General features: G+C 39.4%; 1 protein-coding gene across 5 annotated transcripts; it reads left to right on the top strand.

Moving 5' to 3' along the window:
* Positions 1–15998: 15998 nt before the first annotated feature.
* On the top strand, positions 15999–86263 carry zbbx (zinc finger, B-box domain containing). Of its 5 annotated transcripts, none has more exons than XM_035911601.2 (22): positions 15999–16157; positions 17844–17977; positions 18461–18574; positions 28196–28298; positions 28962–29013; positions 29656–29756; positions 32569–32664; positions 46951–47133; positions 51737–51917; positions 55913–56072; positions 58854–58954; positions 62371–62492; positions 62690–62748; positions 63826–64007; positions 64771–65604; positions 68023–68243; positions 69701–69769; positions 70166–70334; positions 73631–73786; positions 75770–75958; positions 76124–76190; positions 86009–86263. In XM_035911601.2, the coding sequence occupies exons 2-22, from the start codon at positions 17913–17915 to the stop codon at positions 86094–86096; spliced, it is 3312 nt and encodes a 1103-aa protein (XP_035767494.2). In that variant the 5' UTR covers positions 15999–16157; positions 17844–17912; the 3' UTR covers positions 86097–86263. The 5 variants fall into 5 exon arrangements, with proteins under 5 accessions (XP_035767494.2, XP_006799929.2, XP_006799931.2 ...); XM_006799866.2 differs by having other exon boundaries at positions 76121–76190; XM_006799868.2 differs by lacking the exon at positions 86009–86263 and adding an exon at positions 80346–80417 and having other exon boundaries at positions 76121–76190.
* The last annotated feature ends 41042 nt before the right edge of the window (positions 86264–127305 follow it).

Genomic DNA, 127305 nt, shown 5'->3' with positions numbered 1-127305 from the left:
TGTAACCGCTGAACCAAACCTTAAAGAGGTTGCTGAGTGGATACGTTTTTTTTTTTTCTTTCTTTGCCTCATTTTGCAGTGCATCTGACTGTATATTAATCATGTTTGTGTGTACAGTTTTTCACCCAGAAGCAGGCAGTTCATTAGTAACTGGCAGTAAACAAGGATAGAAGAGAAGGCTCCCATCCTCTGCCTGACCGGCCTTTCTCTGGGGCACATGTTCTTCTACAGCTTTTTACTTCTTTGTTCCAGAGTTTTGGGAAATTTTGTAGGGCAGCACAGCACATAGTACTGTCTCCTCACAGGAAGAAGGGGCCTTTCTGAGTGGAGTTGTGCATTGCATTGCCCTATGACAATCCCCCCCAACCCTGAACTGGATAAGTGGAAGAGGATGGATGGAAAGAAAGAAGAAATTAATTGTGCAGTTTTTGTTGTTGTGGATGTATCTTGCACCTTAAAGCCTTTGCACGACCACCAGACTGAAGGCCTGTGTGCTTGAGATGCAGGCGCATAACAGAACAGAACCAGTCTTTAAGCTTGTTTTAAGGTAAATGCTCATCCCACATTGCTTTGTAACTGAAGGTCAATCGCCAGCAGACAGTCCAGACTCCGGGTACCTAAATATCCCTCTAATGAAATTACCATGCTGTCATATGTGAATCAGTGGTATCCTTTGCTCTCTGGTATGTGCTTTAGTAGCTTGCACTGAAGTAGAGAAAATTAAACCTGGGATATTGCCCACTCTGTGCCAGCTGTTATTTCACCCATCATCGAATCTTATTGACTTTCATTGCTCTCTGACTGCCACAAAATACTTCCTGTGTGGACGCCCCTTAAGAATCCTTTAGATGCTGCTATTTAAGTCACAAAATAGCATCAGCAGGTAACAGTGTGTCTGACCAAAAGTATAAGGCTCTGTTAAAGCCATGGTTAGTACAATTTATATGGTTTCTGTGAATCCATCCATCCACCCATTCATCTTCTTCCACTTATCCAATTTAGGTAGCCTATCACGGCTGTCATTGAGTGAGAGGAGGCATACGCCCTGGACAGGTCGCCAGTCTGTGACCGGGCTAACACAAAGAGACAGACAACCATTTACACCGATTCACATCAATTTATAGCAACCAGTTAACCTAAAAAGCTTTGGCCTTTGGACTGCAGGAGAAAGCTGGAGTACATGGAGAGAACCCAGGGACGCAGGGAGACAGAGAGGCCTCAGGCGGCTGGTGGATTAAAACCCAGGTGCAGTGAGGTGACTAATGTTGAGAGTTTATTAGAGGTCAGCTGAAACAGTTTCACAGGGGCACGTGTAATATTTAGATCTAATGAGAGAGTGAAACCGATTACAATGTTTTTAATTCTTATAAGTTCGCAATTGATAATTTTATGACCAAGAGAATGTAAGCAATCAGAGGAGTGTTATATTATTAATCCACAGTGGAATAGTTTCTGCAGGATAATTAAAAGGTGATGAGAGAATTTAAGGGTCTGCCTAAGCTCAAGGGCAAGTCAAATGACAAAGGACGCCACATTTTAAAAGGATGAGAACGCTCCCCCTCAAAAACCAAAAAACTTGAAAAGTGTGAAACTGTAGGAAAAGTGTCCAGTATGACTCTACAGGGGGAATCAATACTTGCTGTGTGAAGCTGTGTGTTTGTGAGAAAGTGTGTGTACAGTACTGAGCTCATCAGAAAAGTTTGTGTGGTTGATTTGGCGGAAGAGCCAATTGGCAAGTCTTAACTGGGCTACCATCCAGCTACTGGGCATGAGGTGAGGAGAGGGAATGGCTTCACTCCATCACCAGCTGAGTGTGTGCGTGTGTGCGCGTGACTAAATAGCCTCAGTCCATCAGAGAACCCATTCAGCAGTGAGCGAGAGTGTCAGGTCTGTTCCGCTCACTCCATCACCGCGTGCATGTGTGTGTTTGTGAGCAATACAGGAGTCATGGATATTGATGGAGTTGGGCGCTCAGTCTAATCTTTGCAGCAACACAAAGTACTCGAGTATCCACAAGAGAAATAAAACACGGTGCCCCCCCGGACACACACTCAAGGAGGAAAGTGCAGGATTTATTCTTTGTGCTTTTACGAAGCCATAAAGATCACTTGAAATTATAACAAACTGGATTAAAAGAGTCAATATTCGGAGCCAGTCTAATAGCCAAACCAGGCTGTGAAATTTCAGTGTCGTTAAATTTAGTACCAACTTCGCAAACGTCCACGCGCGGGCAAACATGTGCACACGCGCCGTACACACACAATGCGGAGGTGGAAAAGCAATTACAAGCAGGAAGGTTGATTTTGATTTTAATTGGGAGCCCTCGCTGTGAGTTCCACCTGTTATTGTCGGTAGCCAGCAACCATAAATGTGGCGCTGTCAGTCCTGCATAACTCGTTCACTGAGTTTAATCGAAATTACTGTGGCCTAATCACCAGTTCCACCTCCAACTTTTTTTTAATGAATTAGTTGACCAGTTTTAGTGCGAGATTAATGGTAGTATCACGAGTTTTAGTATGAGCATGGCTGAATATCGACACTTCACCGTTAAGCTAATATACAGCTAATATACAACAAAAATAGTGCATGTAATCGTGTTTCCACAGTTAAACTGGAGGCTGCCAGCTTCATCTCATGTTCACTGTGCATATTTACATTAGCATCATCTTCCTCATCCTTGTCATTATCCCCCCCCCCCCAAACTCACCACATCTCTAACTGATGATTGATTCCAATAAAGGAGCAAGAGGTCATTATTATTCCTGCAAGCTCTACAGAACACACACACACACACACACGCACACACACACACACACACACACACACACACATACACAAACACACACACGCCTTCACGCATTTTGGATAGTCGGAAATAGAAACAAAATGCACCCGAATGCAGTCACGCACTTAAAGACGGCGTGCTTCATTACAGCCACCCCCCTTCGTCTTCATCTGCAATTCAAAGTAGGTCCAGCGTGCAAATGATGTGTGCTCAAAAAAATTCCCAATTAATTTTACTCAGTGTGTGTAAAATATGGGGCCACTGCACAAGTGTTCTGCGTTGAAGAGTGGAGTTAAATTACTAGGAAGAGGGCTGATGATGCTGGCCTGCCACTGCATACCCCTGAGCGTATGGCAGTGTTAGCATTTCAAATTGAGTTACACGCTAAACAAGCAAAGCAGTGTGCGAGTGCTAACTCATCTGTTTATAGCAGGGCCTGCCTTGTTTGTTCTCTTCATGTCTGTGTGTGTTTGGGTATAGATGAGTGTGTATGTGTGTATCTGCTTCTGATTCTTTGTCTTAGTAATATGAAATCAAATTACATTCTTCTATATACGTGTGTGTTTGTGTGTGTGTGTATTAGAGAAAGTGTGTGGAGGTTTCTGTGTGTCCTTTTCTCTGTTCCTCTTTTTCAGGAGTTTGTCTATGGGGCTAAACACTCATCATGTAAATCAGTGAGCTATTAGGGGAGCTGGCTCCTCTTTCCTCTGCTTTCTTATGAAGATGAATAAGAACCAAGCCAGTGATAAAGGAGAGGAGAGGAAATGAAATGAACTCTGTGATTAAAGTGCTCTGCTATTTGGGCCTCTTGGTGCAGTATTCTTATCTTACGTGTGTGTGTATGTGTGTGTGCGTATTCACATAATTTGCATGCCTTTCAGCTCCAGCTTATTTTAATTTAGTAGTTTCAGTCATTTGGTTGTTTTTTTCCCCTTTTTTTAAGCTGACGTTTAAGTTGCGAAGACATCAGGCACATGCACTGAAGTGCATGCGTGAATCTTCATACATTGTGCCGTCATGCAAAAGTTCCTGCAAGTTGTGAAATCATATCATATATAATCATATATTGGCTTCAGAGAATGAACTTCACTTATATGAGGTTTTAAGTGACTTATGGTTATTGCAAATGTACAGTTTATCATATGCACGAGTGCACGTGCACATGCATGTATATGACTTTAATTGGCCTGAAGCACCCAGGCTTGTAATATTGCCCTATCTGTTTCATGCTGCCTAAATCTTTACAATTTTAAAGATAACTTCATTTGTATGTATGAGTTTAGTGGCAGGTGAATTAGTTTGGTGCTGCTTGCACATTGCAGCTCAGGTTGCCTGATTGCAGCATAATTACCATAAATCAAATTTACATTTGTCATGTAATTTAGTTCTCATTTTGGTATTGCCTAGTTAATTTTAGCGTCCACCATGAATAAAATTTATTGTCATACAGATTAATAATTGGAACACACACACACGCACGCACACTCGTGTGTTGGTCCCCCGAATGTGTCAGGGGAGTTATCATAATAATTGTGAGTGTAACTATTTAACAATTAAGATGCAGTATACAGTATCACTCCTCATTTTTCTTTATACAGCTCCACACTCCCTCATCAGTTTGTGTCGCACTTTCCACAGTTTCACAACTTGCAGTCATTTGCTGCCGTTTGCAGCCAAATGTATGTAAGTTTTCCATACAAGCTATCCCATATGGAAAAGAAATAGTAAAAACATATATGATTTACTCATGAAAGTGGCCACTTTCATGAGTAAATCATATATAAATTATATAAGGCTTACACGATTTACTCATGAAAGTGGCCACTTTCTCATTACTTTCATATATTTTTTTAGTAAGTATCCAAAACATACAAGTTTCATTATATAATTTTTCAAGGGGTCTTATATGTGTTTTCACTCTTGTATGCTTTTCATACAAGTTTCATACAAGACAGATACAAACTTTATAAGATTTATATATATATTTTCCATATGGGATGAGCAAGCAAGCAAAACAGTCATGTGGAGGTTATCAGTGCAGCACCGAATAACTCATTTCACATTAGCGACAGCCAGAATCTCCTGAACCCACTCCTCACCAACTGGTCGGGGAATACACACTTTCCCGTAGCGACCAGCCGTTGCCTCTGACTGGTCTCTAGGCCTGCGTGAGTGTGGCTTTAGCAATCGGTTTCACACAGACTGCCATGAACCACTTGCAGCGTGTTATTGAATGCACATTTTTCCCAGTGGTTGCCAGATGGTCGCTAACTGGTCTTGAGTCCCGTGTGACTGAGGCCTTACTAAAAGTTAACATGAGCGTGTTGGTCGTGTCTCATTTGTATTGTTTTTGTTTTGTTTAATTGCCTTCAAAATTTGAGGAAAGAACAACAAACAAAGCACCTGTTATCGAAGCAGGCAATAAGATGATTAGATTGCCGTAACTGGCTATGGATGCATTCTGAGCTGTGAAATTATGAAGTCAGACAACCCGCAGCTCATTTGAATGTGACCTTTTGGGAAAGTGGGAGGAACATGGGGAGAACATGCAAACTCCACTCAGGCCAGATGGTGGATTCAAACCCTGCACATTCTCGCTGTGAGGGAGCAGTGCTAACCAGCTTGCCACTGCGCTGCCCTGATTCAAGCTCATTATTGTCATTTTTAATAATTATTGCTGCTATTTTTTATTTGTTTATTCATTTAATTTTTACACCAGCTGACCTTTGATAAAACCAGCTGTGGGGTCCTGAGGTGCACAGCACAATATTAGCAAAATATATTTGTGACTGTGACACCTCAAGATGCCACTAATAACCCACTCGCCTCCCTTGTCGGGTTCCTCGTAACATTTATTGAGGATGTTGCCTGAGTGCGTTTTTAATTGCATTTTAAGCACCGCCGCACTTGTAAAGATGCAAATGGCTGGATATCGTTTTTTTATGAGAGCGAACCGAGTGAAGGAAATGGCAAAAAAACAGAGAGTGAAGTTTTACCACGCTACAGGCTATTCAGCCCGTTCTAGCATGTTGTGTGCGAGAACGACAGCATCATGAATTATTCAAAATGCCGTTGTGTGCTGCCTTACTGTCCTCTTGAGAGGAGAAAGGCATGGGGCTGTGGTCAGTGTGTCCATGCATGCCTCATGTTTAGTGCTACAAATGAAAGCTGAGCCATTCTTCAAAGACAGGAAGCCAAAACGCAAGATTTAGATGAAAACCATCTATCACTGTGCTTTAGAAAACTCAGCCCAAAGGAGCCGGATTTAAGTGTTTTCTGTGCATACTTGTGCATCTGTGCATCTTGACTAAATCAGTGCAGGAACATTTGACTTGGAGCAGGATGATGCATGCTATCAGAATGCTAAGCAGCACTTTTAAACAGTCTTAATGTTGCGAAGTTGTACAGCAATAAATTCAGTTTGACACTGTGCACTGCTTCCCTGGGCTAAGGCTGCCACTGATGAACAGGTATACGCAGACTTTGGGTGTAAATACTGATGGCCTCGCTTGCGAATGCAGGTTTCTTCTCCACTTTATCTCCCCTGCTCTGTCCATCTGTAGCAGAGGGAAGGAGAGAGGACGATGAAAGAAAGTAAGGAGAGAATTTGTGTAGATTGGGGGAAAAAAAGGGACAAAGGAAATTAAAAAAAAGAAATCGAAGGAAACAAGTAAAGGAGAGGCCAACGCGAAGGGAAGCAAGGGGCCAAAGAACTGACAAGAGGATGAAAAGAAGAGTAGACAGAATCAGTAGATGAAGCGAGGAAGTGGGCAAGAGTTCAGTGGTGATAGAAATGGATAAAATATAGAGGTAAAGGAGATGTGAAAGTGCAGGGTTTGGACAGAAGTGCAAAAGAGAAATTGAAGATAAACAGCAGGAAAGATATGGAACAGGTGAGGGAAGTGTGAGGCGGTGAGATGACTAGACAACGGAGTATAAGAACAGTAAAGGTGAAGAAGAGAAATCTGTCACATCCACTTGAAGTTCATATCATGCTCCCGGTTTCTGGGTTAACCTAATCCACATCAGCTCGAAAACCTCCACAGTAACCTTCACATGTCTGTTGTCTTCCTTCTTTTTTTTCCCTCTTTATTTTTGTCTCTCCACAAGACACGGCTTTGAGCTTCTCATCTAGCATGCTGAAACACTTTCAAACATCTTTCCAGTTGGTGCGAATGCTAAATTGGTCCCAATGGTTGCAGATGATCAAAAATATAAAAGATTCAAAGTTCTTAAAAAACTGCGGTTACATAGCCTGGAAGCTGCTGCGTTTGATGCTGATGTCTGTGCTCACATCACCGAGCAGTCTATATAATATTAATCCTGATAAGCTGCACAATGTAAAGGTAAGGAGCTGCGTGCACGTAGTGTAACTGTAGTGCCTGAATTCTTTGCACACACATAAGTCGCCTGCATGCAAACAGCCAGCAGTAAAGGTGTCACACAGTTTAGGCAGTTCAGAGGGGAGAATATGACATTAATATTCATATATAACTATTCTAGTACCACAGCAATACGGCACAGTTCTCCTTAAGGTCACAGCAAGCTCTTCAAAGCAAATGGATTTGTAAGTACTTTAACATATTTCATAAAGCTCTTTAAAAAGCCTGTTTGTGTGTGTGTGTGTGTGTGTGTGTGTGTGCACTCACACAGTCCATATTGTCCTTTCTGAATAATAACTCCTCCCGTGTGGATATCTATAGAATACCTCATCTGAAACTGGAGAAACAGACATGCTCTACGCACATTTAAACTGCTGTGGGCTGCTGGCTTAACTCCCTTCCTTTGCTAGAGGCTATTCCAGCACGGTCACTCCCTTGTGTGTTAGCCCAGAACCTGGTGTGACAGTTTGGCCCCATGGTTACGTCCCCATAGCTGATATTCCCTAATAATCTTCCATTCAGCCATTAACAGGAAACACGTGGCTGTCATGAATGTGTGCGCTTGTGGATCTGTGTGTGTTTGTGTGTGTAGCGATACAGATAAGAGGAATGAACGTGTTGTGTCACGGCACGTAAGACTAATCACAAATATGCAGTATTCACAGATTTTAACTGGGATTTAAATTTTTTATATGACTGAAATATTGAAGCACCTCCACCTGCCTGCAGCATATATATCCTCCAACCTCTCCTCACCTCCTGTTCAAGGGTTTTTTTTTTTTTTAAATTCTGGACAGGTCTTCAGATTTCTCTTTATATATCTCTTTAACCCCCCACCCCGCACCCCATCTCCTTCCTCCTGTGCCTTCACTCTTCCCTGTCCTCTTTCTTCCCTCCATATCCCGTCTATCATTGCTGCCTTCCGTGACTTAAGTAATCTCTCTCTTTACTGTGTCCACCCATTCTCTCTCATCTTCTATCCATCATTTCAATCTATTCTCTTGCTGCAGCTTGTTTCATTCTCTCTGTTCCTATCAGCCCCCCTACCCGGCACCTTTTTTCTCCTCCTCTCTCCCTTGTCCATACATCTGTTGCCCTCTCTCTCTCTCTCTCACACACACACACACCTTCTTTCTGTCTCTCTCCATCGCGCCCTCTCTCGCTGTCTGTTCTTCCATGAAATTAAAGCGCTCTAAGCTGCTGTTTAATCAGAGCCTGTTTGGGAAAGTGCTGCGATGACAGAAACCGTCCATCCCCAAGTGCTGTGTCTATGTATGCATGTGTGTGCTATATACTGTATATGTGTGTGTGTGCGCGCGCACGCGTCTTCGTGAACATAATTCCAGATAATAAATAAAGATGAAAAGCAGAAGGATGCGTGTCTGAATTCCAGCCGGGTTTGTTTGGGTGAACGTGTATGTGTGGCGAAAGATATGTGCTTAGATGGCCGTTAATCCATAAATAATCAGCATTAGCAGGTGGTGTAGCCTGATAAAGGGATGATTAACTAAAAATCAGGTAGTATGTTTACTGTGTGGGTTGTTTAAATGATCAACAAAGCCAATTAAATACAATTCCACAGTGCAAAACAGCAGTTAACAGTAGTTGACTGTTTTACATGGATGATATGAGGAGGGGGGGGGGGGGGGGGGGGGGGGGGCAAAAGGATGGTGCCTGGGAGGTAGTGCAATGAATGACTTCACTGACTGCAATGCACTTTAATGTTCCTTAAAGATTTCTGGGAAAATGAACATGGCTAAAAAAGACTGATACCACTGTTGACTGTTAATTGTAACCAGGAGGTAACTGGCACAGCTTAGCATGGCGATTGGTAGGCGGCAGCAGCTAACCACAAACAAAATCGTTACCACTTCTTTAAAGTGCAAAAAGGTTTGCAGGTTTTTTGGAACTTGCAGTTGTACATTTTGCAACTTTCACTGCAATTAATTATAAGCAGTCAACGCATGAATAATGAACCTTGTCAGCCAAGAAATACTTCCACTATGCAGTTCTATCCTAAATTCAAAAAATGTTGTTTTTACAGTTTTGTTTCCTTATATCTTAAACTTACAGGGTAAAATGTGTAAAACAGTGGGGCCAAAGGCACTAGTAGGTGGATTTGGAGACTCTGAAGAGTGCCAGGATAGCTATTTCCCCTGCTTTCAGTCTTTGCATTAATCTTAGCTAAAGCCTTCTGTGCTGTTGGCTCAGATAAACCGCAGGGATGGGATAGGTGTGTATTCACATTGTGTTCATGCAAGTCTTTGCATTTCAAAAAAATATCTTTAGAAGCATCTACGGTGGAGCGAATGTTCAAGAGCATTACAAAATGTGCAAAACTGGTAAAAAAATGGATGGCAACAAACAGCTGCATCAAACAGACAGACAATACATTAGTCACATGCTGTTGCTATGTGGATACAGCATATGGTCTGACCATAGTTATGCAAAGGGGCACACCTAGCCACCGAGGCGTGGAGGTAGGCATACATGATCAACATGTTTCTTGCTGGTCACCCACATTCTCTGAGATTTATTTCTTTCTAAAACAGAGTTCTGCACCTTTCCTCTCAACGAAGCACTTTGCAAGACGGGACGAAATGAAACATTATCAACGTGATTACGACAAACACATTTTGGCAAACAAATGTCATGTCGTTTGTGATATATACGCAGCCCCCTTTCCCAGAACAATCTGCGTGTGCTTCCTGAGAGTGGTGAACACTCCCCTCCCCGGCCCGCAGTCAACACGCTCAGTGCATAAAATCACAATGATAGCTGTGATAGAGCCAACAGCCATTCTTCATCACTATGTTCCAATCAATCCGGGATGTGTTCCACACACGACCTGGAGATGGCAGTGGAGTTACAGCTCGGTGATGGACTGCTGGGATTGTGTGCGCGTGCTTATGCTCAGGTGTGTATTTGTGGCTGCAAAAAAATACGCTGGTGTGTGATAAAGAGAGAGAGAGAGGGTGCACAGGAGCGATCAAGCAGGAAAAAAAAACACCAGTGAAAGGAATTTTACCTGTGCTCCCACGCACATTGTTTTACAGACATTGGAGGGGAAAAATTGTCTATTCTAAATCTTGTTCATGCCACCATTTGTCTCTATAATCCATGGCAGAACAATAGGCTGATGTGATCAAACAGTATCAGCTTGTTCCCTGGTTATTAAACGTCATGTCTGACCCAGATTTCCACACAGCAGTTACTGTCACACTCACTCTTTCCTCGAGTTGGATAGCTATAATAAAATTGAGTAACATAAAAAAGGAATGACACGCAATTTTATTTCGCCGTGGCTTTAACAAGGCAGCCAGTGTTACTGTCAAACCTTCTACTCAAACCAAAATGAGCAATTTATCATTGTCCAATAGGGGATTGTGGTTCGCTCCATTCCTTCTACTGGCTTTCTAAGCACATTTTACCTGGTTGTCTTTGTTTTTTGCCTGCCTGCCTCCTGTTATCACCAGTTGCTTTTGATCTTTTTCAGCAGATGTGACTCTTGCTTTTTCCTGACACATCTCTTCTTTTACAGCCTTGCTTTCACTCATGCGGCTCACTTTGACTGCACAGTATCCATACTTTCTGTGCAGCAAACGTGCGAACGTGACCGTCTGAATATGTGACACACAGCCATCGGCTTTAAGCGGCTTCACGTGATAAAGAGCCACTCACGTGCGTTCCTTGGTGCTCTTCTCTTTTCTGTGCCTTCAGGTCCCGCACCTCATCCATCTCCCCCCCTCTCTTCCTCCTTTCCACACTCAACCTCTCAATTTCTCAGTTGGCCTTTGCGTCCAGCCCTCTGGCCTCTCTCCCCTCTGCCACAGCTCTCATTACCTCTCTGTGTCTTCCTCAATGACATCTAGTGACTACCTATCAGATCTTGACACTTTGATACCCTCCCACTGCTCTGTTGTGCTCTTCTTGCTTTCACTCTTTGTCACTCACTCTGTCTCCTCCCCTTTTGTTCTTCCTTTCTAATTTCCTATCGATCTTTCAATCCATACATCCCATCACTGTATGTTAGTAAAGCTATGCAAGACAAATAGTCTTATCACCTGTTATGGTCACTGAATGTTCATGATTCTTAGATAGATACGGCACACTGGTCTAGAGCACACATGCCACATACTTTACCATATTCATATTTCTGAGAGAGAGAGACAGTCATTTTCCCATGCACATGCACACACACACACTGTATGGACACTAATCACTCACCCACTGGGACCTTCAGCCGCAAGTCACAAGAGGATGAAGACCTCATTATATTCAATATACTGGACTCTCTTTATGATGTCAAGGATCTGCACATGTACTGTATTCCTGTCCATGCTTCTCATATCACTGTGGCCTATAGTGATGGTGCTAATCCTCTTCTGCTGCTCTTGCCTATCTGCCTCCTCCTCATCTAGCCCACGTCTCTTAGATTGGCATGTCCACCGAGTAAGTCTCTTTACAGCCGTGGCCTAAAAGGGTTTTTTTTTTCTCCCAGTGATGAGAACCTCAGAAAGAAGGAATCTCATTATTTTCAGAAGGACCTGCTTTTGGATGTTCCACACAACTGTGAGAATAAATGATTGTTTCAGCCCTTGAAATAGCTCTTACCAGATGTTAACAATATCTTGGGTTTTAATGATGGAGCTGTGAGATGGTGTGAGTTTTATCATAAAATGCAGGATCCTGTCTGCACTTTTGATTGGCTTTGTTTTAAAGTGCAAAATCTCTAAACGAATAGCATCATTGGCATGTGCAGTCAAATATATATGAGTAAACAGTTACTTTAATACTTGTGTATTCACTGAGAATAACAGGCTGAAGAGTACTTCCCTGCAGAGAAAATCCTGGCGTGTTACTGAGAGAATCTGTTGTAGAAAAAGAAGATCCTGAACCAGCTTGTTTGTCATCCCAAACCTTGAATTCCAACACTTCTACAACATTTGCCTCAAGATTATGTTACTCATCCAGTTGTAAAAACACCTGTGAACATTCAATAGTAATAGTATTGAGTCCAATGCATTTCATAGTCCATGACAGAATATAATACATTCTGTGGACAGACGAGACAATAGTTGGACTTTTATAAAAGGTTTGAGTCCTGTTACATCTGATGACCTCTGGAAGTGACTTTGAATGTGGCATGGTTTAGTTAGTATTTCAGAAACTGCTACTGGGATTTTCCCAACAGCTATCTCTGTGGTTTACAGACAACAGTCCGAAAATGAGTGAGTCCAGTGAGTGGCAGTTCTCCGAAGAGTTGCAAAACTGCTTTAACCCGATAGCAAGGCAACAGTAACTCAAATAACCACTTGTTATAATTGAGATATGCAGAATGGCATCTCAGAATGCATAAGTATTGAAATATACATACCACAGGAGAAGAAGACCACTGGGTGGCATTCCTGTCAGCTAAAAACAGAAAACTGAGGCTTAAACTCACTCACCAAATCTGGAAATTAGCAAGAGATTGGAAAACTACTGCCTGGCCTGATGAGCCTTGATTTTTCCTGGGACATTTCGATGGCAGGGTCCAAAGTTTTTGTAAACAACATGAAATGTTGTCTGCTTTGCATAAATGGTTGGTGTTGTAATGATCTTGGGGTTTTTCTGGGCATAATTTAGGCCACAGCCTACCTGACCAAGTCCATCCCTTTATCACCACAGTGTACCCATTCTCTGATTGCAGCATCCAGCAAAATAATTAATCATAGCACAAAGTTCATCTGAAATTGTTTTCTCAAAAATGACAATGAGTTCACTGCACTGTGGTGGAACTTTAAGACTCACGTGATGGATGTGCAGCTGACAGATCTTTGTGATGCAGCTGTGTGATGCTGTCATGTCATTATGGACCCAAATCTCTGAGGAATGTTTCCAGCGCCTTGCTGAATCTATGCTGCAACAAGCAAAAGATGAGCAAAACGGGTATTTACAAATGTACAATATCTAACAAAGTTGTTAGTGAGTGTAAGTTCTATAATAATCATATATATATATAACCATAAACATTTGATCTCTACTGTGTGTTATACTGTTCTATATGTGGTCAAGAGGATTGTTGCATGAGCGATGTCTGCAGAATACTAACATGGACCTATTTCAGGACCCATGTTTAATTGCAAATATGAATTTATATGTATATATATATATATACACATACACACACATTATGGCTTAAACAGGTGCAAAGGTGTCTTTTACTGCTTTCTCGTGCTCCCTTAGAACCATAAAGACTGACTTATCTATTCATTTTTTGGTACATTACAGATCCACAATTCACAATTTTTCCCTTTTTTTCATTGTCTATAGACTGTATCCCAACATGTGAGCTGCAGCTATCCAGATACTCCCTACTCCTGGCAACCTATGAAGTAATTGGCTTTGTGAAGTATGAAAGCATGAAACGAGATCAGTATTCTGTTTTTTTGTACGTCAGATTCTCAAAATCTTTTTCCTTGTGTAACTTTTCTCTGCTTTGTTGTGGTGATATAATAATCTGATGTCATGCTCCTTCTAACTGGAGGTTAGTTGAATTGATCTTGGTTGACTTAAGGTAATACACCCTATATTCTTTTCAATTTTGAGACTGCTGCGCTGATTTGGTCAGACAATTTCAGGTCAGGATCGAGCGAGCATAAGGCTAAAGTTTTCTATACTGTCAATTTTTTAGTGAGGGGCAACACAGGGACTTAGTTATCGAGGCCGACAGCGTCCGAGTGTTACAGCCTTACAGACAAGAAAGTCCTATGGATGTTCTCCTGTGATCTGGTTTCCTCCCACAGTTCAAAAACATGCAGATCAGGTAAAATAGAAGATTAAATGTGCCTGGTGTTAATCCTATGATAGACTGGTGACCTTCTTTCCATTTGTGAATACAGGGATAGTCTTCATCCCTCTGTGACTCTGAATAGGAATAGGCAGGTATAGAAGATGAATGGATGAAAGCTGCCAAACACCTTTTCAAGGTTATTTAACAATTTCTCCATTATTTCGTCAATATACTTGTAGGATTATCTACAAACCTCCTGTGCATGCCAGGAGCCCCACACAAAAAAGTGTGTGTTGATTCTGGCTGGCTGACTACATTCTTTCTCTCCATGTTTCTCGCACCATGTCATTGATAAAAGGTTTCCAACCATAGCCAAACATTCAATATATATATCCAGCACGGGCCTGCTGAGGAAGGTTTAACCCAGCAGATGACATTCAGTACAGTGCCATAATCATTGCCTCCTAATGAATTAAATAGCCCTGACATTTCACAGCACAATGCTTGTCCTTTTCCTGCAACTGCTCTGGTGTTGTAGCCCTCCTTGCATGCATTCTGTTGCTCTCTCATTACTTCTCCTGCATTGCTTTTCCATGTGCCTTTTGGCCTCTTGCTTTGTCCCCTTCTCTACCTGCTCCCTTCAGCTCTATGCACCTCGCTTCCCCCCCCCACTCCTGCTTTCTCTTCCTCTCATCCGTCCGCTCATCTGTATTCCACTGCACGCCCTGCTGTCTGTGCAGGCAGAGCTGAGAGAGAACGGGAGAGGGAGGGAGTCACTGTTTAGCAGCCGAGACAGGATCCAGCTGGAGGGTCACGACCCTAAATGACCATCCCCACACACACACACAGAGGCACGTGTACAATAAGTCATACACCCACACTTTCCTGATGGCAGGAGCAATAGGTCATATGCCAACAATGTAGGAAGAGAGAAACAGACAAAAGGAGGGAGTACAAGCAAACGAGAGAGAAAGGATTTAGGAATGAGGTGGAGGTGTGCTAAACCATAATTGTCCTGTGGTTTGGAAAAGGACGGCATGGAAGGATAAAGACGCAAGGAAAAAAGAAAAAGAAAAAGTAAAGGTGGAGGAATCGCTTGCTGTAGACGAGTGCTTTTGCAATCGTCAAAAAGTTTCTATTGTCCTGGAATACAAATGAGGCTGGATGAATGCCTGGCTGTACTGTTATGGGCAAGAGCATCTCAAAGGCATATAATGATAATGACAATCAATAATACAGTTATTATTTTAAAAAGGCAGACGCATCACATGTAGAACTTCAGTTTATTAATACTAGATTTTTCTGTTTTGATGCACAGTTAGTGCTGCTGATCCTTTATAGGCTACACATATATTACCTGTTGTATGTTGTATGTAATATGTACTCTATTTTTAAAGTTGCAAAAGCACTAAAACTCGGTGTTTTTAACCTGGCATTTAACCTTCTTGTTAGTGACATTGTAATGTTAGAACTCCATCAGGTTTGTATTTTACATATAGCAATGTAATAAGTGGCTACATAGTGACTTATGTTTCTTGCTTACAAATAAGCACTCTTGTGGGGAAACAAACTATATTCCTCACTTTGGTCTTACCAAATTCAACCCAGCACATTTATCTTATGGGCTAATGGGAAATTATTTTGCTTCTGATCTCTAATGCTTGTCAACATGAAATATTTAAACATCATCGTCTTTGGATTACTAAAGACAACTCCAAAGTCAGCTAAAAAATAAAAAATATTAATAAATAACGAGGGTTCAAAGCTCTAATCAGTGCAATAAAATTTTATCTTGATGCTTTAAGGATTTTAATTAGACGGGAATTCCCACTACCCATGATTATCAAAGCAATAGGGGAATTTGCTGCCTTTGAATCCAATGCTTATTCCCGGAACAAACAAAAGCACATACACACGGCCTAATTCCTTTTTTTAAATATATCAAACGGGGAAAAAGTTAACCAAAACACAAACAAACACGGATATACGGAGCAAAACCGCCTCCAGTAAACTCACCCGCCGTCAACCTATCGCGAGACAGGCGTAAGTTGCTATAGTAACCTAACAGAAACGTTTCGACTACAGAGGAGAAGCGCTCCTGACGAAAACCTGCAATAAATGTCATGTAAATGTGACCTTTTGGCTTAACAACTAAAAAAAGGTTGATAAATTATCAGAAGCAGATAACTCTAAAAAGAACCGCTGAGCGATTTGGGTAAGTTTCATATTCTCAGCAGCCTGTGAAGTTTAAGTTAGCCTGTTCTACAGTTACCGTCACATGCCACATGAGCTTCACGGTTACTGTCTTAATATTAAATAAACCGGTCTCACAGTAGTCATTTTGTCTCGTAGTAGGAAAAGCACAGGGGGGATTAAAAACATTAAGAGTTCCATTAATGACCCAGTAAGTTGTTCCGGTGAGCCAGCATGAAAAATACCAGAAGCTAATCTAATTAATGGGATTTAGTACACCTGCGCTTTTGCTGACACTACAAGAGATGTGTGGTGTGAACAAATGCATTACTGTGTGTGCGTGTGTGTGTCATCTTTACTATACGGCTCGGAGGAGCCAGTAAATTTAGCTTCACCCAGTCAAATGTCTCTCTCTAGACCAGCTACTCTCTGTTAAACCCTTTGTAAAAACTGTCGCTGTCTAACATGAACTTACAGGAGCATACGTCATACCCTCGTAATGGTGACTGGATTGTTTTTTCCCCCCTGCCTGCTGTCAAAATCCTTTATGACGTCAACATTTTTTGCGAAGTGTTCAACACCTTTTTATTTATATTTTATTATTATTATTATTACTATTATTATTATTGGTATTGAATTTACAGTCAAATCACATTTAACGTTAATTTTGTCTGTCCGTGAACATATGTCATTGGTTTGTGGCGGATGTGGGATTCACTGAATACACTCCATACTCTGGAGGCAAATTGGATCATTGTGCTGGTGTGTCCTCAGTGGGCATTTGATTTAACTTGTTATAGCTCCTTGCAGTTGTTCCCATATTTACAAGAGGTCACTGCATGTTTTATCCATTCACATATCCATGCTTTTCCACTTATCCGGCTCAGGATTACAGGAGTAGGGGCTGGACCCTATCCCAGCTGTTAAAGAGTGAGAGGGAGGGTACGCCCTAGACAGGTCGCCGGCACGTCGCAGAACTAACACAGAGAGACAGACAACCATTCACACTCACATACATATTGACGCCTATGGTCAATTTAGAATCACCAGTTAACCTAACCCCACTAACTGCAGCCACAGTGAGGCAACAGTGCTAACCACTGTACATGTTTTATGTGGCAGATCTTTACACCCGATGTCCTTCCTGATGCAACCCTGAAGGGATTTGTGTCTCCTCCTGGCATTGAATCTTTTACAAATTTGCTTCAAGTGAAAAAGCAAAAAAACCCCAAAAAACCCAAATCCCCGAAAACCATCTGTTCTGGGATAGGTGTGTTTGTGGCTTTTCATCAATATTCTAATTTTACCCTATGGATATACGATTATGTTTTTAAAATTGCCTGTGAAATGTCAGTGTTTTTGCTAAGAGACTACCCACCTTGAACAAAATGGCTCGTATAATGTCACTTTTTCTACCTACTGAGTTTCTAGCAGGTGTGGCTGTATTGCTTTTATCAAACCTGCCTTATCGGCTAATTTTCTTAGTCGTCTTTTACTGCCCCCAAACCATTTATCATCCATTTAGATCCGTCAGATGCAATTTAAATATACGTGATTGCTTGTTTTAACTTCCTATTCTTCTGGGCAAATGCATCCCTGCTATTTTGCTCGTTCCACCGTGGCAGTATTCATTTATGGCTGTGTGTGATTTAACTTGGGCCCTGCGTGATATCCAGTTTTATGCCATTACTGTGGGTTTTTATTGCAGCAGAGACTCTTTGTAAAAAGCACAGCGAAAGACTGGAGAAGAATACCTGAGCCACCAGAAAGAAGAACCATGAATTTAAATGACTTTGTGGTGCTTCCTAACAACAAGGCCAAATCTGTCAAGCTCAATGCCAGGTAAGATGAGATAAGATCAATGATGTGATTTAAGGTATTCGGTAGAAGCCCATTATTGTTCCTTGGCTCCCATCCTATTTTCATCTGTAACCATTCAAATTCTATCCAGAGAATCGCTATTTCACAAAATGGACTTTCAAGCAAGGTAACTGTTGTGAGGTGGTGCCTGTGTTTCTTGGTAGACTCTATTCTTTTTTTTTTTTTTGCTCTGTTTTTTACTAATATTGCTCAATACTCCTACTCTAGTTTCTCATTTGCCAACCGGTAATTGAATAAATTAATGCCTGACTTGGTGATGCCCTGATCCAGTAACTAATTGATTGCATGTATTGATTATTCATAGCAAAAGAGATCTGCTAGTGGTGAAAATAAATTGAAGTTATCGATGAAAGCCTTGCTCTCCAATCTGACGGAGTAGGCCCTTTGTATGATTGATTGTTGTTAATTGATTGCTTATATGTGGGTGTGTTTGTGTTAACATAGGAACTTGCAAGAATTGCAAATGGAGACCACGACTCTGGCCAGTGAGAGCAGGGAGATAGAGGAGAAACTGCAACGGCTGAAAGACAGCATCAGTAAAGAGAAGGCGGAAAGAGGGTGAGTATTAGTGTTACAGTCTGTATCCTAGAGGGGCAGTGATTTGGAGAAATCGAAAAGTGAAAATGCAAGTGAGACGCCAGGAAAAACACAGGAGAGGTGGAGAGAGGGGAACGGAAGATAGTGTAGTGAATAAGCATGAGCTGTAACACAAAACACAGAAGAGGGAATTTTGTTTTCCTGAATCAAGTTTCAGCTTACTGAAGAGAGACTTCTCCTTATGTTGTCTGTGGAGTATTTTCTTTACTTTACATTTGTTTTTTTCTGGGTGTTTTCAGCTGTTTAGATAAAGGTGAATAAATAAATAAATAACTATGGGAAACCACATGAACAACCTTCATTCATCGTCCCATTTAGCAATTTAACACTTTATTGTAACAATTACTACGGCAGCCTGGTTCCATTCACATTTAGTCTTGACAAGTCCTCTAGCCATATTATTAGGTACAAATATGGCACACTATTACGAATGTTGCAGAAGTAGTTGAGACTCGTAAAACTAAATAATGGTTTACAGTTTCAGTGCAAATTGGAATGCCACCCAGTGTGGTTTTCTGCAGCTGTATCCCATCTGCTTCAAGGTCTTATGTGTTATGTGTTCAGAGATGCTGTTCCGCATACTTTAGTTGTAACAAGTGGTTATTTGAGTTCATCCCATCAGATCAAAGCAGTCTAGTCATTCTGCTTGGACCTCAGACATCAACAAGGAATCTTTTCCCAGCAAACTGCTGCCAATTGGATATTTTCTCTTTTTTTGGACAATTCTTTGTAAACCCCGAAAATGGATGTGTGGGAAAATCCCAGTTACTTAAAGCATCTCTTTTCCTCATTCTCATGCTCAGTTTGAACTTCAACAGGTTGTCTTGACCATATCTATATGCTTAAATGATTAGATTGCATTATTTGCATTAACAAGTAGTTCAAAAGGTATACATAAAAAAGAGGACTGAGTATTTTTCACATACTATTATTTACTCATATAACTGAAAATATTTTTTTCTTTTCTTTCTAACAAAGTGACCAGTAGTACAACTAAACCTTAAGTAAAACACAGACAAAACATCAATAAAATCTCCTGTCAGCTACGTGGATGTGAAACAGCTGTATATCAAAGATGGTGCTAAATTTATTTGGTGAAATAGCTTTCAGTACATACCTTAGGTGTATGTACTGAAAATGTTAGATGAGTTTCAATCTCAGTGACCTTGACCTAAAGCTTTTGGAATTGACACCATAGGTGTATCCACTAGTAGGCTGAGGGATAGCACTGGCAGATGCCAGTATTTTATTTTTGGGATGGCAACTTTCTTAACTTATATTGGGTAAGATTTAAAGAGTCAGGATGAGGGCATAAAGGGAATGCAGAGGTTAGATAGTGAAATGGTTAGAGCATATGTGAAAAATGCACCAGTTCAACTCGACTGCATGTCATTCCCCTGCACTTTTTCCCACACTTGCTGTCTATCTCCGCTGCCACTATCCAATAAAAGCAAAAGTGTAAAAATGTCAAAATGTCACAAGAAAGCACCCTGAAAAAATGGAAGAGGGAAACTAGAAAAAGGGGAATAAATATAGCAACTTCGTAGACACAGCAGGTGACTAATAGAGAGACATGAGGTAATGCGAGAGGCAGAGAAGTTGCAGCAGCTGTAAAAGAGCAGGCAACACAGAAAGTAGAGACACTGAGTAATAGAGACAGATAGAGGTAGACACCAAATGAGAGAGTGGGAGGTCTGCGACTTCTCTAACTATAAAGGTCAAGAAAAGGTTGCTATGGAAGGAATAAAGAAGCAGTCAGGGAACTGAAAAAGCCAGTCATAGATGAAGTTAGCTCATGCCCATGCAAAAGGTCAGTGGAGCAACCTTCAACCGACATCAGAGAGACGATGCACAAGACATAAGAATGAGCAACAGTAAAATGAAGGAGAAAAAAATACAGTGGGAACATTTTTGATGTTAAAATTAGCTTTGAAAGAGATAAATCACTGGCCATTAGCCCCATTTATATTTTTGCCTTACTTTGATTATAATCAAAGTCCTGATGTTGTCTGTCCTGGATGGATTTATCTTGATGGGATGTTGTTGAGCCCATTATTTATGTAATATTTTTAGTTAGATCTATATTTGTTTCCACCATGTCATTAACTGTCACAACTACTTAGATTAACTGAAAGTGGATATAGAGAGTCACTGGCTGTATATACAATGCTATTTGGACGCCTTCATTTCTTTCTATAAATAAGTTTCTTATATTCTTATTTAATTTTAATTGGACAGGGCAGTGATAATGGTGAGAAAGTGGTAACAGTGAAAAAGAACTTCAGTGTCTCTGAAAATCACTCTTTAAGGAGATGGAAGCAGCTGCCTGCTATTCAGAAATGCTAAGTTATTACTCTGTCATGTTAAAAGAAAAAAAGAGCTCCAAAATATCAGGTTTATATAGATGATAATTAAATATATTTTGTTTGAGGTTTTTTGTTCATAGGGTTTAATTTTCAGTATTAGTTTACCAAAGTCATAGTCTCTCTTAAAAATGAGATGTAAGTGTACAGTTGTATTCCCATCGAAGGCAACTCAGATCTTGCTAGACACAGGAAATCACAATTTTTGGCTAAAAAGTCCTCCAACAAAGAAAGAGATAAAAGCAGAGTCAACATTGGTCTGGGCTTTTAAGATAGAGAGCCCTGTGAGCTGCTAAAAGGCTTCAGTTTGACTATTTTTGTTTTGCTTCACTTTGTTTTGGTGTGAGATTCTTCTCTAGTGCAACATCCATTGGTTCTGAATGTTGCATAATACCGTTAAGCATTTAAAACCTAAATATTCTAGATTTTTTATTTACCAAAAATCCAGCTGAGTTTGGTTTTAATGTTATTCATGTGTTCTTGACAACGTTTGAGCTTTGTTGCTAACCCGAGACCTTTGTAGTCACACAAACACCTATAAATGATATATACTGTACATACCTGGCTCATTATTGTGAGCCATTCCTAGTTGTATGAAAAGAAAATTAATTTATAGCCTGAAAACAAACACTGGATATTAATGAGATGTTCATTAATACATCTGAGTTGTGTTACCTATGTATAGTTATGGAGAACCGTGTAATATTATTAGTATATTATATAGCTCAGGGAAAGCCCTAGTGAGAGCAAAATATGGATTTTATGCACTGAATCCTTTAAATAATATCCACTCAAAAACTATACACACACACACACACACGTGAAAATACACTTTAAAAGCAGCAGAGCTAATTACACTATCAGTGATTAAGAGTATGGCGAGAGGCGCTCATTTCTCATGATGGATTGCTATTGGTTTGATTCATACATCACCACCTGGAAGTGCAACGTGTTTATCGCTTCAGGAAGGGTGTTGCATGTTTTTTTTTTTTTTTTGTTTTGTTTTACTGGAAGTCTAGGTCTAATTAAGAAGCCATCAGTATGGGAAGAGGGCCCTCTTGCCCAGGCTTTTCAAATGATAAGCACATAAACACAGTGTTTTCTGTCAGGCTGAAATACTGCAACATTTACCACTCCACCAGCCCTAGGATACAACAAGATGTGCGAGCGTCAGCTTGTGTGTGTTTCTGATACCTGGCCGGCTATAAATAATGTTATGCATGCGTTTCAACACTGTGGATTACAGACTTTTCTCTTTCTTTTATCCCTTTCTTTTTTTCTTGTTTTTTTTTTGTACTTTCTGGTTTGTGTTCCTTAATCAGACACACAACTGTGCCACAAAAATTCTGTTCAAGCTTTGTGTTTCTGACACATTACAGCATACTCTATAAGTAAGTTCAGAAAGATTTTTGATTTGTGTGTGAGCAAGCTGTAAAAAAGTACATGAAGTAAGAGGTTGTTTATAGTATGGGGAATAGTGTGAAGGTAGGAGAGCAACTTTGCTTGCCTAGCTATAGTGTGAAAATGAATAGTTTATTCTGGGTGTCTTTGTTTAGAGGTATCTTATGAGCTCTTTAAAAAACATAATATTCAGACATATTTTCTAATTTTAATTTAGATCGGAAGTAGTTAATTTTCAGAAAGACCACTGATGATTAGCAATTATTTGCAATGTCTTCTCCTTGTGCAGGGGTTTCATTAAGCAGTTTTCTCTGTGCTGACTCCTGTTGTTAGAGTAAAACACCTTTGTTCTGATCACCTTTGGCTTTTGTATACTGGAAACGATGGGAAGCAAGAACTCTGCCACTTAGGATCGGTTAGAAAGTTAATTTTCTTACCATATATTGGTTACAGAACCCAGGTTCTTGGATGCACTGTATAAGGTTGTCATGATACTAGCATTTCAAACTCAATAACGATACCTAAGAAAATGCTTAATACCATTTTGATACTATGGAGAAAAAAAGTAATAAAATAAAATAAAATAAAATAAAGATCAATCCTGGCCCACGCAAATGTATTCACCTACAGGTCTGTTTGTTTTTTATGCTTCTCATGACTTGGCACCATATTTCATTGCTGATCAAACAGAGTTAGTAAGGTAGACTCCCACTGTTTCTGTCCTGTGGCTGGTAGACTTTTCTGAGCTTCAGTCTGGGTTATAAGAGAAACATAACATTTTTTTAGACACAAATACTTGTGTCTGATAACATGTGCTGCCTAGCTGCCACATTAATGTTACCATTTCATTATTAACCACTACCTTAATGTTAAATTAAGAGACGGGTAATCTGACTGTCAGGTGCTAATAGTTAAACGGCGAAAGTTAACGCTGTCTGTTAAATATTTCAATAGGAGCTTCACTGACCCCATGAAATTCCTCCGACACTGTTTGTCTGTGTTGTGAACATCACTACTTCAACTACTAGTGAGGGGAATGGCTGTGTGCCTGCCTGTCTGCAGCACTGCTGTATATATTTGTGTTTCAGATGGAGGCAAAGATGACACTGTTGGTATCAGTAGTAAATAGGTATCTAAGCCGATAGCAAGGTTTTTCATGGTAATTAGTGTCTCTAGTGTGTAGTGTAGAGTTGTTGTTTTTTTTTTGATGGGTGAAAAAACTATAAGCCGTCTGTTAGTCTGCAGCCTCGACAAGCAGAGGTTTGTATAAGTTTTTGAAAAGACATTACTGCAGACTAACAGTCATTTAATAAGTGCCTTTATTGAGTACTACAGTGAAACACAGTCATTTCCCGCTCAGTTTTTATGATTGAACGTCACATTAATTTAACTTTATTTCCCTCCTACTTTTTCTCTGAAAGCTGTGTGCAATGATAAAGCAGTGGCTTCGATGTGAGACCCAGCTTAACAATTTGAATCAATTAATTAGTGCACCTCTAATGAAAAAGATGAAATGGTTTCTCATTAGTTTGTCTCTCACTGACATAAAGCAGAAAGCAGACAAAGATGGGTTTGGCTAATTTGTTTAATTAGTTGTTTTCAGGTATGATGTGAAGGTTACCCAAATTTTCCCAACTTCCTTCCTTACCTGTCTTTCCCCCCCCCCCCTTTTTTTCACCAAAACATCCAAGTGTATCTTTGACAACACTTTATTATAGATATCAAGCTGTGATTTATTTTCAGGCTGTGCAGCGTAATGTAACTCTGTTTTTCTCTCTCTGTCTGTTAGATCGCAAAGCTCCCGGAGTAGATGAATTGTTCATCTTTGTCTCAGAGTCTTCCTACTCTCTCTCTCTCTCTCTCTTTCTCTTTCTCGCTTGCTCCCTTTTTCTCTCTTGTATGCACCCAGAGAATAGGCGAACAAATTCAGTTTGCTGAGAGGAGGTGTGGTATAATCAGTTTGTGAAGGGTACACAGGCGATAATAAAGCCAGAGCAGCAGCTTGGGGCAAACGTAGTACATCATTCTCTGTTGTGGCCTGCCCGAGCCACAGATTTAATGTAGCTTTGTCTTTAGGCTGTACGGCTCACAGACACAAGCTCTCATCTTATCTAAAAGTATGGTTGAGGTTTCTTTTTTCCGGTTTCCTCCGCTCTCTCTTTGCTCTGCTTCTCGCCCTATCTGCTGCCTATTCCATTATGTTGTCTGTCCGTCTTTTATCCCTGTTCTTTTTTGTTTCATTTGGCTCCCTAGTTTGTGTGATACGTACATGTGCATTGACCTCCTGACCTGATACTACTCATCCTGGGCTGAAATCCATTATTTCTTTCTTTTTTTCTCTCTCTGTTCTCTCATGTCACACAATTACTTTGCCATTGGACTTCAAAGAGGGTTTGCCCCACGTGTATGTGTGTGCAAGAGGGGCATATATGTTGTCATTTCTCACTTTGGCTGAGATGGGTCAGATAAAGGTGATAGCTGGGTGTGTTTGAGTATATGTCAGTCTATTTTTCCCAGAATCATCTTAATTAAATTGAACTAACCCTAAATTTTACAGCTTAACCTAACCTTTATGATGTTCTTATCTTCAAACAACTCTGAAGGTATTTAGAAGAGTGAGGACTGGCCAAGCAACAAGCAAGCAAACAAACAATTAATCTGTTAGCTACAAGACTTGGGTTGGGTTGCTTCTGAAACTGTGTTATACTATTATTATTTTGAAGTGTGTTCTTCCAGGTTTAGTTCAGTTTGTCTCTGTGTGAATTAGATAGCTTGAGCTTTGGTAAGGGAGATCACACACACACACACACACACACACACACACACACACACACACACACACACACACACACACACACTTGTTTCTCCAGGTTGATTGTCCTGAAGGGACACCCTGTCATCCTGCACTGACAGGGGTGTGCCTCAACTGTCTCCCTTAGCGACAGTCCAGTTGCCTAGGTGATGTCTTGAGGATGATTACCTGACGCCCACCCTCAGTGTCAGCACAGCACAGCGACGGCATCAGGGTTGCTGGCAACTCTTGCCATCACACGCACATATATTTTCAGACTCTGACTTCCTGTGCCTTGACAGGCTGCCAGCTCAATCCAAAATAAACTTCTTTCAAAGACAGCCTGACATCACAATAGCATAAATAGCATAAATAATTCAACAACATGAGCATGAATAACTCACATCTAAATGAGGATCCCTCTTTTCTTCACTTTCTCCAACTGACAGGCGTGTCCTGTTAGTGTGTGTATGTGAACTGTATCCACATGCTTATGTGTGTATATACACACGTGCTCATTTTTAATTTTGTATATGCAACTGTGTCCATGCTTGTGTGCAAAAACTTGTAACCTTTCATGTTATGTGATCCCTGCATGTGAATTTTGCAACTAAAGGAGACAAGACAATAGATTTTGTTCACAGCACCGTGCATGGCGATGACATATATCTTAAGTCAAATTAAATGTTCATTTGTCTTACACTGCAGTTCTGAAATAGACATATCTGCCAGAATTGTAGGGAAGTCTGAGAGAGCCCTAGAAACACTACCCAACTGCTTTAAGAATGCTGGAACATGTTTAGTTTTACAGCCACTTTAGTATTGATACTAAGGAATATACAGATACCATAACCTTCTACTAAATTTGTGGAGGAAATGTCACATTTGCTTATAGCAGATGTGCACTTAATGAATTAAGACTGCTAATTTTTGGTGATAAGCAAGACAAATTTTACCTGTGGATAGAAAAATGGCATTCTTCAGCCATTAATAGCTGCTAGCAGTCATAGCAGTAACTTCCTTGCTTTGTTATTTGTATATATGTTTGAACCACAGTTTATTAGACTAAGCATTGATAAGAATAGCAAAGTTGCTCAGTTTCACTAGCTAAGACACGCACCTGAGAAAAGGAAGAAAGTAGATTATTACACATGATAGAAAAATTACATGTATCTATAAACAGAAAAAAATATCAATAAGAAACGCAGCCAACCCCCAGCCAACCTCGCAGAATTACAACAGCCATAGAATCCTCTCTTATAGACCCAGAAACCTTCATACATACTGTGATTATCTCATCATTGCAGAAAGATGAACAGGCCCCCTGCCTAATCACAGATGAAGTGAAGCATCACAAGGCAATGGGTGGTGAAGACATTCTATTTTGTGGTCTATGGGAATGCACAAACCAGCTGGAGGATGTGCTAACAATCTTAACATCTCCCTGTGCAGGCTCACCCTTATGTCCACAGCTATCATTCAAGAATTCACTGGTGACGTGTCTGAATGATTACTACCCAACAGTACCGACTTCAGCTGTCACGAATTGCCTAAAGCGAGATATCCAGATATAAAACCAAGCTCAGCTCCCTCCAGTTTGCATATGAATCTAACTAAAGAATGTAATCTGCACTCTACATCGTTTTGATTTTACCTGGACAGAAGGAAGGGAGGGGGGGGGGGGGGGGGGGGGGGGAGAATCTACTTGGCTCCATGGGGTGAGAGAGTAGCTTGAGAATCTAACCTGGGGCTGCCGTGTTATAGCCATTCACAAAAGAAGAGATGCAACAATGGCTTTACTTTCCACAACCTCTTCAACCCCCTCCCGTTACACAAGAGGTTTCACATTTTGAGATCCAGAACTTCCAGCGCCAGAAACAGCTTTTTCCCGGAAGCTGTGAGTCTCCTCAAACCCCTGCTGTCTGCAGCACCCAACAGACACTTTTATAGAAACTCTGTGCACCACACGCACAACTGCCTCATGCCCTCAACCCTTGGTCATGCACACACTCTCTCTCTCTCTCACACACACACACACACACTGAGAGGCACACAAAAATCCAAATGCACAGCTTCCCACAGTGTGACCTGATACACAGTGCCTGCAAGTAGCAGCTGGTTAAGCCTCCTTCCCCAGCTTACTAGGGGAAGATGGCTGAAATAAGCTTATACACATATGTAACATTTATTCATGAATTCATTCATTAAACTTCCTTCTGTGCTGTAATATTGTAGGCAAATATCCTTTTGCATTAGACCAAATCATGCAATATAAAGCCAAGCATGAGGCATGAGCCACTACTTTCTCTCTAAAAATAAAAATAATTCTTAAAATATATATATTTTTAAAATTGAATAAAACTAATCTGCATCTATATTTCTTTAAAAAATATTGAGAGGTTTAAGGTATGAAACTTCAGGTTTTATACCCTTTTCCGTATTTTGCTGACATTTTTTCTACATTTCTTCTCCTCATCTTAATACCTGAAAATATTATTAAATACTCACGGCCCATGGGGAAACTTCAACAGATTAAAATACATTAGCTTTGAGTGTTGTTACATCCAGCCAGCTGTTCACATCCACCCTGATAAAAATACAGGAATAAGAAGATGTGTCAGTTGTTTCTGCGAAATTGAATCAGGTATAATACAATCTGAGAACGGTGTTCAGACTTCTTTTAAAGTAAATTTGCACATGTAAAGATATCTGTGCATTCATTGTTACTTATTGGTATTTACTCTATGCTGCATGAAAAGGTATACCGAATCCCCAAGACACTGCATAAGGGAATTTCTGTTGGATTTTACTTTTCAGCTGCAGACACAGATCTTGTGTAGAACAAATGTCATCAGAGTCTGTCTTTTTGGATATAAAGCATAAACAAGACAAATCAAGGACTCAGGCAGTTTTTTTTTCTGTCATTTTTGAGAAATCAGTGCTATGTAACTGTTGATGAGATATGCATGGTCAAATTAATAGGATTGTTTGATTTACAAAGAAAAATCTTCCTCTCCCTCTGTTTAGACATTCACAAAGGATTAAATGGGCATCTGGACATTGTGGTTCCATGACAAGCAATTCTCTCTCATATGGCTCCAAGAAGGACAAAGAGAGCAAGCTCCAAAAGGTACCGTCAAGATAAAAAATATATTTATATTTATATGTCTTTAATTTTTATTCAAATTTTTCCTATGTGAGTTAGAGTGACAGAATAAAACACATTTAACTCTTAAACATCATGCCACATTTGTTTGCATGCTAATTACAACTGATAACTAACATACAGTATAAGCATTATTGTCCAAAAGCTGTTTTTCAGTTTGTGACGTTAGGATTATGAATGTGTCTTGAATCCTGTTTTCATGTGTATTTTGGATGTACGCTAGATCTTTGGGGTGCAATGCAGATGTCTTTAAATCTAAAGCAGAAAAACAGTCTTCTCCAAATTTTAAAGCCACTTTTAATTGTTCAGCTGTAAAAGAGTGTGGTTGTGGAACACGTCTGGGGAAAAAAGAGATGCTAGAGGCAGTAACCATAATCTAGACTGATATTCCTAATACTAATGTGAAAACTTGGTTTCTGGACAAAGTCACTGTGTTCAAGTCAGTTCTCAACAGCAGAGTAATGAGGTAACTTATTCATTTATTTGCTCACATATTATAAAATACAGCAATGTAAACACTGTATGAACATACAGTAGTTTATACCTACAAATACACACAAAACTGAACACTGCGTAGGGTTGTTGGTAAACTGAGAGCTGATTTGTTTCTCTATGCTGCCTCAACAGCTGTCAGCAGGTAAACTGAAGATCCGAGTGCTGAAGGATGAAGAACTGACAGGTGAGAAGTTTACAGTCACAACTTGAGTTTCAGAAGTGAGATATCTGCACCAGGTAGGCTTGACATGCAGGCGTACTCTTGGCACTATATTGAACTTCCTTCTACCATCCACTTGGACGTTAATATGCAAGAGCATTCTTCACAGTTAGTTCAGTACGAGGGATACTTGAAAAGGCAGGTACCAAACTCTGGAGTTTTTCTGTTAAACACTGATCTGTCTAACAAGTGTTTAGCTTTGGCATACTTATGTTAAACATGAGGGAAAGAAAATCATCAGGCGCAATAGTTAAATGTCTCTGCGTCATGTATTAATTATAAACAGCTAAGAAAACGTTTTAAAGGACTTTCTTTGGTGTGCACAATATGTTGTAACAGGCAATATAACCTTTGGTTTTGTTGTTACATTTCACAGCAGTGTGTGAACTAGTTGTACAAGCAGGCTAACTGCTTTAACAACTTTTTGCACCAATAACAGATGCACTTTTGATACTTGTGTAAAACTTTGCTGTACATACTAAACTGTATCTCTCTGTGTTTTTCTGTTGGTCATGGTCGTCAGTTGCATAATATCCCTTAAATGTCAGAAATATTAAATTAAATACCCTTACTGAGAGTTAATAACAGTGCACTTGCTCTTTTTAGCCCCGCCTCAACCACCGCCTCCACTTCCTACCCAGACGGCAAGAAAAAGCAGACTGAGGGGAACAGTATGTGGACAATGTGAAGTCAAGACTGCTGGAATAGTATGCACGCCAAAAACTGTCACACCTGAACAAATGCAAACAACACTGTATGGCAAAAGTCACTTTGACTGTCATGGATGCAGGGTTTGTTTGGCTCTGTCACAAAGCAAAAATTGTCTGTTTGAGAGATCAGATTTCACAAATTGGCAAGTGATTTTGCCATTTCTCATTGGATTCAGGTAAAGGTTTTGTGTGGTAATAAGGCACACACACACACACACAAAACACTTACACGTGCAGCACTAGGAGCCAATTCACTTGATCTGTTTTCAGAGTTTAAATGTTGAATGTCATATTTTTAGTCTCCCCCCCTTTCATTTTTCTTTGGAGTCCCCTCTTCTCACCCATATATCCTACTGCAGTTATTATATAGATTTGATTCTCTTCTTCCTGCATCAGTTGTTAGCTTCGTCTGTCATTCAGATGCTCATTTTCACCTGCCCACCTCCCTCTTTCTTCCTCGTGTTTTCTTGTCACTCCTCCTTTTCAGTTTTTCCATCTGCCATATTCTGACCTGTTTCTGTCTTTCTTTCTGCACTCCCTTATTCATGTCTGTCTTTTTCTTTCTTCTGCCTTCCTCTCTCTCGCTGTGCCTCAACTGTCCAATCTGTTGGTCTATCTGTGTGTTTGTGTTTGCACTGATAACAGTTTAGTTGGATCCATTCATCGATACTTGAGACCTCTGAGGGCACCATTGTTTATTCTTTCTCGCTCTTCATCCACTGCTGCTCAGGAGGAGGGATGACGGCCTGAAACTGTATGTGTGAATAAGAGGGAGAAGGAGAGAAATGAAGCCTTACCGTCTGTGTGTGTGTGTGTGTTTGTGTGTAATGGACGGAGCTGAGTAATGCATGTTTGATGACCAGTTGCTCCCACCTCCTAAATCCTCAGCTCCCTGTGTAAATCCTATTCTGTGTTTCACTATGAAGCCAGCATACTTTAGTATTGAATAAGTGATGCTTCTATGAGAACAAGAACAAGAACAATGATGGTAAGAGCGAGGGAGACTTATAGAGGAATTGAAGGAGAGGCAGGGGTTGAACTGATTGAGCTGACATCTACAATTTCCCCCCTTTTTGTTGTGGAATAACTTATTTAAGTGCAGCACACACAGTGTGTTAAAATATAATGTGATGTGATTTGCTTGATAGTGCGTTTGATGATGATGATGGCTCTGAACTGTCCAATGAAGGGCCGGATGCCCCCAGTGTCCCATAGTTATGGGCTTAATGGTTGTGCTTATGGTAGTCTGGGCAAGCACATAGGCTAAATGCATCCACAAATACACACAATACCCTCATGCGCACACACATTTTGGATAGCCCTCGTACCCTATAATGATGGCAATAATGGGAAGCGTTACAACTGTCTGTGCCATTCTGTCTGGAACTGCACTTATGCACACAAATACTCACACACTCACATATGCACTCATAAACGCACAATCACACATCTGTCCTTTTTTCTTTTTTTTCTTTTTTTCTTTTTAAAAAAAACATGACTCATTGTAATAAAAATGCTGAAATCTCATGTGCAACACACACTGCACACCTAGCCTCATGCTTTATTCCAGAGTCATCCAGGCAAAGAAAAAAAAAAAGGAAAAAAAAGCTACCTCATTTCTCCCTGTGTAGTAGGAAGAGTGCAGTGATATGCTGCTTGCAGTCTGATAGGGATGCCTAGTCCCAGAGGAGTGGTTGTAATTTATCCTCAGGCCTGAGAGGGGAAATGAGGCCCTGCTTTATGGGACCATTAAAGGGCAATGTCGCAGCTGCAGGTTTGCGTGTACACACACTCACACACATTCTTCCATGTATGGATAAAAAAAGAAAAAAAAAAAAGAATGAACACACAGCATCACCCATAAAGACATTAATTACAGAAATACATAATATGTATCTAAATAAAAACAAATTACTGGATTAATGTTTGAATCAGCTGGTAGAAATTTACACTGTAAGGTTATTCATCCAGAAATCAGCATGGAACTGTGAATCATTGTGTTTGTTGTACTGCTTTATTTATTATAATTATCTATTATTCATCTATGAATAAACAGGTATAGACATAGCAAATACGCAAGTGAGCAAGAAACAGAAAGCTTCCAAGTCATTAGATCCAGAACTGCATCACACTGTGACAAAATAAATAATTGAAATAGAGTTAAGTTCCTCCAAGGATAAAAAGAATTGGTAGTGTTTCTTGAAAGAGCGCACTAAACTACACTATTTTAAGTGATGGTGTTGGTAATAAAACCTTGATCTATTGAAAAAGAAACTTGCATGCATAGTGAAGGAAACCAAACACAGGCTAGTTGTTGCTTGACTGTTTGCTTTTTTTCCACCCTAGCCTCCGTGTCTCCATTGCACTTGCCCTTGCTTGTGTGCTCTGTCCAAAGCCTGTTTCCCAAACCTGCTGATGCAATGACTTTTTCCCACTAACAAGACCTGATTCTTACAGATAGAAATTATAATAACCTCCCTTAAGAGGCATTCACTCAACCACACTCACAACACACATGTGCCAAGCACAAATGCACCAATGTGCACACAGTTAACACACACACAAACACACACACATGCATCTTGCAGCACCACGCCAGTTTATAAGGAAAGGTTGAGGTTACATCTTTAGCAAAAGGGCGCTTTACCTACCAGTGCAACCACTTGCATGAATTAATATATATGCATACAGTACACAGACATGCACAGGCAGTGACCATTGTTTTTTAAACTGAAAAACATAGAAACACACTAAAGGTGGGTGTTTTTATATGCAGACAGACTGATGGCACTTGGTCTGTGTGTTGCAGATGTGTGCTGAATGCACTGAAAACTACTGCGTTGGCTGTTTTTCCAGATTTCACCATAAGGGGGCACTGAAGTTCCATAAAATGATTCCCATTCAAGTGAGTGTTATTTGCATATGTATCAAATCTATTTTCTCTGTGTCCAACTCTCTTTTTTTCTTTGTCTTCCACTTATGCTTTCAGTAATAAATGTTTTGATCCTATTCTTCTTCAGCTTTACTCATTTTTGTCTTTTTATATATATAGATAGATAGATATACAGATAGCTGATCATTATTATATCTTCATAACTATCTCTCATCTTTATTGTCATTTCTCTTCTTCAGAACATCATACCAGTTTAGTATACACAAGAACACACACAAACAGTACACAGGGCTGGGCAATTACATGAATAAAATCATAAATTGACTTTCTAACTGACCCAATGTCACTTGAGTCAATATGTTCAATAAATGAATTTTCTCACACTAGCAGCTAACCTAGACTTAATGCTCTGAAGACTAATTTACTTGTGTTTAACATGAACAAGTCAAAACGTGCCTTGCTAACAGACAGCTGACCATTCTTTGTTGCCATGCTTCTGTGACCATTCTAACTGTGGTAGCTAGCAGCCAACCTATTTCACTGACGCTGAACCCTCACCAATGAATGACAATGACGAAAGTAAAACTTAGCTCAAATTTGGAGAAACAGAAACAGAGAGAGCAATCCAGCATGACCGGTTTTGGGTGAGGGGAAAAAAAGACAAAGGCTAACTATAGAAGAGCGAAACAAAGTTTAACAATTAATGATTAAATCAGTTATGATGTATAAACACACATAGAATGAAAAGTATTGAGTGAACAAGAAAGTTTTTGTTTATCCTTTAAAGTTTTAAGTCTAATTTATAATAAAGATTACAGAGAGTGCCTGGTACTATGAAATCTTTAACAGAGCCGGATTAATCGAGGTTTTGTATGTGAGGAGAAGGGCTTTAAATTCATCCAGTTTCATTTGTATAGCGCCAAATCACAACAAATCACCATTTTTTAAAATTATTATTTTTTTGAGTCTTGGCTGTCGTTTGTTTTGTTCTATGTCAAGTACATCCCAGACTGCTTCAATAATGTTGAAACCGTGGCATCAGAAGTCCACGCTCTGGGTAGTTCCTAACTGGTGGTGCTCCATTGTGTGTTTGTCTATCAGATATGCTTTTAGTACATTGTTAGTGTGTTTGGGATCATTGTCAAGCTGAAAAATGTAGCAGTTGAAATGGTTGATCAAAATCTGATCCTTTTCTGTGTTCATAATTCCACCAATTTTGTCAAGATCCACAACTCCACCGGTCTAAATACAGCACCAAACCATCACAGAGCCTCCGCTGTGATGGCTGTCTACAGATGGCTGTAGACACTCACTGTTGTACCTCTCTCCTGATCTCCTCTGTACATATTCTGATGAGGTCTTGAAGGATTTGAAGCTAAAATTTCAAATTTGCATTCATTACTCCATAGGACCTGGTGTCACTGGTCCAGTCCAGTTCTTGTGGAAAAGACATACTAAAGCCTTTTCTCCTTGTTTCCCCTCAAGAATGGCTTCTTGAGAGCCACCCTTCCATTGAGACTAGTTCTGATCAGGCTTTAGTCAACAATTGATGAATCCACTGAGGGATAAGGTCCATCCCTCAGGTCCTGTGTCAGGTCTTTGCTGGATTTTTTCCTATTTTCTCCAGACATGACTTTCAGATACTGTTCATCAGCTAGAGATACCGTTGAGCCACTTGTCCAGTTTGCTCAGGCACAGAGACTGGACCTGACCAAAGCAGTCAATCTATAAAGAAAAGCTTTGAAAGGCGTTCAGAAAGCCTGCAGAACTATTGCTCAAGACCACATTAAAATTTACAACAAAGTTTGGGTTCTTGCAAGCAAAATATAAAGAAACAGTTGGTTCAAGACTTTTAAAGAGCACTGTATCTTCACTCTTCAGAGATGATTTTCTATATATCAAGAGCTTAATTTTCAGGTTAAATAAGTGTTTAAAAAAACAGATTACTGAAGGCTACTCATAGATGTACAAAACACATTTCATGGCCCTACCACACTCTTTTAAAGACAGAAAACACTCCTCAACAGCAGTCAATTAAACAGTGCTAACAGCAGTCTTCAGTCAAAGACAGAAAGACAAGACAGCGGGTCAATGTCACAGTTTAATTACAGTAAGCCAACGCTGTTTGCACAGCAGAGGAAAGATTCTATAGATAATGTCTATTAATCTGAGTAGTTGTAAATACCAATTAAAAGTCATGTAGAACAATTGTTTATTAAGTCACAATATAAACAGAAGCAGACAGTGGATGTGCATGCATTTTGTACCACTAGGTACAACAGAGTAACACTATTATTTAACATATTGTCTAAAAGTTGTCCAAGACCTGAGATTAGATACTCAGACACAAGCCTGCACTTCTCAGACACCTTCAGTGTGTACTTTTGGAAATAGATAACAAGCATACAGATAATATTTTTTGTACTCATATAAACAACTGCTCACTGCAGTATACAATAGTTGAGACCACATGCAAATACACACTCACACATAGACACACAAAGGCTTGTTTCTGTTAATCAGCGGCCTATTAAGCCAAATTAGTATGGAAAGCATATCTAAAAGGGAAAGCTCATTTATCCAAGGATGTACAGAATAATCAAAAGATACAATATGTCATATGGATATACGCTACATACAATGTCTGTTCTGTTTCTCGACAAGATATGTTTGGGTTTAAGCTCTAAGCTTTTTGTGAATTAACAATTAAAGCTTGTCATGCACTGTTGCTCAGCTTATATGAATACCCTTTTTTTTGCTTTAATAGGGATGGGTATTGTTAGGATTTTATATCAATGCTCTTATTGATGCTCCATGCCATGTGATAGTGAAAAAGAGTGTTTGACACAGTGGTAAATGTTTTTTTTTTGTCTCAGCTTTATGTAAAGGAAGTGCTTGGTAATTCACCTCCACCACCGAGATCTGTGGTAATCACCCTGGAATTCAAAATATTAACAAACATAAATTATTTCAGGTCGTCACTGAATTCAAATTAAGCCAAGTTTATATGATCAAACCTAGTGGGGTTTGACCCCACACCCACCTTGATCTAGATCTGTCTGTCTGAAATGTCTGTTGTCTGAGATTGTAGCCAAGTTTACAAATTTGAAGATAGAACAAATGATGGCACAGCAGTCTGCCTGCATTAAGAAATTTCAAATCAGCCTAAGAAGCCATTGTTACAACATGGACTTTGCTTTTTAGTTGCACAAGCTTTGATTGTGCTTTCATTTAGAAGGGTTATTGTTATTAGCTCAAAAAACAAAACAAAACATCTTTTACTCCACCTTGGTTTTCTCTACCAATATTTCACCTTTTTGCTATCTGTTGTATCAGCCCAAGAGGATGGGGTGCAGCTCCACATACACTTTCAACACTGAAGCCCCTTGCACCATTGAGCATTGGAATTTTTTCAAACTTGGCAACAGCCCTCTGATACTCTTTGTTCCTTAGCTCGTGTTCCCCTATGTAGTTGTTGAGAGAGGATTTGATTTTAGCATCTGACTACAGTCCACTGACGAAGCTTTGGCTACTGCTTGGAACTATTTGCATTTACAAAATTGCTAAAAATATGCCAACTGTATTCCAAGGTTCATAACTACAGTTAGCTCCATATATATTTGGACTCTGACACAAGTTGTTTTTTTAACTTGTTTATTGAAACATATTCCAATTATAGTTATATATTGGATATGGACATGATTTTTAGACTCTCAGCTTTCATTTTGGGTTACCTACATTCAAATTGGATGAAGGGATTAGGAGTTTCAGCTCCTTAACATGTTTTTAAAGGGTCCAAAAGTAATTGGACAATTGACTCAAAGGCTATTTCATGGGCAGTTGTGTGTATGATGATTTGATTTAAGGTGTGGTGCTTTTATCTGGAAGATTTTGCTCTGAACAGAAAACATGCAGTCAAAGGAGCTGAAAGCTATCCTTAAGCTGCAAAAACAAAACAAAACAAAAAACGATCTGAGAAATTGCTACAATATCAGGAGTGGCAAAATCTACAGTTTGGTACATCCTGAGAAAGAAAAAACGCACTGAGCACTCAGCAACGCAAAAAAGACCTGGAAAGAAGACAACAGTAATGGATGATCGCAGAATAATTCTCCAGGAGGTTGGCGTATTGATATCCAAGTCTACCATAAAGAGAAGACTAAATGAAAGTTAATACAGAGGGTTCATTGTAATGTGCAAGCCACTCATAAGCCTCAAGAATAGAATGACTAGGTTGAACTTTGCTAAAACTCATCTTAAAAAAAGCCAGCACTGTTCAGGTAAAACATTCTTTGGACAGATGAAACCAAGATCAACCTCTACCAGTATGATGGTAAGAAAAAAGCATGGAGAAGGCATGGAACAGCTCACATTCCAAAGCATCATCTGTAAAACATGGCGGAGGCAGTGTGATGGCCTGGTTGTGCATAGCTGCCAGTGGCACTGGGACACTAGTGTTTATTGATGATGTGACAGAGGACAGAAGCAGCTGAATTCTGAGGTGTTCAGAGTCATACTGTCTGCTCAAATCCAGGCAAATGCAGTCAAATTGATTGGGAGGCATTTCATAATAGACATAATTGACAATGACCCAAAATATACAGTCAAAGCAACCCAGGAGTTTATTAAAGCAAAGAAGTAGAATATTCTTCAATGGCCAATGTAGTCACCTGATCTTAATCTAATTGAGCATGCGTTTCACTTGTTGAAGACTAAACTTTGGACAGAAAGGCCCACAAACAAACAGCAACTGAGAGCCGCTGCAGTAAAGGCCTGGCAGAGCATTAAAAAGGAGGAAACCCAACATGTGGTGATGTCCATGAGTTCAAGACTTCAGGCTGTCATTGCCAGCAAAGGGTTTTCAACCAAGTATTAGAAATAAACATTTTATTTTCAGTTATTTAATTTGTCCAATTACTTTTGTTCCCCTGAAATGAAGGAACTGTGTTGTCTCTGTCCAAAATTGTATGGATGTATCTGTACATCCTGTTGTTCATCCTGTAAATCTTTCTAAATTTTCCAGTTCAACTTTGTTTTTACACTTTGAATATTCTGCCCTTTTGCTATATCCAGACAGAGCAAAACCAAACATGATATCATGACACTGTCAGCTTAATCTTTTTTGGGCATTTTCCTGACAGTTACGTTATTCTTCCACAGCATGTCTTTTATCCTGTCTTCCTTCTCTCACCCCAGCCGGTCGCAGCAGATGGCCGCCCCTCCCTGAGCCTGGTTCTGCCAGAGGTTTCTTCCTGTTAAAAGGGAGTTTTTCCTTCCCACTGTCACCAAAGTGCTTGCTCATAGGGGGTCATATGATTGTTAGGTTTTTCTCTGTATCTATGAAGCACCTTGAGGTGACTTTTGTTGTGATTTGGCGCTATATAAATAAAATTGAATTGAATTAAATTGAATTAAAGAATTAACACATAAATAAACACTGTTTGTACAGGCACTTTGGTACTGACCGGTCAGGTACCGACCCCACTTTATTTATGTTTCCTTGTACTTACCCTGTGTGCTACCTGACTTCTCATTGGCTGGAGACACTGATGTGTATACAGTAGCCACCACAGTGAAACAAAGCCATGGAAACTGACAAAGAGAAAAACTGCACACACTGAAGTAGCTCTATGAAACCACACAAGACAACTGTCCATCTACATCTCCTCAGTGTTCATCTCAGTTTCTATCCTCACTTTAGTCCCTTGTAATGCAAAACTGTGTATTTTGGCAGGACATAAAGACTGAGGATTATACACATGCAGCTGACGCAGGCATATCTCTTTCTCTCTTCTGCTAATCCTGTTTTATTTGCCTTGGAAAGAATGAGGAAGGAAGAGAGACAGAAAGACAAAAAGAATATTAATTTCATCACTATGCAGTTTTGGGGCTTTCATCGGTGCCTCATCAGCTCCTGTGTCCAGCTGCACACACACACTCCCAAACGTGGTTCAATTAATGTTTGCAGAGCATTTTCAGTATTTGATTTAGCCTAACCTGTAGGGAGTACCAAATGAATATGGTATGCGATGATATATCAAGAAACTTAATAGCTAAGTTTAAGCTTTACAGCATTAATTATAATTGACAATAGTGTGCCTAATTTAGCAAATGTAAAGGTTATGAAAATGTTATATTCTCATACTACCCTAACCCCCTCACTCTTTCCTTCTGATGCTTAGAAAACTTACAGCACTGTAAAACTTAGCAGAACTCTGGTGGTTTTAGAAACTAAAAACTATGGTTAAGTAATTGATTGATGCGACTGGGCGAGTTTACTTTTCATTGTTGTGCGCAAAGTCTTCCCTGCATCACTTGTCTGTTTCCAAAGGGAAAGTTCAGTGATCCTGGTTTCACAGCTAAACAACATCCTGGAAAAATTATAGATAGGATTATCTCACTTACAATAAATGATACTATGTGGCACTGTGTTGGACATATTTTCCAAGTGAACGAGAATCTGTGTGCACAATTAAGAGCCAATATTAATGACGAAAACATCATGATTGTTTTACCATTTTAAGCCGTTGTGTAAACTTTAAACTGCATTATTTTTGATGTCAGATTTGAAGGATTGGTTTCAGAATCTTAACTGTTAAACCCAGTGTAGAAGAAAGCTTTGATACTCCCAAAAGACTTTGGCAACAACATTTGAACAAAACTTTTCACCCTTAGATATGAGGCTGAATTAACTTAAAAAAGTGTCTATGAATTCTTGACAGTGCATTATGATACAGTATGATGATATGAGTGCATACTTTCGGACAGTTTCTCCTTGAAGGCATTTATTGTATTACAATTAGCTGTACAAACGAATAGTGACAGAAGTTGTCTCAAGAAGGAAAAAAGAAGAAAGGAGAAGTTCAAAGCTGTACCCACTCTATGCAGTCTAGGGCTGTCCCAAATACCGTCTTTGAGGATTTGAGGCTTTAGTGATTGTCTGACAAAAATTCAAAGAGAAGACGGCTGCACTTACAGTTACATAACAACTTGCCATGGTTTATATTCTGACCTGTTAAACGTTATTATTATGTAGATTGCAGTTTGAAATTGATTAAAAGGGTACAAGCACATATATGAGTTCATTTGAGGTCATTTGTGAAAGAACTTTTAGGAGGCCATCTTTGAAAGTTTTGATGTTATTGCAAACCAAAGACAGTATTTGGATGCTTGACATTTTTTGACAACTCGCTTGTCAGTGCAGCTTATGTAAAATGAGAGCTGTGAAGTACAAAGATTAAAGGTAATGAATACAATTATCTGAAAAAGAGAGTTTGTCACAGAACTCCATGCAGCCCTGTGACAAACTAGACACTCCCCATTGTTCAGTAGTTTGTAGAACCACCTTTAGTTACAAGTTTACTGTATAACTTTCTCAGCCTCTCACATTGTTTTCGAGGACTATGGTCTGATTCTTTATTTTACAATTTTGCTTCGTTTATACACAGCTCTCTTAATGTCCCACCACAACATTTTGACCAGGTTGGACTTTGCCTGGGCATTTATAACACTTTATTTCATTTTAAATCATTCTGTTGTAGATCTCCTGTTGTGCTGGGGATACTTTCCTGTTTGATGCATGATTTTGGTGATATGATATTGTGACAATACTTCACTCACAAAGTATTGCAGTTTATCACCTGCAAACTTCTTCAAAGTTAAACTTTGTCAGTATCTGTTTTATCCAGTAAGATAATAATCTCCCTTCAATTATTTTTTTGCTTCAGGCATTCCAACGCTGTCATAAAAAACTGCCATAAATGTTTCCATAAGACCGAGTCAGTCTGTCTTTGATTGAATGGAGTCAAGTTAGTAATTGCATGCAATTTGTTTCTGATAATGCAGCAATTAAGTGTGATAGATTTTTGAAAATCACTAATTTGTTGCTATCAAAAAGTGGTTGTAATAACCCTTAAGCTCTATGCAACCAGTTGTGATCGGTCGCAGGATGTGAAATGATTCAGTACAACCAAAAGGCAGCTACTGGTTTTTTTTCTTGTGGTAAATACAGGGAGGTTACTTTGCTATTTTTCTTGTGTTACATGAACTTTAACATTTAACATGCTAACTAAAGTCCGTAAAGTCTGAGCTGCATCTGAGATCAGGGATGCTCCTAAGTTGGGGTTTTTTTGGTATTTTTTTTTATAATTTTGGGGTTTTTTTTGGAGTTTCTCTGAGCATTGCATGGTCTGACCTTGGGGTGAATTTACTGGATTGTCCATTTGAAGATTGTGACATTGTGTTACCTGAATGCTCTTGATTAGTAAACTGCCAAAACCTCTGCCTTTATAGCTGTGCTCACACTTCATGATAAACAATAGTCAAGTGCATTTATTAACATCACCTGGCTGCCATTTACTCTCTTAATTCTCATGAAAGCATCAGTGAACATAAAGAATATACTCAGTTTTTCACAGGACTCCACACATTTCTATGAAAACCTTTTCTTTCACATGATATTATTTTTTATTTTATAGGTGGTTTATATATTTGTGCTGAAGCATATCGGATTAAGAAAGTAATATATTGGGAGTTACCTTGTCAGTTACCTTGGCAAAGATCAAAGCTTTGAAGCATTTGTGTCAGCCAAAGGTTTGTATGGTTTTTAGATCATATGTTTCTAAAGGTTGCTACCAGACTCAGCTCATTGTCTCCATGCCGTCAAAATTTGGTATCAGAAGCGCTTAGATAATCTTGATAACAACCACAGTTCATACCTGTAAATAAAGCTATCTGATTACCAGAAAGAGAACCAGAACAATTGCTTCAGCAGTTGCACTGTTTAAAATTTCTTGCGACGCAAAGATTGCAGTCCAAAAAAAAAAAGTGTCCCCAGGTTTGTTGGATTATTTTTCGAGACATTCCCTCTCACAAGATACTAAATGCAGCACTTAGAGTGTATCACCAAATTAGCTGGCCTTTGCTTCTATCACTGATGAGACCAGCGATATTTCAGACTGAGTGCATGTTTCTGTCTAGTTGGGCGAATACAAATCCATTCATCTATAAGACATTATTACACTGTGTTACTGTGGAAGACCAGATGTAGAATCCTTCACAGAACAAGAGGCTCTGACTAGGAACTCTATATCGTCGTACTTTTTGCTTTCAGGAGATAGCGTTGCCAACAGAAACAAATCTTCTGCTAAAAAATGCCTGCTTTCATGGTGGCATAGTTGTGCATAGTTTATTGAGAGGCATCCTACCCACATTTAAAAAATGTATGAGTTAAAAGTCTTATGTCATCTCTATCTCTGTGTCCAGTAAATTGCCTGTGCCTTATCTGAATCTTGCAAGGCAGTATGAAACTCTGAGGTTGCTACAGGTCTAGTTTCGAGGCTAACAATAACAAAGTTACCATAATATACAGTACATACTGCAAAACGTGGTCATGTGTCACCTGGATGACAGTAGCTCCACAAAAACAGGAAAATTGTAAAGTGAACTTGACTATGATGAAGTTGCTCATATGAGAGAACAGTTAAGCTGCTGTTTTAAGCAGCTGTCTGTCACATTTATAAGTGCTGCTGATTTTCTGCCACTTAATGCCACCAGATTATTTTCTTTTCATATTTCCAGCTTGGTTACAATGTGAACTCTGAGAATTAATACACATAGGTTCACAGCCCAGCTGCCAAGATAAAGACAGGAGAAAAAGGTTTAACTAAAATAACATACGGTACATTGGGGCCTGACTTACTAAGTGGTACAAATTAGGATGAGGCTGTGTTCTTAAAAATGTGCCAGTGAGTACAGTTCTGTAAGTGATCTATGAACAGTGCACTAATTTATAAATAAAGACGCAACCAGTTCATTTCAGTCGTGACCATCACCAGAATTGAAGTGTTGTCTGCTAACCAAAAAATATGCTGTGCAGGACAGATGTGTGTTAATTAGAGGCAGCTGAAGGTGTTTTTAATATAAAGGCAATTTTTTTTCTGTCTGAAATTGCTGGGAACTTTGCGTGTGGGATCCCTGTAGACATCTGTTCCCTGGATAAATCTTATAGTTTTGATTACAGCAGCACTCAAAAAGAAGATCTGTGTTATTACAATCCCACCATTAAAAACCTGAAATCTGTATGTAACAGCTGATCTGTAGGACACCACATTAATTACATCAGATCCTGATCCATCCCTGTGTTAATAAAGGGGTGAGGGGTGAACTGTTACATTGCCGGGTGCTTAAGTACATGTGTTATTCATTTTTTTCCAACAGGCTGCGTGGCAGTGTAGGTAATATGAAGCCAGTTTGTAACATTCAGACATTAATCTGTCACACTTCACGCCTGTCTGTCAATAAACTGCCAGTTTTAAGGGGAAAAAAGCAGTTGCTCTGGGTGTGAAGACTACTGGGAAAAGACAGATTGACACAAGACATTTTCAATGTGTGCTAATCTGTGTGAGAATGTGACTGAAAACCTGAAACACTGCAAATCACTCTGGTTACTGTAAAAGGTAATTTGGTTACTTGTAAAACAAGAAACATCCTTGTATGCGTCTTGTATTGGGATTCTTGCACTCTAAAGCTGTGCTCTATTTCATCAAAATACCAATACTACTGAGGAGGAAGTAATATTTGGAGCTTGACCCTAAACATTTTGGGCAAGGGTGTAGTGAAACCTATATAACAGTGCCAAAGTTTAGGTCCAGTCACACATGTCTAGAGCCCAGTTGGCAAGCTCCTGGAAATTACCTACTGGACATTTTTCACTAGGGAAAATGTGCTGGCAGTTTCTCATAGCTCTAGTTACGCACGCCTTAGAGACCAGTAAGTAACCCCTGGCAAGCAGTGATTGGTCAGTGAAAAATGGGTATTCCCTGACTAGTTGTAGTCAGTGTAGGAAGTTACTTGCTGTTGCTAGCTAAAATTGGTTTCAAAAAGCTATATGGTGCTGCAACAAAAACCTGCCTGTGATCACTTGGACCACTAGTGGATTGCAGCGTTTGCCTGCAGTTTATATGGAAAATTTTGATTTTTCTGCAAACCCTTGCAAAGTACTGTCTAAGCAGCAACTATGAAAAGAGTGATGCAAACTAAAAATGGAGTATGTCTGCTTTCAGTTAAAGTTGTGCTTTTACCTTGAAGATGATGCCTTTTCTTTTATGATTTAGTTTTACTGCTCAGCTAGTAGTGAGTAAGTGAGTAGTTGCAGATTACAGGGTCCTGTTGCAGTCTGCTAGAAACCAAAGAAATCACTACAAGCTATTTAGTGTAGCACCCTCTTTGTGACTGATTTCATCCAACAACAGCCAGCAAACTCCGGAAACCAGTCAACATGTGGTTGGGGAATACAGATTTTCCCCTGAGGATATATGCACCACATTTACAGCTTTGAGCGAAACACCCACCCAATTACACACTTGTTCTGATATCTTCTCTGTCTCTGACTCCAAATAAATTAACATTCCTAGCAACAACTATCACAACCATGTTAGGTGCAAAATAAAACATGGTTTTTGTTGTGTTTTTAAGTCGATACAATTCGCAGTAAATTGTATGCTGTGAACATTTTGTAAATTAGGTTTATGTGATTCACTTAATGACTCTCCTCCCAAAATCTCGTGTTCTACAAGCAAAACTCCAATGAATACATCTAAAATATGGCTTCCATAAAAATACCCATATCCATGCCCTTTAGTCACAAAATTGACACTAAGCTTCTTTAGTAAATACAGCAGCTTTGGAACATCAGAAGATGGTCTTGCACAGACCATTTGGCGCAGACCATTAGTAAATCTGGCCCTAGGTGTGCTTTCTGTCAAAATATGACTTTATCTCTTTATCTGGACTCACAATATTAGATACTACAGCAGAGTTAGTGGGAATATAGTTATTGAAAAGAGATTTAATCACCTAATTGTTTGTCCACATATAAACAAAAAAAAAACAGATTACAGAACAATTTGGTGCATAAACCATGGTCTTTTTGCTCCTATAAAGTAGCATGTAAGGAAAGTAAATGTTTCATCTTTCCAGTTCACACAGCTTTTGTTAGAGCCTAAATACTGTTAGCCAGTTTCCTTTTTGTGTCACCCACTGACCAAAAAAATGGATATGCAATGCTCTACATCAGGGGTCTCAAATTCCAGTCCTTCAGGGCTGGTGTCCTGCAACTTTTCCATGTGTCCCTGTTGCAACACCGCTGAATACAATTAGTAGATCATTAGCAAGACTCTATAAAACTTGACTGCATGCTGAGGTGGCAATTCAGCCATTTGATTCATGTTACAGCAGCTCATAAGTGAATGAACATGGTGCAATAGAAGTACTTTAAGAAGTACATTTTTCCAAACACTTAAATTTACTTAAATTTACTCGAGTATGGTTAGGGGTTGCCACTTCATCATGCAGTCAAGTTCTATACTCTTGCCAATGACCTACTAATTTTATTCAGGTGTGGTGCAACAGGGACACATGGAAAAGTTTCAGGACACCGGCCCTCGGGGACTGGAGTTTGAGACCCCTGCCTTACATCTTGTCAGGCTACCACCTTTTCCAAAAATGTCAAAATGCAGCAAAACCATAGCTCACAAACTAAATTGCACATAATGAACACAGTTGAAATCTGTGGTTACATCTCCATTAAAAAAGTTAGTGATGAAAAATGTCAACAGAACGAGTGTGAGGAATATCTCCAATATGAGTTGTCCATAATTGCCAGAAAAGATGATCAAAATGACTAAAACTCTTATGTAGCTTTAACAAAACTTTCAGTTCCTCAATGTTTTCTTGACTCCACATTTGTTGGTGTATTACTTAAAGACAAACTGTAAGTCTTTACACCCTTGGTTAGTCATGGAATACAATATTGAATGAAGAGGTGACATTCCATGTTTCTAAAGCAAGATTTGTCAGGACCTTTGCCCCTGATTTGTGCCTGATCCACAGAGCACCTAAACCCTATACCACCTTCTGGCTTTGCCAGCCACTGGGCTCCCTCCTGTGAGCACCATGCACAGATCTGGCTCCAGGGTGAGACCGATATAACCCTGTCACAGGCAGGGTAGCCATGTTCCTTATTTATTGTTTAATTATAGGAGTGTTTCTGATTTGTTTCAAGCTGGATCCCAGGTTATTACATTTACTGCCTCAAACTGAGCATTTTGGCCATTGCCATCTTGTTTTGGCTGTGACATCAGTGGAAATACTATGATGTCCACTAATCTCAGTGGACAAGCATTTCATTTCAATTTGAAGCCTATATATTCTTTTTTCTATAATCCTAAATGTAGTAGTGAAGACACATTTTTGACCAAACATGGTGAATAAACATAGCGAGAGTAAGCCAATGTATTTTTTTAGTCCGTCTTTACAACATTGTAGTTTCTCTAAAGCAGTCCAATATCAACAATGTCTACCATCACATAGTTGAGTAGCCTAGCACCAAGTCAGACGATCTTTTTTTATTTCCTTAAGAATTCTCCTTCATATCTTTCTTTGACCTAATAGTATTTCCACTGATGTCACAGCAAAAACAAGATAGCGATGGGCAAAATGCTCAGTTTGAGGCTCCATGTCCTTCTCTAGTCTATATATGTCGCCCTTTCTGCCCAGGCTCTTTGTGGATTAATTTACATAAAATAAAGATGCACACATTAACTATATAAATGGAGTTCATTGTTGTGACTTTCAAGGTTATGCCAGTGATGTAAGTATGAGCACTTAAAATGATTAGGTTGTAACCTCTAAATGGGGTTCGTGGCAGTTGTCGAAAGAGCCCTCATCTCATTGACTTTTTGTCATTACTGTGTATCAAATGAGGCTTGTTCAACACCTTTTTCATTTCTGGAAAATTTGTCACTCTGTTGTCTGCAGTTTGACTTTTAGGACATTCATTGTAAAGAAAGTATGACCTTTATTTATTAATTTATTTTTGTTCATTGTTATTGCTGATCAACATTTCTTACCTTTGTGATAATAGCATTGTTGAAGAGTCTACCTCCGCACTCCTGTGGCTTTTTTTACAACAAAATGCACAGCTTTGCATCTGATCTTGTTTTTCCTGCAAGTGGGATCGAGCTATTTATAAACAAACATTTCAGAAAAATGCAGGTTATCTAAACATACTTTCATAGGATTGCCTTGTGCAGAAATTAATAACCTTGACATTTACTTTTAATTTATAAATACCTCTTTTATGATTTTATGCTATAGCTTATGTATCAATTCGTCCCCATTTGTCCTAATGAAGTATTTTTTTTCATCTGCTATATTATTTGCAGTATTTAGTTTCTGTCATTTTTACGAGTAACAACATAGTGATCTAGTCTCACATGCTATGGCCTTCTGTTACAGACAGACTTACAGACCCGTGTGAGCACTCGAGATGTTGTCAACAGCTTCAAGAAACAGACTGACCCTAGCTCCTACTATAGCACCAGTCCTAATCCCAATCCTGGTACTACCCCCAGTTCCAGACAGCGAAATGAGAGTCCAGAAAAAAGAACAGAAGCTGAGGAAAATCCTGACTGCGGCAAGGTAAGTAATAACTACCATTTAATACTTATTGATATATAAATATTCAGTGTTTCTGAAGTCTTCTAAACTACTCAGCTAGTTGTATACATGATCAAAGTGGAGATGCATTGACTTGTTTAATACGTTAAATATTGTACAGTATGCATGTGCTTAACTGTGCTAAGCACTGTGCTAAACAAACTAATATACAGCATTAAAGATTTAAACTGCTACGGCAGTCCATTGAGTAATTTTGCTTACTTGAGTTTTTGATGACAAAAGATTAAGCAAAGCTTAAATGGATGTTGAAATGTTGCATTTTTCATCATTATTTTTTTAATTAGGGAATAATAAAAATGAATTAAATTATACTAAACATGTTTTCCATCCATTTTATTTAAAGAAAATCTAAATATGAGATTAAATGATATTTTTAAAAATGGGGCTTTGCCAATTGTTATACCAACAATTATTTATTTACTTTTTACTGAAAAAAATTTCAAATGGTCATTGATTACTGAATACATTTTCTTCTCTACTGCAGCTAACCGGCTGTGAAAATTTAATTCAGACATACCAGACAAGCCTTAACACTGTCAAATTTTACCCCTGCACACTGTGAGTCAATTGAAAAGACTTCAAACAAACCCTAATTGATGCTATATCCACAGGCTGTATCTACAGGCAGGCTGGTGAACTGCATGCACCTTTGGACTAAAAAATGCCCTCCAGCTGTGTAGGTCTGGCAAGAACAGTTAGATTGACATTTCAGACTTTTTATACCACCGAGCTCAGTTGACCTTATTCAAACAGCAGTCATTTTGAACAGCTGGGGTCAGAAGGTACTGAGGAAATGTCTTTGAATGTCAAACTAGTGTTCAACTTATATGTTAAAACTTCATATACAGGCTTGAAATTTTCACCAGTCTGAGCAGCAACAGACATAGAAACCTCCCTGCTTAACACATAACTTAATATGTTTTTAATTCTGGTAATAGGCTGAATATTTAAAATTGATGTGTCATTTTTATTAAAAGGAACTCAACATTTGGGCCTCAAGGTGTAAATTTACTCTCCTGAAACTCATCTAGGCTGTTATAAACACATATTTTCATTATTTCAAAAATCCCGAATTTACAATCCATATTTTGACCTATGAAAGACACCATTAACTTTGTGTGTGCAGTGCACTTAGGGTAAATTAATGGCACTCCAGAGCGATCATTACAAGGTCGCCATTATAAATCATGAAAAAGAAATGTCACATTGTGCTGCTTTTGATTGTGATTACCAGTCCAAAGGAAAGAAGAGGGTTGATTTTAGTCTTCACAGCTTTCTTGTCAATAGGAAGAGGAGAAAGAAGCAGGAAAGTCCTGGTGGAGTAAGGCTTGTTGTATTTGATGCATTAGTTTAGTTAAAGCCATAAAGATGTGATAACCCAAAACTAAGTGTGCCTAAAATGATAAGGAGTCTAAATGCTGTCAGAGGGCAAGTAAAGGTCAGTTAATTTGTGTAGTTCTATGAAAGCTAATTTCCATTACTGAAAAGAAAAGAAAAAACAAACCAAAACTCACAATTGACAAAAATAACAACATGAAAATGTTGACTTATGGATTTTTTTTTCAGTGGTGGAAAGTGGTGGATACATCCAACACACAGGGTGCTCTACACAGGCATAGAAAGGAGTACAGCGAAATTTATGGACACCCGCAGTCGTTCCAGTGTTGTGTCAAATAACAGAAGAAGAAGGAAACAAAAACAAAACACCAGCCCACTGTAATCTCCAACTATGCTACACAGTTTTGCCTCATTAATCTCTTTTACGTGACATGCCCCTGGTGATAAATACATGAACACGATAGCCTTTCATGTTGTACCGTTTAGGCCCAAATCGGCTTGATGTTTGATGGCCTGCAGTGACGTGAAAAATTAAACCTAATGTAATGAGCCTGCTTTGAAAAGGAGTAGAAAGTACAAATATTTGTTTAAAAATGGGTATAGTACAGATACCTTAAAATTCTACTTAACTACAGTAATGAAGTATTTGTACTTGTTACTTCCCACCTCTGTTTTCCACTAAGCAGCAAACTGTTCATTATGGTGGTCGCTTTGTCTGAAAGTAAACCAACAGTCAGCAGGAACCTGACAACCAACAGTGTCACCAGCTCAGAAAAAAAAGTGCATGTTGTTCTTCAACTAAGAGTGATGCAGCTACTTAGCTGGATACAGACATAGTGGATGAAGGTAGACAGTGGCTAGGCGAAGTGTGTGAGTCAATATTATGGATTGTGTTTGTGTGTGAAAACAACACTGACTTGGATTAAAAAGTCAGACAGCTGCCTCGTCCCTTCTATCATAGTTGTCATTTTAATGCACATCTCTAATAATGGCAGTTAAGCTTTCCTGCTCAGTTAGGTTGTGCTTGGGCTTAAATAAAGGTTCTTGGAGACATTACATGTTTGCCTTGCTAGAGGATCCAGAGATTGTGACCAAGACTGTTACAATTATTTGACATCATTACCCTGAATGCAGTATGATTTAAAAACAGCAACAACTGCAACAAAATAAAAACGATGGCTGCCTTTGTGTGCAAAATGTATTAAACATTTTATCCCCCCCCCCCCCCCCCCCCGCCCCAAAAAAAAAAAAAAAAGACAGCTATTGTTTATTTTTTTAATATCACATCTAAGGGGCTGGTTGTAGGCTGTGCAATTGTATTAACTACTCATTAAATAATCCACTAAATTGTAAGCTGATGTCTTAACCAAACCCCCCCCATTTCAGATGTAAATACAAGTATCTCTTAATAGAAAAAATAAGAGCGCTCATTAAAAAAATGTTATGCTTAGAATTCAGTGCAGCCATTTTGCATAAGAGCATAAGAATAGAAAGAATGGCAATAAAAAATAATAACACACATCAAGGAAACAGTTAATACCCACTTAAACAAGGACACAAACACGGTGTCAGGCTTGCTTTCAGCACCACAAAGCTATTCAGAAAAGATGGAAGTGAATGAAAATCTCCAACAGATTAAACAGAAGTAACCACACATTTTTTCCGAGCAAAACCATGGCAACACCTTCAGTAATAATTTTTTTCTTTGTTTTAACTATGTTTATTACATTTTTTTCTCGAAACATTAGGCCATTTACAAAAATAAAGTAGAAATAAAATATTCCAACATCAGCGACGATTAAAAAAAGATAAGTTAAGCAAGACTCAATAAAACATAATAAAACAAAAACAGTCCCTTAAGCCCAGTCCCACTCCCACTCACTACCAGACAAGAACTATACTGGAATCAATCAATAATTTCTAAGGCAAGAGAAAAACTAAAAACAGTAAAATATACGTACGTGCGAATGAACAGTAATATATACGTACTGTATGCGAATGAATAAATAAATGTTATATTACCAACACAGAAAAGAGTACAGTTATTCAGCTATAAAAAAGTTAGATAGATTTAACTCATGAGTTTGACAATACTTACATTTGTAGAAAACAAACATATAAACCCAACAAAGACAGCGATCTATTATGAATGTAGTGCCTGAAATCAGACCAGCATTTTTCTTTGGAGATTAAATGAAGCAACATGGAGATGAAGGTGGGGTCTGAACTTTTTCATAGGAGAGAAATACGAATATTGCCAGCAGTCATGGCTGGTTTGATATACTGTGCCTGGTTTCTTTTGACAGGGGGGGACATCAGATATGTCCTCGAAAAGGGCTAATCTGGGTGAAGAGGGTATCTCACATCTGACAGTCCTGCTCTTATTGAGCACCAGTAATCTTTTAGTTTATTGCATGTCTAAAACATGTGGATAAAGCCATCTGTTTCTTTTTTACACCTAGAGCAAAGATCAGAAGTTGATTCAGGAATGATTTATTGATGAGTTGAACATGTTGCATCTTACCAGCACAAAAGCTGCTGTGCCAGGTAAATTAGAGCTACACAGGAAATAAGATTTCATGGCAGAGAACAAATACAAAAGCAAAAAAATATCTACCAACTCATCTATGGGAGTTTAAGCAGATTTGTTTTGTTTGGTTTCCAACTGCCGAACGCTTACTGACTTTTGTTAGTCACTGTGATATGTGTGTACAACAATCATTGTTCTTTTACCTCAAATGAACTTTACTATGAGGAACAGTTTCTATTTTCAGCCTTATTTCAGTTGACTTTATATTTAGAGGTCTAATATGAAGATACATAAAGAGTTCCTGTTGCCACTAAAATGATGCATCAACAAGGGTATTGCCAAGATTACAGCCACATTCGTACATATGCATATTTTAGGTTCTGCTTGTCTTTGCCTTTAGAATATGAATACAGTTCAGTTCCTGCAGCACACAAAAACTCATTAACTGACCCCCTTCATTAAATTGCAGTCATCAAAAAAAAAAAAAAAGGTTTAGCACCATCATTCTGATTAAATTTGCTATGTTAGGATATCAGAAAAACAGTTTTTTGTAAGGAGTATTTGATTTGTGCTAACACTAACACTAACCTTTATCAGTAGGAGTCTTATCATGCACGAGGGTGCTCCTTACATTACATCACACTGTTTTCCATCAATCCCTGTAAGTACACTGATGAAACAACTCTTCTATTGCAGATGTTAGTTAGGAGTCATGGAGAGGAGAAAAAGGTGGGAATCACTGAAGAGGATAACAAAGGATTTTTACCCTCACTCCTTAAAGGAGAGTACAATGAGGAGGAGTCTGCAAGATCTTTCCAGGAGGCGCTCAAATTATGGAGGGGGAAGAATGATGGAGTCTGGATACCTGCCAGACCAGGTACACTAAATTGAACTGATTAAATTTACCCAGTGTTTTGACACTAATGATAATGAGAACATAATATTTATCTTTTATTGTTTTGTTTTTTTTTATTTCAAAGCAGTTTTTCTTTGTAATTCACAGTCTTGGAATGGCTGCCACTGACTAGCACTCTCACCTTTCTGTAAGGTCGTCTCTGGTTCCTTTCTGTGTGGAGTTAGTATATGCTCCCTGTGCCTGTGGATTTACTTTGGGTGTATCAGCTTCCACCCAAGGTGCAAATGCATGCTTGTTAGACTAATTTTAGGTCAACTGGTGACTGTAAATTCTTCCAGGTGTAAATTTTGTTGGGAGTGAGTGGTTGTGCATCTCTGTTTGTTTTAATGGATCTGACCAGGGTGTACCCTGCCTCTTGCCCAGTGACAAACAACTTATGGTTCAGTCACACTAAAGTGAAAATAGGATGGCAACCTCATTGTGATTAGGAAAATGCGGTGGCTGGTGATTGCACTGAATTTTTTTCACATTCAGTTAACAGTAGGGCTCAGATTGGGGTCTGGGATGCGGGGGCCTCCCTGCTACTGCAGATAAGGAGGTGGTCCGCTTGCCTCCACCCCAGAGAGAAGGGTTACATCTCCTGGGTCTAGGTGCGGCTTGCCCCTCTGGGGGCAGGGGTACCTGGACCTGGGATATAGAGTATGTTTGGGGAGTGTGACTGTCTGTGCAGTGTCTATTTGTGTCTGTCTACACGTTGGGTGAGTGCCGAGTATTTGGTTGTGTATATGGGGTGGGAATGCACGTTTGTGTCCGTGTGCGCCTGTTCGTCTGTGTCTATATGTCAGGTTGGGTCTTAGACTCAACCTCTCTGGGTACATGTCAGGCCCTCCAAAGTATGGAGGCCTATTTCCCCTCACCACACTCCCTGCCGGTGGCTGATGCCCACAGACGTTGGTGTGTTGGTGGTTCTTGTCGACTGGGGCTGGGCGCTCATGTATGTACCGGCTCACTCCTGGTGGCCGATTGGTGGGGCCTGGCGCCTGTGGCCCGGCTGGGCCCCTTCCGGGGGGTGGGGTGCCCTCAGGCCTCTGGCCTCGGGGCCTGAAGCTCGGTCCTCTCTGGCACAGCTGGATGCCGGCAGAGCCCGCGGGCACGCCACTGCAACCCCCTCTGGCCTCTGCTCCATAGCTGCTGGGTGATCTCTCGTTTGGGGCTCTACTCAGCTCTTCCCAGGAGGGTGGCACGGTTCCCCCCGTTTGGTGGTCCTCCTCGGGTCCTCGTATTCTGGGGCCTCTGGATGTCTGGGGCCTGCATCTCCTCCATACCTGCTTTATGCCCTGGGGGACGGGGCTATGGCTCCCCACACTCCCTAGCACAGGGGTCGGCAACACGCGGTTCCGGAGCCGCATGCGGCTCTTTAGTCTTTATTTTGCGGCTCCGGGTGGTTTGGGAAAATAAATTATAAGTATTTAGCTGAAGTGTATTTTATTTGTGTTTAGTTCTTTTTTTAACTTGGTCCCATTTGTAGCAACCGAAAATAAAATAAATACATAATTATAATAAAGGTCAATCAAATGGACCAATATGGCAAGGCCATGATGATCCACTTGGTAAAACAAATCCGCTTGGCATCTTTCTTGGCCTTAAGACAACAATTCTGATGGCTAAAGATCCAAACGAGACAAAAAAAAGAAAAAAAAAAGACAAAAAAACAGCAGGGCTCGGGATGACCACTTTTGATTGTGACTGTATAAGTTGTCAGGTGGGAAGCCACCTGTATGCAAACAGTGGTATTTTGACTTGGACAGACAGCAGTCACTCTCAAACAGACTGTTAAGGGTTTGCAAATAATTGCCATCTAATTCATACAGTCTGTATTCACATTGCAGTCAACTGGATTCAGTCTTGGAAACAAAGTGAATGGACTTCTTTAACTTTGGACTTCCAGGCACTTTGTTTCCAAGCTCTTTGTACTACCATGCCCTGAATGACTGAGAACCTACACAGACAAATTGGGAAAGATGTTGGTTGTAATATATTGTACACATCACCTGCATATCAAAAATTATGTTTACCTATTATGTGAATGTGACATCTTGGGTATAACTGGGAAACACTAGGAGCTTTAACTAATGGGTGCAGCGTTCCACTGCTCCTATGTTTTGATTGCTTCCTATTTGCTTTTGTACTAGTTTTGCTTTCTAAAACTGCAATCTCATTAGCGTTAGATTCACAACAAGTTGTTCATCCAGCATCAGCGTCAACTGTAAAATATCACTTTTGATAGAAGGACTTGAATTTCTAGAAATAAATGACATTTGTTTTTTGAGTTAACTTTACAGCTTCTTAAAGATATTTGAAGTGGATTTGAATGAGTATTTTTATTCTCAGTTATTATTTTTGGGACCCCAGATTTTTCTGTAGCCCTGGCTTGAACCTCTTTCCACGGCTGAAAAAACAATCCTTTACGTTATTAAAACTCTGTTGTACCAGAGGATAGGTGATCTGCTGGAGGGCATTTGAGTTGGTTTGCACTGGACCATACCCTGTATCTATTCTATTTCTTCTTCTCTAGTACCACCTCCTCACTTTCCACCCTTATCAATCTATTGCTGGGCTCGAATACTGTGCTGAAAGTTAGTTGAGGATTGAAAAGTAGCAAACTTCATTTCTGCATTAATTTAAAAGCCAGAGTTCTCTTTAAAAGTGCTTAAATGCTAAAGAAAATTATGTTGTTGTTTTTTTATCATGAAAAGTGGTTGTTTGAAGATTAATGCCATGTTCATCCTATCTGCATTCACTGCTGAGCTTGTGTGTGTGTCTGTGTGTGTGTGTATGTGTGTATGAACATGGAAGCATGTGATGTTTGGTGCTTGAATGAAAAAAGTTGAGACCAGCTCAGTTTTGATTTGTCCTCTGTCACACCCATGGCACACCATCTGTCGGTATCAAGCTTCCAGCCTCCATTCCGTCGCAGTGACTTGTAGCTAGTTGCTCCTGCAACACACACTTCTTGCAGTGGAGTGGAATATAATGTATGTGGAGCACTGTATAGCTTCACTGCCAAGCTGCAGTGTCTCACTACGGCTATTGGATTAATATATACACTTACATTTGTATTCAGCTTTTACCAACAAATATATTTTTTTCTCAGCTCTTTCTCTTTCCTTCTTTTGCATTTTCACCTACTTCTCAGTTTTCCTGCTTTCCCTCTCCCTGTATCTGCTCTGATCTGGTCTTACAGAAAGTGCTTACCACTGCAGTAGGAGGGTAATCCATGGCTGTTGCATATTGAGATAATGAGAGGAGTGTTAGGGGTGCCCTACTCCACACCACAGCACTAATCGCCTCAGCTTTGTGTATGCGTATGTGTACACGCGCAAATGTTCCAGGCAATTTTGTGTCTTTTCACAGATATTGTGTATCTGCATCTGCAATAATGTTTGTGCGCTCAGGTTTATGCGGGTGTGTATTATTAGCACTATTATTCCAGGTTCTGTATATGTGTCTAGGTGTTTGTGCTTTTTATTAGACCTCCTATTTTCTCTGCTTTACTGCGTGAACAGACTCTGCTCCTCTCTCCTTTTGCTCTGCTCTGCAAATTGCTACTAGCCCCTCCAGCCCTAATTATTTCTGTCAGGCCAATGGCACCCAGGCCCAATTTAAAGCTTCCACTGAGGACTGCCAAAGTGTCTGGAGTACAATCATAACATGTCTCCTTCTTATTTCTATCTTTTATTTTCTCTCATGCGCTCACTATGTTCCTTTAGTATTTCATACATCTTTTTTCTTATTCCCACAGGGCTCTCTCCTGTCTGTTTGTGTTTTGGCACTTTTGGCATAGTGACAAGGTGTTTTCTCACTTTTTGAGGGGAGTGTGTTGAGAAGCTGCCGGATTATGTTTTCCTGCTACCTATTCTACCTTTCTGAATCTTTTTTCCTTTGGGGCATTTTTTTCCACCTCTTACATCTTAACTTTATTTTTGTTTGATGTCCCTCTCCCCATTTCCCTCCAGTATCAGTGTCAGCTATGGCGACCCAGACTGCCCTCCCTCCAGACAGAGAAGCTGAAGGACAAAGAAGAGGAGGGGGGGGAGAGAGGGTTCTTGTCAAGGTGGAGTTCACAAAAAACAGCCTTACCTACATGGACAGATTGCTGCTCAAGAAGCACCGGAGGTACAGATAGAAATGTGCATGCATCACACATATAGTTAATATTCAAAACCATGTTGAGGCTTCTGTCATGAGCTTCAGGCAGTAGGTTCAGTGAAAAGTTATGCTTCTCCCCTGTTCGTTATTCCTTGCAAATGTTTTATTGTTTAGAAAGATTTAGAGCTTTAAAAGCAGTACCAGCTCAAAGTTTTGGTTTTGATTTATTTATGTTATCGTGTATTTGGCAACAACTTTTAATGCTATACATAACCAACTGCTGTGACTTTTCCTTAAATAATGGCTAAATGGTATTTTTGGCATTTTGTGCAGGCCAAACGTTGTTATTAATGTGTCAGATGTTTGTTTAGTTGATCATATTTAGATCAGTAAAATGAAGCTTAAGATGCTCACCCTACCTTAGCATTCTTTGTCTATTTCAGGAAAAAAAAATTAGGCTTTTGTGCTGCATTTGTTCAAAACTGCACGCCTTCTTTCTCTCTCTCCCCTTTTCTTTCTTTTTTAAAATTAACGGTGTCTAATAACATTACAGGCAGGCAGGATCGATAATGTCTGCTGCCTAGCTCCAACATGGTTATCATTTTATTAGCCATAGCTGCTTACTGCTACCTTAGTGATAACAGATGGCTTGTGTGATTATTGGGTAATTGCTAATAGTTAGGTTAGATTAATGTGTGCGGCAACCAGGTTAACAGTTATAACCGCTTATAACTACTTCAGTGTTCCTCACAAAATTCTTCATAATGGCTGGAGTGCTGGTTTTTAAGATGGTTTGCCAAGTGTGTTGTGCTGCTGTTCATGTGTTTATGGCTTTGTTCCTGCCTGTCTGCAGCTGTGCTGTGTGAAAATGTTTTGTCGACTAGAGGACCTGAAGACAGCACTGTTGGTTTCAAGGCTGTTGCAAATGAATCAATGCAGTAGTAAATCTAAGTATTAATTAATAGCAGAGTATAAATTTTTTAACTAAGCTACTTGGTACATGTGCTGCCTATGATACCTATTGTACCGATGTATCATTGTCACCAGATAGATGTCCCACATGTATCTGATGACATCTCTGTTACGCAGAGATCGAGTTTTTACATCAACTTGTCCTTGTAGCATCATATACACCCTTATTTTCTTGCTGCGTCCAGTAAGGGGGTCAGAGGTATACCACGCTGTGTACAAACACACACATACATAGATTTGTTATGATACTTTTTGTTACCACGGAACTTGTTTCTCTTGCTTCTCTGTGGTCTTTATAACCAGCCGATATAAGTCACCAGTGTATAAAGCAGTTTCTTACTACCTATTGTGCAGTACACTGCCTGCAGGCTTGGCTTCAGCAGGTCCCATTATTACAGCCTTTATTTAACCAGCTTCTTTTTGGGCTGAGTAGTCCACTGGAGAGGAGGTCAGGGATGAGGCAAGAAGAGTGCAGTTTCGGGCCCTCCGACTGCCTGAGCAGGAACGCTCTAAGTCCCCAGCTGTAGCAGCCTTTAACTGTGGAATAGACCAGAGAGCCAATCTAGAGTGCAATAAGCCTGCAGCGGTGATGGTGGCAGAGCTTAATGGAGAGACAAAGAGACTGGCTGGTAAAAAGAAAGTCGAGGTTGAATTTTAACAAGCTTCAATAATAATGGGAAAAAGACTGAATGAAGGAAGGAGTTTAGTGGTGGAAAGAGCTTTAAAGAATTCACTAGAAGTGCTCAGCTATATTAGAGTCATAACTCTACCATCTTGGTAGATTTGTGCATGGCCTGCAGGTTACAGAAAGCAAGCTTGTGACCAGGGGGGTGCGTCAGTTTGATTTCCTGAGCTGGCTAAGCGGTGTGGTCAGGGTAAGTGAATGCTCGTTCTTCCATCAGCTGCCAGAGTCAAAGTATCTGTGATCAAAGCACTGAACCCTGAAATAAAAGTCTGCACAGGCTTATATAGAACTGACATCTGAACTGACCCTCACCGGCATTTACTGGCCTGGTTTAACTGTGCTAGATGATTGCAAAATTTAAGACCTGAGCCTGGCTTGATGTAAGGTTTATTGCAATCCCAAAAAGTAGCTTTAAAGCACTTTTACATTGTCAAAGTACAAAAGAAAAAGAAATATTTCATACACCATATTATCTTTATGCACCATCAGGCAGTTTGGTTCAGGCTGTCTTATTTTGTATAATCTAAAATAGGATGATAATGACAAAACCATTAGATTATTAGTTCATACATAAAAAAAGAGAAAATTGTTTTTAGAGATCATCTGCAGGAACACTTTATCAGGGCTGGTCACTGCTGATCACTTGGTTGAAGGTTTTCTCCTCTATCTTTATTTTTTTTGTACTGCTCTCTAGCGAAAGCTTAAATGTGCAAACAGCCTAAGGCTAGTAAGTGAGGCTACATCATGTGAAGTACTGTACTGTTTGCAAGAAGAAGAGAGCTAGCTTGGTCCATGGAGGACTAAGGAGAGGCATACAGTGTTCAGGATTAAATAAAGTAATCTACAAAGTCTGCCGCACATTTCCTGCACTGGGAAGTTGGGGTATTAGTGTGTGTTTTTTCCTTTATTTCTTTTTTCCTTATTTCTTTTTAAGTCAGAATGCAGCAGGCTGATTTCACAAAACATAAGGGAATAGTGTGTTGGACATATGTAGGTATGCATCTGTCAATCATTCAGCAACAGAATGAGGTGATAAAGGGAAAGAGGAAAACATGACGCTTAATAAGTTACTTAAATTGTTACTTAAATTACTTTTTCTGGCTGGGGTCTATCCTTATTCACTGTTCTAAATATGATTTCTGTGTTTTCAGAACACCAGTTGAAATATACCCATCATCTCAGGCCCTCTCTGCAGATCAAAAATGTCTGCCTGCTACAACTGCTGAGGACGAGACTCCAAGCAGTATTGATGGTAATACACATGCTAATATGTAACTGCATAAAGAAGTACATCTGTAAACCTATGAACATCTTTTGACAAACAAATGAGGGACACAATCATACTATGTTCAGAATTGTGTATTTTTTGCTGTACACATCACTTTTCTGAAATACATCCCAGAACCAGGCTCTCATACCAAACAAATAAACAGCTCAGGACTGAGTAGTTTGACAGATAACACAAGTGCAAATCTACACACACTCCAAACACACACTTATACAGAAACACACAATGGCAAAATCTTTCCCTCTCAATGGGTCAGACGTATCAGTACCTGCCCATCCAACTGTGGCACTGTGACGGGTAATCACTGGCTGTGATTGTGTGGGCAGAGGGCTGTTAGAGGTGGCTCAAGCCTGACAGGGTAAGGAATGGGGTGAGGGGGAAGTCAGCCTGTAGTGTGGAGCACACGATCTGGAGCTCATCAGTCAGTACTAGTGTCCTGACTTTTTGCCCCCAGCTAAGGCTGAAAGGAGACATATACCAAGATTAACTCTCCCCTTCCAAACCTCTGGACTTGGAGGCTGTCAACTGCCTCTCATCATATCAATCAAGATTCACTCTAAACCTGACCTTGTTAGGATCTGCAAGTCCTTGCTTTCCCCCCTTTCCGAATAGCTGTCTATGTCAAATCTTTCTTTCTTTAAAGTCTTTAGTCAAAATGTCCTGTGTTTACAGCAGTAATGATTGATAAGAAAAAGTCACTCAAATTCTCTTTAAATGTGTTTAATAACAAGAGTGCATATCAGAAATAAATATGTCAGCATCTCTCTGCTGTGCCCACATAGTGATTCTTACAACAACGTACATTCTTACTATCAAAATGACCCAGAACAATTTATTTTGAAGGAGAACCTGATTACACACCTTATTTGTTGCTAGACAGGAACTGCCCTTACTTTATAATGCTTAGAAAGCTATTAGAGGACCAGACAGTTTAGGTCAGGTCTTGGTGTTTATGACCCTGAGAGTTTAGTTGTTTATTTTAAAGTGGATTACACCACTGTATCCAAGTGGTTTTAACTGTGGCTACAAAATGCCTATTTGACAATGCCCTGCCCTTGAATAAGCTTCCCAAACAGAGGGTTTCTTAACCTCCTTTATCCCAGAGCTCGCTTTTTTGTGCTTTTTAATCAAAAATGAACCCAAATAGTTGATAAAAGAATAGCATTGACTGCATATCCCTTTTTTGAATGTATGAAATCATAATAAACCAATACAAACTCAGTTATGCCTCAACAAAACTGCACATTAAAGCCAAAGACCTTCTAGAAACATGTCTGGCAGCCTTTTAGCCATCTTGATATGATTCTAGGACTTTTGAAACAGCGTATATACATTTTACTTTAGATCAGCTTTAACCCTTTCATGCATAGTGGTCACTACAGTGGACAGCTATTCAAAGGCTGTTCTTGTATTTGTGTCAGTGTTGACCGTATACATGCACAAAAACCACTACATCGGACACTGTTGTGTCACTCCATACCCTGCCACCCACTCAAAACGTATGTTGTCCACCCAAGTGGACATGTAAAAAACTCTTTGAAAAAAGAGAAAAATCTCTTTTTTTTTCATGCCTAAAGATGAATAAAAAGTCCTAATTGAGGTTGCCTTAATTCACGCATGAAAGGGTTAATTTCAGTGGTCGTTTCGACAATAAATATTTTGTAGACTTTGGCCAAAATGACGTTTTAAAAAGCTTTTTCTTCCTGAACGTCTTTGCCCTCAGATTTCAATTGAATGCCATGTAAATGTTAGTCAACTGGAGTTATTGATGTGAAAATACATGCACTTTGATTTACAGGACTGTTCTTATGTAAACTTTATTTTGTTTTGACGCGCTGTTGTAGGAAATGATACAGAGCTTTCAAGATCTACACTTACATACTGATAGACTTAGATTTGCACATTTATTTACAGCTCTTACCTGATGCTTGTAATAGAGAGTCAAACAACTCATTATTCCTTCATCATTTCCATACTCTCAAATCAGTGAAGTGCTAATTATATTCTAACTCCTTTTATAATATAAAACAGTTATTATAATAATAAAACAGTTATTCATACTACAGCTTTCATTTCTCTGCTCACAATTTAATAATTGATACTTTGTTTTGGTTATATGCAGATGTGAGGAAGACAGCAGTGTTTTTTCTCCTTTTCTTTTTGGGAAATGTCGAGCTGTTTAGCAGCTGATAAACTATTCCTTCCACCTGCTTCAAACTTTTCTAATGCATGCAAATTACAACAGGTTGCAGAATCTCTCCTCCTCTCCTGTCTTTGAATATAAAAGGGAGGGCATTGTGTGTGTCCATGAATAATAAAAGATGTTTTCTGGCGGCATGTTGGGAGCGCCCCCTTCTTTTAAATTCTCATTTTCGTGAGCTGTCAAACCCATGTGGTGATGTGATAGAAGGATTGTTAATGAGGGAGAGAAGAAGAAGGCAGAACAGCATCATTAGCAAGAGTGAAAGAATGGCAAATTAACTGATAGAAAAGGAAATTTCATGTGTATTCATGTGCCAATTGTGTTGATCATGATAGGATAACAGTATAACATAGTATACTGTTTTGTATGTTGCATAAATAGCCATATAAACTGTAATTGCCTGTAAATATTTGCTTGACATTAAAACCTGTTCCAGAGATAGTAGACTATTACAAATGTCTGGTGTAATTTTTTGAATGGGAAAGTAGTTTCCTTAGCAGGGAGAGCATTACTCAGCTCCTGCTGTGTCAGCAACATAGGAAGACCTAAGTGTTCACCTGTATCACTGTGGCCTCCTTTACATGTAGGAAGAGATTAGAAAAGAAATGCTGGTATCAGGTTATCATGTCACGTTCATCAACATGTTGCTGATGATACTTCTTTATGCCTATGGCTATACGTTTGTGGTTGTAGCCATTCTGCCAAAATCAGACAGTCAGATACTTTCTGCTCTTTGCAGTTGACAGCAAGAACACTTTGTATCCATCATTAGTCATTCTCTGGCTCACTTGCATGACTGCCAAAGCCAAACTTTAGGAGACATGCTAACTGCCAAAAACTGAGAGTTAACCTGGGAGTTGAGTTTTGGCCTGATCTGTAACTGATGCTTAAGACAATCTGTGCATTTAATAGTAAATTCTCTGTCAGTGCAAATGATGAATAATAAATGGCTTGCACAAATTAGATATCTTTAAGTGACTAGAAATCTACTAGTACAGAAAAAAAAATCACCTTTTATATTTATGTTCATCTAGAAGTAGCTTTATAAGTAAAAAGTGGAAGCTGTAACAAAACAGAAAGAAAAGCAACTGATTCTTCAGGTCACACCATCAACAACATATCAGAAAGCACAGCTCTGTCTCTTTTTGTTTTCTTTTGATTGTGTGTGTGTGCGTAGCTGAGGAGGAGGATTTTCGCCACTACTGTGCATCGCTGTTTGCTGTCCCTGTCAGCATGGGTGGACCTGAGCCACAGGTTACTACACCCGTGTCATGTCTCCGCATTGAAGTCCTGGATGAGGTGAGAATAACTGGAGTATTTTATTTTAAAGGATTACACCTCAGTGACCACATGTCTACACATGACAAACAAGGAAAAATAAAGACAAAAACTTAACACCTGTGCACATGACTTTACAACACGAACATATTTGTTCTTTCCCTTTTTTTCCCGTCTAAATCATGTGTCACAACACTGATCTCATTTGTTGTCCACAGACAAGCAGAGACAGGAGGGGAATCAGTGCTGCTGAAAAGAAGGCAGACAACAGCACACAGTAAGCCTCAAAGAAAAAAAAGAAAATGTAACACTCCACAGGAACCATCATTACTAAATAATAAAACTTAATAAATAAAACTTGTTGTAAATGTTTATTAAATACATAAATGCTTCTGTGTTAAATACACACAGAAGCATTGTTTGGATGGCTAAAAATGAAAATGTTGTGGAAGCTGATAGAAGTCATCGAAGATTGTGACAGTAAAGGTCGTTACACATCTACTGTAGCGCGTTTTGTGAAAAAACAACACGAAATTCTGAATTTTCTGGAGCCGAGCTTACCTTGTAACGTGTATCAGAGTTTTTACAGCAAATTCGTCCTCAGAAAACACACGGAAAAAAATGAAACCAACATCAAGTGATGATGAGCTGGTCCTGATGTTTCTAAACTAGAAAAGGAAGAAAAAGAGATACTGGGTTCATACAATTCTCAGGAGAAGGCAGCAGCGGGCAGAATTTCATGGTTTGATCCAGGAGTTGAAGCTGTATCACTGCCATTCAAGATTTTCAGGATGTCAGTGGTGCAGTTTGAACTCTTGTTAGTTAGAGTTGTGTGCAGGTCTGAGGGAGAGAAAGCATTTAAGAGAGCCGATTGACCTGGAGCATGTCCAGCTGTGTGTCTGAGGTAAAATAGTATATTTTTTACTTCTATATTATTCTATATGCAGTACTGTTGTGTGTTTTAAAGTCAAAAGTGCGCTTGTTGCCAAATGCAGTAGTCTGATTGTTCAGATCTGATTGTTTTGATCAGAAAAATACAAAAAACAGAAATGGTACAGATTTGTCAAGTGAATTTATGTGCTTGCTGTGAACAGCTGCATTTAACGCATGAAATATTTATTTCATGAAATATTGTTACAGATTTTACACGTCTGGTGTGTAAAGGCCTTAACTGTTAATTTACTAGCATGAATATCATTACACAACATGTAACAGGAAACACTGGAGCAAAGTCAATTAAGGTTTTTGCAAAAATGTTAATTATTTAATTATTAAAACATATGAGTGCTGTTTATGTCTCTCTGATTGACTTTTAAAAATGGACATAGACAAATTTTCTCTATTCATCACTCAGGGTCCATACTGTTCAGTGGATTTCACAGAAAGGAAACTCGGTGGTGCCCAACACAGCCCTACCAAATGATGGATCCTTAAGAGTCGGCCCTTCTTCGCCTGTTGCACCACTACAGTCCAGACTCGCTCAGAAGCTCAAACCATCTAAGCCTCAGACATCACAAGCTGGGCCCTCGATTAAATGTGAGCTCTCTATTTTGCAGCAAAAGAGTAAATGACATGCTTTTTAAATCTGTATCAGACTGTAGAAGCCAGCAAGTTTTCTTTTAGATGTAGGTCACTTTTACATTAATATTTCTCACTTTATTCAGTTCTGACACACATACATAGACATACATAGAAAGGAAAGCATAGTACATCTGCAATAGTACATCTCCCCAGGTATTAGGCAGTAGGGGATTGCAGTAACACTCTGTTGTGTTGCAATGTGGCTGTGATGGCAGAGAAAAAAAGGACATCTGTTTCAAAACTGCGCTGAGGTTTTTCACAGCCTCCTGTATATTCCTTCATATTGTCATATGCGTGGCCCGCTGCTGTCTGTGATACTCTTTCTCTCTCTGCAAACCCTCTCCACATATTCCCTGCGCTCCTGGATGTGGACAGGGTCCCTCTTGTTAAAATCTTTGTCCATGTCAGCCAAAAGCCTGTGCAGATTATTGGAATTCTGTTTTCTCAGGTGTTTCTTTGCTTGTACATGTCCATTAATGCTGCAGTTCAGACTTGTGCAATTTGGAAGTGGTGCATAAATATTAATACACTGATCTAGTAAAGTAAGGAGAACAAGAAAAGTGGCTGGAGCTCTGCATTCAAGCATAGTGATGCTGGTCTGTCTGAAAATCCTTAACAACAACCTTTTTTTCTTTAAGCCATGCTTATGAAACATTATCTGAACTCATGCTTACAAAAGCAACCAATGCACTGAATGTTATTTGTATCTTTTACACAGCACATCTATCTAAAAGCAAGCTGTCAACATGCCCCACTGCTGAGAATCCAACAGTTTCAGAGTCGTCAATCAAGACATCACCTGCAAAGTCACCTCGCCAATCTCCCCAATCAACAGCTGACTGTGGAGCACCACAACATATCTCCTTGTTACCACATTCCCAGCTTAAAACTCCCAAATCTTCAGCTGATGTTTCAGTTACAACTAGTAGCAGGTCGCCAATCTCAGAAGAGCATCTCTCCCCTCCTCCATCCATATCATTTCCCCTTAGGTCTACTTTCACAGTTTCGTCATCCAGCTCTACTGACTCAACCTTATTGCCCACAGTGAACCATCTGGCCCCATTAGAGAAATGCTCGGACTCAGCTCTCTTGCCAGATCAACCCCAATCTTCCCGGTTATTTGTAGAGCCTATTTCCTCCCCAAAGATTTGTGAATCACCAAGAAGCAATCTGATGTCCCCAAAGGAATCCCAGTATTTCTTATGTGACCCAGAATCTCTTCTATCAGATAATCAACTCCAGTTGCCTTTGTCCCCTAAGACTACAAGTACACACTCACCAGCAAAATACTTGGAAACAGCTCAATCAAAAATAAGTGCTGTGGCTTCAGAAACCCTGTCAAAGTTATCTCTATTTGATGCGACCCCTCCAGATGAACACTCTACATATAGGTCAACTCAAACATTTGAGGACGCTCCAGTTATTAGGTCTGTTGAAAGAGAGTCAACTCAGTCACAGGATACAAATTATATCCCATCATCATCTCTCTTAAAAGTCACCCAAAATAATGTACTTGCTGTTAAAGTGGATGAAGAAGAGAGGTTATCAGTAGGTAAGTGAAGTGCAGTAATGTGCCCACTCTGGTATTTATCTTTGTGTGTGCCTGTGGGCATACTGATGGTGATGAGCAACAATTAGACCCAATATTTACTTTGTTTTTGTAATGAAAGTCTTGTTAATGGGTGCTAAATTAACTATTTATTAAGAGTGGTTTGTCTTAAACTGCTTTTGTGTGATTACATTACATTACATTGTTAGAAATCTTTGTTACAAATAGATGGACTCACAATGTGACTGATAAAAGCTTCTTTGTTACTGTCAAAGACAAAACAGTTGGTGAAAACAGTCTTTGTGTGGTTTCAGCTCATCTTCAGTTCTCTCACATGCTTATCATGTCATGCCACTTTTATTTTTATTCTTGCAGCTATAAATTAACTTGGCAAACTACTCCGCGATGATCTGTTTGGCTTTAACTACAGATCTACTCTAGATTCACTCTAACAAAATGCAGATGAGATGAGAGATTTAATTGTTACCTTATCTTGTGAAGAAGCATTGCCAATTTACACCTCATACAATTAAAAGTTCTTAGATTATGTGATATGACATTTCCACCTCAGCTTTAATGGCAAAGGAGGGTTTGGTACAAGGTCACTCGCTAACAAGGTTGAAAAGCAGAGGTAAAGGGCATGCGTAACAAATACTTTCCAAATAATCGGGTAATAGAGGTTAGAAACTGTTTCGAGCAAGTAATAATTACATAGTCTGATATTTCTGTTAGTAGTTTAAAGTCTGCCTGGATGCAAAGGCAAATACATCTCTATATGCCCTACTTCCTAAATATTCTTTCCACTGCATAGCTACAATTTGTACATAGAGAATACTTCTATTATGAAGTCTATTTCTCATAAATTGATTTGATACATTTTGCATTTCAAGGCATTTGCTGAGATTTCTCGAGACCAGACAATAATGTCTGGGGAGTCAAATTTGGATCACAAATAGGAGAAAGAAAATAGGAGAAAGAAATGTCCATGTTTATGGATGGGGAAGCACAGGTCTTTGCAGTAAAGTGATTCCTAATAGAACACTTTGTCATGCCACAGTTTGAACACAATTCTCACTGGTCAGGCAGTTTATATGAATAAACTGCTTGTGGATCTTAGCAGTAATGGCTTTCTTTTATTTCACTGGGCTGTCAAAGCCAATTTAGATCCAGCCATAAAAAGTGTTCTTTTTCTTTTTATTAGTATTGATTAAAGTTTAGTTTTTAAGTAAATACCTGACATAAAGCTAGAACAGACAGGAAGGTAATTACGCAGCAGAGAATTGCCCTTCCCTCTTAGAGTACTTTCAGTGAACTTCATAGTTAATGTCATGCATCTCGATGTATACAGATGTATGCCCAAAACAAATGTTTGGAAAGATAGGAACAGACTTTATTTGCTGTGTACATTTATATGAATATCACTAAACGTTTAGTACTACCACTAAAAAATTAACTCTTATAACTAAACAATCAAAGATTTGTGCTCAAAGGAGTATTTTGAGCTGTGTGGGAGTATTTACACAGCTCAAAAGTAAAGTATTTATTTTAGTTTTTTCCTTACTCTTTTTGTTTGGGTCTATTTGCGCACACATTACAGTCCCAGTCCTGAATGTGTATGTAATGGTTATGGTTTGTTAAGTGCAGTTTTATTCAGAAAAAAACATTACTAAAAGACTTTGAATTTGACTAAAGTCTGGGGTGTAAGTTCATAATGGCTTGTTCTGTCAGATCTGTTCCTGGTATTACTTTTAGTTTTCACACCTGCCTGTTAATCCATCTCCTCTGTGCTTTCCTTTATCATTTAGATCCTTCTACCACTTACTGTAGCTTCTCAGGTGGTGTAACTCTAAAAGCTCGCTTCTTCAGCTTATTAAAGCTTTAAGGCCCTTTCATATGACACGATAAAGGCACCCTTGTGTTCTGAGACCTATTCTTTTCTATGGTTTGCACCATACATAGCCAAGTTTCCTGCTGCATGGAACAAAGTACAGTTTAAGTGCACCAGCTGGGCACATGTGCATGCCGTTGTCACCGCAACGTAGCGTGACATACGTTCATGTGGCCCATAGAAATGCAAAATTAATGTATATGTAAAGACTATGAGTGCCCTTAAAAAAAATGACATATTACAACCAGAATGCAGCAGCCAGAGCAGCGCCATGTGAAAGGGCTGTTGTAGTTTTCATTGCATCATAGAGATGAAAATCCTGCTGCTGTGGTTTGAGTCATAATAAACAGTTTTTAGTCCAACATTGTTTGAATGACAATAATTCTGTAATAATAATAATAATAATAATTCCATAGCATTTTAGATCAAAGTCAACAATCATAGTCTATGAAACAACTAACAACTTATTGTAATCATAACTTAAAATAAACCTTTCATTCTCTAAACATGTATTCCTGGATTTTCTCCTGAAGACAGTGGCGATGATATGTCCAGTGATAGCCTGGGTCTGGATCCACTTGAAGAAGATACTTCAGATGAAGAGTCACAGATGCAAGGGCGTTTAATGAGAGGGAGCTCCAGAGAAGAGAATCCTGCCATATCTCATCTAGAAGATTTCTTTGTTCTTGCAGAGACAGAAACAACAAAAGATTTGCAGACTGATAAATCAGAAGAGCTGCCAGAACTATCCATGGTAACATATTACTGTATTCCCAGTTGCTTTTGGTTCTTGAAAGAGGGAGCCTTGGATTACAGAGCTGTCATTGCATTATTTTCTCTGAATCAGTCTTCTCCTAATGAAGGAATATTATGCAAATTGCAAATGGCTGAACTTTGTAAGTGGCTGCCAAATTGACAATCAGGAACGAATACAAAAGAGATTTGTCTTTATTGCTGGTGTAACTTGAACCTTAACCTATTAACTTTTTAACCATTCTATTTGCGACCATTGTTTCTGTGTGACTCATTTAAATTGTCCAATAATGACCTTAACTGAGACATTTTTCAGCCACAATATTAAGCGAGACGTTTTTGATGCAGAGGTGCATATCTCTAATTTTAGCCGCACAGAGATTTTTACTGCACGAAATGAGTAATCTTGTACGACCTCCTATGCTTCGCATAGTGGTTCATTGCTGACAAATAACTGATTGAATTAACAAATGAGTCATTTCTAGTCATCCACACTGAACTTTATCTGGGAAATATCTTGAAGCTGAGTAATAAAACTTTTTGAAGTTCATTACACTAGACATAATCACTGCATTGAATGAGAAGGCTTCAGCGACATACAGTTAGTTTCTTATTGTAGCTGACCTGATCTATTAGATAACATTTGTATCACACTAATTACTTTACATTATTCATCTATAGCTCAGAGACATCTAAAGCTGTGGTGTTAAAGGTGCAAACCATTGAGGGAAGAAAAGAGTAACAGAGTGGATTAAAAAGTCAGTGCTTGAATGGTCCCAAATGACTTATCAGCCATTTAATGGTATGAATCCTTTATACTGTGACAGAGGAATGAAAAAAAAATAAGGAGGGTAGTGCTTTATTAAAAAGCTGGAATAAAATGAGGCTCATGATTGTAAAGGTGGTGGTTATCTGTGGCCTCTGGACCTGAATCAAACTGCTCATAAAATGATTAGATGGTATTTCTGTCTTTTTCTCACTCCCTCTCTCTGGACCCACCTCTTTGGTCCTCTGTGTATGTTTTTCACTCTGTCTCTTTCCTTTGTTCAATCTTTTTCTTTCCTTCTGCCCTTTTCTTTTATTTTAACTTTACTAACAGTTGGCTAGTTTTATAGTTCAGGCGGCTAGTCATCATCCTTCTTATTATGAGGAGCTACTGGTCTGCACAAAGAGATCTCAAGGTTTTTTTTCTTCCTTTTTTTGCAGCACACTATCATTGTATTTGGTCTCTTGCTGTTTCTTTGTGTTGTGTTGCCTCTCCTTTCTTTTACCCTCTTTTACCCTTCCTCTTGTCATTCTCCATCCTTGCTCATTTCTTGCTCTGTGTGGCACTATTCCCACATGCCTTTCTTTCTATACTCTTGCAGCCCATCTGCAATGTCTTGCAAGGCTAGCATGCTAATGCATCAGATCTAATCTTATCTAAACAGAGCTTCCACATTTTCTTCTGTCTCACAGGACGACACTTGCAAAGGGACGACAGCGAACCCACCACACTATTGTGAGATGCTCTCGCCAGCTCCAGGGGTTAATTAAAAATCAATTCATCAAGTTTGGATGAGAGAGGGAACAGTAGCTAGCTCATTTATATGTATTTGCACATTCTAAACAGAAAAATACAAATTTAACATGCTTACCTAGCTTGAAGTTAAATTAATATTGTTTGCCCTCTTGTTTTATCTTTTTGGACTGATTCAGGAAGGACTGTATTCACAGATTTTAAGAGCAAGCTTTTATTCTGTATTCCACTGTACGTTACTCTCTTTCCATGTCTCTGCGTGTATCAACTTACTATCTCATCCTAACATGACCTGTTTTTTCTCACTGTTTTCATTTTGTCATTCCCCTTTTTACTGCTTCCCCCCTTCCTCCTTCCATCCCCCCTTCTCCTGTGTTCCTCCATCTGTTTGTGTATACCCTCAGGTAATGCACAACCAGAGTGCTGGGTCTGGATCAGAGCAGTTCTGTGATCTGCATGGGTTTTCGCCTCTAGGTTTGGGTATGATTGCCGGTCAACCAGAGACACCAGAACATGCACACTGTGACCCACTTCACACATGCCAGTCTCCACTGCGTGATTCAGACCCAACAGGTAGGTTAAAAAGGGAAAGTCTTTTAATGTGTATGAATAGTGTGCTTGAGATTTTATGCTTCAATTTCTTCAATTGCCATCCTGTTTTTCCTTTAAACGACATCAGAAAGTGTGGTTGCTGCTATTGTGCTTCATGAGATTAGATTGTGAAGATTACCTCTGTGTCCAGCTTTTGCCTGGAGATACTTTCCAATTTGCGAGCGTTATTCATGTCACTAAGGCCTCATAATAGGATTTAGAACAAATATGTAAAAATGTAGAGCTTACAAGACACACGAAAATGAGTTTTAAACCCAGAGGAGTGCTGGCTGCTTGGTGAAAAACGAGAGATTGGGGACAACACTGATAATTTACTGCTGGTGGGTCCAAAGGGAGGTTTCCTGTGATGCCGTTTTGTTTTGTGTTTCATGTGAGTGTGTGCAGGCCTTTGCTTTCAAATGCTTTGTAACCTGTGTGCTTCTTTCTACCTATATTTAGCTCCTCGCTTTTCTTAACTTTAGGAAAACACAGGCTCACGCCTAATTCTACCTGCCTAAAATGTCGATATTTCATCACAAAGACTCACAAGTCACAAAGTAGTAATAAAGCCTGCATCCTTGACACATCACAGAAATTTTACTTTAGTTTAAGAGGAACTTTAAAACACAGAAAGCTATAAAAGTTACATATTGTGATAATGTTACAGCCAAATGAAATTAAAGTGTATGATCCTGTTCAAATACACACATCAGCCACAATATTAAAACTACTGACAAGTGAAGTGATCATCTCTTGTATTTTTTGACAATGTATTTTCCTGCTGGGGTACTATGGAACTGGGTATTTATGTAGTTGTTACTGTAACATGTATCCCACCCACCTTAGAACTGTTGGGCCCCTCACAATGACATCAATACACACCGGCATTGGCCTCCAGCAGGACAATGTGGCTCATCACACTAGAAAAACTCTCCCATAATCACTCAAGGAACACAGTAAAATGGCTATGGCATTGATTCATCAGATCCTACACCAACAGAGGTAACAAACCACAACCCAGAGGAACCAAATTATCATCTGCCAGTGTAATGATGCAAGACTCTGCAGGATACCCCAAGACCTCCCCTTAACAGGACAGAGGTGCTTTGGTGGAACCAAGACAATCTACTGAGTATTAATCAGGTGGTTTTAATATTGTGGCTAACTAGTTATGGTTGCATAGTCATGGTATGCAGAACGGTTTGTATGTAATAGTATATTACTTATTACCTATCGCTGTCATTTGCCTTTGGGAGAAGATGTGGACTTTTATCTCCTGCTTTTGGTGTTTATTTCTTGTTTGTTACACCTTCCCTTCTGTAACAAAATGGCTTTAAGAATGTTGCACATTAACTGCAGGTGGTAGACCATGCTGTAGCCACTGAGAAAACTGCCTTCTGAGCGTAGCATTAATGTTCTATTTGTGATCGCAAAATGGACATTTGAAATGCTTTAAAACTAATAATTTGTAAATTGGATATGTGTTTATGCCCCATAACATGTGGAAGTCTAGCAGGCACATACAGTACTTGAATGCCATTTATCAAATCACATAGTTCTTAGTATACCTTGCACTTATGCATTTCAAACAGGAGTCAGTGTTTTTCAGCAAGCATTGTTTGCTTATCCCAGAATGACCCCATCAACATTTTCCTTCATGAAGCGTAAACGGCCAACTCTCCACAGTTTCATTGTCGAGCCTGCGTTAAATGAATAGGGTTGACGGTGAGAGACTCCCACAAGGGCACCGCTAGCCTCCTCGCACCATGCAGCCAACCTCTCGTCAAATCCCGCTCTGTCTCTGCCACCATCGTTAAACCTCCAAAGTTAATGAGAGAGAAAGGTTAGAAAGGAGGAATATCACCTTGACAACACTTCACACTCATTTATGTCCTTTCATCCCTCCATCTGTCTATTCTGTTTTTATCTTCTTTCCTTTTTTTCGTTGGCAAGACTGCAATCCAACAGGTTTTATATGTCTGCTGCTCTACAGTTTCACCCTGCTGTCCCTTTTCCATACTCCCTGTCACCTCATCAGTCAGAAAATTAGGTTGTTAGTGTGCAGTTTCTGTCAAAATGTGCACCGAGTCCAACAAAAGGAAAGACAGAGAGAGTCAGGCAGGCAAATAGGAAGGATAATGACCCACACACATATGTGCGCACACACGCACGCACACCACACACACACAGAATGGTCCCTTTAAATCTATGTGTGTTTTCCAAACTAGCTTCAGCCTTTTCCATTTTCTTTCGAGATGACAAACTGTTATGCGACTGCTCGCCCTTTCCCTCGTATTTATTTTCAGCTGATTTTGAGTAGTAAGTATGTTCTCCAGTCAGTAGTATTAATCAATTAATTAATTAGCTGACCACAGGAGAGAGAGCTGAAAACAGCAGTAATTGCATTGCAGCTGTCAGGACTGGTTGAGCAGCTTGTTAAGCAATATTTGTTTAGTACAGTTTCTGCTGATAAATAGACAAATGGATTCTTTTATCAAATTAATTTACTTGAATTAATCTATATAAGTCATTTAGGCTAATAGATTATGTTATCTCCTTACAGCCGTGTGTGTGTGTTTCTTTTTACCTTGTTGTGCCAGCTCTGTTAGCTTGAATAAGTATTTAAATCTGCAGAAGCCTTTGAAGGGGCTCATTCGTGTGTATGTGGCAATATTTCTGGAATAACATCTCATACAAATCCTAAAATTGATTCAGCATCCTTTTGTTATTATGAACTACTATTAAGTACCTTTGAAATACCACATTTCATGAACTATTGATGATTACAGTGATTTGTATACTTAACAAATACAGTGTAAAATAGTTTTACTTTAATTATCAAACAAAAATGAAATAAATATTTGTATTTTGTTTTGTCATCTTGCAAGTTTTATAGTCTGCTGCATTCATATTGCAGTCATAGCCAAAATGTTTTTCCATGCGGTAGTGCTGTAGAAAGGTCACAAACTAGAGTTAGATAGCAAAGAAAATCCATTGCAGTTTCCAATTGCCTGCTATATGTCCAACTGATAGCAGCGTGACAGTGAATGATCTGTCTCTTTGTATTTTGTACATTTTGGATCCAGATATTCTGAGTCCTTTTTAAAAGCATGTAAAGGACAATATCAGAATGTGAAAGTGTTGAGATGATATATTTTTTTTAAAGAGCAACTGCAAGAGAACAAGAAGTATGCATTTTTATGAATCCAATATATGCATGGCTGTTCTGGGTGAGGTGTGCTATGACCCGTCTTTAACTATTCTTTTTACTCATTTAGGGTTACAAAGTTATGGGTTAAGCAGCAGTTTCAGAGCTTTAAATGAGGAACACCTGGTTTTCGGTGTGATGAAGGACAACCACAGGCAGCCAACTGGAATTCAGACTCACTCATCCAGGGCAGGAGAAGTATCAGCAGATGAACTGGGAACATCTGGTGAGTGGAAGTGTATTTGGGCTGTCATGAGTGCTTGTGTGTATTTTGTTTGTGTCTATGTGAAGATTTTCAGGTACACAGTTCTTTTTGCTTTTTATTTATTTACACACACAGAATTCTATTGTGGACACAATTAATACACTATATCTCTGCATATAGAAACACTATTTCAATGTTTGTGCTGGTTGTGAACAGACACTTATATTATCCACTTATACTGAGCACGTACACATGCAGGACTGTGGGTTGATCCAGGAATACATCCTTTCATACAGATACACGAAACAGTGCATTAATCTCTTTATGCTGATGCATATTTGCACACACAGAAACCTGAAAGAGCAGAGAGTAAATTGTTTTATTCAGTGAGATTTCTAATTCCCTCTCGGTGTTGATCAGTTCTCTGTATTATTTTGCCTCACTCACTTCTTTCCATGTTGTCGAAGTATTTAAACCTGCTTTCATAAGTCTTTTTTTAAATTAATCTTATCCAAGAGTTCCAACTCTTGAGGCCCACATAAGCTACACTCAAGTAACAGTCTTGTCAGATTGAATGCTTAAACTTAAGTTCGAGGAGTACGTTAGTTAAAAACAATAAATAAAAAAAAACTTTGAAACATATTTAACTATTTTATCAAAATGAGTGTGCAACATTTTTTCTGTATTTTTAATTCACAAGGGAACCTAAGCACTGATGTTTCGGCAAGTTCCCTCTCAGAGTGCTTCCTTGTGCTGTTTTGTCAGTATGCCGCTCCAATGTGCTGTCTGACAGCACACAGAAGAAGGCTTCTCGCCAAAACATCTGTGCTTTGGCTCCCTTGTGCCATTAATTAATGTTTTAAAATAGCATTGTGCCCCTGAGCATGTTTGTAAGTGGGGAACTCTTTTTAAAGTTCACAGCATTTGGTTTCCTTTTTTTCCCCTCCATACTTTACTGTAGTGTTTTCCATACAGCAGTTATACCTACAGTACAATTATAATAATATATCACATGAAAAAGATGCATATGTTAGGTATTACATCTCAATTTGTCTTAAGGCTATTAACATATCCCACATACAGTCCATGCAGAAAGGAATTATTCAAATCTGACCTTCCAAAGGAACACTTGAGTGATATCAAAGTTCAGTCTTCTTCATTTTACACTTCATACATTTTAAATCTGGCACAGAGATTTATCAGTAGCAGAAATCTAAATATGTGTGCGCCATCTGCTTTAAAATTGAAATAAATCGAGTCTAGAGGTATGTGTGTGTCCACATGTGTTAGAAGCACTCCCCTGCATGCATCATTCTTCCCATGCTGCTTAGTTTGACAGTGCAGGTGGTTGTGAAGCACTAAGTGGAGGTTCTGTGCCAGTTGAAAGACAGAGGCAGGCACTGAGAGTGGGTGGAGGGAGGGCGAGGTGAGGAGACAATGGAAGATTGAAAGACTGAAAGATTTAACACTGAAGCTGAAACTGGTTAGACAGCACACAGCATGAGGAATCAGTGTGCTGCAGCCACACATACTCACCCACACTATCATAGCTTCTCAGTGGGGGCCTCAATGTAATTTACTGTGAGCAGGTGGAGATGGATGTTCAATCTGATTCAATTTGATGTGGCTCACACAGGAGTGGGATGAGACACCACTCATTCCACTGACAGTTGTGATCGACCCTTTTTTCTTGAATCCTGAGCAACATACGATCTTCTTCTTACCTTCTCCATTCTTCCTCTACACCTGTTCTTATCTACTTCTTACACTCACTCTCTCTGTAGCTGTTTTCAGAAAATACCTTTTACTGTATAGCCTCATGATCATCCCATCCTTCCTTATTCACAGCTTATGCGTTTCTCTACCCATTTCCCTGTTTGGCTTTTATTCCATATCTGGTTTCAGGCTGTCTAGCAAGTGCGCATTAACTATTCCGCACTGTCCGTTGCCAAACCTCTCATTTCTTGTCCCCTCCTTTTTCTCGCTGTTTCTTTATTCCCACAGTGGACTCAGAATTCTCGCCAGTATTTTGTCCATTGTCCCAAGCAGCCAGAGAGATCTTGGAGATCTGTAATGTGGACCAGATGGGCTGTGAGGACCCTGACCTGGAGATAGACGCAACTGCACATGCTCTGAGCAGCCTGGAGCAGGAGCTAAGACTCATGGTCAAGAGCGCAGACCTAAAACCTTCATGTATGCAATCACATATACATGGTATAGCTATCTGTGATCAGTATATTATTTTAAAGATCATGATCATAGAAAATAATACAGTAAGTGTTTGAATGAATTATGAATTACAAGAGTGATTTCAACCATTAATTCTTAACCTTTCTTAAATATTTCCATCCCAAGCAGGCACTCCAGGTACTGGTACAGAACACAGTGGAAGTCAGGATGAATGCAGGAATCCCTCTTCCAAACGGTTTGTAACACACATCCTTAAATTTGATTACCCTCATGCATTTCAATTGTATTTGTGCGAGGATCACATCAAGGATGAGCTTATCATAAAGAGGGTATATGTTTTTGTTGTTAGTTGACCTAGAAATGCTTAGGCAGTTGTTCAAATGTCCATTTGATGTTGATATCCTGAAAGGCAAATGTGAGTTTCTCCAGTGTGCGAATCAGACAGTGAAGTGTCGTACCTTCCCGTTTTCATACTGTGTGTGTGTGTCTTTTCACCATGGCCACCTTAGAATCTCACCCCTTACACTTTCTCACACTCCACTACCAATCCAGTGGCCACGACAGGGGGTAATCCCTCTTTTTTTTTGGTACTGCATCAATGCCTCTCGCTGTCGGATATGTGGAGTGTGTAATGGATCGTTAGCAGCAGAACGACTTTAGCTTTGACAGCATGTTGGGTATCCAGCCTTAATGTGCTGCTTAATGTGAGTATGCGTGTGAAAAGAAAGAGGAAGTGTGTCAGTGTGGTTTTGTATATCAGAAACTGACTCTGAGTGTGTGTGCCTGTGCATTATTGATGTTTTTTTGTGTTTGTGGAGCGGGCATAATCTGCGCTAGAGGCCTTGTGCTGAGCAGAGCACTGTGAATATCACTTTGAGACGTGTAATAAACGGATTAACGCATACTACAGTGAGAGCTCCCAAAACAGCTCCTTACATCCTAAAACATACACAAACACACACTTAGGATGGACTTAATCTGGCTACTTTGGTTCAGCTTTACAGGTATCATGTTGTTTTTGTTTTTTATAGGCAGCTCTTGTGCTTCCACCCTCACCTGGTTTTCCTCCTAATATGCAGATTGGACTCTTGTGACATTGTCCAATTTATTGAGTATGCAGAAACACTGGATTTTCATGATGACAGGATCTTGTCATGCAGTTAGTTGACACGGCTGTAACATTATTGTTTTATTAGGTACCGTGTGTTTTGCCAGTTCAACTCAGCAAGTTTTTTTTTTGTATAGGGTCAATGAACCGTCTTCATGAGATGCTGTTCTTTCAGACCCCGTTGACTTCAGAGTAAATGTATGTAAATGGATTTCAGCTGTAATGTAGCTTCTGCTGCAAAACATATTGAATAATGGTATAATCAGGAAAACTTGAGTGCATTTTTGCATATAAAATATGCATTTGTTTTAGTGAATATTCCAGTAATAGTATACAGTATGTACACTCCAAGGTACACCCACACAACACAATAGCGAATGCTGTCACAGCATATTATGGGCGGCCTGTGTGCATAGACAACTATTTATCATCTGCGCTGCTTTTACTCAGCTGTCTCCGGTTGCTTGGCAGGCGTGCACCAGAGTTGGTGGATTGTGAGAACTGAATATCTGCTTTTGCTTTATTAGTAGTTACACTATGAGTCCAAACCTAAAACCTACTTCACATTTTGCAGCTGTATGAGGATGCAGCAGCATGTCATTCAGAGAGTCATGCTCGTCTTTGAGAGCAGCTTTAGGTTGTGAAACAGTCTGTGTTAGTGCTGTGCCATATCATAGCCATGAGAATACCAGTATGCATTTTGGCACGATATAAAAGTGTCATATGGTAATATCTTTGATATAGTGACACCTTACATTTATGTTCCCTCGTGTGCACTACAATGAAACAAACCCATACGTGTTTAAGAGCAAGAGCACAGTGTGTGCCTCTGATGACAATATACTGCATAAAAAGGGAACTACATAAAAAGAACCACTAACAAAACACAGTGCTTTGCAAAACATGCATGAAATATAATAATTTTTGATAACTGTTGAGTACAATCAGGCTATGAAAGCACTCTAACGGAGATACTAGCAGTTGGTGAAGTGCGACCCAAAAGTAAACAACTGAGAGTCACTGTAGCCCTCGATCAGAGATGGGCAGTAACGCGTTACTGTAATCCGACGAGTAAAGTAAGGGATTACTATTGCAAAAACGGTAATTAGATTACAGTTACTTTCCCGTAGGAACGCTGCGTTACTGCGTTACTAAAACCGTGATTTTTTTTGCGAGAATGTCTCATGACAGTGACGTAAGCAAGTGCCACGTTCGTGACAACAGCTGTGTGCAGATCAACAATGGATAATATATCGAGTGCGGGAGAGAGTATGAGCGTGCAGCGTTTAAAGCGTGGAAGTACTGACCTTACTTTAAGTTTGATTCCATAAAAAGTGACAAAAACATTAGCTTCCATTGTGCGTGGGAAGAAAACTTCTTTTTACAGCGAAAAAAACCCCCTAAACTTCCAAGCAAGCACCGAGTGCGCTACGACGTAATGGGAAATTCACAGAGAAACTCGTAGATTCTTCAACTGACCGCTGCGGTACACCTGCACCAGGGTAAACCTCCGCCTACCCTACTCCTGCTTTACAGGTGAAAATAGAGCAAAAGGACCGCTAGTCTTTGACTTTATTTATTTTCTGCTGTGTTTTACTTGCATCTATTTGAAAGACTGAGTGTAAACACACACACAAAAAAAATATATTTTATGTGCTGGAATATGCAGAAAATAGGTTTAAATATTAAACAAATTTCTTCCAGTCAGAGAATTTTGCATATAATTAAATTTTTGCTTGATGCATAAAGTTAAAAGATTAAAACTAATAAAACAAGTTTTAAAAAGGGTAGGAGTGACGGCGGTGTTTTTAATGTGAGAGATTTGCAACGTTTAGTATGGGCAGAAATCTGTGCCATCACAAACTGAATTTGAATAAGTTAAATTTGAATTTGAATTGCTCGGATTGAATCTGAATTGTAACTTGAATAAATGCTTTTAAAAACTGAATATGAATTAGCCTAATTTGAAATTCAATTTATTGGTTTGAAAATGATCATCACTAAATTGAAATTGAATTTTATAGTTTGAAAATGAATTCATTTGCTTTGAAACCGTATTTTATCCTTTAAAAATTTAGCTCTCGAATAATTTCAGATTCGCTTCTCACCATTCAGTTTCCGTTCTACAATTCAATTTCAGTTCCAAAATTCAGTTTTTTGAAACTTACATCCGGTTCCAGTTCAAGAGTAATCGATCGCAGATTAATAGAACTACGTTTTACTAGCGGACCGAAAGTGTTACTGACGGGAATCTACAGCGTCTTGAGCTGAATTAAGACTTCAGAAGTCATTCGTCATGTCGAATGACCAGCGGATAAACTCTCAGGTTGGTAATAAATGTATTATATGTATAATAACAAACGTCATGTTAACAAATGATAGCCGTACAGTAACTTTCATGCTTATTGTAGCTATTAGCTAAAAACGCTAATTTGCCATCACCAGAGTGAATTCAGCTTTGACATACAAATATGATCGACTGTTTCTAGTAGAATTCCAAAGTTGTCATCTTGTACCCTCTCAGAGCCCTGTATGCTTGCAGAGACCCCTACAGTAGGGAAACATGCAAAACAGTGTCCAAACCTTTGTATTTTAGCTTTATTTATGTCTTACACAGCATCCCAACTCTTTAGCTAACTTAATAACTTTAGCTAAAGTGAATAGTTAGTCTAATCGTTAGGGGTGGCTGTAGCTCATGTGGCAGGTGGCAGAGCAGGTCAGCCACTAATCAGAAGGGCGGTGGTTCGATCCCAGGCTTCCTCCTGGCTGCATGCCAAATATCCTTGGGCAAGATACTAACCCCATGTTTGCCTACTGGTGGTGGTCAGAGGGCCCGGTGGCGCCAGTGTCCAGCAGCCTTGCCTCTGACAGTGCGCCCCAGGGCAGCTATGGCTACAATGTAGCTTGCCATTGCCAGTGTGTGAATGTGTGTGTGAATGGGTGAATGACTGAATGTAGTGTAAAGCGCTTTGGGGTCCTTAGGGACTGAGTAAAGCGCTATACAAATGCAGGCCATTTACCATTTACCATTTAATCCGTTAGTGCAGCATTACTGGATCACATCTGTTTGAAGTGATATAATATGATATACAACTATCACTGAAACAGCAAACTTTGTAAATAAACAAACAACACTTCTCATTCTCTAAACGTTTGGCCACAGCTGTAGATTACACTATCAGTGCTTGTTCACTCTTGACAAGAATTACATTTCTAAATTTACTTTGTGCATATACAGGTAAACAATATCTAAATCTAAATGACTGATTTGTCTTTGAAAAGGTGAAGAGCATGAGGCCGGTGACAGTCCAGTTCTACTCCAAGTACAACCTTACGGTGGCTCACAGGACAAGGCTACATTCCTGTCCTGCCAGAAGAGAAGAGAAACTTCAGAGTCTTCATGCAGTTCAACCACACCTGTCATATGACACCTGTCATATTCCATATGACAGTCCTCAAGGGCCGGTGTCATGCAACTTTTCCATGTGTCTCTGGTGCAACACACCTGAATACAATTAGTAGGTCATTAGCAAGAGTATAGAACTTGACTGCATGCTGAGGTGGCAACCCCTAACCCTACTCAAGTAAATTTAAGTAAATGTATGTATTTGGAAACATATACTTCTAAAAATGCATTTATTGCACCATGTTCATTCACTCATGAGCTGCTGTAACATGAATCAAATGGCTGAACTGCCAACTCAGCATGCAGTCAAGTTCTATAGTCTTCCTAATGACCTACTAGGTGTGTTGCAACAGGGACACATGGAAAAGTTGCAGGGCAGCGGCCCTCGAGGATTGGAGTTTGAGACCCCTGCCGTATGGTGTTCATGCAGTTTTCTACTCCACAGTTACAACATGTCTGACTGCCTGTTCAGCATATGCAAAAATATATGATGAGTTTAAACATGTGATGACAAAGGGCTTCCATTATGGTGTTTGTCACCATATGTCACAGACATCTGGATGATCATTTGGAATAAACAAGAAACTAAAAACTTGTTACTTCATCTTTTACCTTTATTATTATTATTATTGTTCTTATTTTACATTGTTAGGCATTAGGTTTATTTGCAGTAGTCCTTTCCAACTTCTTTCCCTCTTTCATGTTACTGTGTCAGCTTGTCAGCATCTATTTGGGGTTGGGAGTGGAACAGAAAGTAAGGAAATCCAAAGTGCCATTAAAACCAGGAGAGGTTCTTATATTTCAGAAGAAGGGATTAATTCAAAAGAAATGACCTCAATGCCATATTGTATTTAGGAACCCTAGAGAGCACTTTGCAAAATAACACATTCTTATAATTTCACCCACAGATGAGCCTAGCTACGACTGTCAGGGAAGGTGATGTAGGTACAGAGGATGTGAGAGTGGTTAAGTTAATGTCTCTTGTCTAGATGAAGGCACAAGAGGGATCAATGGCAAGGCCTAGAGCTTCAGCCTTCAGTGGACACTCCATTTCTGGCACAAAACACCTGTAAAAAATGGTTGATTTAGGAGGTGACCTGACAACTTCAGCCTGTCAAACATAGCAATGGGGCAGTATGTTAAAAAACAAACAAACAACTAATTAAGCATGCACTCAGTACCCTAAGAATTATTATGGTAGTTAAACACAGTGACAGTCACATATACTATCACTTCAAACAGAGGTGATCCAGTAATGCTGCACTAACGAATTAGACTAACTATTCACTTTAGCTAAAGTTATTAAGTTAGCTAAAGAGTTGGGATGCTGTGTAAGACATAAATAAAGCTAAAATACAAAGGTTTGGACACTGTTTTGCATGTTTCCCTACTGTAGGGGTCTCTGCAAGCATACAGGGCTCTGAGAGGGTACAAGATGACAACTTTGGAATTCTACTAGAAACAGTCGATCATATTTGTTTGTCAAAGCTGAATTCAGGGCAAACTACGCTAAATTAGCGTTTTTAGCTAACAGCTACAATAAGCATAAAAGTTACTGTACGGCTATCATTTGTTAACATGACGCTTGTTATTATACATGTAATACATTTATCACCAACCTGAGAGTTTATCCGCTGGTCATTCGACATGACGAATGACTTCTGAAGTCTTAATTCAGCTCAAGACGCTGTAGATTCCCGTCAGTAACACTTTCGGTCCGCTAGTAAAACGTAGTTCTATTAATCTGCGCTCGATTACTCTTGAACCGGAACCGGATGTAAGTTCCAAAAAACTGAATTTTGGAACTGAAATTGACCCTGTGCACGAGAAAATGCTAACTTCCTGGTTTGAGACCAGATGTGGGGTTGTACATTTCCGGTAGCTTTACTTTGCGGTCAATCGCTACAGAAAAGATATACTCCAAAATCATGTCCAAAACTCGAAAACGGAAAGATCGTGTTAAGTTACAAAGAGGAGAAGGTGGGAACACTCACCACTGTTGTGTCATAAAAAATCAAATGATCAATTTTGACGTTTAAAGAGTTTAGATCGATCAGTTGTTTACATCACTCAACACAAGCAGAACTGCATTACTGCATGCAGAAGACACATCGTCCACATTCAGAAGCACATCTCTGTATAGTGACTGGTCTTATGCTTTAAACAGGCAAATGTTCAGCATTCAAACTACAGGTGAAGAATAGTCAAACCAGATGTTTCCCCGTTATGTCGATATCAGCTAGTCAAGTACACACCTACTCAGCATGTTAACAAACCGTGAAAAAAAGCCACACAAAAAATGAATGATTCCTGGTAATGGTTTCTATACATTAGTATGTACGAAGGGTATGTTGTGACTTACCTTAAAAATTACACTGGTCCCTCGCTAATAACACAGTTCACTTTTCACCTCGCTGTTTCGCAGATTTTTTAGTGCAAGTTTGCATGCTTATTTTTTTTTACGTCACATTGAGTCCCGCATCCTGATTGCTGCAGGCGATCTCCTCCGTGACGTCTTTCCTGTACAGTACAGAATCGCTGCATCGAACGCTAGCAATATAACTCTGAAGTGCAGTACTGTATGTCCACGATGTCCACGAAACGTTTTGCACCGTCAAAAAATAAAATTGGCTACTTGATTTCACCTATCGCTGACATAACACCCGCAATAAACGAGGGACAGCTGAGAAATATAACATTTGAATCCATTTTCTCTTTTGCCCTGAGGCGCAGGGAAAAATATCGACAAGTCGATGAACATCATTTAAGGGTGGCAATCATCCTATTTGTGCCTGGACTGTAAACCAGGCGCAAATAGGACACCGGAAACAAAGCTCCCCACAGGAGTGTCCGCACCGGAAGTAGCATATGCTAACGTGCACATAGTCAATTGAATTGTAGAACTGAAACTGAATGGTGAGAAGTGAATCTGAAATTATTCGAGAGCTAAATTTTTAAAGGATAAAATACAGTTGCAAAGCAAATGAATTCATTTTTAAACTATAAAATTCAATTTCAGTTTAGTGATGATCATTTTCAAACCAAGCAATTCAAATTTGAATTTAACTTATTCAAATTCAGTTCCTGATGGCACAGATTTCTGCCCATAGTTTAGCACAAATCTTGTGTCGTTAGTGTGTAGTGTAGTCAATAGTTTTGTTGTGTGTGTCAGAACAATGAGGCGACTGCTGAATGTTACAGGTGTTACAGGAGTGATACATCTCCTGTTGTCAGGCCTGCAGGTATCAGGCTGTTGTTCTCCTTTATCTCATAGTGGACAGAAAGGTTTTTTGGAGTGGCACAAATAATTTGTGTGGCATCAGATTTGATGCAGAACACCTGATTGTTCTGTAAATAGTTTGAAATGTTTATTTTAAAAAACGCCTTGGCTGCGTTTTTAGCTAAACAGCTGCAAAAAACGTTGTTACTTTTTTGAAGAAGTAACTATATAATCAATTGCGCAACATTGGTCATTATTTACTGTATTTTGCAGACAGAGTTACAGGACTCTCTCCCAGACCACAGACTCATACTCATAATAGTCAGAGCTTTATAAAAAGAAAAGAAAAGAAAAGAAAAGAAAGTTGTTTTTTCAAAATTGGAGTTCAAGTTATTTTTTACTTCCAATAGTGTTAACATACTACACAGGTCATGAACAAGATCTTCTTTAAATGTTCATTGTAAGTGGGCTAAAGCAGTTAATTAAAAGTAGTCTAACATAAATGTAAATGCTATAATTTGATTATTTTAATAAACCATGTAACTTGGATGGATTCGATGCTGGCGTGACCACAGTGCACACGTCTGCTGTTGCTCACAGTGGTTCAAGGGATCACTCAGGGAGTTTGTGCGTTCGCTCAGACACATGAAAAATTAGAGGGAACATTGATCCCAGGTAGAAAATATTTTTCAGTTTTGTTATGTGACAATACTGCACAGCCTCTACTAGAGCTATAAAGTTGTTGTTAAACTAAAGTGTGAAGCAGTTATGTTATACTTACCACATTTTTGTATAATTCATACATCTTAATGGCTGTTTTTCTCTAATTCTACACAGGGTCAAAAGTATACAAACAGGCTCAAATATATACATATATCCAAAGTTTCAATGATCTTACTGTTGATGTGAAGTAGAAGAATTTAGGTGTCATCCTCCTTCATCATTATTCCATTCGCTTTGTGGAATGTACCAGTGCCACTGATGAAAAACAGCACCCAAGCATGATGCTGCCACCAACATGCTTGACAACTGGTACAGTGTTCTTTGGTTTGAAAGCTTCATCTTTACTCCTCCAAACATACCTCTTGCTATTATGGTGAAATAGCTCAAATGTTATCTTGTCTGACCATAAAACTTTTCTCCAGAAGAAATTTTGTGATGCTGGTGTTCCAGCAGTTTCCAATTCATGGCAGGCTTGAGCCTTGTGGTGATTCCTGGACTTTTCTGGAACATACAAATCAATTTTCTGTCATTCAAGTGTCTTCTTCCAAGCGTTGGCAAAATTATGACACATCTGAATGACTTGTATTTATGCACGTGAGGTAACTGTGTGCTTTAAAAAGTGCTCTACAGTCAAAGATATCATAATTATCACTCAAACGTTTTAGAGACGACAGCACCTAGGCTACTTTTGTGCTTACATTTAACTGATGCTGTAACTGGATATAATGATATGTCACTACTATTTTGCTATATTATTCGAAGTTTGAATTAGCTAGTATGTGTCATCGATTACAGTAGATTATTGGATAAGATGCCCTCTGTTTTGTTTGTATTACTAAATTCTTCTGAAAGCTGCACATTTGAACATGTAACATTGTTATGGTTTAAGTTTGTGAGTCACATTAAACATTTGAAAAAAATAAGTGGATAAATGCACTAAAATAGTAGAACTGAAAAAAAAATACAATAAAATCAAGAACACTGCACATGCTGGCTGAGATGGCATCAATAGAGTGACTCGTTCTTATTTGGAGGTGGGCGGTGTTTTTTATGACTCCCAAGGTAATTTGGTGTCGTCGTAGCTGAATACAGGCGGGAAACGCTTCTCCTAAATACCTGAAGCAAAAAAAGGAGGAGTGTAGGGACAGTTGGAGGGGTTAATTGTATCACTTTAGTATGAGTGTTTAAAAAAATGGCCAGCAACTTCTTACTCAAAATATTTACTCCTTCGTCCTGGTTTTCTTTTATTTGTTTTATTTCTATTACCACAGTAGCCCTTTATTCACTTGCTAATTAATAAGTTTCACACAAATCAAACAACTTAGATTTTTAAATGACTAGACTGGATTCAGATTTAATCGAATTTGATCAAACTCCACCTTGGCAATGACAGATGCCTGTTAACACACAAGCTACACTTTCAGCTGTCCATCTGTTACATTTTCCAAATCTTATCTGGCGGAGGAGAATTTTTGATATCCACATCTGAAAGTAGTTAGAAAAAGAATAGCGCATCTGTTCTTTGATCATAGGCAGGTATTTGAGTTTTATGAGTATAACACGTTCTCCCTTTGATTGGTGGATTTTGTCTTGCAGAGGCGGGGTCACCGCTGAACAAGAAGAGGAGGAAGAAGATGAGGAGGAGGTGAAGAGAGATCGACAGAGTGTCCTCTTGCTACCCTGACGGACACATGTGCGCGACAGTCATGCAGGCGAAATCCCACAGTGGATGCATTTTTAAATTGTGTTCATTACACTTAAAGGTTGGTGTAGACACCCTTGAACGCATAAGTCTAAACTTTTCTGCAATAATATGAAAAAATATAAATGTAATGCTTGTTGAGCAATGAATAAATGCTGTTTGATTTATTGTTTGTCTCTTTTTGTATGCCCTTGTTTGCCATACACCGTGTTTATGTTAGTTCTTATACTGAACAGCAGCTGTGAGATGCATTCCTGTGGATGGATTAGCTAAAGGTACAAAAACAATGCGACTGGCAACAGAAGGGGAGCTGACATGAAGATAAATGGTGACTTTGGCTTTATTCTCAGCAGGAGTCTTCTTGGATCCCTTTGATGGCGTGTTTGTCAGAGAGTGTGCGTGTGCTGTCTGAGACGTGCATTAAAGGACAGACATTGAGGGACAGTTTGCTGCGGTGCCAATTTTACCTGCAGGGGTTTGGAAGAACATTTTTCTTTGTTGTCATCACTTTGTTTCTTAATAAGGTTAGGGTGGCACTAGATCAGGTCAGACTGTCTGCACATGGACACACACAGAGGAGACTCCTGCAGGTGATAAATAATGTCTGTAAGGCAGGGAATAAGGAACTGTGTCAATGCCCGCTGCTGCCATGTTTCTGCATGTGTGTGCAGGAGTGGGAGAAGATAAACACGAGTTGCTGGAACTGGTTTGTTGTCTCCATGGTGAATGTGTACATGCGCCATTGGTGTTTGTTAGTATGTATGTTTGTGTTTTTCTGCAGCTCTGCTGTTTTCTATTATTCCCCACAGCCAGTCCCAATCTATCATGACTGCCACTGTCCTCAGCTGAGTTCACAACCCACCATTGACTACTTCATCTCCATCCGATATTTGTGTGAGGTTCAAACAAGGACAAACAGGTAGATACAGCAGAATACCCCGCCTGTATAATACTACCAAATACATTCTGTAACTGACAAGCAGAATGTCAGTCGATGTTAAAGCTTTTTTTTTAGCTTGCTGTATGAGCTTGTAGAAATGTTATGGAGGACACGCATGGCCAAAACCCTGATGATTGGTGGCTTGACGCCAGATGCTGGATTACAATTTTCTGTATCCCCGACTAAAAATAGGCATAATACAGCAAAACGTTAACCAAAGTTGTTTATTCTAATATTTAGAACACTCAACACTTCTGTTTCATACACGAGTGGAGCAGGTTATGCATTTGAGCGTGGGATTTTTGACAAGCAGTCAGACTGTGTGGATAATCACAACCATCAGAGTTCATTATGTGCAGCGGAGTGGTTTGCCTGCCTAGCTCTGTATTTCCAAAAGAGAGGGTGGGCAGTCAGCATCTCTGGAAGCAGGCTGTAGGTAGCTTAGCCCAGCGGAGGAGTTATTTTATTTTCCTTTTAATTGTGTTTGCAAGATGTACGTTTGAATGAATGCACACACCTAGTTAGATCTATAGCCGCTGTGGATAGATGCTAACTTTGATGGCATTTAGGATGAAGGGTAATTTTTGCACTGCATCTTATTTTGTGTGTGTGTGTGTGTGTGTGTGTGTGTGTGTGTGTGTGTGTGTGTGTGTGCAAATGCGTTTCTCTGTGCACACGGCTCTAGTCTTAACTCCAGTCACTATGGAGGGATATAGGGCTATTTTATTTGTCCTGACGTTAATCGCTGGGAGCAGACAGCAAAAGCCCTGTAATCCAACAGCAATCACCACAAGGCTGATTGATAGCACAGGGACAGAGAGAGAAAGGCAGAGAGACCAAGAGATAGACAAGGAGAGAGAGGTGAAAAGGTAGATCTTTGTTATTGTGTCCTTCACTGAGTTTATCACTTACTGTTTAGGAGAGGAAAATAACAGAGACATAAATCTGATGGATATCGAACTGCTAGGCTGGGTTTAAACAACTCTGAGATCTCTGCACTCCTTTCCTCTCGATCCTCTTTCTCTTCCTCCTCTCCCTCGCACACAGACACACACATGCATGCAAACAGGAAGACGAAAAAGAGAGCTGACCTTTGTAAGATTTGGAGTTGTGTGTGATGTTGATGCTGTCAGAAAGACAGTGAAACTGGAGGAGTTGACATTTAACTCCACTATATTAACTGACCCTTCTCAGGAACTGGAGTTCAGACTGGGTGCATTACAAAAAACAGGCATACCAATATGCCAGACTATGAAAGTAACTCATGTTTTAAATATACTTCCTAGGGGTAAATTCACAAGTAAATTCACAGGTTTTTCTTTTGTTTTCACGTTGACATCTGATACATTATTTTAATACTAATTTCAATCTTTAGCTCTAACCCAAAAAACAGTTGAAACTAGTCACTGGTTCGGCTACAGCTCTCCCTCTCCGTCTTTAACTGTCTCTTCTTCTTCTTTAAGTGCACATGTTTTTGTTGTTTTAGTGGTTATTTTCATTGGGTTGTACCGTGTAAGAATTTTGATCCGCTTCCAGATATCTTCCTCGCTTGTCTTCTGATGAAAACCCACTCCAATTTCCTCACCCAGAATGCCCTGAAAAGATTTTCTTGTTTACAGAGTCGCCTTTATTGTGCCACGAAGGATGGCAGCTGCATACGCAAGCAACATTTTGAGTCCACAAAGAAACTGAGAAATGGGGAAAATTGCAGAAAAGGCACTAATATTTAAGAGTGTTATTTACTCTACTTATTTGCCACTTTTTATGAAGTGTTAGTGGACGCATTTGTAATAGTAGTCTTTCATTTCTTTTTAATTGTTCTGTGGTCGTCTAGATTGTGGTTGGGAAGCGTCAGCAATGAAGGATGAAAAAGAAGTATACAATCAGGGAAATGACAGTTAAGAAGAAAAAAAATCATTTTGAATGTGTTCAGCATTTAAAGTTTTTAAAAAGCTATTGACAATAAATTAGTTATATTGATTAAATTAACTTGCCCTATTGCCAAAATGTCATGGGCAGACAAAATGCTGTTAGCAGTGGTAGTGAAGAATTGCCTCGAAGTAGCGCATTGGCATGTAAACAAATTAAGGTGATACTTGTCTGTGTTTACCACTTAGGATGTTGCAGCTAAATAGCCAATTAAAGGACTAGTGACATTACCAGTGTTCCCTGAATGTTATTTTGAACAGTCATTGAACAAACTAATAAGGAGGCGTGAGCCCAGATTTAAAAGTGAGATAAGAGTAAACTGGTGTGAGCCACACGTGCAGCCCTTTGGTGTCACGGACGCTACTTTTGTACAAAATGAGACGTTTGGCAGATTAAAGCAAAAAACAGCAGAAACTGATATATTAAGGTGTTGGCTCGCCACCAGAACTGCTACCAAAACTGCTTCGTTGCACATTGACATTGATTGTCTGGAACTCTACTGCAGGGAAGAAAGCACCCTCTAAATGATAGTCCATCATCTGGTGTTTTGATGATTGTAGTGGAGAGTGCTGTCAAACACATCAGTCGAAAATCTCCTGTAGGTGTAGAGGATTATGCATTTAGAGGAGGCCTCTCCATTTTGCTGAAAGCCTTAAAGATGTCAAACTGACAGAATATCCTCTGAGATTAGTTTCTTAATCTGTACCTGAAATGGTGTCTCTCCTATCTGATCTTGAGAATATGTGTTGGAGAGTTACATCAGACTTACCGTAGATAGATGGCTAGGCACGGCGAATTTTTATAAAGATGCCCTGCCTCGTGAGAATAAACTTAGGGACTGGGCGACAGGATGGCAGCAACACATCCTTACCATCTATGAGGTTTTGTTCCATAAAATGCTTACATGCTTCTGCATGTTACATTTCACTGTATATAATATTCTTATATCTGTAATGTGTGCTGTGAAGGTAAAGCACACGATTCATATTCAAACCGTACAGTGACTCCTCATATTGCACTGCAACCTCAATGTGGTCTTTATGATCCCAGAAGAAACTTAGAAGGGTCTTCAGCAATCGTGTCTGAAAGCATCCAAATTGGTGCCAGGACCCATGTTTCCCAACAATGCAGCGTATTTGTATGAGTCCTCTTCACTTCACCCCTCAGTGGATATAATGTGGATGATTAGTGACTAGATTAAAGGAAGACAAAAAAAACCAAAAGCATGTTACTGTGGTTATAAAACACTCCAACATTACGTAATATTAAAATAACAGTATGACTATATCCTGTTAACCCCCAGGTCTGGCATTGTGTCTGTGTACGTATGTATTGATGCAGAGAGTGCTTAACTACCACAGTCACCTTTGACCCCCCCCCGCCCCTCCCCGAAAAAAGAAATGAAGCGCACTCATTTATATTTTCCTTCCTCGCCTCTTCAAGTATGCTGTGTAGCTCGCAGCTGTATGAACAAGCAGCCTGTTTTACTTTTGTGCTTGTCAGGCTGTAGGCATATTTGCCATCTAATCCTGTCCTATGTTGACGGTTGCAGTCTTGCCACCTCATTACAGGTGAAGGAGAATATGTGTTGTCATTGTGAAACATAAAAAAATGCCTCATAGCTTGTAAGTTGTATCAATGGCTGTATGTGCCTACGCTATTAGTCCCGGGCTGTGAATGGATGTCGCATAGCACAGGTATGGAATAACTCTGCAGGCAAATAGCAGAATATAATAAATCTTGTTTATGCTCATATTTTCTTTAACCCGAACCCTGCTTCTTCTTTGGACAGTGTTATTATTTCTCCGTGGCCATGTCCTCACATGTCGCCCAGCTTTAACTTAGTTGTGCCTTGATATAACTTTCAAGGTTATGGGCCTCATCTATACTTAAATGACCCCATATGCTAGAGATGGAAGTACAGTGTGCCCTGGACAAAAGGTTCAGCCAGAGGAAGTTATAATGGAGGGGAGGAGAGAGGGAGATGAAGTGAGAAAATATAAAGAACAGAGGGGTTGAGAAGGTAGAGGATAGAAATTAAGGAAAGGTCAACAGAGGACATGAAAGAAATGGGGGTTGCAGTAGGAGGGAGAGGGCCATCCAGTTTGATAAGGAAATGTATTTTCAACTCTTCTCTTCCTCCCTCTGTCTGTCTCTAGCTCCACCTGGCCCTTGTCCTCTTACACTTATTCCATCACTCCATGAACAGCCATTTCTCCCTAACTACTGCCAGTCAGTCCTCCCCACCCATCGCCATGGTTTCTTCTTCCATCTCTCCCTCCTTTATTTCTCTTTTCTCTAGGCTGGTTTCTATTGCTTCCATTTGTTTTCCCACATCATCTTTCTTTTTTACTTTTAATCCTTCCATTTGTCTCCCCCCTCCCCTCCAGTTCGGTGGCAGTCTCCCGGTGCAGTGGTTGAGCCACAGGGACCCGCTGACAAATCGATACATCACTGTAATTAATTCTGCCGACCCTCAAAGTGTTTAACGAGCAGTTCCAACCCCCTCCTCTCTTCTGTCCTCCCCCTTGCACGTGGGTTTTGGCGCAGTCCAGTTCAGTGGTTAATGGTGAGGAGGCATCCATGTGCAGCGAAGTGCTGCCACTGTTAGGTGAGGGACAGGAGATGATACAGTTGAAATGTGTGGGTTTGGAGGATGAAGGCAGATTGAAGGTGTTTGGGGTTAATCTGAGAAGCTCACTGGGTGAAGGATTGGTCCAGCTGGTTAATTAGAATGGGTAAAGGGTAGATGTAAAATGTGTGGCCTTGAGAGAAAAGAACCATGTGCCAGACAGAAGTTAGAAATGTATGTGTGTGTGAGTGCTTGTGTGCAAACTGTCTGTATGTGCTGTTAGTTACAGCTTTTCTTTGACTCAACATCACTCAGTTCTGTCTTCAGCCTGGTCCTGCGCTAGAAAAAAGGGGTGCTCGCCCATCACAGATGGTGGAAATCACATTAAGCAAAAGTGAAACAAAGGAATTGATGTTCAGAAAGGTTCCATTAGCAGAGTATTGGCAGGAGGATTTTTTAAAAAATATCAGATGTAAGTAAGGTGAAATGATAATGAAGTAAAGACCAGAGGGCAGAAAGACAACTACACTCTCTCACTACTTCATTAGGTACACCGGGTTGGACCCAGTTTTGCCTTCAGAAACGCTTTAATTCTTTGTGCAACACATTCAACAAGTGCTGAAAACATTCCTTGGAGACCCTCAGAGATGTTGGTATATTAACATATTATTAACAGATTAACATAATAGCCTCGTGTTGATGATTTTTTATTTCATCATTGTCGAGGCCATTTGAGTACAGTGAACTCTCTGTCATGTTCAAGAAACCAGTCTGAGATGATCTGAGCTTTGTGACATTTGCACGCTATCCTGTTGGAGGCAGCCATCACTTCGGCAGGTCATCTTGACCGCGTCTAAAGTAGAGTTTAGAGTTTTCTGCCATGTGATTGGCTGATTAGCTATTTACGTTAATGAGCAGGTATACCTAATGAAGTGGACGGTGAGTGTATGTTAAGAGAGTACAGAAGGCCAGAGAGCAAATGAGAGATGAGGTGATACTGGGTAATATAATGTGTTTATGAGCCCGGGCTTGGTTTGTGTGTGTGTGTATGTGGTGAGTATGGGAGATATTATAGATAGTGAATCATTAATATCAGCAGCATAAGACACTAATGAATAACACGGGGATATATTGCTTCTCTCTCCTCCTCTCTTTTACTCTCTCTCTCTCCTGCAGTGGATTTGTTTCTTCTGGCTTTAATGAGAAACACCTGTTAGAGCTCCTCGTTAGGCATCCCTTGCTCAGACCCCATTAGACTAGTTTCTCTCTGCAAAGTCTGTCTGCGTACGTGTATGTGTGTTACTGTATGCTGATAAATTATAATGCGTTCATTTATAAAATGATCCAGTTTTGAGGATGACATTGTCAAGTGTAGAATACAAAAGGTAAAAAAGTTTTAGTTTATAATGTTAAATTAAAAATGTCGAGAGGGAAAAGGGGGGATGTGCATATGCATGAGATTCGCAGTAGAGGAAGCTTTAAGTGTATTTGCTGTTGTTTTTATTTATGTGAGAGGGGAAATGGGAAATGTATTGGCGTTTTAATGCATGTAATTGCTTTCCCTACATGTACAGCTGTGTATTTAAACAGTGATTATATTTTCCAGCAGTGTTGGGGATTGCAGTTTGAAATTCAGCAATTATACCACAGTTATGAATCCAAAGAACATTATGTTGCTTTGCTATTTTGAGTGAAGCTTCAAGTTTGATGGAGGGTTTAGTTTAGCCTCTGCATTAAGTGGACAGGCTGATTTTCCCTTGGCAACAGGACTAGATGTGTGGGGAGACAGGTTCCACAAAAATAAGAGAGAATGTGGACTCCTGGTATATCCTGGCGTCAAGTCCAATGCAGACATTACCTGTATTGAAAAGACATTTCACTCCTATCCAGACTGTGTAGGACATGACTTTCAGGCTTTTTCACGTCTCCAAGACAATGTAGGACACCTTCTATGTGCCACTCATTCATCCAATATTTGGTTAAATGAATAACTACTATGTTCAGCAAATAAATAAATATTTCACCCAATCAAAACACAATAAGAATATTCTGCAGAATGGGAAATGCTTACATTTCAGCCATTGTACCTCTGTAGAACAATGATGATGATGTTCCTTTCAGCTCTGCAGCCTGGTCAAGTATCATTGTCTCCACACTCACACAGAAATATCAACATGCATCCTTTTTATTAGATTTATAAAGCTGCAGATATGCCTCATTGTGTTCAATCAGACTCTCATTCTTTGTGGAAATGGGTACATGTGCAGAAGCTTAAGTTCCACTGCCACAATTATCCACGAATGGATGTGAGATTGACTAACAAGGGTCTGTTATGCACAGCTGCGGCTATTTTTAGCATATGTTCAACTAATTCATCATGTGTACCTGTAAGCCATCACAGTGGTGTCTCATCATCATTATTAAATGTCAAAAAGATGATTAGTCTGTAGCGCTCATATTGGAAAAAGAGAAGTAATGGCTTAAATGTTAATAAAAAACACGAGAACATCCATCCATCCATGTTCCTAACTGCTTATCCAATTCAGGGTTGTGGGGTGGGGGCAGTAGAGCCCTTCAAAATAATAACAGAATCATTGAAATTGGCAACAACAACCACCTAAGGTATTACTTTTTCAATGAGAAATTTGTAATGGGTAATTGCTTCATTCTTTCCAAGTCACTGTTTGCGTTATTATGAGTGTGTCAAGACTGAAACAGTGGGGTGTGTGACTGACTGATATATTGGGTATGATGTTCCATATCCCTCCCAAAGCCAGTTGGGTTCATTAACTTCAGCGTGATGATGATGCTGAATGCTGGTCTGTATGACACAAACAAGAGCTGTAGCATATTACCAAAGAAAATGGTCCTTTCTGGGGAAACTGGTATTACCACTGTTGTGTGCTGTATATGAACGATGGGACTTATGGCCTGAAAAGTTAAGCAAAAGCATTAATTTCTTTAAAAATGCATTATTTCTAATAGCAAGTGTGGCAAGAAGCTGAAGAAATCAGATTGTGTAAAAGTCTATAGGAATATGACCCTTGCTTTAGTTGTTTTGTGACATCAGTTAACAATTTCCTGATGAGCTTATGGTCTCAATTGCTAGTTTGAATTCTTAGGCAGGGTTCACAGGGGCACGTCTGAGGCTTCAGCAGCCTTGCTTCTCATTAATTTTAAATGGAGCCTGTTGCTGAACTAAATTATGGATCGACTGCTTTGCTTACGCTGAAAATCAAGAGGAATTAAACTTCTGAGCACCTAGTCAAATCATGTTTATTCAGATGGTCTAGCACGGCTGTTGGCCAGTGAAATCCTGTTATGTGAATATTCTTGGAGGAGGGGGATCAAACTCATTTAATGCCATGTGCCACATGCAGCCCATTTTGATTTTAAACGTGCTGGACTAGTGAAACTCCTCTCTCTGTCAGTGTGAAGAAGTTTAGTGACATATTTATAATCCCTGAGATATGTTAAAACTGACTAGCTTGCATTGTGGTGATTGGTTATTATTGCTATGACAATCGTGCCAGCAAAGATCGTGCTAAAGAAGCAACACATGTTCCGCCTCAATCCTACCTTACTGAATATAAAGTTCTTTAAAAAAATATATATATTATCCTTTTAATTTATTAATGTACATGGTATAAGGTACTCTTACCCTCAATATTGTATGAGCCTATTGTGTGATGTCCAATCCATTACATCTGATTTCAAAATACCAAGATGATGACCAGATCCACATTGGAAGTCTTCATTGACCTGAGTGCGATGCCATGTTGGCCATGTCCATCTCTGATAAAAATGACAACACTGAGGGTTGTGTAATATGATCAGACACAATTCTGATATGATGGATTCAGTTGTATTTTTTCCATTTTATTTTATTTTCCGATTTGCTTTTTTTTTTAAAAAAAAAGACAAAAAAACAACAACATTTCTCAGTTTTCCTGTTGTTCTTCACACCATTTCACTTGTTTTTTTTTTTTACCAGTTATCCCAAAAACATGTATTTTAATCTTCATCATAGCATTTGGTCTTTATTCCCTCAGATTCCTTCATTTGTGGCCTTTAAAAAAATGTGTTTTCTTGCATTGCTTCACTGTTATGGTCCAGATTTGTCTCCGATTGCTCGTTTTGCCTTTCTGACTCTTTCCTAGTCCATACCCACAAACACACACACACACGTACCTCTAGTCTGCCACTTAGAATTATGTGTGTGTGAGACTGCCAATGAGGTGATTAATGACTTGTTTGTTTGTCGTTCTTACTATATCCATTCCCTTCATCTTAATTAAAGATATAGCTGCTGATTTGGCAGGACCCACCCGTGTAGTGCTGTTTATACAGCTGATACTTACAATACAGTCTATGCTGTTCACTGTTCAGCTAAAATTCTACAGTAATTTGATGATTTGCTGTTTTGCAACTCACTTTTTGATGAAATGATTACTTTTGTGTAGTTCAGACCTTCCCAGAGTTTTAACAAAGCTCCCTGTGAATATACATCGTCTCTCTGTGTGCAGAGTAGCGTTTGTGATAGTTCACATGAGTATTTGTGTACCTGTATGTGTTTGTTGCCTTTATTATCTTTCCTTGATATTCTTGCAGATGTTTTAGCATAGTTGGATCCACCTGGATTTGGCAAACTTTTAGGAAACCTTTGGGAGATTTTGAAGAAGAAGAAAACTAAAAATGTCGTTGAAATCTAAACCATAAAGAAATCTCTGCTGTATCCAAAATATAAAAGTGACACTGAATATTTAAGGACATTTTGATTTTGATTTTGATTTTTTCATTTATGATGCTTCTCAGAAAAACGTGCATATTATAGTCGGTCAAATTCATTGTAGCATAATCATTACAAAAGCCTTAGAAATGGGTCAGTGAGCTGACTGTTGTGTGCATGTTATAATGGTGCAAATGCATCTAAAAAAAAAAGAAGAGAAAAGTTTACGATACAGAAATGTCCAACTTCTGAGAAATATGTATGTTTATTTATACACCTGATATTAGTAGGGACTCCTTTACCTCAGCTTACCTGTATCATTGTGGTGTAGCATGGCAGTGATCAAGTGATCAGCTTGTGGCATTGCTGATTGTGTTACTGAAGCACAGCAAGCTTTAAGAGCAGCTTACCTCTCTGTAATACCCCATAGATTCTATTTGAGGTTCAGGTTAGGTTAGGTGAGTTGGCTGGCCGATCAGTCAGCAAACTGTTTGAATGCAGTTTTGGGACTGTGGGTAGGCATGAAGTTCCTTTTGGAAAAGGAAACCAGCAACTCCATAAAGCTTGTCAGCAGATAGAAACATGAACTGCTTTGAAATCTCGTGTTTGAAGTCTGCGTTGACTTGGACAGTGCACCAACCATCACCAACACCAGCAAAACAAACTTCATGCTGAATTTGGCTTTGGATTCTCCACAGACCGGACTTTAATTTCCAAATAAACTTTGGACCACTGAGAAACAGTTATTCTTCTCTTTAGCCCAGGTAAGATGCATCTGACAGTGGTTCAAGAGTGCTTTGGTATTAGGAATGTATTCCCTTTCCTGAAGATGTCTCTGTGTAGTAGCTCTTGATACACTGACACCAGCTTCAGTTCACTCTTTATGAAGTTCAAGTTCTTCAGTTTACTTTTCTTGATGATCCTCCAAAGGCAGTCATGCCTGTTGCTTCTACACCTTTTTCTACTGAACATCTTCCTTCCAGTCAGCTCTCTAGTAATACACTTAAATACAACATGTCAGCTAACTGCCAACCTTTTCAGTAGAAGTGGGTGAATTAATCTAAATATTCGTACCAACGCTGCCATTGGTATGTGACTGGATTGATACATTGTTTTTATCCTCCAAGTTCAGTATGTGGCCCACTGAATTAAGGTCAAATTTGTTTTGTTTAGTTTTAGTATACCTCAAACATCCACTATGAAAAATATCCTTATTGTTTTAGTTGTCATTTTTTAAAACTTTTTTAATAGACGATAGCCGTAGCCCTAAACAACATAAGTTGACCCAAAGTCTTAACTAATATAGAAGTGATTAAAATGTGTTCAGAATTTGGCATTTGTATGAGATTAATCTTGTAAATTATGACACACTGCTCTCCCATGCATAAGCTCCCTTTATAAGTATGCAGATATTGGATACTGGCGCTATATTTACTTGGTATCGAATCTCTATCCAAAATTAGCAGTATTGCACACAACTGCTTTTTACCTTCTGTGTTGAGGGCGTCGATTATTGTCATCTGGAAACCTGCCAGATCAACAGTCTTCGCCATGATTTTTGTGCCAAAGCATACCAAAAGATACTGTTTGAATAGAAATTTTGTAATACCTAAAATACTAGATTTCTGATTTTCACTATAATCAAAACAGTTCAACATCTAAACCTAAACAAGGGTTGAAATATTTCACTTTCTGTCCAATTAATACAAAACATATGAATGTGAATCTTTTTGAATGAAATTAGGAACAAAGTAAGATTTTTTTTTTTTTTTTTTTTTTTTAAACTTTTTTACATGTACTAGTATTTTGGTGAAATCTGGGGCAAAGTTTACAGTCCTGGTATTCATGTGCACCATTCACCAAAAAGTTCTGAAGGATGCATTTTGTATTTACCGCTGCTGAAGAGAAACTTTGAGATGGGCTTTTATTTGAGAATGACCTTTATTTTCCATCATGTTTTAGTACAAGTCTCAGCTGTTTTGAAATACTCCTGTTTGCTTTGTACATTTGCCCGCACCGCTTCCTTTTAATGTAATTTCAACTTTCCCTTCATGTTGTTATGAAAAATTCAGCTCCATTCAGTGGGTATGATAGTTCAGAGAGAATACAGGAAGTAGTGTGCCCTTAATGTAGCAAGGCAGACAGAGAGAGGTGGTGGAGGCAGTGAATGGGTATGCAGTGTATCTGATGTTCTCTCAGAAGTTTTGTTTGCTGGATTCCCAGATATTGGAGAGGGTGAGAATTTGAAATCCTGCCGCTGAATTGCTTTGTTTGGCCCTTTTGGCATGCTAACAGGCACAAAAACATTCACACCTTTGGTTCTTTTACTTAAAATGCATTGTTTGGGCCTTTAGAAACACACATAGAACATGTAGTCCATGTAGGACAAGCAAGCCCCTCGCTAGCTGATTTTAACTAACCGATGAACCACCATACCCAAAAACTTCAAAACACAGGAGTAAAAATGGACCCCGTGGCAGTAATGCAACTGTGTTTTAAACAGAACACAGTGTTTCTGTCTCCCTGACTGAACTGTCCTTAAACATAAAAAGACTTTTTGTGTTTTTCTACGAGCTTGTATGCAAGCTGCTGGGTCCCCATGTGGGAAGACCATGTGGAACTCAGTGTGTGTGTGTGTATACAAGCGTGTTTGGTGCAGCGCTGTGTTAAGGCTAAACACACTTAAGGCTAAGCAATCAGTGAGTAAAGTTTCCCCGCCGCTGTCATTAAAGCTCCACATAAAAGCTTAAGCTGCTTTTATCCTTCCAAGGAAGAAAGGGAGAATGTCAGCACATAATTAAATTAGATGAAAGGAGGGGAATTAGAGGCTTCCTCCTCTTTAAACACAAACGACTTAATCAGAACCTTGGGCTAAATGAGAGACAGACGGCTACATGATCACGGGGAGGATAAACATCCATCTCCTTGTCTACATCGTTTTTGCTGTTTCACTTTTCTTCCCCCGCCCTGTCTTATTATCTCTTTTACCTGCCGTATATGTAACAGAGGCAAACGTACAGAACATTTGCCGGTCGACATCTCTGGATTTTGCTTCCTCTCACTGCATTCTGTAACCACCATCCCTGTGTTTGTACAATCGGTTCAGCTGTTTGTTCTAAAGCATACATATGGATTCTTTGCATCTTCAATTTTCCCGTTCTCATCCCACAAATTCTACTCTGCTGGAGTGTTTTCAAATTCATTTTGAAGAAAAAAAAATTGACCTTGAATTCTCCATCCACAGCATGCAGAATTTTGAGAGTAAGAAGCTGTTGGACCCTGATGTATAAGCCCTTATTGATTTTGGAATATGAATTTCATCATACTAGACATTGATTTGTTTCATGTACCCCCACAGAGAATGGCAGTTTATTTTGTGTGATGCTTATAACCACTGATTGAAGGACAGGATGATGCAATGGAGTGCATCAGAGTTTAAAAAAAGAAGCTTCTGTGATTTTGTTTGTTAGACTGAGCTCTGCCTTTAATGTCTGGCAAGGCTTTCACTCTGAAATGAGATCCACTGACACTAATTGATGCTAATGAAGTTATCAGGAGGAAAGTCTTATATTTTGCATGGTGGTACCATCTGTAAACTCTAAGTATTTAACAGACAGAGGATTTGGAATGCAAATTAGTATTTGCAGGACTACCAGCTTTTAACATATTGTATTTCTGTGTTTTAGTAAGCTACAGTTGTGGTCAGAAGTTTACATCCCCTCATCATGGGCATGATCATCGCAATAATAAATGTTTTAATGAGTTCTTTGAACTGTTCTTTTTCCAGGGTGGAATGATTGTACAGCATTCATCTTTAATGGAAAAAAAACAAACATGAATTTGGTGCACAAGTTTGAATTTGTTTTGCACAGGAGCTGAAGCAGGATGCAGCCTGTTGCTTTTACAGTATAATACTTGTAATAAAAGTACAGTAACAGTAATTAGTGACTGAGTAGCCCGGAGCGTTTCTCTTGATTTCTTTAGTCAGGGTAAATTCATTCACCTGCACAGATTAGCTAAACGAACCCTGACAGCCGAGTGACAATAGTTGGTTAAATGTTCCTTAGTAAGTTTCACCTTGACCAGGTGTTTTTGGTAGCCGTCAAGAAGCTTTTCACAAATACATTCTGGCTGGATATCAGACTGATCATGTTGATAGAATTAGTAGAGTTCATTTAAATTATTCCTGGCATGGATCTGACAGAGTAAAGGTCGGGGCTTTTGGATGGCCACTCCAGAAGCTCAATATTAGTCTTATCTATTCCAAAACCAGTTTTGATATGTTTTTTCAAGTCACTGTTTCAAGTATCAACTGCCTACCTTTTTTTTTTTTGAATTAGATAAGATGCCAGAAGATACCAGACCAAAGCTTTTTTTTTTCCCCATTAAATCCTTATGCACACGGCCAGCCTATTTTCATTCCCATTATTTTGTCAGATCCGCTAGCGTTCCTTATTTACTCACAAGGTGTCCTTTGTTTTCAGTGCACCCTGACGCTCTGGTTTATAGCTTTCCTTAGATGGGTCTGTCACTCCTGGCTCATGCTTTGTCAACATGCAGGGTTACTGTTGGAAAGGGGTATTTTTCAGTCGACCTAAACCTCACCAGTGGAAGCAACAAAATATGAAAACAAAGTGAAAAGTGCAAACACACAAAGGACTCCCCAACCTGCTAACACTGATATTTTTTTTAGATCTCTAAAACAGAACCTTTTTTCTCAGCTGTGAGAGTGCATCAAGGAGCAGTGGCAAAGGACGGCTTTTGTGTAATGGGGAGATTCAGGTACCATCTAACAAAAATCAGGAACAGTACAAAAAAGCTGTCCAGCCAGCCAGAGCAGGCAAAATGGAGGAAAAGCTGATATGGCTCCCATTTAAAGAAAAAAAAAGGATGTGTAAAGAGAGTGGGGAGAGGGGGTTTGAGTTTCCGGTGATTCTTATTTCTCCTTAACTACACACCTGCAAAGTTCCGTGCCTGTTTTTCAGTCGGTGTCCCAAAGAACATTTATTTATTGAGGCAGCCTCACTCAATGAAAACGACAGCCACACTGTAGCAGCTGGTAAACAGAGTCAGCTTTGGTGGGGAGAGTGACTCTTTTATTTTCCAGGATTGTCTTGCTTTACAGTATTCCTCTTCATTTTGCCTTAATTGGTGATCTGTTATTATTTATTTTATTTTTAAACATGTTTTTTACTATTTCCCTGATTACGTCCCTAAACGGGAGTGAGAACTTATTTGTCTGGGTTTGCCTCGTGTGTGTGTGAGGGTGCATGTATATGTGTCTCAGGGTAAAGAGCTCTTGTCCCACCAACTTTATTACAGACCTGAGGAAAGCCATGAAAGTGCTAATTAGCAGTACACAGAGAAGTAGTCCCAGCGGCCAATTGAATCTGCTTTTGAAACCGTTTCCCCCTGAGATACCATGGAAACAGGGTGACTCAGTAACTAAGGTGATGAGATATGATATAATCTATAAGGGTTCCACATCAGTGCAATTTTCTTTTATATGTCAAATCAGAGGAAAGAAAGGTTTTTTTTTTCAGTGTTGTGATGTGAACATATTCTCTCCTGTGCGTCTTTTTTTGTGACGATTTTTGGCGGTTCTTGTTTTTTTTCATGTGCCCATTAATATTTTCAAAGGGGAGATGTTCAGGAAGGAGTTCATAGATTGAGGCAGGTTCATTCAGAGTGCATGTTGTAAATGAGCTTTTGTTTTCCACAGACACAGATACCAGCAGACAGTTTCTCACAGTTGTCTGTACACTAACGCTGTCCATACACACGGTACCTTCCTTGCTTGCAGACTTGCTGATACACACAGATGGGAAAAAAAGAAAAAAAAGCGAGGAGTGTGCTGGTTGAAATTCGTGATACAGATTTACAGGGAGATGAGTTTTGCAACTTATTTGGACATCGCAGCAGGAAACCACACTGTGGCGTATCTTCTTCATGGGGGTGATAATACTATATACAAAAAACAAAATCAAAGTAAATGAAATGGCTGATATATGGAGAATGAGCAGACAGGCGAGAAGGACATGCAAAGAAAGCAGGACAACATTTCAATGCATGCATCTCTCTGAAGACGACGGCATCCTCTCTATCTGAACTTTGAATGTGCGTATGTGTGCACCCGTGTGTGCCTGTGTGGGTGAGGCTTTGCTGTAACATTTGTGGAATCAGGGAAGAGATCATCTCTGAACATAGGTTTGGGAGTACATCTTCAATTTATCTATTATTCATCTGCTGATCTATCTATCCCCCATCACTATTACAAAGGTCAAGCTGTCCTCACATGTGCTGTGTGCACTCCCCAAACAGAAGCTCATCAATAAGTGTTAAAGGATAGCTCAATATTGTGCTGAAAACATTCTGCTCTACAGGCTGTCGAGCCACTGACCGAGGTGGCAAGACAAAATTAACTGTTCTTTTAGGAGACAGAACAGGAACTAATATCAGAGGGGTTGTAATGTAATGACTAATGACAACATTTCACCCTTTTTTCCAACACTTTTTAATTATCTCAGTGTCCTAGAACAGCCCTGAAGTACCCATTTATAACACAGCCATGAATGTTTAACCACGCAGATATTGACACTTGTAAATGACAGTAAATCACAACCCCTCTTTCTAATTGGACTGGCATTTTGAAGGTCAAAGTTCAGGTATCTGAAGATTGAACCTGGGGTCATTGTTTTTTTTTACATCTGACAGAGAGTGGATTTATTATTCTCAGAAGATACAAATAAAGATCTCAGCAGATCTATGCAGCGCACTGCTGTGAGAATTAATAGATCTCAGAGGAATGGAAATGCAGGCCTCACAAATCTCAACAAAAACAAAAGAATGGAACTATTTGTTGCTTTGAGGTTGTACTTGATCTCCATTTTTAACCTAGTCTAGCTAATGTTTTAGTAAACAACAAAGAATTTGTACACAGTAATATTACAGAGCAGCAATTCAAAACAGACCGGATTGCAACATATCATGATTTTGTGACACTGGTCTTTTATTGTCTTATGTATATGGGCTGCCTCATCTTGCTGCAGATGCATGAATGCCTGAAAAACTGTAAAATCTTATTACTTCGAAAGTACTCATCAGAATATTTAGCATTAGCTGACAATGACAAGTGGTGGAGGAACTTTGCACAACTGTTCCTTTAGTAAAAGTAGTAATACCACAGTAATAAAACGCCTCACTACACGTACACTTTAGAAACTTTATTAAGGAGAACGATGTTCCCATCAGTGTTATATGGGTTATTATTGCTGCTGTCTAAGCTTGAGATAATTTTGTGAGTGTTGATGTTTGTCTGTCTCTCTGTGTTAGCCCTGTGATAGACTGGCAACCTGTCCAGGTTGCACCTCACCTCTCCCCCAGTGATAGCTGGGATATGATCCCGCCCTCTCCCGCAACCCTGAATTAAGTAAGCGGAAGAAAATGGATGGATATTCAATTGAATCGGTTATAATAATACATCATGTTATATAAAATCATGTTTTTGTAATGTGCGTGTGTTCAAGGCTGTTCTTGCTAAAGTGCTAATGAAGTCTCATCACACAACACTCTAACTCTTCTACGTCAAGGTAGCCAAGGTGGTCAATAAGAAGAAAAAACTGTTAAAATCATAAATCAGATGAATCATAACAGTGATAAGTCAAAATTGTTGTCAGAGCAGTAAAAATAGAGTCAGGAGCAGCCAATCTCTTGCCAAAGAACACAGGTTTATTTAAAGTGTGCATGTGTAAACAGACAGGAAAAAAAACATGGGGCAGAAGGACCCAAATTTCGCTTGATAGGAAGCCAAGTAATAATGTATTAATAATATGCACGGCAGCATGCCATATGAAACATGCTGTTTTAATAGAATACTACTACTAGAATAATACTACCAATACTACTTCTAGTTTACGCAATCAGTCATGGACAGAAAGGTCTTTTATTTCTTCTTTTATCTGATGTGAGTGAATAAAATAAATCACAGTTGTACGTTTCTGCACAGAAACGTTTATGAAATAATAAAAGTCATGGGTAAACTGAGCGTAAATCTTCCTCCACTAGCTCCTATGGGCAGTCTTGTTGAGAAGCCCCAGCCTCACAAACACACTATGGGCATGTCAATTTCTCAATAAGACACGCTCAATAGTAAAATTGTTTGAAGTAGGATACAATTAGCAACATAAGAGAAATTGATCAAATGAGGCGGGAAGAAAACAGTGTTATCTGAGGAACTGTCAATGGTAATGCATGCACAAAGGATGTAAGCATGAGGCAAGAGAAATGTGCTTACACTGAGCTGAAAAATAGATGACTGCGGTGAAGAAGGGGAAAAAACTGAGAATTAAGCAAGAACGATACAGCATGGAAACAACATCAACAGATTGATTTTCACTAGCAGAAACTGTGTAGCCTTAACTATTCAGGCATTCCAAAAGCATCAGAGACTTTGTACATAAATACATTTGGACAAATTTGTTTTTGTTAGAGGTGCACATTGTGGTCCAAGTGTATCAACTCAACACATTGAGAGCACCCATTGCTTAAACATCTTTTTTTGTTTAACCCCATGTTTTATCAGATGTTTTGTGAAAATACCAGAACCAGAACATTTTAACATGTTTAAACAATGTGTTAAAAAGTTAAGAAGTAATTTCAAATATAAAAGTACTTCCAGCAGTGGAAGAAATGATCAAGACAAAATTATTGTGATTGGCTGCAAGATGATGCTACTGCTAATAGTTTCTGTTGTTGATTATTAATAAGCCTACAGTAGATCAAATATACTACTATTCCCTATACTATATATTTAGTTACTGCCATCTCAAGGGCTTAAGTTTAATGAATGAAATAAATCTTTAACCAGTAGCTTACCGGTCGTGTCCTGTCATTGTATGCATTGAAATGTGCCTACAGTCTTGATGCCAGCAGCTGGGAACAATGAGACAGTCAGTAGATCATCATGAAGTGGCTGCAAAATAATGTTACACCTAGCAAAAATGGCAATGAAGCTGAAACAAACCAGTGGATGTAACCTGTTTGTAATGCTGCAGGCCCAACTCAGAGTATATGTACAGGCAGCTGGACAGGTTTTAAATGAGTATATTAGAAACAAAATGGGAATAGCCACAGTTACAGTAACATATGCTACAAAAATTACTCACACTAGAAATGTCAACCTGCTACACTCACTACGTCTCCCCTTTCAGTATGACATTGCACTGTAAATCTTTTTTTTTCCTCAAGTTTAAGTCAAACATACAAACATACCAATGATACTTATTTATGCTATTTCCAGAGTTTTAAGAGTGTTAAGGTCTTTCTCTATAAGCTCCATCCTGGTCCTTAATCCGTTCAAGTGAAATCAGCTGTCCGAAACCTGGGTGTACTATTTCACTCTAATCTCACCTTCAAGAAACACTTAAACAAGATCACCCAATCACACTATCATTCATGCTTTCATTTCCTCCTGCTTAGATTATTGTAATGGTCTTTTAACAGGTATTAATCAGAAAGCATTAAACTGAGTCAGGTGGTGGAAAATGTAGCAACCAGATTTCTTACAAGAACCAAAAAAAACTGAATATGTGTAACTGTGTAAAAGAAACTGAACATATCACACCAGTCTTAATGCACTCGCTGCCCATTACTGTTAGTGTTAATTGTAAGATTTTACATGTTACTTTTAAAGCCCTACATGGCCTGGCTCTAGAATATATACTAAAACTGCTGTTTCCGTACCAACCAGGGCACAGGTAAAAGCCCGTTAACTATTCCCACCTCAAGCTAGACAAAAAGGCGATCGCCTGTTTGCCGATTAGGCCTCCTCAGTTGTGGAATGACCTGCCTGAGGAAATCTGGCTCACCTCACCAGTGTCTTCATTTAAGTCACTGGTTTTGAGTCATTTAGATCTTAAAGCTGTTTTTTTGTTTAGTATTTTGTGGTTAGAATAGATTTCATTATTCTATTCTATTGGAATCACATTGGATCTTGCAGTCTTGTGTCACCTTTTATGTAATTTCTTCATGATGCTGTTTCTAGGAAGCACTTTGTAATGCTGGTTTTGATACATGCTATACAAATGAACTTTATTATTATATTATTATTATTTGACTGTCAGTAGCTGAACGTGGGAAGCAGAACTCAAAACAGCACATTGTGTTCCTAACTTTTACTGATCTCTTTGTCAACCTGGTGGATCGGACAGACAACTATCTGTCTGAATCCATGTTTTCAAGCTGCAGTTCCAAGGCAAAAGTGATTAGCTGTGGCTTTGGCAGATACAGTATGATAATATGCTGATATTTCTTCTAGCTTATTAAAAACACCATATGGACGTGCTAGCAAGGTTAAAAACGTGATCACCTTATTTATGTGGCGGTGAACATGTTTGATGTGTTTACCAAATATTTGCCCACATTCAGCTGACATGCAGCAACATTAGCTTTCATCTCGAGCTGTTTTTTTCTAATTACCAGACAAATCTAATCTAATGTTCACCCTTCATAATAAGCTCTCCACCAAGTGCCGAAGTAAATCTTCAGCTCTTAAGCCCCCAAATGCTCCACAATGTTCTCCGCTGTGTTTATCAGCTTTGTCTGCGTGCTGCTCAGTGGTGGGCAGGTGGTGCACATGGGGTTTTTCCGCTCTGTGCAGTGACTTGAAATGTATCTGAAAAGAACAGCAAGGCTACATCAAAAGATTAAAATTGAGGGCTGTAAATCAAAACAACTATCAAAAGGTGATGAAAAACTGTGCAAAGCTGAGAGGAATTGCAGAGTGGATTTATGATGCTCTGTGACATTGCCTATATGGGCTACGTACTTCAATTTACATGTAGTCAGTTGGGCAGTTATTCATGAAAAAATACGTTAATGCTGCTTTACATTTTAAAATTCTTGAGTTACAAGTGCAAATATGTCTGCAGAAGATCAACCAGACGGCTTTCTTTCTAAGACAGAGGTTTCAAAAGTTAAAAATCTAATGACTGCTGCAGATAGAATTCTGGTTAAATGCCCAGATAAGCGACTTAATCTTTATGTTTCAGAAGTCTTGCACTGATACTGACTCATGCACCATCCATGTCTTTGTAGCTTTAATCCTAATTTATTCTGTCTCTTCTCTTTTACTCACATTTTTCCTTGATTATCAGAGTGGATTTAAAGTAAAAGGAAAGAGAGATCCACTTGGATTCACCTGGTCAGTCTGTTTCTAAACTAAGAACTTGTGTTCTTAATAGTTTGCACTGCAAAGAGGGTGAGAGGGTGACCAAACAGCTGGGGTCTTAGCCAAGTTTCAGGATCAGCTGTGAACGAGTGGTTTGTTAAATTGTTGTACAACAAAGTTCCAGTGAGCTGGACAGTAAGAAAAGAGAGCTTGCTTTCATTTTTTTTTCTTATTCTTTTTGCATTATAGAGCTGTGCTATGCTTTGTGTGAAGCAATCTTTTGTAGTTTCAAGTTCAAGCTTTTATGTTCAAGGTGTTATTACTTTTTTATAACTTTCAAGGTTTGTTGAGTTTTACCTTATTCCCCAGTGCTTGTGTGTGGGGTAGAGGAGCCATGCATTCATAATGCATTTGTCTTTTTTTTTTCCATAATGCATTTGTCTGCATGTGCGTATGCAAACATGTGTGTGACTTCTGTTTGTTTGCAATTCATTATTTGCATGTTTGTGTAGCTGAGCCTCAAACTGCTGTGTTAATTAGCCTAAAATTAATTGTGCAATATGTTAAAGACAAGTATGCTTAAGACTTGACTGCATCTGGTTATGTGTTAAAAAGGCTGTAAGATTGTGACTGGTGAAGGACGAAAACAATCGGGAAACGTGTTTGTTTCTCTGTATCTTTAGCTCTGCGGTTGTGCTCGAGGACTCCCAGTCTTTACATGTTTGCAGATATTATAGCTTGACATTAATCTTGCCAACTCTTAATTAGTTAATTAACGACCGACCACCTACTTTTATAACAAAAAAGGGCATCTACAGAGCAGTAACTTTCAATCGGACATTGCCTCTCCTCAACTGGTCGCAGCAGATGGCCGCCCCTCCTAAGCTGGTTCTGCCAGAAGTTTCTTCCTGTTAAAAGGGTGTTTTTCCTTCCCACTGTCGCCAAAGTGCTTCCTCATGTGGGGTTTCTCTGTATTATTATAGGGTCTTTACCTTATAATATTAGGCATCTTGAGGCCACTGTTGTTGTGATTTGGTGCAATATAAATAAAAATAAACTGAATTCAATTAAATTGTCCAGCAACAGTTTCAATATTAAAATTATATATTAGCATACAAATGATGATGATGAAATTTAGCTATATTTTGCTACTAATAGTTTTACTTACGTAGGATTTTGTTTAGACATGTTTGTGCATCTCATTTTTTTTTTACACAATACTGCTATTTTTAATCTAGTAAAAATAAAAGCTCAAATTAAAAGTATGTAAAAGATTAATATATCTCTTTACCCACAATGCAAATGCGTTAAATATAGAAGGATCCTGTGCAATGCCTTTTTTCTTGTGTTTTCCCGCTGGTCCCTGGTGCCCCACTCTGCCATCACATTTGAAAAATCCCCTGCCAGATTATAGTCAGGAGGAATTGTCTGTGCAGTTCCTTTCAATATGACAACAGTACAGAGGTGGCTGCTTCAATGGAATTATTGCTCCTCGACCCAATACTAATTTAATGCTGGTATTATATTGTTACAAATATCAAATCAGTTAAGATGAAAGCACATCTTGACTGACTCAGGTAAAGCGTAAGCAGGGCACAGGTGTCTGTGTAACAGAATTTCCATCACTATACGTATATGCATCTGTCACATGTAATGTAATCTGATTGTCAACCGCATTGCGGCTTCTGGACAGCTCACGCTGTAACATCTGCTACCGTCCTGATTCACTTATTGTTTACCACCCATGATTTGTCTGGCACTGAGAATTGTGTTGTCTTGACTGATCTCAAACTTTAATATCATTACATAGCATGGTTTTGATAGGCTGTACAAGGTGGACCAACAATCATGATGATAATTTTCATGCACCTGTAGTAGTTCATGTGTTTAGCTTTAACACTTTCTCTTTCTCCGGCATACTTTTAGCACAACTTACACCGTTTAAACATGCAGCTTTTTCTCCATATATTTGTACTTCTTCCAAAATGTAAAAAGCACACAAAAAAAACAACATTACGTTCTGGTGTAGTCAGTTACTCTGCATAATGCCATATAATCTTGTCACATGGGATGAATAGCACAACTAGGAAAGACCTCAGTTCATTAGGACAGCACAACACTGTTGTAGATTGTATGAATTGGTCCTGTTAATGCTAAATTGCCATGCATTTGCATCATACATAAATAAGACTGTATTTACTTACTTCTAAGGGAAATGGAATATTTTGTGCAAACAAAATACTGCCTCTGTGCAACATTAAAAGCCTTCGACTGGACAAACACTGTTTTGAAGCCTCTACAAAATAACAGTAATTTTCTGTTTTTAGTGGGGGATCAAAAAATAGTCCGATTTCTTTCGAAGCCACACAATGTTATAAATTGCCAAGTTAGATATGTGTGTACATTTTTTCTTGGGTGTTCATGTGAAATGACATCCATCCATTTTCTTAACCACTTATCATCGGGGATGGGGTGGAGCCCAGACCCAGCTGTTGCGGGGTGAGACGGACACCCCAGACAGGTTAACAGTCTAACAGAGAGGTAGACAACCACATGTGCTCACATTCACACTTACAGCCATTATAGAGATCCAACGTGTCAACGTTAGCCCTGCGATAGGCTGAACTGTGCAGGGTGTATCCTGCTATTCACCCAGCAGAATAGGTTACAGCCCCTCTGCAACCTTGAGTTGGATAAGCAAATGAAAATGGCTTCTGGCAGAGGACCTGAGCTTGAGGGTTAAAAGACTCCCCGGACGGAGAGTGGGAAAGTTTTATATATTTGGAGGGCCTTTCTGTGTGGAGTTTGCATGCTCTCCCAGTGTTTGGGTGGTTTCTCTCCAGGTACTCTGGCTTCCTCCTCTGTTGCGGAGACTCAGGTCTTTTGGAGTGAAGGGCCCACTACTGAAGACCTTCTATCACTCTGTGGTGGCCTCAGCCATCTTTTATGGTGTGGTCTGCTGGGGTGGCAACATCTCTGCCGGGGACATGAAGGGACTGAACAGGCTGATCCGCAGGGCCAGCTCTGTTCTAGGATGCCCTCTGGACCCAGTGGAGGTGGTGAGTGACAGGAGAATGGTGGCTAAGCTGTCATCCCTGTTGGACAACATCTCCCACCCCATGCAGGAGACTGTGACAGCACTGAGCAGCTCCTTCAGTGGCAGGCTACGGTGCCCACGGTGTGGGACGGAGAGATTTCACAGGTCTTGCTGTCAGACTCCACAACAAAGAGTTTTGCAGCTGATCAAACCCACACAAACCCACACATGTGCAATAAGACTAAGTGCAATACTCTTTTCTGCCAAGTTGTATTTTTACTCAGTTGTATATAGCATTTGTATTCTATTTTTATCCTATTGTATATTTTATTTTATTCTATTCTATGGTGTATAGTATTTTATTTTATTCTATTCTATTCTGTACAGTATATTATATTAGTCCGGTGTTGGCAGCGATACAGACACTGTGAAGATAGAGCTAAACAGTTAAAGCAAAGCTGTGGAGTCACTGGTCAATCTACTTTAATACCCTCATCTATGGCCACGAGCTTTGGGTAATGATCCATCAAATGAGAGTGTGGATACAAGCAGTGGAAATGCACTTCTTCCACAGCACATCTGGGCTCTTCCTTACAGATAAGGTGAAGAGATGCAGTAAGTCATTCAGGTGGGGTTACAAGAGTGGGGCTACGAGCAGAGCTGGAACGAAAAGGAACCAGTTGAGGCGGATTAGGCATCTAATTAGCTGCTGCTGCCCCTGTGACCTGGAGCCAGATAAGCAGTGTAAGAATCACTCTTTGATATAGAAAATTACTTATCATTACATTTATTTCAGGCTGCTGAACATAATTTCTGTCATTCCTCCTCCTCGTTGTAAAATTTCTAGCCAGTGAAATGCATCAGCTTTCTGGCTGAAATAATTTCTGATTCTTTGTGTTGATGACTGGAGCTGATTGTTTCTTGATAACAATCCTTTCTGGAATATTCTACAATGTTCCACTTGCATTCCTCCATTCCGTTTGTCTGAATCTGCCCCAATCTGTTTTTACTTTCAGCTTCCAGCCATGGTCGTGTACGCTTCACTGAATTTCCAAGTGCCGGGAAATGGTCCCCCTCTTGCTAATGAATACGCCTTTTTGGCTACGTGTTGTGCTGGAAACTGACTGAATGGTTAGATGCAAAAGCCTCAGACAACAAACCTCTGATACACACATGCACGCCTTTGCACATAAATGTGCACAGTTGGTATCCTTTACGGAGGGAGATCCTAACTAATGAAGGCTCTTTCTTTTAATGGCAAGTCAATGAGGCGTCCGAGTCTCAGTCTGCAAGAGATTCATGAGTGTGAGTTTGTGTGTGTGTGTGTATGTGTGTGTGTATGTGTGTTCTTTCTGTCAATGGGAGTAACAGATATTTGTAACAGATAGTGCTGAGTTAAAGTGCTATGAATGAATGCTTATGGTGATTAACATAGACCATAGTATCTTAACGTCACAGTAGCTGTTGCGCTAACCAAGCATCTCATGTAATATTAGATGCAAACAATGGCAGTTTATCATAAAGCTATTAACCACTACATTAAAAATCCTGCTTGATACCGTGTTTAGCCTTTCCTGTTGCATCCAAATAGCTCTGACCAGCAGAGCTTGGAGATGGGACCTGGAGGGGATTGCCGGCAGTTCATCTTTTTCGGGTCCTGGTGGGCGGGGCCTGAATTTTTAACAAGATTGGGATCTGGTAGGTTTGATCTGAAAGGGGAAGCTGCTGCCAGACCCACATTACCTAAGCAAAACTTTGCATTCTAACCAGATAGGTTTACTTCTGGCCTGTTAATACCTTGAATAATGTTGTTTACATCTTACCTGTAGATTTCGATGTTAAAGGAAACTTCATCTGAAGTAAAACATGTCCATAAAAACTACAGATGTTAGGATTTAACCATCAATTAACCAATGAGTATTTTTGGAAGTATCTTGAATAGTTCCAAGGAAACAGACTGTTTGTGGAAGGAACGGGAAACTCCTGAATCTGACTGTCAGATCCTCAGTAGAGGAGCTAAATCTGGAGGCTCAGGGGAGAGCCTCACCCCTGGCCATTAGAGTTAGTTAAAAAGTTTTTGCAGTGCCAATACACCTGGGGGCATAATAGATCCTCCCTAAGATCCTGAAGGCGCTGGGTATTGTGGCTCTTATCTTCAGTATTGCATGGTGGTACTGGCATGCTGGTTGTACTCTCCTTTTTTTTCTTTTTTTGTTTTAACACAAGGAATTGAATGCTCTGCTATGACCATTAGGGTATTCCATCGTATGGTCCACCTTTAGATTAATTAAGGTGTCAAACATAGGATCAAGAAGAAGTACCGAGTGCATTTTGAAGTTGGGAAGGGATTGTTGGTTTAGTGATACCTGAGCAGTACAAGCAAAAGTATTTGGTTTGCAGTCTCTTTAGTGCCTGTTTTGTAGAGCTACATGATTAAATGTTCTGCAATGATTGGAGTGTAAAGGTTACAAGAAAATTTATGGTGGAAAATGAATGAAAAGATTCACTCATATCATCTCTGCTGATTTTTATCAGACATTCTGAACTTATATCGCAAGCTGTAATTTCCCCCAACAAAAGAAACAACAAAAAAAAATGGAAGAAAGAAAAGAAGTGGTGACTGTTACATAATACTGCCTCTCATAAGCAGCTCAAACAACACAGTGTCAGCATGAAAATGGCTGGACCAGAAATGCCATAATCATTCTGGATCGCAGCTTACAACCTCATCAACTGCCATCACACACAATTACAGCCCACTCAATTTACCCAGCAACTATGGAAAAAGACTAGAGCACTAAAGACATTCCTGAGCACCCTAATTAACACTTTCAACTTTAACACAAAAATTAAAACCAGTGAATTGGCAAAGTGAATAACAGACACCACAGCACAGAATAGTGTCTCCCTCTCTCTGCTTCCCTGTTGGCTTAAATAAACAAGACTGTTTTTGTTTTGTTGGCCAACAAGCTACAGTTTTGGTGGACGTTAGCTGGGAGGGAAGAGAAGGTCACATGGCAGATACTACACTCCCCTCTTTTAGGTTTTCTTACTCAAATTACAAACAAATCACAGTGTGTCTTATTTTTTGCTGTTTGCAGTTTTATTCTGTGAAATTTAACTCATTTTGGGCTCTTGCACATAATATTCTTTATATATTGGTGCCAGGTTTGGCCTGATGTGATTATAGTCCTGGCAGCAAAGCACTCCATAATGTCACTACTTTAGATTCATTTATGTTCAGTTCAGCTCAGCTGTACCATCTGGTCAGGGTGATACTGACTGCCAAACTAAACCTACTGACAAAACAATTTGTAGCCATACAGAAAGAGACAAAATACCCCATGTATCACTTCACTATATATTTACATAGATCTCTCTCGTGCTCTCTCTTGCCAAAAGGGCCTTTATGCACTTTGGAACTCGTGCAGACTCAAACTAGGCAACTCTAGTTGATGCAAAAACTTTATTGAAACAACTGACTTTGAGAAACCAGCTAATATGGGAGAGTTCAGAACAAGAGTCCAGGGTCACAGGGAGGGAAAGCACTAGGGAAGAGGAGAGCAGAGTTCATTCCAAAGGTCTGGAGATGCTTGTTCCATTAATACCGTTTATAGTATGAGAGGCAGGAAAAGATGATTGCTCACTTGTGAGCTGACATTCTCAGGAGGAGGTATCCAGTGGGGTCTGAGGGTTTTTGAGCCAAGGAAAACCAACAGATTATGCTCCCCAGTCCAGGAGGACAGGCAGGTATGTGATTAGTGAGTAGGCAAGTCCAAACAGAAGTTGTGGGAAGGAACGGAGCAGTGTCGAGGAGCCAGGTGAGTTCTGGTAATTAGTGAATACTAAAGCAACTGTGGAAAAGGAGAAAACAGGATTAGCACAGAGGAGGATAGAAAAAAAAAACAACATTTGGAGTTTACCACTGGTGAGTAGCAGACAGCATGGCCGAGAATGGAGGTGTGTCTGGACCAGGGCAGGAGGAGAAAAAAAAACTTGTCCTTGGAGAAAGGAAAAAATAAACATATTCCAAAAATGCCCAAACACGTAACCATGTGTTCTTATGTCAGTGTCAGTTTCATGTTGTTCTTTTGTAATCACTTTCATTCTTCCTTCAGTAATTGCTTTCTTTGTGTAGCTTTGGTCCTTTGTTTTCCCATCTCTGTGATTATCTGCTCTGCCTTAATCGTTTCCACCTGTGTCTCATTTGCTGTTCAGCTCCTCATAGTAGTCCCGTGTCTCCCATGTCAGTCCCTCAGTCTGCTTTCCCAGCCAGTTTACCTGCCTGTTATTCTGCTTACTACTGTCTTTTTCCATGTCTGCTTGTGTGTATCCTCTGACTTTGGTTTTAAACAAAAAAACAAAACAAAACACAAAACCAAACAACTGTAATACTTATAATAATCATAACCCATTCATGGCAGTTTGTGATATATAGTCACAAGCTTTAGTGTATCGCTTTGTGTTGCTGGGCATATTTTGATGTTCTGATCCACATTTGAAAGTTGGAGGAAGAGAACTTCGACTTGGCTTGTTATGCCAGAGACCAAGTGATAGAGTTTGGAATATGGAATTTATTACAAATATGTTGCTTGGTTAACTTCAGGCATAAAAGCTGCAAGGTTAGGTTTAGCAATTAAATATGTAACAATTCATGTCTACGAAACTGAATGTTAAATGCCTGTTGCGCTGGATACTCTCTCCTTGTGTCTCTTCATTAAACAGATCTGCACTAAAACACGAGGTGAGGAGATGTGGCAAGGAGTCAAAGGTGCACAGACTGACAAATGAGGGGCTGGATTCTGCAGACGCTTTTGTTTAGTTTTCCCTCCCAGCCAGGCTTTGTTTTACTCTTGTAATTCTAATCAAAGTTAAACGTTTGTGCTGCATTTAGGCTTTCTTCCTCACGGTAACACAAAGGAAGCCAAAAGGTATCGGGCAGTTTTACCAAATAGCCATGTGTATGCTGAACCTTGTAAAAATAAATTATCTTGTCATTTTTGCTTTTAATCACAGAAGTGTGATTTATCTGTATAACCCAAGACTTCTGAAATTAACATGCAGTATGAACGTGTGTGTGTGTGTGTTTGTCTGTGTGCGCGAGTACGTGCATGTAATGATGAATATTTGATGTCAAGAGTCTCGCTACATACTCCTCTCAGATCATGACATCATGTTGGCACCAGGGATAATTTCTGCATTATACATGAGGTCAATCGCTCTTCAAATCAAATACCACTGATTCAGCCCCTTGTGCATCCTAGTTTTGATTCTGCATCCAGATTTTTCTCTGCTTCACTTTCTTTCATGGGGGCATATTGTATCAAATATTGAGTTTGAATACGTTGGAAGCTTGTGGGCAATAGACAAAGAAAAGCCTATATAAAACAAGATTTGATTAAAAAATATCCAGTATTACTCAGTTTATGGTGTAATTCAATATCTTTCCTTGGGGCGAAATTAGAGATGTACTGTCTGTCATTTTTATTAGATATGCTGGATATATCTAATATGGGCATATTTAATCTCTGAACAAGGCATCAGCAGTACAAAGCTACAGTACATCTATCTTTTATTAACTTGCTATGTGTGTTTTCTTTTTCTTTTTTTTTGCAAACTTTGAAACTTAAAGAGGATAGAAGGAAAGAAGCTAAAGAATCTGCATTTCACTGATTTCCATTAGCCAGTTTTTGGAATTCCTTGGTTAATTTAACTTCAACTCTTTCTTCTTCTTCTTCTTCTTCTCCTCCTTCTCCTCCTCCTCCTCCTCCTTCTTCTTCTTCTTCTTCTTCTTCTTCTTCTTTTTTTAAATTTTTTTACAAAACTACTGCTAATACTGTCCTTTGTGTGTTTGACTAAGTCATATGATCCTGGGTCTATGACACTTTTTGGAAGAAGGCTCTATAATTTGAAAACGTTTATAAATTTTGGTGAGAAAAGGACAAGTTTTTTCCCTAAAATGTGAAGTTTTGGAGATGAAAGAAGCATCGGTTATGTTGTCAGTTCAATTTCAGTTCATGCCCTCCTTCTACCCTCCATCTATCAAACTATTCTTAACTTTGAACTGGGAAAAAAAAGAGAAAAAGCAGTGAAACGAAGGGCAAAACTACAAATTTCATGGAGCCACTTTGAGCCAAGACACCGAAGTGCAAAGCAGATAGAAGCAGAAGGGAATAGTAATTATGTGTTTGTCTGTGAGGGGATATATAAGTGTGGAAAGCAGACTGGATGCAGAGACCTCCAACACAGAAGTGGAGAGGAGTTCCTCTCCACATTTCACTCTAAACAACATGCTGGAATCAAGCTGTGCAACAGTGTGAGAAGGAGGGCAAGAGGAAAAAAGGTAGAGAAATAAGCAAGAGATAGAGATAGAAAGAGAGAGAGAGCATCAAACACTCTGTAATAACTGGCTCTAATTAAGACCAGAGGGAGTAGGGGAGTTATTAGCTGTCATAAGCAAGTTTATCACACCCAGAGAGAGCATATATTAGTGTGTGTAAGTGTGTGTGAGAGAGCGAGACTGGGCGAGTAAGAGAAAGTACTTGCCTGTGTTTATGCATTTCCACTGTACGTGGCTTAACGTGTGCAGCAGACATAGAGAGGGAAAAGAAATGAAGTCTGTGCACGATCTTGTGCAAGTTTGTGTGTGTGTCTGCCCGTATGTTTGCACCTGCATTCACACAGGCAACAGTGGTATTCCCACCAAACACCCCAAATGTTATTAATATGTATGCAGCGGAGAGAGATACCCTCACATCTCCTAGCTCATCAAAAAACACTCACAAATGCGTTATTATCAATCCCCATTAAGCCGCCACACACACACACACACACACACACACACACACACACACACACACACACAGAGAACATCAGCAAACAGGTAATAAGTGCAGTATTAGATGCTTTAGTTCTTTTTCCATAAAGGGAAAGCCCTTCCACTTTGCTGACTTGTTACTGCTGTGTTTTATTTCTGAATGTTTGGCGCTTACCGACTATCTGGGTTTTATATGGCCCAGGACACGGACGGACACACACACACACACACACACACACACACACACACACACACACCTACACACACACACACACACACACACAAGGTAGAACATACTTTAATTCTTGCTCAACTTGCTTTAATTTTTTCCATTTTATGACACTTATTATTTTTCACTGCTATATTTGCTAATCCCTAAGGAAACTTTTTTTTCCCTCACAAAGCACAAAATTAAATGTCAGCTTTGAAACTAAGAGACATGCATGTGAGAATTACCAGCTGCATTTGGAACACAGTCAGCACTTTTTATTGTTAACAATAACTACTTTTAAACCTTTTTTTCTCTTTTTTTGCCTGTGCTTTTAGCATACTGGAAAAATTCTTTAAACACAACAACATATCACCATAACACATACCTATTTCTTTCTACTTACACAGTATGAACAAAGGCTACGGCTAATGAAACTTGAAATTACAGCTACGCTAATGCTTCAGGTGCTCTTTTATGTTTCTGTGTACCATACCAATTTAGTTCAAGAAAATTAGCTTCTTTCGATGCAGTTCGATTTAGTTTGATCCCTCAGCTCTTTCTGTCCACATGTCAAAGTGTCCTTGAACAAATAACAGCACTCCAAAGCTACTGGGTTTGTGCCTGATAGATAAAGTTAATAGAATAAAGTGCTATATGAATGTGTGTGACTCTTGTAGAGTAGAAGTGCTTTGAGTGTTTAATAAAAGTAGTAAAGCAATTATTACAAATACAAGCCCTACTATCCATTGCCTCACAGTCACACCTGACAGCCCTTTGCTCCACCTGCAGTCTTCCTGCGTTTGTCCCATCTGTTGCTGTAAAATCAATCCATCACTTTCCATCTTGAACAATAAGAATAACTTTATTCAGTCCACAAAAAGCATTTTAGAAAACCTGCTTTAAATGCAATAAATCAATAAAGTTTAAGTTTTTTTCAACATAATTTAATTTCCTCAAGATTTTGAAGGACTCACTACCTACCCTGCTGAGATATACTTTATAGTTTTTACCTCTTTGGGATCCTCCTTGTTTGTGTAAAAATACATTATGCCTGTCAAGTAGTGAGTCATCAGTGTACTGATAATCACTGTCACGGTTTTAAAATGTTTCCCGATATTTTCTGAACTGGTTGCCGCAGAGGATGCTGCTGATTGATAGAGTGACTACTGTTACTAACATTATATCCATCCATCCAAACATCCATCTATACAACCATCCATTCATTCTGTTCTGCTTGTCAGGGTCGCGGGGGAGCTGGAGCACATATATGTGTATATATATATATATATATATATATATATATATATATATATATATATATATGTGTATATATATATATATGTGTAGGTGTGTGTGTGTGTGTGTGTGTGTGTGTGTGTGTGTGTGTGTGTGTGTGTATAGGTACACAATTGATAAGGTAGACAATCAATTATTAATTGCTCCAATAAGTTCCTCTGTTGTATCTGCTGTGTTACGATCACCTGCTGCTGGAAATGGAACCCAGTGAGAAGTATTGGTTTTGTCAAAAACAAAAAACGGACCTGTGGAGATACAGTGGGGCAAAAAAGTATTTAGTCAGCCACCGATTGTGCAAGTTCCCCCACTTAAAATGATGACAGAGGTCAGTAATTTGCAGCAGTGGTACACTTCAACTGTGAGAGACAGAATGTGAAAAAAAAAAATCCATGAATTCACATGGTAGGATTTGTAAAGAATTTATTCGTAAATCAGGGTGGAAAATAAGTATTTGGTCAATAACAAAAATACAACTCAATACTTTGTAACATAACCTTTGTTGGCAATAACAGAGGTCAAACGTTTACTATAGGTCTTTACCAGGTTTGCACACACAGTAGCTGGTATTTTGGCCCATTCCTCCATGCAGATCTTCTCAAGAGCAGTGATGTTTTGTGGCTGTCGCCGAGCAACACGGACTTTCAACTCCCGCCACAGATTTTCTATGGGGTTGAGGTCTGGAGACTGGCTAGGCCACTCCAGGACTTTCAAATGCTTCTTACGGAGCCACTCCTTTGTTGCCCGGGCGGTGTGTTTTGGATCATTGTCATGTTGTTGAGGTTTTGGCTCAAAATCTCACGATACTTGGCCCCATTCATTCTGTCCTTAACACGGATCAGTCGTCCTGTCCCCTTGGCAGAAAAACAGCCCCATAGCATGATGTTTCCACCCCCATGCTTCACAGTAGGTATGGTGTTCTTGGGATGCAACTCAGTATTCTTCTTCCTCCAAACACGACAAGTTGAGTTTATACCAAAAAGTTCTACTTGGGTTTCATCTGACCACATGACATTCTCCCAATCCTCTGCTGTATCATCCATGTGCTCTCTGGCAAACTTCAGACGGGCCTGGACATGCACTGGCTTCAGCAGCGGAACACGTCTGGCACTGCGGGATTTGATTCCCTGCCGTTGTAGTGTGTTACTGATGGTGACCTTTGTTACTTTGGTCCCAGCTCTCTGCAGGTCATTCACCAGGTCCCCCCATGTGGTTCTGGGATCTTTGCTCACCGTTCTCATGATCATTTTGACCCCACGGGATGAGATCTTGCGTGGAGCCCCAGATCGAGGGAGATTATCAGTGGTCTTGTATGTCTTCCATTTTCTGATGATTGCTCCCACAGTTGATTTTTTCACACCAAGCTGCTTGCCTATTGTAGATTCACTCTTCCCAGTCTGGTGCAGGTCTACAATTCTTTTCCTGTGTCCTTCGAAAGCTCTTTGGTCTTGGCCATGGCGGAGTTTGGAGTCTGACTGGTTGAGGCTGTGGACAGGTGTCTTTTATACAGATGATGAGGTCAAACAGGTGCCATTCATACAGGTAACGAGTGGGGGACAGAAAAGCTTCTTACAGAAGACGTTACAGGTTAGATTTTCCTTGTTTGAGGTGACCAAATACTTATTTTCCACCCTGATTTACGAATAAATTCTTTACAAATCCTACCATGTGAATTCATGGATTTTTTTTTCACATTCTGTCTCTCACAGTTGAAGTGTACCTCTGGTGCAAATTACTGACCTCTGTCATCATTTTAAGTGGGGGAACTTGCACAATCGGTGGCTGACTAAATACTTTTTTGCCCCACTGTATTATGAACCATTATCACATAGCAGTGACATCAGATATTAGATTACAACATTAAACAAAGCAACATTTTGAATGTCTCACACTGGCAGCTTACATAATAGTTATACTTGGGTAAAAGACTTTTACCCAATTTAATATTGCCCCACAGTTCACATATTTTGGTAGTCAGCTTTGTGTTTTTCTTCTTCCCCCTCCAGTTTGATGTTATTCTGAGCCTGATCATTTTGATATTAAAGTGGAAGAGTGATACACCAAATACACGGAAAGGCAAGATGCCTGAAGAGTTCCAGGACTGAAGCGTCACAATCATGTATTAACCCGATCTTTTCGTATCAATCTATGCAGAAATTTGCATGCAGACTAAGCTTTTCAAAAAATGATGACACCTGTCAAGTTGTGGCCTTCCCAGCCCTTAATATCTCTCCATATGAAGCCCTGCAGTTAAATAACATGCTGCTGTACCACATTACATGTTGTTGTAATAGCGAAGCTGCCCTTACAGTCTCCGTGGAAATAAAAGCAGGCTTTACTGAAGTTCACCAGACCCCAAATAAGCTCCAATAATTGAGAGAGCAGGAGTCATGTCTGCACCATATTGCTGTGAGCTGCATTCACAGGTCAGGTGAGGAAAGAAGGAAGATAAGAACTGCCTGAAACGGAGATTGTATTTACACACACACACACACACACACACACACACACACACACACACACACACACACACACACACACAATCTAATACATAATCTTGAGATCTTTAATTTTTTTTCAAACATCCCCTAAAATCTTTTAGCAAAGAAACCCACCTCCACACCAGAATATAGTTGCTTCAAAGGGTGTTTCCTCTCTTTTTCTTTTGTCTGTATTTGCCTCTCTTTATTGTAAATTTTCTTCTCATTGGAGCCAATTTCCCTGTGTTGCTTTTCTTGAACCTCACAGGGGGTTTAAGTAAGCTCACTAAGGAAGCACAATTATGCAGAAATTTGCTTACGCTGATAAATGGCTTTGTATTTTTCCCTACATTGCACCTAAATTTACACTCCGCTGTTTACCTACTGCCATGAACTCGTATTACTTTATTTCCGGCTCCAGATTTTCCTCTTTAATTCAGGTAATGTATCTTTAATCCAATAATTCTGGCTTTCGCATATTCCCACCCCTCTTTCCTCTCTCTTGGCCTATAGTCACATCTTTTTGTATTTCTTCTCTGTCTCTCCACTCAACCGTCCCCTCACCTTCTTCCTTGACCGTGCATTCCATTACAGTGCAGCTTCCATTGATTTGCTCTCTGGCTGAAGTGCTATTGATTCCAATACATGCTCCACTGCTACTGAGCTCAGGCTGCTGTGCAATAGTCATAGATACACACACATGCACATGAGCACACACCAAACACACATACTTGTTTTTCTTGTATTTCTTACATTCCGTATTGACACAAGCACATTTGGAAATACAATAGATTCCCTTCTTTTTTATGTTTTTCTTCTTTCCATCAAAACTCGTATTTCTAGGTCTGGGTATTATTGGCATATTGATTGGCTTTGCATTACCAAAAAGCACATCTTCATGTGTAATTTCTCAGCCATTATTTTGGAAATGATTGTTAGAGACTGTGCCGATAGTCAGGTTTTACAGTGAGAAAACAGGAGCCCATACAGAGAGGTTAGACTTGCAAGAAAAAGCCTGAGAATAAACCTTTAAGATGTCTAAGCACATATAGGCTTGCATGTTTAGAATTCTTTCATCTGGTAAGCCATGAGTTTATTTATTTATGCTAACATGCTGAGTGAAAGTGCTTTTTAATGAAAGAGATAGAGAGGGAGAGGCCAATGAGGCTGTAAATGTCTGTGTCCATGTGTAGCTAAAAGTGACGTATATACATTTGCCCATGTGGAAAACTGCTGACATGTCACAAACTCCATATTTTTTTGCTTGAGTGCAACCTTTTTTTCTTTCTTTCCCAGTTTATACCTGTTTATTTATCCCAACTGTCATAGGAAGAGAGGCGGGGTGGACAGGTTTCCAGTCTGTCCTCTGCGATCCTGAATTGGATAAGAGAATGGATGGATATTTAAATATTCATCTTTTTTAGTTCTTAGTCATTTCTTTCAAACAGAACTGAGACTAAAATTAGAGCATGAGTCGTCTGTACTGTCGCCAACTTAAACCTGCATTCTATTTCAAGGATAGTTTGATGATGACAAAAGTTTCGGGTCTATGAGAAACTGGCATTCTGACTCAAACTCAGTAAACACTTGCCTGATTGTATTTATTGACTCAGGTATTCACTGTAACTCATATGGAAAAAACATTAAGTCTGTTTTGTAAATCTTGAGTCATTAGTCAGTGAGCAAGCAGTTTCACAGTCAGATCCGCCCCTCCTTGTCACATCCATTTTTTTTAAACCAATGCTTATCTTGAGGCTTCAAAATGGGACTTAAGAGAGCAGTGAATGATGTCACAGTAGTTACAGTGCTGTGAAAAAGTATTTGTGCCCTTCCTTATTTATTAGTTTTTTGCATGTTTGTCACACCAAAGTACTCCTAATCCTACTTATTCAACTAAAATAGTAACTTCACTTGATTACATATTCACTCAGTTAATGAAAAGCTGTACTTTGACAATGTGTAGAATTGCTAAGAGCATATGAAAATATGTACATTATTGAGACTCAACTGAATGTTCTGAGGCAAGGTTTGTTAAATTATTGTTGTATAAAGAAGATATGCCAGGCAGTTTAGGAGTTTCTTCATTAGTGCCAGGAAATTTGGATGTCCAACCTTCATAACAATAGGTGATCAATAACCAGTAAATGAGCTGCCGCCTGTAATTTGGCTGACAATATGAAATCTATCACATATAATAATATGCAGGGCGCTGTGATTAATAGATTGCAGTGGTGTTATTTTTAGTGATTGTTGGTCCCTCTAACGGCAGACTGATGAGTGAGAGGGGATTAGTAGGCATGCAGAAAGGGCAGTCTATCACTATGCTTAGCTTTTGGCTGATTTTCATATCTCACAGAGGATCCTGGTGAATAATTGAGAGTCGTGAATTTTAAAGCTTCATATTCTATAAGCCATGTAATGTCTTTTTTGTACGTAACAAAGGGTACCGGTGCAATTCAATCGTAACATAAAATCAACGTGACATCTGCAGACTCGAGTGAATTGGATCATAGTAGTAAAAACACAGGGAGACATTTATGTCATATTTAATTTTATGATTTTACGTTTTCATTTTTTTCCCCCCATTTTACTTAAGTTTGGACAGAACAAATTTGTGCCTTTCAAGTTGAATTATGTTTCTCCCCATAGAAGCACAGCCCTTTATTGCCTCCAACAGCATGCACGCCTCATCAGACACATTTATACACAAGACAGATCTATGCACACGCCTGCAACATACACACTTATCGCAGGGCGATCAATAGCAGTGGTGATGGATGCTGCATTCTGATGCACGCGCTGCCCTCTGACCTGTAATTGAATTTGCAGGGTTCAGACACTTTATCATGACAGGACCATTTGTGATACAGGTCATCGGCTGCTAAATGGTTGATAAGCTGGCACACTCGGCGTCTGCAGCTCATATGTCTGCTGTCAAAGCAATGGGCTTTGCTGACTGATTTCCGGAAAGTGTGAGAAAGCCACAGATTGTGCAGGAGGTTCAAAGTCTGGACATGTTCATGTGAAACGGAGTGTGTGTGTCAGAGCCTGTATTGACCTTTTGCAAATATATTTGTATCTGAGTATAGATTTCGTATACCATAGGCTTGATATGGTCCAATGTGAGAACTTTTATTTATTTTTTGGCACTTTGGCCTCAACTCTGTTGTTTACAATCTGCCTACAGTTGCCTAGAGCACATGCAGAGGAGTAGCATCACTGCTGAGCAGGTGGTGGTGGTGGTGCACAGTAAATTGTGTGAAACATGTTGATGGAAAGTCAATTAGTTTGTATGTTAACACACGCACTTACACAGAATATCATTTTTTTTAACCTCCTGAATCTGATACTACCTTCAAAAACCTAGTATCTGTTGGGCTCCACTGTGTATGATGAAGAGTAGAAGTGTAGAGATCCTCCAATCGATTCCTAATACTTGTTTTCTCTGGTTGCTTCTCATCCGAGGAGACTCTGATGGTTGCGCAGACAAACGAGTGGGAATATCACATTGCTATCGGCACCCTGCCCGATCCGTGAACCATTCATTGACTTCTCACTTTTAACACCTAGTGCTTTCCCAGGCAGTTAACTATTTGCTGAGGCCTAGTCTATATCAGCTTTCAACTTCAGGTATGTTAGTTCAACATAAATGCAAATGAGCAGAGATTAAAGTATGACGTTCTTTCAAAACTTCCCATAAAACTGCACAATAAATGTATTCCGTGTGGGATACAATTCATAAACAGAAAGCACAGCAGAATTGAACTCATTAAAGTCCAATTTGATGTTTTCACTCACATTTCCTGCTTTGCTTGAGGAATCCCATTCAGGAAACTCACATCGCTGCAATAACTTGGGTAATTGGTAATGAGTCTGTGTATTAGAAGCATTTCAAATAATCATTTCAAAAATCACACAGCAGGGCAATCAGATAATGCAAACGGTAGGTGCAATAAAAACAGGTAAATTGAAAAGGAAATTAATAAGAAAAAGGAGAGAAATTTATGTCCACTAACTGTGTTTCTCTTACACTTGAGTGCTGTGCTTTTCATTATGAGAGCAAGCTTTAATGTCAGCCTTTTCCCCAGAGGCGTCCAGTATTTCTCAGCTAATAGCCTTCACAGTACTGTAACCCATTAGTTCGGAGCTTTTTAGGTTGGAAGTTATCTGCGGTTTTTGGTTGATAATTGCTACTTTTTATATTCAAGCATTGCACAATGATCAAGTACCTGGAAAACTAATGATGTTACCGTGCTAACATGCTAAACAGAATAGGGCAAAAAGTAAGCGTTACACTATAGATACCAGCATGTTAACCTTGACATTTTGAGCACTATAGCTTGCTGACGTTAGCGTTTTGCCCAAAGCACTGGTATGCATCACCCTCCCACCTGAAGTCAGAGGACTTTGTTTGCCAACTGACAGATCCTTTCAGCAAGTACTTACGTGATATCATTCAAGACAGGGCTCTCCTTTAGGACTGCTGAATCCTGAGACTGTGTTAAAAAGGCTGGATGTAAATCAGTGTCTCTCTTGAGTTTGGTTCCATTGTGCCAGACATGATTAATTGCTCCCAGAAAACTTATCTCTCTGTGATTTTTTTTTTCACAGTGGTGTTCTTTACATAACAGCTACTGTAGCTTTCTTTTGTGTTTCACAGGTGAATTTCAGTTGGCATAATGTATTAAAAGCACAGTGTTTCTTAGTTTTTCAGACTTTTTGGCAGGGTTGACACCTTTGAGGCTGTCCAAAGAGAATTACGTATGTGCATATATTTTAAAAATAAGTTTCTGATTTGGATTGGGCTAGGTCTTGGCAATAAAGCCAAACTTATAGGAAACTGTGTCCTTGATGCATTATTTTGAACTAACATGAAATATGGGTTTAGCCTGGCTTCCAATGAGGCTATGTGCCCTTGGTTTTATATTTACAGGAAATAGCCAATAGCCTGGATGATCGTATTAATCATGTCATAGTTTCCCCTCTGCGTGCATGTTCGTCTGTGTTTGTGTGTGCTTTCGCTGTGTTGTGTTATTTCAGGATCCACTCATTACACACATACACACACGTGGTTTAGCAGGACATTTCGAGGAGAGTAAACAGCGAATATTTCATCAGCTGTGTGAGCTGGCAATATTTGGGCCTGCAGTAACAGCATTACAGTCTATTTGTTTGAGGTAGCGAGGCTGTGTATATGTGTGTATCAGCACTGCCAGGGCCTATGGTGTTGTGGGATCAAACCTCACCTGAGCTGTATTTTCCTTTGGAATAATAAACCCGCATGCAAGATATCAGATGCCGAAAAAGTGTATGTGGCAAAAATAGACATTGTAGGAACATCTGCTGTCCACAGTTTTCCGATAAATTCAGTTGAGAGCTTTGCAATTATGGAACATGCTTTCCAAAAAGTGTGGTGTACATGAAGTGGAGGAGATGAGTGAAGACATTTAAGCTTTGAGGTAATTAACTGCAGTTCATAGGGGTGAGCTATCACTGTACCTAGACTTGTGCTGACAGGGTATTCTCTGTCCTGCTAGCATGTAAATGCATCAACACTGACTGCTGAGGTAGCACTTTAATATGGGATAGTCTTATTTAAGTGTGTCACGGTGTGCTATGAGTTAAGTATAAAATACATGAATACACACAAACACACACACACACACACATACATATGTATATATATATATATATATATATATATATATATATATATATATATATATATATATATATATAAAATTCCCCACTCGCCCCTGTGGGCGGTCAATCCTTCAAGCTCGGGTCCTCTACCAGAGGCCTGGGAGCTTGAGGGTCCTGCGCAGTATCTTAGCTGTTCCCAGGACTGCGCTCTTCTGGACAGAGATCTCCAATGTTGTTCCTGGGATCTGCTGGAGCCACTCGCCTAGCTTGGGAGTCACCACACCTAGTGCTCGGATTACCACTGGGACCACCGTCACCTTCACCCTCCACATCTTCTCAAGCTCTTCTCTGAGCCCTTGGTATTTCTCGAGCT

The sequence above is a fragment of the Neolamprologus brichardi genome, chromosome 14, assembly GCF_056152115.1.
Source record: "Neolamprologus brichardi isolate AB-2024 chromosome 14, ASM5615211v1, whole genome shotgun sequence".
Classification (NCBI taxonomy): Eukaryota; Metazoa; Chordata; class Actinopteri; order Cichliformes; family Cichlidae; genus Neolamprologus; species Neolamprologus brichardi.
The sequence above is the reverse complement of the archived record's forward strand: the minus strand, read 5'-3'. Positions and strand labels throughout refer to the sequence as shown.

Excerpts from the sequence above, each read along its gene's own strand:
- zbbx (XM_006799866.2), top strand. The coding sequence starts at position 17,913 with ATGAATTTAAATGACTTTGTGGTGCTTCCTAACAACAAGGCCAAATCT. Across the intron at positions 17,978-18,460 it reads TCTGTCAAGCTCAATGCCAG|GAACTTGCAAGAATTGCAAA; the intron begins GTAAGATGAGAT and ends GTGTTAACATAG. Across the intron at positions 70,335-73,630 it reads GCGTGATTCAGACCCAACAG|GGTTACAAAGTTATGGGTTA; the intron begins GTAGGTTAAAAA and ends TTACTCATTTAG.